This window comes from Gekko japonicus, unplaced genomic scaffold, assembly GCF_001447785.1.
Source record: "Gekko japonicus isolate JY-2015 unplaced genomic scaffold, Gekko_japonicus_V1.1 scaffold98, whole genome shotgun sequence".
Taxonomy (NCBI): domain Eukaryota; kingdom Metazoa; phylum Chordata; class Lepidosauria; order Squamata; family Gekkonidae; genus Gekko; species Gekko japonicus.
The window spans coordinates 846238-954261 of NW_015164668.1; the positions used below are offsets into that span (position 1 = coordinate 846238).

Genomic DNA, 108024 nt, shown 5'->3' on the forward strand with positions numbered 1-108024 from the left:
GAACCAAGGATTGGGGAGGGGCCTGTAAAAACTGGGTGGGGGGGGGCCTGGCCCCATGGTGAAATGGGGACCCACCCTCAGCCCTGGGAGACTGAGCAGCCGTTCTGTGGCTCGCAAGCCAGTTTTTGCCTTCCCACCCTTCCCGGTGGGGCTATTTCCCTTTGTTACACGCTGCCACCACTCACTGAATGGACACCACCTTCCTAGAGAGACAGTGAGACCCCTCTGGCTGATTCCCCAACCTTGGGAAGTTGGTACCACACTCTTTGGGTACCCCCTGGAGAGTCGGCAACCTCTCCGATTTGGGCCCGTTTGTGTTCCCTAGCCTCCCTTTGACTCTGGTAATGTGCTGAGCGGGGAGGACTAGGTGGTCAAGGCACACCAGGTCTTATTTAACTCAAAAACATATTTAACTATGTACAAGTTAAGGGCAGAAAATAAATACGATTTAAACGCCATTCCTCTGTCCCCTACACACACCCTCTCTGTCTCTGGAGGTTGTGGGCCTCAGGATGGGTTTTGCTTTCCCCCTCCTGTTGTGGAGAAACCCCAGCCCTTCACCAGACTGGTCACTGGTACTGTTACCCTCCTGGGTGCCCTGGAGTTTGAGGCAATAGGAGCCCCCACCTGTCTGCTGCTTTGAAGCTACTGTCCACACTGAGCCAAAGGCTGAAGACCAGGCTGAAGACTGAACTCCCCCCTCAGGAGCCAAAGCCTTTATCTCCCTGGCTCCGCCCCTGGGGTGTGTCCATATTTTCCCACTCTTGCTCCCTAGTGCTTCTGGGGAATGTAGGCAGGCAAATGAGGAAGTCCCAATCAACCCGGTGAGAATTAGCCCTGCAAGCCCGTCCAGAACTACAGGCCATCTACCCTTATGGGGAATCATTTTAAACACCAACTACAGACGGCATCCATCTTACACACCCAGGTAAATGCCATTTCATTATATGCTGCCATGGAAGCTTTGTTGGGTGAACCTGGGGCCAGTCACCCACTCTCAGCCTAACCTACCTCACAGGCAATGTTCCCTCTAAGCTGTGGAGTCTCGTGAGCAAAAATTCTACTTTGTGAGCTACTGGCATTAAAGTTGTGAGCGAGTAATTTGGCTACTGTATAAATTAGTTTGCTCTGGAGCCATCCCTCCTGAGCTAAGACAAAAATCTGTGAGCCAGAGGCTAAAAACCTGTGAGCTAGCTCACACTAACTCAGCTTAGGGCTGTTGTGAGCAGAAGATGGAGGAGAACGATGTAAGCTGGGTTGGGTCCCCACTGAGGAGAAAGGAGGGGTATAAACAAAGTAAATACATATTTTTTAAAGCCGGACTTATATTACAGCTTAATTTTACTGGAGTTGCACTTGAAAAATGGAATGAAGTTGCCTTCTGCTGATCGTCGAGTTGCACTCTTACATACTCTCTGTACAGAAACGCCATCCAAATGTTATTTAGTGTTACTCCTGTCATTGACCCAAATAAGACATTTCTAGAAAATGGAAAACATTACTCAGCTGTTCTTATCACAGCTACCAGCTTAACAGCCTTCTACCTTAGTGACAGCTTCACAAGAAGACTTACTGAAGAACAGCCAGGGAGACGGGGATGTGAAGAAGCGGCATCCTTCATCGGCCAAGTGTCCCCCCCACCCCACCCACTCCAAAAGAGCCACAAGCCAACTGCAACCAAATGCTTCTTTTATTTATGGTGATCTCAGGAAGACAGACACCAAAGGAGGGATACCGAGGTCAGCACATTTTTATTTCTGATCCCCCAAACTCTTTTCAGATGCTCTTGGTGCATTTGCTAAGGGACTCTAAGACAACAGCTCAAACCGTTATTGCAGATCTGGGGCGTAACTCAACTGGCGGCCTCACAGCTGCTGGGTGAACACACCGTGCATTCCACAAGGGAAACAACAACAACATAAACAAGGGAGCAAAGCATTTCTCTCTCTAATCCTTCAGGACCAGGGGGGCTTTCACCTGCTCAGCCACCTCCTTCCCTAGGAGGGTTTCCACAATCGCGAGGCCAAACTCAAAGCTGGTGCCAGGTCCCCGACTGGTAAGGATATGCCCATCCTTTTCCACACGGTTCTCGGAATATTTATAGTGACCTTCGGAGGAAGAAAAATAAAGAGATACAAAACTAGGTTGTGAGGCAGAGACTGGCCAACGCCACAGGGGCTCCTCAAGAGGCAGAAAAACAGACCCAAGCCCTTATCTAGGAAAACGCTCTTGTGCTCGAGCGTCCTCTTGAACTGTTAGCCATGGAGCAGCCCCAGTTCTGGAGCCTGAACTCTAAAGCTGTACTGCACACACTGCTCCGGGCAGGCAGTTCTGCATGGGGTCTAGGAGAGATTTTAACATCCCAAGTTCATTAGCTCGAGGAGAAACACCGCTTTTTGAACCTGCCGGCAGGAAATAAGAGGAAGGACAGTTGGGTGTCTTCCAGGGCCGGGAGGCCAAAGGGCCTCTGGGAGGTAGCACCCTTTCCTTCCCAGGACCAACAACTAGCAAGGGAAGGATCCTCTTAGCTCCAACTGGGCCTAAGCAGTCACTTAGTTCTGCCATTGTTCGGCAGATTGCCGCCCTCTGTCTTTTTCCTTTTCTGCCTTTTTCTTCTGGCCCTTTTTAAGTTTAGAGCAAGGGCCTCTTGAATTATGTAAGACCATCTGGGAGGCAGCTGACAGAAAAGAAGCAGGAAATTCTCTCTGCTTGCCTAAAGCACTGCCGCCGCCCCCCCCAAACTGCCATGTTCCAGAAATCCTGGCTGTCCTCCTCCCATTGCACGGCTACTGAGTGGCACCTTGAAGGAAGGGTCATCCTTCCATGCTGGTGGCTTACAGCACAAGCAAAACTGTACAGTTGGGAAAGCTTTTGAGCCTTGGTGACCTACTCAAACTGACAAAAGTGGATGCTCAAGCACTGGCCCCTTTTTGCTTTCAGCCTTGAGATGAACTCTGGTCCAGCAGTGACCAATCCCTGCAAATTCTCCACTAACAGAGATTGAAAATCCCAGGTAAGTGCAACAGAAATACAGCTAATTCTCACATACTGGTTGAACAACAGGTTTTGAAGACCAGGATAGACTGGAATTTGAAAAAACAAAACCTTGATGGATGTGGAACGCTTACATTTCAAGAAGAGCAGTTTCTATCGATTCCCAGCATGGGTTCGCAGTACTTCTGGACAGAGACTCTCAGCCTCTGCCACTAATAGGAATCTGCTTTAATTGGGGGGGTGGGGTCGTGTTTCTTTGCCTCAGTTTAGTCCATCTACTACTTGAGACTCCGAGACTTTTATGGACAAGCTACATATCCCTCACTTCACCTTCCTGAATGGACCATTACTCCAGATGTTTCTATCGATTCCCAGCATGGATTCGCAGTACTTCTGGACAGAGACTCTCAGCCTCTGCTACTAATATGAATCTGCTTTAATTGGGGGTGGGGGTGTTTCTTTGCCTCAGTTTAGTCCCTCTACTACTTAAGACTCCGAGCCTTTCATGGACAAGCTACATATCCCTCACTTCACCTTCCTGAATGGACCATTACAATTCAGAATCCAACTCTTTCCAAACAGCATCCCCTTCCCCCTCCCTTTGCACCTTTGTGCGTTTACCTCCATTCATCATTTTCTCTTTGGCCAGAGGATGCGTTGTCACATTGCTTCCAAATCCTATTCCGTGTGCCAACAGAGCAGTGGGACCTAGGAAGCAACAGGGAGTCATGACAGTCATTCGTGCCCACTTGGGACAGCTGTCTCACTCACACAGTCTACTTTCTGGGAAGAGAGAGTGGAAGAGTTGAGGACCTGCAGCTAAAGCCTTTACATTTTAGTAAACAAACAAAACAAAAAACAAAAGAATCCAAAAGGGCCTGTTGCTTCTTTCAAGAAATATCTATCCTGTAGTGGTTAAGAATGTCGGACTAGTATCTGGGAGACTCCGATGCAAATCACTAGTGCCATGGAAGCTCGCTGGGGTGACCTTGGGCCATTCACACTCTCTCCGCCTAACCTACCTCACAGAGTTGCTGTGTGGATAAAATGGAGGATTGCATGTAAAGGGAAATATCCTTGCAACGCTGGGGAGAAAAGAGGAGTATAAATTAATTAAAGAAAGCGTGGAACTGCTGGAGTTTGCAAGTTCTCTCCCTGAAGTCATGGAAGAATTTACATGTTTGTTTCTGCATGCTGATATCCTAGCTATTCAGAGAGAGACCCAATAGCAGACCATGCACGTATTTGCTGCCAGAGCAAGGTGTTAAAATGCATAATTAGTTAGGTTTGGGTTTCTCCAATTGGGTAATCAACAGATCAGAAGATGTCCCGGGGTGGAGACTTAGAAGGTTTATTGCTCTTTGTTTCTAACTCTGCCTGGGGCTAGCACATGTGTTTTAGACTTTAGAGAGTCAAGATGTGAAGTCAGAGAGGATGCTAAGTCTTTGTTTTGTCTTGAGTATTTCCCAGTAACCCTTCCCTCATTAGTGAAGTAAACTTTCTTGTTTAAAAGTTAATACAAGTCTCTTGCTGCATTTATTAACTCTGCTTTTACCTGAAATGCCTAACCGGAACAGAGATTCCCAGCCTCTCAAATTTTGAGAAAGGATAGTGGGTGCCAGCACAAAATGGCTACCCTACTGGGGGTAGGGGAATCACCAAATAGCTATCGGTGAGATGGGGCCTATCCCAAAAGTCGGGGAGGTCCAAACCACGTGTCCTTCTGGGATGGAGAGAGCTGCTCCCAAATGGGCACTCCCTTTCAAATGCAAAGGCACTTCCAAAGCACCCTCTGCTGCAAGGAGGCAGAAGAAAGCCAGGGCCAGCTCTTCGTCGTGCAGAAGAAATGAAGTTTACTTTCATCTTCCAAGGAGAGCAGTAGGTTTGCTCCCTGACAGCCGCTGAAAGAGACTGCTAAGCACAGAGACATAAGAAAAGCTAAGGCCTCTACACCTGTATTGGAGGCTAAAGGTCTGGTCTGAATGAGTGGAAGAGGTACCCCGAGATAAAGAGGCTTCTTTTAGGCTGCACGTGCTTTATGACAGGGCTGCCATGGAAGGATGTGGTTTTGCTGGGAAGCTCTGGGTAACGGCTTGTGGCATCAGGTCGTGACTACCGAGCCCCACTCCGATGCAATGAAGCAAATATGTAGCACTCCAGACGACTAAAGACCGACGTGATTTTATGGCACGAGACACAGGGCTATTTTTGGGCAGGAACGCACAGGAATGGAGTTCCGGCTGGCTTCAAGGTTGGCCATGCTCACTACAGCCAAAACCTCTGTGCGTGCGTGGCTAGAGAGGGAAGGCCTGGAGAGTGACCCCCCTGGTGACTCTGAGGCAGGGGGGCCGGGGGGGTCCTGGAAGGATTGGGGAGGCATTTAAATGCTTCCATGTGCCTTCCCTGGGGAGCCCAGGCAAGCCAAGGGAAGGCATGGGGGTGTGGCCTAATATGCTAATACATTTCTGCTATTGGGTGTGGCCTATTATGCTAATGAGTTCCTGCTGGGCTTTTTCTACAAAAACAGCCCTGACGAGACAGATTCAAATATTGCCACAAAGTAGGAGACTAATGATTTCCCACTATCGCTGAGCACGGCATAAGCAGATTTATGGAAGTGGGAAGTGCCATCAAGTTGCAGCTGACTTATAGTGACCCCATGAGGTTTCCCAGGCAAGAGACAAACAGAGGTGGTTTGCCATGGCCTGCCTCTGCGCTGCAATCCTGGGCTTCCTTGGTGGTCTCCCATCCCAGTACCAACTAGGGCTGACCCTGCTAAGTTTCCGAGATCAGACTAGCTGGGACCACCCAGGTCAGGGCAAACAAATTCATACGCAGGCGTAATCCGTAACCTCAACACAACTGGACAACAGCACAAGGACAGCGTCTACGAGGAGAAAGGAAAGGTCTCCTGTGCAGTGTTCCCTCGAAGCTGAGTTAGTGTGAGCCAGCTCACTGTTTTTTGGCCTCCGGCTCACAGATTTTTGTCTTAGCTCAGGAAGGACGGCTCCAGAGCAAACTAATTTATGCAGTGGCCAAATCACTTGCTCACGACTTTTAATGCCAGTAGCTCACAAAGTAGAATTTTTGCTCACAAGACTCCACAGCTTCGAGGGGGCATTGCTTCTGTGCACGGGCTGGATTTCGAGGCCTCTTGGTGGACAAAAGACTCTCGTTTCCCAGCCTCTCCCACAGCAGTCAGGCCAACTCCAGATCAAGCAAGGTCGGCGAGAAAAGATCCAGTTACCAAGTGGGAACTCTCCACAGCCCACCCCTCGGGCAGGAGCAGTCCAAACAGTGCCATCGTCAAGACGAGACCTGTAATCCTATCCTTAGAGTGTCTGAAGGTCAAGTCGTTAAAAAATAAACCAAGCTGCATGCACACCAGTGATTCTGGCAGACCAAGGAAGACGTTAGCAGCACTGGAGACAGCGAGTAACTGGAAGAGTCTAAAGAAGGGATCCATAATTCCAGACTAACACACGAACAACCACTTCTACTTCTGAACAAGCAATGCTAAAATACCTTTGGGGACAGGGAGGGTGATCTACTATTATACGGTATTTACAGAGCCACCACATATGATCAGGTACAGGTTAGAAGGGACACAGTGCCCTCCCAGAGAACATACCATCCACATTAGAATTTTTATTGACAACAGGCTCACATCCCACCCTTTCTCCATGGAGCTGTGATAGCATTCCATGGCGGTCCCCTTCCGCGGACCCAGACTCGCTTGGCCTTAGAGAAGGGAAAACATGGAGCAAGAGAAAGTAGTAGGAATTGGGCACAGCGAGGCAGGATGCATGCAGGGTGCAACGGTCACTGGTTCTGCATTTACTTTTCACCTGGATTCTTCAATTAAATATGGCTGTCGTAGCTTTGAGCTGCGCTATGCAACGGGTAAGAACTCAAGATAGTTTTGGAGTTCTCAGCATCCTCAACTGAGACCCCTTAATACTGGTTTGCTGCAATCTCCACCATGCTGGTTGTTCAGCCAGTGGGAAAAGCCCAGCCAAAGGGATATCAACTTAGCTCCTCCAGGCAAACGTTAGGGGAAAAAAACGCGATCCGGCACCTGCACAGATGGCCGCGATCAGCCCTTTTCTGCTGTCCTGGTCCTTCAAGACATCCTTCACAACAGGGGACTGCAAGAAAAGAACAGTTGCAATTTCATCAGGATACGGTTTACCCCTGGCTGTGCCCAGATTTTCTGCCCATTGAAACGCTATTTCCAGGGCAAAGCTTTTAAAGCACTATAGTATCCCAATCCGGCACCAGTGGCATCAGAGCCCTAACCCCCCCCCCCCCCCCCCCACCCCTTTCCCCTCTTAAAGAGAGGAGTTCCAGCGGTTTTGCATTTGATAAGGGTTTTGTTTTTGTTTTTTTTACCTCCGATAGGTTTTGGGCTCCCAAGTTCCCTCCTGGCAAGACCACCACATCATAAGGCTCCTAAAAAAAAGGAGGAGGGATGTCAGCATTCCTGGGGCAGGTTGGTAAGGAGAGAAGACATTTTAATGAACAAAGTTATGAGCAAAGCGAAAGAATGTTTGCAAACAAACCCACCCCATCCACTACCCAGTGGCTTGTCTTTGCTGAAGACTGATTTATTGTCTATATGGGGCACTCATCCACCACTCTTCTGCTTTCAAAAAGCCCTCAAGGCAGCTTACAACATTATTCTTTTTTGTTAAACAACCTGTACATTGCACAGTCAAATATTAGGTAAGTTTAATAAATGGTGTTATTCTGACCACGATGGTGAACTTAATAACATCTACATGATTTGTTTATGGAATTGAAGACGAATGGGTAAAGCTTTTGATCTTTGAGTTTCTTTTTACTGAATAAAAATTTTTATTTAATTTTTTTAAAGCTTGCATTAAAACCACAACATCACATCACTAAAAAAAACCCCAATGAAAGTGAGTGAGCAGCAGCATAAAATCCAGCATTTTCAAAAGCAAAAAACCCCAAAACACCTAATTACTGTTTAAAGCTCTGGGAAAGAGGACGGATTGTGGCCTAGCATCTACAAGACAGTGATGACACCCAGCAGAGTTCGGGGGGGGGGGCAGCAGAGAGCAGCAGCAGAGTTGGTTTTTATGCCCCACTTTTCTCTATCCTCAGGAATCTCAAAGTGACTTACATGAAGAAGAAGAAGAGAAGAGATTGGATTTATACGCCACCCTTCACTACCCAAAGGAGTCTCAGAGCGGTTTACAAACTCCCTCCCCCTCCCCACAACAGACACCCTGTGAGGTAGGTAGGGCTGAGAGAGCTCTGACAGAAATGACTCTTTTTAAAGAACAGCTCTTATCCGAACTATGGCTTGCCCAAGGTCATCCAGCAGGTGCAAGTAGAGGAGTGGGGAATCAAACCCAGTTCTCCCAGATTAGAGTCCGCACACTTAACCACTACACCAAACTGGCTCTCAATCGCCTTCCCTTTCTCTCCCCACAACAAGCACCTTTGAAGTAGGTAAGGCTAAGAGAGTTCTGAGAGAACTGTGACTGTCCCACGTGGAGGAGTGGGGGATCAAACCTGGTTCTCCAGATTAGAGTCCGCGACTCTTAACCACTGCACCAAACTGGCTCTCCCTAGCCAGGGAATTTCTGCCTCTCTCTCTGCCACTTAACAGCCTCAGAAGTCAGGGGCACCCTAAGAAGGGGTATTCGTTTAAAGCACTTATTAGCTATCTTTCCATTTTATAAAACTCAAGGTGCCTTACAATATAAATAAAATAACAATCATACAAACCAGAATTTAAAACCATAGCTTAAGATTGTCACCAAATTAATCAAAAGCAGTCCTAAATAAAACCATCTTCAACTTGCCTCCTAAAGGTCAGAAGTGAGGGGGGCCGGGCTCACCTCCCTGGGGAGGTCGCTCCATAATTGTGGGGTTGCCACAGAAAGGGCCCTCTCTCACATTCCCACTCGTTGGACTTCTGTGGTCGATGGGACAGTCAAGAAGGCCTCCCTCCCTGAACTTAGTTCCAGGGTAGGTGTGTATGAGAGCACCACCATCTGAGACCAGCCTCCCAGATCAGATTCAAACCGCCCTAACACAGCGCTCTTTAGCCCATGACTGTTAGCATCCTCGAGCCGCAGTAACTGAGATCCGTCTGAGCAAAAATGACTGGATGCTGCTACAAGAGCATCCAGCAAATGAAACTGCATCAGCCTTAGAGTCCAAGTCAGCATGGATGGGGAGAAAGACCCCTGACAGCTCCCCAATTAAAACTGCTCTTTCTCCCCTCTGTGGCCCGTAATCCATGTGCATGCACAACTCTATGGCCCGCAGATACAAGTTGGCGTAGCACACAGTGGCTGACCTGTGATCTGCGAAGCCCGTAGGTTTAGACCTCCTATTGCACCCATGTGCTCATTCATGTGGCTTTAGGCAAACCACATTTCCTCAGCCTCTTCTGCAATGGGGTGGTGATGTTTAACAATAATCTACCTCGCCAGGCCTTGCCAGAATTACGGTGAAGTGCTTTGAACACTGAAAGTGAGAGACACATGCCAAGCTGCACTATCCAAAATGTCCACAATCTCCTCTGCCTTCTTGGTCACTGAAAATGGCAACAAGCAGAGGCCTCAGCCAAGGAGTCTAGCAGCCCACCATTCATGAGGAAGACAGAGCTCAGATATAGTTCAGCAAGACTGACCTCTTTTCTGGCATCTTCTAAACTCTTATCAGGGCAGATGACGACATCACGGCTACACTGCACAGGCTCTTTTCCGGCCAGGCCAGCTACCGTCACCTTGATCTGATGAGAAAAGAAACAACACAAATGATGGGAGCGGAAGATCACTATATCCATGTGGAACAAAGTGGCCTTCCAGGGCAACTCCCTGGCCACTGCGTGAGACAGGATGCTGGACTAGACGGACCACTGATCAGATCCAGCAGGGGTCTTTCTTGAATAGGCCCCGAGTGGCTCAGCTTCAGATCTTCATCTGGGAGCCAACAGAGGCACATCAGTCACTGCTTACTACAAGGTGACTGGTTGTCGAGTTCCAAATACTTACACCTGCTCGCCTCATGACATCTGTGGGGATAACGGTTTCCATCTCCTCTGCTCCTTTGGCAAGAATCACCAGGGCCCTTTTAGAAGCCATTTTGAGAGTGGAGGTTGGGTGCAAAACACTTGCTCACTAGGGCAAAAGAGCAAAGAGAGGCTATTTAGTCCAGCAAATAACATTGTTCCAACTGCAGGATCTGAGTTCACATAACTCCTCTGAAGGGCAAGCAATCGCTGGCGGAAGGGGGGTCATTGATGCTGACTGCACTCCTATGTCATCCATGCAGGAAGCAGATAACAGATGAGAGTACAAGACACACTCTGATGAGGTCAGAACCAAATTAGACCGCCACAAAGGAGACTGATGCAGGCACAGAAGCCACTACAGAATAAAGGGACCCTCAAAATGATTCTCACAAATTCTGGGGAGATCACAGTTTAAACTGCTGTTCTGAAGGTCTCCTTATTTAACACCTGTGATGGACAGGTTAGGTTCCACCTCTCTCTAAGGGCAACTAATGGGAGTTGACAGTTGGAAAACAGCAGTTAAGAGAGTTGAAGGCAGCAGGTAGGGAGTTGGAGAGTATATCTGGCTGAGTGAAGCTGTGGTGAAGAGCAGCTTAAAGCTAATTGGAAAGAAAAGTCAATTTGTAATAAAAGATTCCAAATGATGGGACTGGTTCAGGTGGGTAGCCATGTTCATCTGAAACAACAGAACAAAGTTTGAGTTCAGTGGCACCTTTAAGACCAACAAAGTTGAATTCTGGGTATAAGGTCAGGGATCTCTATATATTTTAAAAGAGGCAAGAAGGATAGCTACTATGTGTGACAGCCCGACCTACTTATAACACTGAAGCTGATAGAGAGAAGTTGTGGAGGGTGGCAGGTACTCTGTGTGAGTGAGAAAAGATGCATCACAACATCTTCCCAGGCAGAATGACAAAAACGTGAATTGGATGCAAAAGCTCACAGGTCACCGTGAGCTCTCAGCCTAACCCAGAGGCCTTCAGCCTTTCCAGACATATGGCAAGGACCGTGGCTCTGTGGCAGAGCATCTGCTTAGCATGCAGAAGGTCCCAGGCTCAGTTTCTCACATCTCCATGTAAAAGGATCAGGTAGGAGGTGATGCAAAAGACCTCAGCCGGAGACCCTGGAGAGCTGCCACTCATCAGAGGAGACAATACTTGACACTGGTCACTCAATGGTGTGACTCAGTAATGGGCTAGAAATGTAAAATTTCCAGAAAGTGTGAAGCTATGTGTTTCCCCCATTTATTTATTTATGGGGGAGGGAGGAACTTTGAGAAAGAAATGCAATTATTTCCTAATAAAAATTATTTCACTTCTTCAACATACAATGAGTGTTAAAGAAATCTGAAATTTGGAGGAACATTTTAAAAACTATGAAATATTTTATCTCAGTAAAAGGCCAAAAATTTATGCGATCTGAAGAGAAACCAGAGTACAGTATAATTTTTGTGTATACTGAGACCTATATAACATTTTTCAAGCATATATTCTTTAAACTTTACTTGTTTTGTCTACAATGAATATACTATAAAGAATACACTACTGAAAATTAACTAGCTTTCAATTTTATACATTTCTAACTCAATACCCAACTACTCTCTCAGCTTTAGTAGTAGTGTGCATGCTTTCTTCTCTTTATTTTTTATTTTATTTATTAATTCGATTTATATACCGCCCTAACCCCCCCCCCCATGGGGGTCTCTGGGCGGTTTACAATTTTTAGTAGTGCTTCAACAGTTGGTTTCTTTTTTCAACTTTTATCACTTCCTACCTCTCAGAAAGTAAAACGCAGGATACATGTGCCAGGGTACCACAATGGTACAACAGTTTGCAGCTATCTGTATCTATACTTTTAAACGTCTTAAATGGGCCAGCTAGGGCAATTGCATATGGTGTGTCAGAAATGACACATTTTCTGTTATCACAGCAGTCAAATATGCTTAAGTTTGCTAAGGAATAAGTAGTGCATATTTAAATTTTTCCCAAATTCCCATTCCCCCCACCCCACCCCAAGAAAACACTTTTGCCTTACCACGGCTTCAAAATTTACACATTCACATCTCCAGCCCTCCCTTGCCAGTTTTTAAAAATTTCCTCTGGCAGTGCTCCAACGGTGCCATGCATTAGAAATGGAGGGGGAGAGATTTGGGGTTTGCTATTTTTATTTTGTTTTTAACTATTACTGTATGCCACCTTGAACCATGAGGAAAAGTGGGAAATTAATGTTTTAACGGATAAAATTAATAAATCACATGCTTCATGGTTTGGGGCAATGTTTTAGCAAGCAATGGGTCGTTGTATCTATTTTATTCCTGTTCTGGGCTGCTGGGGCTACATTTTCTACGCGGTTCGTTTTTACTGTCCTCTGGTTTTAACTCTAGAAGCCACTTAAAAGGTGTTGAGTAGGGAATAGAAAACAAAGAAGCCACAGTAGCTGAATGGAACCTCCCTTATTAGCAGCAGTGCACCTCAAAACGCCAGTTCCTAAGGGGAAGTCTCTGCTCCAGTGGGACCCAGCCCAGATGGGCTTCGGTCGGGGTGATCCGCCCCCCTCCCCTGTGGGAAGCCCCTTGTTTCAAGCCACGACTGCAAAAGCACACGCATTAGCTGACTCTCGGATCCGTCTGAGGTCTGCATGCATGGGGGGGGGGGGGCAGGGTGACGCACAGCTAATCGCAGGGGGGTTTCCCGTTCTCCCACCGAGGGAAGCAGCCACACCACGACGGCTGAGCGCACGTCAGGTGCCATGGGGGGCACAGAAGAGGCCACTGCACCTCCGCTACCCCGAAGCCCGTTCACACGCCCCCTCGGCGTAGGCACAAGTTGCAACGCGGCCCCCAAAGGGCAGACCAAAACCTCACCAGCACGGAGGTCCACGGCCAGACCCCCGCTTGTGCACACGTCACTCAAACACCCACCCGCCTTCCGCGCTTTCCCGCCCCCGCACCGTTCTTACGTGCAAAGGGGAAGGCCCAGATGCCAACCCAGCCTTCTTCTCCGTGCTGTCTGTGCGGCGACGTTGCCCTTTGGAGTCTAGTCGATGTTCCGCCCCCTCCCGTGAATGGGCCAGTCCTGGGAATGCCTCCGCCCCTCTTAACTCATTCCTTGCCGAGGGCAGCCTTTGCAGACCAAGCTCAATCGGCCTTTCGTAGCCTCGTGGTCGAAGCCGGGCCAGTTTCTCCCCCTCGGCAAACGACACGAAGCTTCCCTTGAAGAGACGATCATGCAGTCTACAGCACTGTTCCCTCTAAGCTGATGTGGTCGAAGCCGGGCCAGTTTCTCGGCAAACTACACGAAGCTTCCGTTGAAGAGACGATGCAGTCTACAGTTTCGACGCATAGTTCCCTCTAAGCTGAGTTGGTGTGAGCCAGCTCACAGATTTTTAGCCTCCGGCTCACACATTTTTGTCTTAGCTCAGGAAGGATGGCTCCAAAAGCAAACTGATTTAAGCAGTAGCCAAATGGTTCGCTCAAAACTTTAATGCCAGTAGCTCACAAAGTAGAATTTTTGCTCACAAGACTACACAGCTTAGAGGGAACATCAGTTTCGAGTATGTGTGAAGTGGGGGGTCCCATGCCAATTCTCTCCCGCGAAAGCACTCTGGGCCACTCCTCCGTGAATGCGAGCAAGTAGACCCCCTCGTGTGCAAGTAGACCCCATGGGGCGAGCAAGTAGACCCCCTCGTGTGAACTAGTTGTAGCTCCGGCAGGCCAGGGGACAGAGAGGGGAGTCTTGAATGAAACCGAGGACCCGCAGAGCTGAGCATGGGGGTGCGCGGATGGGGGTGCTGTGGATGCAGGCAGAAGGGAACGCTTTCTTACATGGGGTTTTTGCAGACAGTGTATCGTTTAAAGTGGCCTGTCAACGCCTAGCAGTCCAGTGTGAACAAGCTACTAATCCCCCTGGGTGCTTTTGCCTTGCCAGCATCACGAAGCAGACCTTAGAAGTAATCTGCATCCATCCAGTCATCTCTGCCGCTTCCTTTTTCTAACACAATACATAAACTTCATTCGTAGGCCATGTAACCGTCTAGTGTTTGTAGCATGGTGCACTTTGGCTCACTTCCTAGAGTGATCTGCCATCTTTGTAAAACAAAGTTTGCGTCCAGTGGCACCTTGAAGACCAACAGTTTTATTCAAGTTATAAGCTTTCTTGTGCACGCCCAGTTCTTCAAATACATTGAAATGGAAGTTACCAGTCCATACATATAGGTAGAGGGCGAGCAGCAATATAACACAATGAAGGTGTTTGACAGATTTAAGGACCAAGGTTAGTTTATACAGTTACCATTTGTTTGGGTTTAATTCTGGGGGGAAACATAGTTAAGGAAATAAATATATCAAAATTGGAGATTTATGGGCAGATGTATCTGTTTTGAGACCTCTGAGCTCTTTGTGTCTCTCTTTTGAGATCTCTGCCACTTGCACTTTGGCTTGCGCCTCCCTTAGTTGCACAGAGTTGCAATGCAAGGTTGTTAAGTCAGAAGTCTCCGCTTCAGCAGGCAGCCCCCCCTTCCCACAAATAGGTTTCTGGCCATTGTACAATCTGTGAAGCGCTTAAAATGATCTACCATGTCAGGCTGGTGTGAATAGCTTTGATAATGTTCATAGGTCACACGGGCCGTAAAATGCGGGGAGGAAGCGTGGCAGTTTGGCCCAGAGCAAAATAACACGCGGCCGCCTGATCACATGTCCTGTCGAGGTCCAGTGGGTAGGGGCGAGGTGGCAATCACACGACGATCCTGCAGCGCGGCAAAGAAGCAGCGCGATCTCACCAACGGCATGCGCGATTCTGCGGAGCAACAGAACTTTTGCTTTCCTCTTCATGCGCATGCGCCGTTGGGTGCTTGTGCGCATCCTGTGGAGACTTGGGGGGGGGGAAACCGTGTTTGCGATGGGACATGGGCGGGTGCCGGATGCCACGGACTACCACCAGAAACGCGATCAGACGCCAGCCCTTGCCCCGCGGTTTCCGGAAACTAGTACCTCTTTGGTGGGAAGCCTCAGGTTTGCCATGGGAGCTCTACGCTTCCCAGATGTTGCGGTGTGGTTGCGCCCGTAAAATCCGCCTATCATCCGTCTCAGTAGCGTGGCTAATGCTCCGTGTGACCGCAGCCATACTTCAGTATAAGAGAGCCAAAAGGAAATTACATTCTGTTGCCTTAAGACCATCGATTTAAAATTTAGGTGGCTGGAATGGAAAGTGATTGTTGCGAAGGAGGCGCACACTGGAAACTGCCTTATACTGAATCAGACCCTTGGTCCATCCAAATCAGCATTGTCGACTCAGGCTGGCAGCAGCTCTCCAGAGTCTCAGGCAGAGAAGTCTTTCATAGCATTCCACCTGACCCTTTTACTTGGAGATGCCAGGGGTTGAGCCTGAGACCTTCTGCAAGCCAAGAGAATGCTCTCTTCCACTGAGCCATGCCATCCCTAGACATGTGAGATATGAACGCTATTAATAAAGTTAAACAACTTATATTCACGTGTATTGTATATTCTATTCACGTATATTATGAATTCTTATGTTATAATAACTTTACAAATATCAACAGGCGTATCAAAATACATCATAACAAATTTAAACATATTCAAGAAAGGTCCAATAAGTTTATATGAAGAATGCAAAAAGTCCAGTAGATCCAAAGTCCTGTTGATATTTGTAAAGTTATATGTCTTTGTTATATCCGTTGCTTTAGTTTTTGGACTGTGTTTCTTCTTGTCTTCTTAATTATTTATCTGTAGAAGCGTCGCGGGCCGCTCCTGCCACCAGCAAAAGCGACTCCTTTGGAGCAACGTCGCTCCGAACCGTTCTAGAGCCTCTCTGAAGCCCTTTCCCAAAGAGTAAAGACATGAGCCTGCAAGTGTGGCTCTAGGGCGGAAACGGTGGTGCGGGGACGCGTGAACTAGAAACCGCCTCCCCCAGTCTCGTTAATGTTCTGCGAGAGTGAGCTCTTGTGGTGATGACGTCACTCCCATGTCTCGTCAGAGGGAACCGCCCCGCGCACTTCTCGGCAGAGCCAATCGAAGTGGCTCCAGCTCGGCAGTCCCACCCCCCTCATTAACGAAACCAGTCGCGCGAGATGGCAAGGGATGCGCTTGCGCTCTTCGCCTAGCGCGCCAAAGCTATGCGTGACGCGCATCACCCGCGCCCACCTCCGCTTTCTCCTCCTCCGCTCTCGCGGAATCACCGCCTGACCGTAGGGAGATGTCAACCTTCTGTCCGCTTTGCTTCCCAGGGTCGTCCCCAGGCCCCTCCGTGAAGAGGGAAAGGAGAAAGCCAGCCCTTCAGGCAGGAGGCAGTCTGACTTCGCAACCTCTGTGCGCGGGTGTGTTAAGTGCCGTCAAGTCGCCTCTGCGTTATGGCGATCGTATGAATTAACGACCTCTAAGACGTCCTAATCAGTAGGGATGCCAGCTCTGGAATACCTGGAGATTTTGGGGATAGAGCCTGAGAAGGGAAGGGTTTGGGGGAGCAGAGGGACTTCAGTGGGGTACAATGCCACAGAGTCCACCTTCCAAAGTGGCCATTTTCTCCAGGTGAACTGAGCTTTGTTGCCTGGGAGATCAATAGGAATCCCAGGACAGCTCAAGCCACCACCTGGAGGTGTACTGTATATAGCCAAAATAAAACCAAACAAATAATTATGTCTCTGTTTCATTAATCGTGGAGAATTTTACAGCATATAGAAAATCGTGCAAACAAACACAAAACATAGGAACCTCAAGGGGCACTAAACCAAATGTAAACTGGGAAACTGGAAACACTCATAAAGTTTTTAACTTCACCCTAAGGCTGTGTAACAGTTTCACTACCAAATGTCAATAAGGAAACTGGAAATGCTCACACAGTATTTAGCATTGCCCTAAGGCTATGTAACACTTTCAATGAAGATCCAGTATTCCAGAAGAAGCTGATCCCTGTAGCATATCCTCTTACGGGCTCCTCAGCTATCAAATTTTCCCGTTTCACTGGGGCTCTGTCAAAAAGGTGACCAATACTTCAATAGATTCCCAAGGTTAACATTAAAACAAACAAACAAACACATTTTCTAGTAAAAATCAGCACATCAAATTGGAGACCATGAAACAATGTCAATCAACATACCTTGGAGCCAAAGAATCCACTTATTTATTTATTTATATTTATAGGTTTAATTTATACCCCGCCCTCCCCGCAACGCGGGCTCAGGGCGGCTTACAGTCAGGCATAAGCCAGTATCAAATATAAAACATTTTAAAAACCATTTAAAAACTCAACAGGACAATAGCATTATTATTAACAAAGTGCTCTGTTCTTCCACTTCTAAAAGATTTAGCAGTGTTCCTTCCTGTAGTTATTCCTGATGTTCTAACCTGGGTCTGACTGATAAGCACCAGGTATGTTGATTGACATTGTCCCATAGTCAGACCCAAGTTAGAATGTCATTAAGATTTGTGTATCCAAACAGCTGCAGGAAGGAACGCTGTTAAGAAATCTTTTAGAAGTGTATGGGCTGCTTTGTGTGTGGGCAGTGATACAACACTAGGTCCATGGCCTGCAAGGAGGCAGCATCATCGGTATGGACAAAGTTGCCCAAAATTAAAAGTCTACCTTTACTTATTATGTGTTCTGCATACAGACTGAAGAGATAGGAAGATAAAATACATCTTTATCTGACACCTTTGCCAGTTGGAAACCATTCTGTTTCTACATATTCTGTCCTAAAACAGCAACCTGTTGTTCAAAATACAAAAAACAATCAGATATTGTGGCACACCCATTTCTTTTAAAACCAACCACAGCTTTTCAGAATCAACACAGTCAAAACCTTTGCTTGTAATCTATGAAACACAAGATGATTTTCTTTTGAATTTCTGTGGTATTCTCCAGTAACCAATGTAAATTTGCAATATAATCTAGTGCCTCTTCATCTTCTGAATCCAGCTTCAACATCTGGGATTTCTCATTCTATAGATGGCAACAGTCTTTGTTATAAGATTTTGAGCATCACTCTATTCGTGAGAAATTAATGCAATGATCCGATAGTTGCTGCAGTCTCAACTTAATTTTTTTTTTAATTGGAATGCAGATTGAATGTTTCCATTATGTGGGTCATTGTTTTGTTTTCCATGTTTGTTGGCATATTCTTGCTAAGATTTTGATGGACTCCATTTCTGAGCATTGGAATAGCTGTGCTGATATCCCATCTACTCCTTGCGATTTGTTTCTCCCAATTGATCTCAGTGCAGTTTTCACTGCACTTTCTAAAATTGTAGGTTCTTCAAAAGATTCTTCTTTCAAGGAATCTCACTTTTTCATCTTTTTTGTATAGTTCTTCAGTATATTGTTTCCACCTTTTCTTTATTTTGCCCTGTTCTGTTAAATGTATTTCCATGTTGATCTTTCAGCATGCCTAATTGTGCTTTAAATTCCCCTTTGATTTTTTGGATCCTGTGGAACAGATCTCTTGTTCTTCCTTTTTTTGTTGCTCTCTTTTATTTCTTTATACTGGAGAGCCAGTGTGGTGTAGTGGTTAAGAGTGGTGGATGCTAATCTGAAGAAGAAGAGGAGGAGGAGGTTGGTTTATACCCTGCCCTTCACTACCCAAAGGTGTCTCAGAGCGGCTTACAAACTCCTTTCCCTTTCCCTCCTCACAACACACACCCTGTGAGGTAGGTGGGGGCCAGGGGTCATTTTGTAGAAAAAGAGGTGCAGGAGCTCATTAGCATAACTCATTAGCATAACTTATTTGCATATGCCACACATTCTGACATTACCGGAAGTGTGTCAGAAGGCAACACCCACCGCTCAGGCTCCACTGGAGGCCAGGGGGGCTGCTTCTTGCTCTGCGTGACTAAAGGGACTAGCCTCTGCTTCCTTGCATGTGCCCGCCCCCTGGGCTCTTTACTGCCGGAGCTCCGTTCCTGTACGCTCCTGCAGGAAATGACCCTGGGACTGAGAGAGCTCTTGACAGAAACTGCTCTTTTTCAAGAACAGCTATGGTGTTATGTATGCAGATCGCCACCAGGGGTCCGCGGCTACAGTGTGGAGCTTAGCTCCTCTACACAATAGAAACCTAGGATCCTAGTTCCCCCAGCATTCACCAATAGCAACTTTGGCGGGAAATTCAAACCCTCCAACGGGACTGTGGGTGTGCTGGGTGGGTGTGTATATAGTTGGCCTTGCAGGGCCGTTTCATTGTTCTTGTGTGAAGTACAATAAACGCGTCTGAACGCACGTCGTGGTCCGAGTGTTCCATGCGGCGAAACCAGTACTTTACATACGGCTTGCCCAAGGCCATCCAGCCAGGTGCAAGTGGAGGAGTGGGGAATCAAACCCGGTTCTCTCAGATTAGAGTCCGCACACTTAACCACTACACTAAACCGGGTTTGATAACCAACTCCTCCACATGAAGCCAGCTAGGTGAACTTGGGTCAGTCACTTCTCAGAGCTCTCTCAGCCCCACCTAACTCACATGGTGTCTGTTGTGGGGAGAGGAAGGGAAGGCGAATGTAAGCCACTCTTTGGGTAGATAAAAGCAGGGTATAAAAACCAACTCTCCTTCTGGTCATTACAATAATTTGTCTCTATAATGCAAGTTGCTGGAACACTGCGTTTAGACTTCTGATTCTGTTTGTCACCTTTTACTTTTGCTTCTCATGTGTCTTTAGCAATTTTAGCAATTTTATTTTCTTTTGACTACAGGAATGGTCTTTGCACATTCTTCCTTGATGATATCTTTGGTTTCAACCCATAGTTCTTCCAGTTCACTTTCACTTGAACTTTTTAATGCAAATCTGTTCTTTATGTGGCTGAATCTTAAGGACCTGGGAGAGAGCTTCTCACAATGGCCTTTGGCCCCAAAAGACAACAAATAGCTTGTGCTCTTGTGAGCCAGAGTTCATTTTATCAGAGGAAAGTGTACACAGAACTCTAAATTCGGGGCATGGAGAAGCTGGAAATTCACAAATGTTCCAAGACATAACTTTGCATAACATTGCAGAGCATCAGGGGCATACTGGAAAAGGAACCGAATCTGGTCAGTGAATCAAGCTCCCTCAGTCCACATCCCACCCTAACATGCCAGTGAAAATACTGGGATAAGTATTAAACACTCAATGGGAATTAAAAAGTCGTCCCACCCACATACCTACCTCAGGCCACATCTATGCTTAGGATACCTAAATCTGCAGCCATTCACTGCTGTCCTAGACACTATATAAACCCCAGCCAGGACTCCCATATCTCAGGTGAAGGGCATGCAGCATGAGGCTAAGCCCCTCTGCCCTCCTATACATGATGGTGGTGGTGATGGGATGGGAATTCTGGATGAAGAAAAATGCAAGAAGGGAAGTTTGCTGGGACTGTTGCAAGGGGATGGTCTGGGGAAAAGAACATTCTTGGTCATACTTAGGGTTTATGAAGCTGGACAACTCATGGTCTGCTTTCATGTGATGTTTGGGTTAAGTCTGAGTGTTGTGAAAGGAACTCCCAAAGGGAATCTTTGTCCAGCAGGGGTAGGGGGGGATAGTGTCTCTCCACAGCCCTACACTTTGCAGAAACAGCCGAGGATGAGAACAGATGTTGTCAGAGCGTATTGCTAATGCTGCTCTGTTAAGATTCAGCCACAGAACTAGATCTTCCACAGCACATCTCTAGGTATCTCTACCTTCCTTTTGTCAAAGGCCCAGATTGGCTACATCAGGCATAGTTTTTTAGAACAGCCACAAAGATAATTCACAGCACGATCATTGGAGAGCAAACCCACAACAGAGTTTTTCACCGGTGTTTTCATTTCTGGATATGATATCGCTGAATGTCCCTCGGAAGAGAGAATCGAGAACTGTGTCTTTTCTGCTGCGGTGGCATTATTATACAATATTTGCAAGGACCGCAGTGTTGTCAAGATGAGCCAGTCTCGGCAAGCTGTCATCTAGCTCCTTGCCTACTTTGCTGGGTTGCAATGCATTTACTTAAAAGCTGCAACCTGGCTTTGACCTAGTTTTGGGACGGAAACTTTTAAAAATTGCCCGGATTGACAAATTTGCCTGCAAGCGACAAGCCAAGTGTGACCCAATTGATACCCTTAGAAATCTCAGCAGCTCTGAACACCGTCAACCATGGTGTCATTCTGACCCATGCAGTTGAGAGGGGATTGGGGCACCATGCGCGAGTGACTCTAATCCTATCTGACCGGCTGGTACAAGAAGATAGTGCTGGGGAAACTGCTGTTCAGATCTCCCAGCATTTATACCCCATGCTGTTTAATAGCTATCTGACAATGTAGGGAGAGTTCATCTCAGGATTTAGAGAAAGATGCTATTATTATGCTGACGAGTTCTATTCCTCCTTTTCAGCAGAATTCAGAAGGACTGAGGTGGTATCTGAAAGCAGCATACAACTGGATGAGGTCCAACCAAGTGAAGCTCAATAAAATCAAGGTGCTATTAGCCAGCGATAGAAATAAACAAAGCTTGTGCTACATGTGATTACACTCCCTTGGAAGGAGCAGGGATGTTATTAGGTCCTGATCTACTGACAGAGGTGCACCAGTGTAATAGCTTTTGTTGGTGTTCTTGCTGTGGCTTTTCTGGGGGAAGAGGGATACAGTCTACAGTAAGAAACATAGAGCTGGAAGGGACCTCAAGGGTCATCTTGTCCAACCCCCTGATACCAACACCCACCCACTCCCCATGATCCCTGCTTTATGCCCAGAGGAAGGCAAAAATCCTCCAGGATCCCTGGGCCATTCTGGCCTGGAGGAAAATTCCTGACCCCAAAGTGGAGACTGGCATTACCCTGGGCATATAAGAAAGGGCTGCAAGCAGTGTTCCCTCTAAGCTGAGTTAGTGTGAGCTAGCTCACAGTTCTTGAGCCTCCAGCTCACACATTTTTGTCTTAGCTCAGGAAGGGATGGCTCCAGGGCAAACTAATTACTGCAGTAGCCAAATTGCTCACCCACAACTTGAATGCCAGTAGCTCACAAAGTTGAATTTTTGCTCACAGGACTCCACAGCTTAGAGGGAGCATTGGCTGCGAGAACGGAGCGCTGTCCATCCTTTCCTGCCCTCCCTCTCACCATCTGCCTACATTCATAGGATCAACATTGCTCTCAGTGGCCAACTAGCCTCTGCTTAAAAACCTCCAAAGAGGGAGAGCCTGTCATCTCCCGAGGAAGCCTGTTCCACTGGGGAACCGCTCTGTCAGGAAGTTCTCCCTAATGTTTAGCAGTACAACAGGATAGCAGCACTATCATAAGTGAGATTTGGCCATGGTTATCCGTGCTCTGATCTCAGCTAGGTTAAATTTTAAAAGATACAATCAAATGGACAAGGACCCGGCTAGGTTAAAGAACAGGATTAGTTTCATCCCTGCTTGGTGCACCCACCTGTAGAAAGTCAAACCCTGAATTCAGGTTTGCTCCAAGTCTTAGGGCATCAGCTCTCAGTCACAATGGTGTGTGCTCCAGAAGAGAAGATGGCCCAGGTCCAGAAGATGATGAACAGGTGTCCCATCTCAGAGCCTACAAAATCCTCAGTGGGAAAACTGAAAGATAAAGCTTCTAGCATTGAGCCTATAACATGGTGGGGGGAGACAGTGGTGGTGGAAAGTATTGTCAAGTCACAGTCAACTTATGTTGACCCCGTAGGATTTTCAAGGCAAGAGACATTAAAAGGTGCTCTGCCCTTGCCTGCCTCTGCGTAGCGACCCTGAACCTCCTTGGTGATCTCCCATCCAAGGACTAACCAGGGCCAACTCTGCTTGGCTTCCAAGATCTGATGAAATCGGGCTAGCCTAGACCATTCCAGTCAGGGTATGGGGAAACTGTAAAAAGGCTTCTTAAGACATTTTCAAGAGTCCCCACCACACACAACTGTCTGAGTATTCTAGCTGGGGGGGGGGGGGGGGGTGGACGAGCCAGAATCTGGTATTTACAATGTCAAAAAGCCCAGTGAGTCAGCCCCTCAAATAATGAGATGAGTCAAGAAAATATGAGATCTGAGCACAGCTTCCTTCACCTTCTGTTTCAGAATTGTAATGAAACATTCTGTTTTTCAGTAGTATCATGGGATATAGTAACGTACTCTTAAAACAAATCCAAATAGAGATTTCTAGGAATTTTAAATCAAGCCATGGGGGAGGGGAGAATTCATCCACTTCTGAAAGCCTGAATCTGCAGCAGTGGGAACATTTTAGGGTAGGCATTTTGGCAACGTCTGCTCAGTACGCGCACACACACACACACACCCCACACACATACCCCAATTCTATGGAGAACTGTCATGTTAGCACTTGGCAAGAGGTGAGTCAGGACATCCCTGCTATCCAGTTTGTTCCTTCAATGCCAGTCCCAGAGATAACCTAGCCCCTACAAAGGGACTCCCCTTCCTTTTGTTCCCTGGGATGCCTTGCCTCTCAGTTGCACTTCAGTGCACAGACACTATCTGGGGAGAGCTCTTCCATATAGTAGTAGTAGTAGTAGGAGGAGGAGGAGGAGGAGAGATTGGATTTATACCCCACCCTTCACTACCAAAGGGAGTCTCAGAGCGGCTTACAAACTCCTTTCCCTTCCCCTCCCCACCACAGACACCCTGTGAAGTAGGTGGGGCTGAGAGAGCTCTGACAGAAACTGCTCTTTTTCAAGAACAGCTCTTATCAGAGCTACGGCTTGCCCAAGGTCATCCAGCCAGGTGCAAGTGGAGGAGTGGGGAATCAAACCCAGTTCTCTCAGATTAGAGTCCGTGCACTTACCTTCGGGGTCGCAAGGTGCAGGCTCGTTGGAGCCGGATATAGACACAGCGGAGCCGGAACCAAGGCAGACCGCGCCAGAAGCCTCCGAGCGAAGGAGATCTGCCCGGACACCAGAAGGAACAAATGCCGACCTCAAATAATTGGACCGCCGGAGAGAAAGCGGAGCCGGAGAACAGCCAACCCGCCACTTGGGTGCCGGTAGGCAGCCCCCACCCCCTAGAATATATGTGGCCTTAGTAAGGGACTGAAAAAGTTGCACTTGCAACTGCCTGTAAACCGCTCTGAGACCTGCGGGTCAGAGCGGTATAGAAATCAAATGAAATAATAAATAAATAAATAATAATTAACCACTACACCAAACTGGCTCTCATTACACCAAACTGGCACCGCCTCCAGATTCCAAGGAGGAAGGAACAGGGACGGTCCAAAGTGACTCCTGGAGTGCGGCATCCTCAAATCACAATGCAGGCACTCCACTCTGGAGAGCCTTCTGCAAAAATCAGGCTTTGGGTAGGATTTTGCACTGTGGCATTTTTAAGGGAATGGGGTTATCCTGCAAACAACCACAACAACAGGCAGTGGACTGGGTAACACTGCAAGGTCTAATTCCAGGGTTATATAAATTGGGGTGTATCCCAAAGTCAAGACAGGAGGGCCTGGTGGGATCTAGTCCATGGGGTCGTGAAGAGTCGGACTTGACTGGGCAACTGAACAACAACATCCCAAAGTGCCTTTAAGGATGCAGCAGCTTCAGGTCCTTATTCCTCAGCTGCTCAGCAATGCAGTGCAATGCTATGGGATGATTCCTGTCGCCCAGCCACCCTACTGTGGAGCACTATGTGCAAAAACTGGGCTTTGGACCGGGCAACTCTCTATAACACCTTGCAGGGTACCTGACTTCAGATATTTTTGAGGTGTGGGGGGGTGATCCCCTCTGGATTTATTTTGCTGTGCAGAGCGGTCTGAGCATCCTTAATATTTGGGGTGGGGCTGAAGAATAAGGAACCAGGATCTGCAGACTGGGAACCGTTCGCCACCCTCACTCCAGAAGGGCGTTCTTGCCCTGCGAGCATGAAGCCTTTGCTCGCTGGTCTCAGAGGGGGAAATTCCGAGCAGCAGCAGCAGACTGCCCCAACTTAGGGTGGGGACGGGTGTGTGTGTGTGTCCCCGAGTCAACCTGGGCCGAGCCATGCCCTGGAAGGGCGGGGCCACGCACGGGGGTCCCGCCCCCGGCTCCTCTCTAGGCTCCCCCACAGGACTGGAGCCGGCAGAGCACGCCGGGCGCCGCCGGAGACGATGGGGGGCTGCGCGGGGCTGCCTCTGCTGCTACTGCTGCTTTGGGGGCAGCGGAGCTCGGGGTCTTCCTGCCCGGAACGTGAGTCCCGGGCGGCAGAGAGGGGGTGGCCGGAGCGGTGGGAGGGGAGCCTGCTGCTTCTGCAGGGGACGCGGCGGGCGGTGGGGTGGCTGTGACGGCCGACCCTCCAACCCTGGTCTGTGTGTTCGATTCCTGCAGGCGCCTACCTCGGGGCCAACGGGAAGTGTTTCCCTTGCAGGACCTGCGAAGGTAAGTGGAGCCCCCCAGTCCGCTTAGCCGAAGGAGCAGGCTGCGTGCCCGTGGCGGATCCTTTCAGAAAGAGCCCCCCCCCCGCAACTGTGGGCCTTGGGCGGGTGGGGTTCAAAAAGCCCCCCCCCCCCGCAACTGGGGGCCTTGGGGGGGGGGGGGGGGGGAGTGCATTCATACCAGCCCGAACTGCGGGCCCTACCGGGGGTAGTGGAAGAGGTCCAAAAGTAGCTCTTTCGCGCCGTGTTAGGGTTAGATCACTAGAGGAGTGGGGAGTAAGTTGAGTTCTCCCCGTTTAACTAAAAGGATGGGACTTTCTTTCTTTCTTTCTTTCTTTCTTTCTTTCTTTCTTTCTTTCTTTCTTTCTTTCTTTCGAGCCCTAGCCCATGATAGATGAACATCTGGTATAAAGCAGAGCTGCGGGGTGGGAGTGAATTGCAGTGCGGTCTCCGGCACATTTACTTAGATGGAAGTCCCCCTTTCTCCCCGGGGGGGCTTCCTTCCACCTAAGGGTGTTCAGGAGTTCAGCCTGGGCTTCAGAGACTGTGTGTGTCTTAAAAGTGTGGTCGCTTCTGACGGCTAGAGGAGGAACAATTTAGCTTCAGCATCCCTTCCCCAGCCTGGACTGGACTCTGGAATTCTGCAATGCATTCTGGGGCAAATTTGAGACCCCCCACCACTTGGGTGCTTTAAGAATTGCATGCGTTGCCAGCCAGTTTTTTTCAGGACCTGTAAGTGGCCACCTGTGTCTCTACCAATTTGCCTCCAAGACGCACCAGCTTCTGGCGCACCTTGCTGCCTACTCGGGTGTAGCCTGGAGCATTTGAAACAAGAAACACACTTTAACCCTCCAGGAGAACAGGCCTATGAGAAGAAGTGTTCTGAAACGGCAAATGCAGTTTGCAAATGCATTCGGTGTGGAGAGTGCGGCATTGGAGAGGAGCGGACAGAGGAAGGTGAAGTAGACCCTTGTCAGTATTATTATTGTCCATCGTGCAGGGCACCCGGGGGGCGCTAAGTTAGTGGCTGGGCTATGCCGGCATAGCTCACAGTGTAATTCACACCAAGCCTTGACTAACTTTCCCCATAGAAATTCCCCAGCATGGTTTTCTATCACATGTCTAACTGATGAAGTGGGCTGTGAGCTGTGAAATTCATATTGAAATAAATGTTGTCAGGTGCTACTAGATTTTGTTTCATTTTTGGGAGGTGTGAGCCAGTGAGGCAAAGAGGCACATGGCCAAATGGAGCAGAAAGTTAAACTCTACATCCATACTGAATGTTTTTAAAATGCAGTTTTAATGTTTTATGTATTGGGCATTGGCCCCATCTGTACGCCGCCCTGAGCCCGTTCGCGGGGAGGGCGGGTTATAAATTTAAATAAATAAATAAATAAATTTTACAGTCACCAGTGCACCTTTCAGCTGTAATTGTTCTGCTCTTGCTTTAAAAAACTCCACGTGATTCCTATAGAGCTTGGAGAAGTGCCCTGACTCAGTGATAGCGTATCAGCTGCTTTGCCTGCAGAAGGTCCCAGCTTCAGTCCCCAGCATCCCCAGTGGAAAGTACCAGACAGTCAGTGGTTGTGAAAGACTTGAGGCCCTGGAGAGCCGCTGCCAGTCAGCAGTAGACAATACTGACCTTGATGGACTAGAGGTTTGACTTCGTATAATGCAGATTCATGTATTCATGTATTCATGTGCTCCTTATACATCAGATCATGGTCACATGTGTGTCACTCCCACAACGCCAACTTTGCAGTGGCCAAGCTTTCAGTTTCCACTTTCAACACTTCTCCTATTTTGGATGGGCACTAGCCCCATCCTGGAGGCCTTGGGACAACCAGAAAAGATGGCAACGAAGCCTGGGGAAGACAAAGAATGAAAAGTGGTGCCCTTCTGAGTCCAGTTTGGTGTAGTGGTTAAGTGTGTGGACTCTAATCTGGGAGAACCGGGGTTGATTCCCCACTCCTCCACTTGCACCTGCTGATGTGACCTTGGGTCAGTCACAAGCTCTGGCACAGCTGTCCTTGAAAAAGAGCAGTTTGTGTCAGAGTTCTCTCAGCCCCACCCACCTCACAGGGTGTCTGTTGTGGGGAGGGGAAGGGAAAGGAGTTTGTAAGCCGCTCTGAGACTCCAAGTGAAGGGCGGGGTATAAATCCAATCTCTTCTTCTTCTTCTTCTCTGTCCTTCTCCACTGCCCACCCTGCCCCTCGCTTTCCATTTATACCCTCAGCACCTCCCCCCGGAATCTATAGATAAGAGTTTAGTATTAGTCAGGAAAAAGTGTATCAGACAGAGTATGCCACTGCAGCGTGCACAGCTGGATTGTGCAGAGTCAAAACATCAGACTTCCAAATCATAGTAATAGCAGCTAAAAGAAAGATACATAATCTGCCACACCTATTTGATCCGAGACAATAGTGGAGAGGAAACACAACCTATCAAGGGCAAGTGAGATGCTCCGATGGACTTCTGCTTATGGAAAGGACACACTCGATCTTTGGCTCTGGGCTTGAGAAGGTTCTCGGCCCAGTGGTGGCCATTTATTTTTTATTTATTTATTGGATTTAGATCCCCGCCCTCCCCACCAAAGTAGGCTCAGGGCGGCTTACATAAAGTTGTTAAAACAATTTAAACACACATAACATCTAAAGTGCAATGCATCCATCCATACGTTCCTGTGCGGCGACAATCTTAATCCAATGTTTTCGTAACAGGAGTCAATTAGTACAGACTTAGATGATGAACACCATCCCAGGGAGGCTCCAAGTCATCTAAAGATATTAAATGTGGTCAAATGCTTGGTGGCAGAGCTCCGTCTTGCAGGCCCTGTGGAATTGAAGTAAATTGGGACCATAGCTCTTGAAGTAAGTTGGGACCATTGGGACCATAGCTCTTGAACACCTAGCTTTAGAGGTAAAAAAACCAAAGATTGATTCCCCACAAGCAGCTGTGTCGCCCTCGCTTTCCCCCGCTTGCATTGGTCAATTTCGCACTGTTTGCTGCACGGCCACATTTTGACCCGCAGCTCCCCGATTTCCCGTGTCTTCTTGATCTCAAAAAACAAGGATCGAGAAGACACGGGGGTCGCGGGGGGGGGGGGGAATCAAAGGGAGCTATGGGTCAAAATGCGGCCGCACGGCGTATAGTGTGAAACTGACCAATGCAAGCGGGGAAAACAGAAGAGTGAAAACAAGCTGGGGAAACAGCTGCTTGTGGGGAATCGGTAAAAATGTTGCTGCTGTCCTACAGTGCTTTCAGGTTCATTCACAGCAGCCTTTTACCTGCAATGCTTTAACGTTTTCACTAGACAGCTTGCCCCTCCCCCTTATTTCTCCTATGCCCCTGAAAAGAACCAGATTGTAAAACTTTCTTCCCTGGTCCTTTGGAGGTGATCCATTTGCAACCTGGGCACTGTGATCCATTTGCAACCTGGGCACTGAGCCTGCCTGTGAGAGTGGCGCTCCTGCAGCACATGACTCGTCCAGGTGCTCTGCTGGGTTGCATTGTACTCCCTTCTTCTGTATGTGCCTCTGTGTTTCTCATACGCTGCCAAAGGTGCCCGCAAGGGACATTTAACAATCAAGTCAATGGTAAATGCCGACCATGGACACAGTAAGTACTCCCCACCCCCCAAAACTCTCAGTAATACGGCTGTTAGATCGTGTCTGTCATAATACTACTTTTGTGCTTGAATGCAGATGTCCATCCAATAAGATCGTGAGTCCTGGGACGGAGAAGGAGGACGTGATGTGTGTGCCCGAGTCCGAAGACCCAGCACCGTCACCAACTGTCCCAGGCTCAGACACCACTGTACGCATAGGTGAGGTTTTGCTTCATGCCTTCTTTCTAGCGAGAGGTCACTAGTTTTACAAATGTTCAGAAGTGGATGGGAGTGTCCTTGCTTTGCTTAGATATTCTCTCTAGAGCAGTGGACTTTCAAGAGGGAAGCTCTGCTTTAGCAAATTAAGTGATGCAACAATTCGGACTACTGTGGCGTGAAAACTACCAGCCTTGCTCTGCCTTGGCTTCCTTACACCAGCACTGTTTTCGAGAGCGTCCACATGATGCCCTCTGTTGGTCCTTCTTCACTGTTTAGAGAGCCAGTGTGGTATACTGCTTAAGGGCAGCGGGCTCCGGTCTTGAGAAGTGGGTTTGATTCCCCACTCCTCCTCCACAGGAAGCCTGCTGGGTGACCTTGGGCCAGTCACCGTTCTCTCAGAACTCTCTCAGCCCTGCCTACCTCACAAGGTGCCTGTTGTGGGGAGAGGAAGGGAAGGCGATTGTAATCCACTTTGAGACTCCTTAGGGTAAAGCAGGGTATAAGAATCAACTCTTCTTCTTCCCCCCCTGCTTTACTAAGATATAGTACAATCTTTAAAAAAAATCATAGTCCAAGGACCTTTGGGCATCCCATGAATGGAACAGTGTGCATTTTTCAGGTTCTGCCCATATCTGCACCATCTTCCTTGCCCCCCCCCCCCCCCAAGACATCCTCCAACAGGCCAGAGGGCTGTAAAAAAAATCTGTTATTGACGTGTTGTTACAGTTGGATAACTTCGTAATGATCAGTTGCCACAAGCTAGTAGATACCAGCTTTCATTTTTGAAAAAGTCTGTAAGCCGATGTGGGGATAAGGGGCTCGCCTTGCAGTGGCTGACCTCCTTACTCTGAGGTCGGGGACAGAGGGTGGCGTTTGGGGGGGAATTTCCCCAGCAACACAGGTGTGCCACAGGGATCGATTCTCTCCCCAATGCTGTTTAATATCTACATGCGCTCCCTCGCCCAGATTATCCGGAGGTATGGGTTGGGTTGTCACCAATATGCTGACAACACCCAGCTCTATTTACTGATGGACAGCCACCCGGACTCTCCCCCAGAAAATCTGGACAGGGCGTTACAAGCTGTGGCTGGATGGTTACAACAGAGCAGACTGAAATTGAATCCGTCAAAGGCGGAGGGTCCTGTTCCTGGGTTGCAGGGGACCGGGACTGGGGATCAGGCTCCTAGCTTTTGGCCTTTGGTGCCAGCGTCGAAGGTCAAGCCTGGGGGAGTTTCTGGATGCCTCACTAACTATGGAGGCCCAGGTTGCTGCCACTGCCAGGTCTGCCTTTTTCCATCTGCAACAGATCAGACAGTTGGCCCTATATCTCAGCCCCTGGGATCTGCCTACAGTGACCCATGCAATGGTCACTTCCAGATTGGACTACTGTTATTCTCTCTACATGGGGCTGCCCTTGACTCTGCTTCAGAAGTTGCAGCTGGCGTAGAATGCAGTGGCACAGGTGTTGACTTCGTCTGTGTGCACACGTATCCACCTGGTGCTGCACTGGCTGCCTATTGAGCTCCAGATAGGTTTCAAGGTGTTGGTACTTACCTTTAGAGCCCTATATGGCCAGGGGCCTGCATATCTGTGAGACCACCTCTCCCTCTATGAGCCCCGAAGGGCTTTACGATCTGCCAGTCAGCATCTCTTGGTGGTCCCTGGCCCCAGGGATGTCCATCTTGCCTTGACTAGGGCCAGGGGGGCTTTTTTGGCCCAGGCCCCTCCCTGGTGGAATGAGCTCCCATATGAGATCAGGGCCCTGCGGGATCTTTTACAATTCCGCAGGGCCTGTAAGATGGAGCTCTTCCCCCAGGCTTTTAGTTGAGGTGTCTGGCGTCCCTCCTCTCTAGTGGGCCTCCCCCTTAGCGGGTCAGATCTGTATTATCATCTAGGAACCCAAATCTGAATGAGGCTTGGGTCAAAATTTTTAGAATGTTATCCTATTTTTATTTGAGGTTTTTAATTATTTTTGTCTATTGTATACGGTATTTTGATGGAACCCACCCTGAGCCTGCTATGCGGGGAGGGCAGGATATAAATATAATAAAATAAATTAAATAAAATTAATTCCCCCCTCAAAGGTAGAGGTCGGATTTGAATGTTTCAGTGGAGTCAAATTGCAGAGGAGGAGTTGCGTAAATCTATAGCAGCCAGACTAAGCCCCTCCTTTGGTCCTAACGTATTGTTCTGCCTGTCAACTGAGATCCTCTTCTCCGGCCTCGCTCTTTGTGCCCCTGGGTGGGTAGCAACCAGAGACAAGGCTTTTTTGGTGGTGGCATCACACCAATGGAATATCCTTAAAGCCAGCCCACAATGTACTTTTTTTTTAACATCAGTTTTTTAACTAGGGTGGTTCATTTTTAAAAAAATCTATTTTATTACCTGCTTCAAGATGCTTTTTATCAAAATATCATTTTCGGTGGCTCCATTTTAAGCTTTTATACCCCAGCTTGCTTTTGCTGACCTGTTTTTATTGGCCTGTCATTTATTGACGATGGCCCTGGTCACACGGAGCATTAGGCATGCTAGAGAGACGGAAGATAGGCGGACTTTCTGGGCGCAATCTCACCGCCACATCTGGGAAGCGTAGAGCTCCCGTGGCGCACCTGAGGCTTCCCGCCAAAGATCCTGGGTAAAAAACTAGTACCTCGGAGGTACTAGTTTCCGGAAACCGTGGGGCAGGGGCGGGTGTCTGATCGCGTTTCCGGTGGTAGTTCTTTTCTTTTTTTTCATTAACATTTTTTTATTTTATCATTCAACATTCAACAAACATAGTCAACACAATTGAATACCACAAGAAATTGAACATCCGATGAAAATGCAACATAAAATACCAGATACATATGATGGAAAACTTCAAAGTATTTGAAAGGCACTTTAAATTTAATTGTATCAGAGTTGAAAACAAATTCTAGGAAGGGAAACCATTTCGCGTGCAGTGAGGGGCTATGTAATGGGTTATTTCTTGAGGTCACTACATCAGACAATTTGTCCATGATATAAAAATCCCAGACTTTCAGGCGCCATGCAGAAAGAGTTAATTTATTTGTCGATTTCCAGCTGCTTGCGATTACCACTTTGGCTGCTGTCAACAGGATTGAAATGAGTTCTTGGCTGTGTTTGGGAATATGTGGAGCATTCCATAGGTACAGAAGTACTAGCTCCGGTTGCAAGGGTATCAGGTGACCTGTGATATCTCTGATGGAAAGGATGACCTTGGACCAAAACCTCTGAACTTCAGTGCATTTCCACCAACAGTGAATAAATGTTCCTGGCTCCCCACAAGAACGGCAACATACCGGTGGTAGTTCTGGCGCCTGCCCATGTCCCCTCACAAAAAGGTTTTTTCCCCCCCAAGTCTCCACGGATGCGCACAAGCACCCAACGGAGCATGCGCACATTTCAGTTAAAAAAAACAAACACAACCCCGTTTGTCGTGCTGCTCCGCTTCTTTGCCGCATTGTGTGATTGGCACCTCCCCCTAACCACGAGAGCTCGACGGGACCTCAACCCGACGCCTGATCGTGCAGTCGCGCATTAGTTTGCTCCGGGGCAAACAGCTACGCCTCCCCCCCGCATTTTTCTGCCCGTGTGGCCGAGGCCTAGGATTGTTTTGTTGAGATGTTTTTATTAGCATGATTTGTTTTTATGGTCTGCTTGTTTTTGTTTTATTGTTGTAAACCGCCTAGACTTCTAAATACAGAAACTGTTTAACTGTGGGACTTCTTCTGAGGACTGTCTTCTGCCTGTTCTTAGCAATCACCACCGGTACCGCCCTGACTGCAATTTGTGTGGGGCTCCTGCTGCTGCTGTTCTGCATCTTCTTCAGCTTGTGGGCCCAGAAGAAGTTCCCGGCTGTTTTCAAGAAACGTAAGGCCAAAGATATGTCCTGTTTACAGCTGACATCCAGTTTCTTGCTTTCTGTTTTGTTTGTTTTTTAATCAAAAGCAATCTTCGAGTCCTTATGCGTGAGATGAAGTTATTGGGGGGGGGGGGGAAATGTTACTAGTTCTTGTTGAAATCGCGTAAGTTGGAAAAGTCAATTAATAAGCCTTTCAGGGGCTTTAAGGTATGAATAGCAAAATCAGTCTTTTGCAAAACAGTAAAAAATGGCAGCAGATTATGCAAAGTGGGAGACATCGCACAAAGCTTCTTTAATTAGCACACTTCAGAGAAGTTGGAGATTTCAGCTTCTCATGGAGTAGAACTGACCTGCCTTAGGTGAGAATTTTAACTTTTGTAGTGTGCAGCGCCACGCCAGATGCAAAGGAACCCTTTCATGCCTCGTGTCTTTCCTTTCATGCCTCCCTGTAGTCTCCCTCAAGCCCCTGGTGCAGGAGGTGGAGGACTGCAGTTGCCGCTACCCAGAAGAAGAAGAAGGGGGAGGCAGCGATATCTCGGGCCTGAAGGGGGAGCTACTGGAAAATATTCCTTAACCAATCACAAAACCCCAAATTCCCCCCCCCCACGAGCAAGATGGAGGCCAGGAATGTCAATGCAACGAAGAACAATGCAAAAGGACCTTAGCAACCCCCTCTCCTGTTGATCAGGGACGAACAGCTCCAGAAATGTAAGCCTCCCCTCCCTACAGCTCAGAAAGAAGTTTGCGGGAGCGAGAAAAGAGGACTGCTTTGCCAGGGTCGGCATAGTACAACCGTCCCCCTGGACTGACACCCTTTTCCTAGGACTATGGCATAGAGGTTGCATTGTGGGAAGACCAGGCTTGGCTCTCTCTTTTTTTCGGGGGGGAACAGAGGGGTCTTCAGGGCTCTCAAGCCCCAGGCTTCTCACGGCTGCCTTTCATAATGGAACAGATAAAGTGGGATTCTGAGCTAAGAGAGCCGCTGCAAACAGATGATTCCACTGCAGAAAAGACCCCTGCCGCAGGATAATCGTCAAGCCTGCCTCAGACAGGAGACCTGAGGCCCTGCTAAGGGCAATGGCAGGAGAAACAGAACCCGGCTCCTCACAGTGATCTGATCTCTTGCTTCTCCCATTCATTTCGATTGGGCTTCTGCAGGAGAACTTACCAGGCACACGGAGCCCCATTTTCATAACTGTTGTGAGATATTTAGTTCGATTCGCTGTTTCAGAAGGGAGTGTTCCGCCCACAAGCTCTTCTGCAGTAGAATTAGCAGACCCCCCCCCCCAGCCCCTGCATCAACCCCCAGCTCCTTAGCTGTTTTTGCTCCATTTAGGTTCGTACAAAAAAATGCTCAGTCTGACAAAATGACTCATCTCTTACGTCAGTTTTGGATGTCAGGTTCACTGGAAACATCTGTAATAAGTTCTGAGGTTGATATCTGTGCCGCACCTGACGACGGTGGCTGTGTACTTCCGCCCAAATGACATTTGCCTTTGATCTACAGGGAGGCGAGAATACGCTACTTGTGATCGGCTTTCTCTTCTTCTACACCACAGGGTGGGGGTGGGGGTGGAAAGACTGAGTGAATCTTGAACTTTCCAAGTCACACCTAAAAAAGAGCAGTGGCTTTGCAGAGGTTAAATTGCTTGCTTGAATTTGCACCACAAGACCCACAACTTTGTACAAAGAAGCCCCAGTCGTATGACCAGTGTGACATTCATGAGAGAGCTGACGTACAATACGTTCTAGAAATGCACCCCAGAAGCCAGCAGGCAATGAGCAAAATCCTAGAAAATTTCTTTATTGTTGCTCTTAAGATTTTCACCAAAAACATTCCATAGGGGAGGCTCAGCTTTGGGGAATTACAAAGCAGGATCATGAGCTTGCATTTTCTGGGAGCTAGATATACCCCCCAAATTGGGAGATTTTGTTTTTTAAAAAATAAAGAATATTTACCAGAATTAGCATTGGTGGTCTCTCACTATGACTGAAAATGCATCTTCCATATTATGTGTTTTCTTGGGCAGATATTTAACAGATTTCAACAAAACACTGCCCTGGGTAGGAGGATTCTAATCAGATGGACAATGAACCCAGATGTAGCCTTTGAAAAAAGATAGGGTATCTTCCCCCAAAAAAACAAATTCAAGGAAAGATACAAGATCATTGAGCATTATTGATTTTATTTACTTCATTTATACCCCGCCTTTCTCTCCTAATGGGGACCCAAAGCAGCTTACATAATTATGCAGCATTAGCATCCCTTTCGTTGGGATGCTTAGTTCATAAAACAGTTCCAGGGACTGGGGGAAGGGCATCAGCATGAGGGGACCATCCTTCTAGGCTTACCTTCAGCCACAGGTGTTTCTTAATTTGGGGGGGGGGTTGCATTTGTGTGTGTGTGTGCGCGCGCCCATGCCTGGAAGTCATGGCAACCTCTGGCGACTCCTACCGAGGCACGGAGGACATTCAAAGAAGTGGCTTAACAGCATGCCTCTGCCTTCCAGCCCTGGTATTCTTTGGAGATCTCCCATCCAAATACTTGCAAGGGTTGGCCCTGCTTAGCTTCTGAGATTGGGCTTGCCTGGTCTATCCAGGTCAGGGCAACCAGAAGTGTTTCTTGAACTTCCAAAGAGGGTTGCTACATCAGTGTACGAAGGATGTGGCTATATGCCCTCCTATCAGACGAAGCTGTCAAATGACTAGAGGAATCCAGGAAGGGAAACTGCAAAATGCAGTTGATCTGCAGAATCAACAAAGCCCTTGAACAGAAATGCTTGTTTGTTCACCGAAGTCTAGAATTGCAGCGGTTCCCAGCAAACTACTCAACTGGTGAGTCTGACCCAAAATTGCTGCATTTGGGGAACTTTCTGTGCTTGAAAATTGGGCCTGCCATGCTTGAGACCTGTGAGGGGCTTTCATGGGGCTCAGAGATGCATATAAAGACTTGGAATAAAAGCCTTTTCCTTCGAAGTTGTTTTCATTTGCTTAATTTTATCTACATATGATCCTACAGAGTTGCTTTAGTCTTGTATCAGCCCATCAAGCCTAGCAAATGTTTGACTCTGCCTGCCAACAGCCCTCCAAGAGCTCAGGTGGAGAAAAGTCTTTCCCAGCACCTGCCACCTGAGATTTTTAGTGGCAAGATGCCCAGGATCTTCGGCATCCAAATGCCCCTGTCAGGGTTGCCAACAAGTCTGAAGAAAAATATCCTGTCCGTTTAATAGATGCTTAATGTGTGGTAATGGGCAAGTGTAGCTTTTCATGACGTGGAGCTAAATTTGTCTGCAGAATGCGTACCCTGCCTTTCTGCCCTTATCATGACCACCAAGGCTACTAACAGTGAACACAAGTCACAAAAACTTATTAGAAAAAAAAAAAGTCAACCCAGAACTAAAATACACGCAGAAAAGCATAGAAAACAGGAATTAAAACATAGGGCAGGAAGGAGGGATCACAGAGAGGATGTTAGACAAAACAAAGAAGTCTTCACCCACGGGTGGAAGATTCTGACAGAAGGGGAGAAAACTCCATAATTTTGGTGTCGTCCTGACTCAGAACTGGTGTCGTCCTGACTCAACAGGGTTGCTACCTGCCTAACGTCAGAGGGACGCAGTGATGGGACAAGCTCATAAATAACATCCCATCAAGCCTCTGTTAAAGGGACAGGGCATTGTTCTCCAAGCTGTTGGCAACTACCCTGTCCTGCTCTGTACTTTGCTGTGGGATCAAGCCACAGAGAAGATCACAAATTGTTTTATGAAGAGGATTTGTCTTTCTGTTACAGCTGCCCTGGTAAAGACCAACCATGGAGGAATCATGGGCTCTCTTCCTCCTGCGTCTCTTCTCCCCTGTATAAACCCCACCACCACGTGACATAATATCTGACTTGCCATCCATGGTTGGGTGTTTCCATCAGTGGAAAGGTGGTGGAAACACCTCTCTTCCTCATTTGCAAGGTCTTCAGTCCCAGCCCTCTGACACTCTACCTCTTTGGTTAATCCAGCTGGGGTCAGTTTCTTATGCCAAAAAAATTCTAGCTAGGTGGGTCTGTGGTCCTTGACTTGTCATCAGTGAAACCAGGCCACGAGATAACTGGTTTTTAAGGCTCCTTGCACTTGAAGTGAAAAAGCATGTGGGGAAGAGGCAAATTCACTACAAATGCTACCACCGTGCCCATCTTGTTCTCCTGAGGGTCTCCAGTGGGCAGGTGGTCAGTGTATCGATGCCCTTCACAGTGACTCAATTTACACGGAATGCTCACATAAGGACTTCTTTAATGAAAGAGATACCACATTTTGTTTGTATATATTATATACACATGTTAAACACATGCACCGATTCAAAAGGAAGCTGTGTGGAACCAGCTTTTTCTTCAGCCAGACACTTTGCAATGGAACTGCTAAGCAGCACCTGCTGCTACCAGGTCCTGCTCATGGTGCAGAGGATTCTTATATATATAGATATATACATATATAGATATACACATGCATATTATTCTTTTTCTTTAAAAAAGAAAAGTGCAAATTAACACATTTAGCACCAATTCAAAATTGCACATCTTAAAGTCCAAGATTGGTAGCATCTGAACCAATACTTGGAGGAAGGGGAAAATAAAGAATAGAGGCACATCTGCTTGCTACTAGGGTGGCCTGTGGAAGATCAGCTTCTAATCTACCTTGAAAGCGTTTCGTGCGTTTTGGCCGTTCATTTACTCACTGCCTGCCAATCACGTTTGCATAAAAGTAATATAACTGTGGAAACACAAAGCGCTTAATAGAATATTCTGCCTGTCTATTTTTTAAATCTCGTTCACATTTCCTATTTGAAGGTCCCCTGAAAGGAGAAAAAGCCCAGACCTCTTGTGTTGCCCCGACTCCGTCTTGGCTCCCCCTCATTTCCCTTGTTATAGAACATTTGTGAGAGGCTGTATCTGTACTCTCTGTTGAGAAGATGTTTTAGCCAGTGGTTTTCCCCGGGATAGGACTGGGAACCACTGGCTTGCAGGAGCATCCTACTGTATTTCTGGTGCCGCTTCTGCCTCCAGTCACCCAACAGCGCACTGCAAAGCCGTTATTTCCCACTGTAGTGAAAACATCCTAATGACTAGCTGGTTCTATATGGCAAGGGTTAAAACAGTTCCTGGTGGGGAGGAGGAGGAGCTGCCACAGTTTGTGCTTTCTGCATTACCCCCAAAGATGAGCTAGGGCCATACTGCATTTTGTTTAAGCTGCATTGCTTCCATTTTCAGTTCTTCTGAAACAAAAATGGTGGCTACACTGGAAATCTCTTGCATCTGCCTCATCTGATGTCTAATCAAATGCTTCAGTGCTAGAACAGAGAAAGCCCTGAGCAGGAACTCACTGCAGCGTGGCAGACTTGTCCCCTGATGGCGAGGTACAAGGAAGATCCTGCAGTCCCGATGGAGAAATACACTCTTCAGTGGCAGAGGGGATGGATAATCAGGAGCTCACTGTTGCTTGCAGCCTTCCTTTTTGTCCCTGGATTTCTGACGGCCCATCTTTTCAGGCTGCCGCTTGGTCGGGGACACAAAGGTGGGTTCTGAAATCTCGTCCATATAGTCAAAGAGGCCATCCACTGGAACAGGACGTATTGAGCCCACAGCTAAAGAAAAGGGAGGGGGGAGAAAAAGAGATTTAACTCTACCAGCAGAATCTTTCTCACCTGCCAGAGCAGGGAGTCACTCAACCATCTCCCATTTCTAAGCACTTTCTCTTCAAATGTAAGTCCCTTTCAGTTGACTTAATGGCAGCCACCAAAGCAACTGTGGTCGAACGCAAAGCTGTCCATTTGACAGCAAAACAGAAAGACTTTGCTGAAATGGGTCAGAGTAAAAACAGTCCCATAAACAGCCCCCCAAACACATTATAGGAACGCTTTGATTGTTACCCCCAGGATGGGCCAGGATGCCAAACATTCAACAAGCAGGCTGTGGGTGCCCTTTTAATGCACAATAAGTACTAATGTATCATTGTGTGGTCATCCAGCAACAGTCACCATTTTCTTGGGGGGTGATGGAGCTATTTATGTGCTGGGCACATGGAAGGTAACAGAAAAACAAAGGATGCAGTTTCAAGCCACAATTGAAGGGAGGGAGAGATCAAAGATTCCACTGCCCCAGCAGAACTGTGGGCTCATCCATGCAACAGTGCTATTTCCATCGTCACCCATGTCATGGATAAGACCTGTGGCTAAAGCACACCTTTGCTCCACCATCTGTGCAGACAGACCCTTCTGCATACAAATACCTCTTATTCTGTCTCCACAGCTGCCATTCAAGAGCAATATGTTTGGAGTGCAGAAGCATAATTGCCACTTGCTGTGCCTCTCTTTTGTTCTCCAGATCACACATCCAATGAGCTGGCACAACTTTCGTACATCATACAGCCACTTTGGAAACTTTGGAGAAAGGTGAAGTTTTTTTTTTAAAAAAATCAAAACACATTGCTCTTTTTCTCCCTCTACAAGTATACATTTTATCTAACAATATGCTTTTGTTCCCAGTCCAGAGTAAATTAATTACCCTTGAAGCAGGATTGCTTCATCGCCTGTGGTGCATCAGAATTGCCCACAGATGAACAGGGAGCAGGGTTGCCAAGTCCTACCTGCTGCTGGAGTGGGGGGCTCCCGGCTTGTTCCTGGAGCGCGCACACGCCGCAACCCCGTCACCTGGAAGTGACGCGACCACGTCGGGCACGCTGGGGGCGGGGCCACGACCATCCGAGGGAAAACCATAGTTTTCCCTCGGATGACTGTGGCCCCGTCCTCAGCATGTCCGGCGTGGTTGTGTCACTTCTGGGTGATGTGCACGTCGCGTACTTTGGGGGTGGGGTCCCCCCGGGGACCTGATCCGCCGGCAGCTGGGAATGGACCTCTGGGGTGGGGGTTTCCCCACCCCCCGGGGGGACTTGGCAAGCCTAACAGGGAGTAATTTTGTTTTGTGGCCACTGCTGTGCAGTAAATGGCTGACAGGAGTGCAGGGGTATAGGAGGTAGGCTAATGAACCTTTTACAGGCTAATATTAGTAGCCTATGTGGGTCTAGAGGCCAGGTAGGTTCGAAATTCCATGGGATACAAGTTGATCGTGGCTAATTTGTCTGGCTGATCTCAATGGGCCTTATGCAATTTTCTCTGTGTATACAGTCACGGTGGCACAACTCAGAAAGTATCTGTAACTTTACATTTGAAAATTTCCCTAAAATGCCAAGATCACAGATGCATGTCTAAAGATGCTGTCGACATAGATGCCCACTAATAGGACGTTGCATGTGAGCTGCATGCAAGAGGGGTACACCTAAGTGTAAATTGCAATCCTCCCTGAGCCTGTTTGCAGGGAAGGTGAAATATAAATGTCAATAAATAAATAACACACCGCCTTCCCTTTCAAACAAGTGAAAACCCCAGTAGTATGAAAAGACCCTCAAAAGAGAACAAGGCACATGAGAGATGGATATTCTCAGAGTAAGAGTCTGATTCTGCTTAGTCCGAGTTTCAAATTCCTGTTTTTTAAAAAAATATATATTTTATTTGATATAGATTTACAGAAAAGTATAAATAAGCTGTGAATCTAAAGGAATAACAATTAATAATGAACAATTAACCGGGGTAACCATTATTAAACAATTATGAGATATCTTAATCTACGAATCCCACAGTTATTATAAATTATACTAAAGTATTAGAATTATTATTAGTGTAGTGCTAACAATGAATAGTATTTAATGAACGAAATGTTGGTATTATATTTATGTCCATTGATTATTTTTTCCATAAAGGGGAACAGTTTCTCTATTAACTTAGACTGGAGAATAGTAGTATCTGTACTGGCAACATTATCTGAAATTTTATCTAAAATAAAATAATCCCATATTTTAGCATACCAACGTTGCACCCCGGAGAGGGGTTGTCTTCCATTTTAATGCTATGAGATGTTTTGCTGCTGTTAACATAGTCAATATTATTTCTTTTCTAATATTATGAATTTTAAGTGGATCCCATAAATTAAGGAGGACTAAATCTGGTATCACAGGAATTGTATAGTCGGTAAGTATTTTAATTTCTCTTAGTATCTGTAATCAGAAATCATTGATTAGTCTACATGACCACCAATTATGGTAAAAGGTCCCTTTCTCTCCACATTGTTTCCAACATAGTGGAGATGTGTTTGGTGCAGAATATGTGATATGAGGTGGAGGCAAGTACCATCTTGAAATTACTTTATAAGTTTTTAATTGGATATTAACAGATTTAGATGTATATACTGGAGAATTCCATATTTGAGACCAGTGGTCTTGATAGCTCTTTACCCAGGTCTTTGTGTCAGGTTTTTTGATAGTGTAGGATTTTCTTATTTTGTGGTTGGAGTAATATCGTATATGTCTTAGATATCAAACCCTTTATGGGGTGTAGATTCATAGTATAATATTTTTTCATATTCCGTCAGTTTACAAAAAGGATGGGTTGAGCTTATAGATTGGAATAAGTTATGTACCTGAAGGTATTCTTACCAAGGAATTTGTGTTTTAATAATATTTTCTAATTTTGTCTTATCAAAAATTTGGCCTTTTGTGGTAATATCTATAAAACGGGTAATGTCTGATCTCTTCCAGTGTTTGTAAGTGATACGTCCTTTACCCAGTAGGAACCAATTTTGTCCTGTAGAAGTAGTCAGTAGTGATATCGGTGGTACTAGTGATTTATAATTTTTTCTCCACGCTTTCTTTGTAGCCTTTAAAAATGGGTTTGCCAAAGCTTGTATGTGTTGCTTCTTAGAGTCATTCCATAACCATACACGGAAGGATAAAGAATCTAAATATTGGTCTTCAATTGTCTTCCAATCTGCTAGGTATGTATTTATGTATTTTTGCTAAATTAGCCAAAATTATTGCCTCATAGTATAGTCGTATATCGGGTAGGGCTAGTCCTTTGTTATTTTGATGCCTGCATACTGTGTCAAAATTTTTAATTAGTCTTCAAAAATGCCATATAAAGTGATTAAGGTCCCTCTGCCAATTGGTTAGAATATTATTTGTGATAAATATTGGGACAGCCTTGAAATAAAATATTATTTTTGGTAGGATGAGAGATCTGATAACATTAATTCTTTCTGTTAATGATATGTAGTAGTTGTTCCATTTAGTTAAACGGTCTTTAATATTCTTAAACATCTCTGGATAGTTGGTTTTGAATAGGTCTTCAAGGTTTAATGGGACTTTAATACCTAAATATTGCCAGAAGGATTTAGCCCAGTAAAATCTGTAGGTTCTCCTAATGTCATTTGCATAATTTTCTAACATATTAATAGGGTATAGTATAGCGTATAGAGGCCTGATACTGTGCTAAATTATGATAATCGATAGTTGATTGCTGGTAGGGAAGATTTAGGGTCAATTACGTATAAAACTAAGTCGTCTGTAAACAGGCTTATCTTGAGATGTTTACCATTGATTAAGAGGTTCATCTCTTATAGTATTTTGCTAGAGGTTCAACTGCTAATGCAATCATTAGTGATAATGGGCATCCTTGCCTTGTTCCCTTTGATAAAGTAATATTTCTAGAATTAACACCATTGATTCTTAATATTGCCATTGGAGAAGACCAGAGAGAATTAATCACTGTACTAAATTTACTGCCAAAATCCATAGCTCGCAACAAAGATTGTAGATAATTTGTTTCAACTGTATCGAATGCTTTTTCAATACCAAGGGACAACACACATGCATTTTCAACTTTATGATGGCTACAGAAACGTATAATATTAAGAGTCTTTCTAATGTTGTCAGTCATACCTCTTTGGGGAAATAAAACCAGATTGATCTAAAAATATATAATCTCATATTATTCTATTTATTCTCGAAGTTAAGATGGCTGTAAAGATTTTATAATCCTGGTTTAATAAAGAGATTGGGCAGTAGGATTTTGTATCTGTGTAGTTTCTTCCTTTTTTTGGCAGGACAATTATTTTAGCCATTTTCTAGGAGTTCAGGAGTATCCTGTGGTCTAAGGCTAAATTGTATGTATTAAGCAATGGTGCTGTTAAAATAGGGGAACGGAATTTATAAAACTCTGTGGTTAAACCATCCAATCTTGGGGATTTATTGTTTTTGAGAGTTTTAAGGATTTCTTTTATTTCTGTTTCATTAATTGGTTTTTCTAAAAGTTGTTGATGAGTCGTAGTTAGCACTTTAAGATAAGTGTTAGCAGTGAGGTAAGCGGTAATGGGGGTTCTAAAGGGGGTCTACTAGACAATTCAGAATAGACTTCTCAACTTTATTATTTGCTCTGTAAAAGTGTGGAGTTTGCCTTCTGAATCCTTTATTCTGTGAATGACCAATTCTGTTTTTTCCCCATGCACTTTCCACGATAACAAACAAACATATAGATTTTGAACTTTTATACCAATATCATTATTTTTAATATAGTAAATGTTGTATTTTGTTGACTTCTAGAATTCACTTTTTCCGTTCTTCCAGGAGATGCCTATATATTCTTTTATTACATGTGATCTTATGTTTCTCTTCCAATTTTTCTACATTCCTAGTTAAGTCTACTTTCATTTGTTGTTTCTTTCTTTTATAGGCAGCTGAGACTGAGATAATTTTGCCTCAAAGAACTGCTTTGAAAGTGTCCCAAACGGTGTTCAAAGAGATGTCCCCAGTCAGATTGTGTTTTTAAAAAATCCTTGATTTCCTTCTCTATTTCTGCTGTTATAATTTGGTATTTCAACAAAGAATTGTTAAATCTCCATGTAAAACTCTTTATCTTTGATGTCTGTATTTTTTAAATTACATATCACTGGTGCATGATAACCCATTTGCAGGTTAGGCTTAACAGGAAAGGAAATTTATCGGACCCTATTAACACCTATAGGGGAGTTAGGCAGGGTTGCGTACTAGCCCCTTCTCTGTTTAATCTATATATTAATGATATAGTAAGTTACTTGGACTCCCCCAAGTTTACATCCACCAAAACTTCAACAACAGCATGTGCCTATCTTACTGTATGCTGACGATGCTGTCATTTTAGCTAGAACACCAGTTGGCCTTAGAAGAGCTCTCAGTAAGTTTGCAGACTTTTGTAACAATAAGGAACTAACAATAAATTTTCAAAAAACCAAGGTTATGGCCTTCGGGACCAGACAAAAGAAAAGAATCTGGTCTGTAAATGGGCACTCATTAGAGCAGGTTTCCTGCTTTAAATACTTAGGTATGGTCCTTCAATCAAATGGGGCTAGGAAAGCCCATATACAGTATGTTGCCTCCCAAGGTGAAAGAACAGCCAATGCTATTCTTAAGTTCTATCGCACCAAAGGGGCTTATTATGTGCCAGCTGCCCAAAAACTCTTTCAAGCAAAGGCAGTTGGACAGATGCCCTATGGCACGTTTATTGGCCCTCCTTCCTCTAGTTTTGCCCCCTTAGAGCGAGTTCAGTCCAAATTTCTCAGAGCAGTTCTTCAGGTCCCGAGGTGTGTATCGAATACACTGATCCATCTAGAGACAGGTGCTAATGAGCTTGGTTTCCCCCCTCAAGCAATTTTGAGTATGCATTGGGATGTATCAAAATCAGCCCTAAAACAGAGAATGATGGACATGGAGAGACAGACAGATCTCGGTAGATGTCCTAAGTTTAGAGCCCCAGATTCTGTCAAATATTGCTTGCAACCCATGTCCTATTTATCACAGCTTGATACTCACATGTTTAGGAAAACCTTCACATTAGCCAGATGTGAGGCTTTCCCCTCCGCTACGCTTGAGGGCAGATTCAAAAGGATCCCCACTGAATATAGACTTTGTCGATGCAGCTCAGGAGAGACAGAAATTACTGAGCACATAATGCTCAGATGTAACTGGTATAACAAGATCCGTGACAAATATATTACTCCTCTTATAACAGATATGGTGGGACAATCAGGTGCTGAGCAATGTAACCAATTGTTAATTGATGGGAACCGGACAATTACCGAAACTGTGGCAAAATTTTGGGTAGCATGCTACTGCATCCGAAATACACGATCAAATATATAATAATAGTTGCCTAATAGTCTCTGTTTTATGTTCTTCTTTTACTTTATTACGCTCAACTGTATTTTTATAGAGTTTTATTTTACTGTCCTAAATTCAGTTATATGAATGTTATATTTAAGCATGTGTATTCTATGGCTTGTTGCCGTAATAAATGCCTGACTGACTGACTGGTGCATGATCAGACCATTATTTTAGTCCGATACTTGTTGACTGGAGTCTATTTAACAAGGATGTTGAGAGATTAATATAATCTATCCTCGTATATGTCTGGAATCATGAGGAAAAGTAAGTGTAGTTCTGTTCAGTACTGTGTTATAGTCACCATATGTCCCAAAGATCACAATCTTGTATTATTTTTTAAGGCCAGAGATTTGGTTTTGTTTGGTATTATTTTTGATTTTGTTTGAATTTGCTGATGTCATATCCATCAAGTAATTAAAATCAGCGCCCAGTATTATTGGGCCTTCTTGGAAATTTGTTAAATTTGTCAACGTATCCTTTATGAATTTTAATTAACCAGAGTTTGGAGCATATACCTGTAACCTTTGACAAATGTATATCTGCACTCTTGGTCTGCTTCGACTGCTTGGCTAGAAAATCTAACACTTGAAAATAATATTGCTACTCCCCTTGCTCTTGATGAACCTGGTGCGGTATATCTATTTGGGAACCATTTAGAATTAAGTGTGTAGTTTATGTTATTTTTTAAATGTGTCTCTTGGAGAAGGATGACAGTTGCTTTTTGAGAGTTGAGAAAATTATGGATTCTTTTCGCCTTGATGTTGTTAATGCCACAGCAAATTAAAGAGAATATTCTTATGTTTTCCACCTTCATAGTCTAATTTTTGTTTATATTTATTGAATAGAGCTAGCCCCCATAGATGCAATAATAATTTTAACTGAATTCTTGACTGAATATAAACTTATTAAAAACATTTTAAAAGATATATAAAACTGTTCATAACATTGAAACCAGATATCTAATTGCCAAGATATATTCCCTATATAAAAATCAAATTGTAACCTATAAAACTGCATTTGCAGGTTTTTAATGTATTTAAGTATGAGTACTCTAACTTTGCCCTTACTGTGAGCCAGTTTGGTGTAGTGGTTAAGTGCGCGGACTCTAACCTGGGAGAACCGGGTTTGATTCCCCACTCCTCCACTTGCACCTGGCTGGATGACCTTGGGCAAACCATAATTCTGGCACAGCTGTTCTTGAAAAAGAGTTTCTGCCAGAGTTCTCTCAGCCCCATCTACCTCCCAGGGTGTCTGTTGTGGGGAGGGGAAGGGAAAGGAGTTTGTAAGCTGCTTTGAGACACCTTTGGGTAGTGAAGGGCGGGGTATAAATCCAGTCTCTTCTCTTCTTCTAAAACAGTGTAAATATGCCCAATGAACACAGAGTTTAATAAATTGTACCAATTGTTTACTAAGTATAAATAAATCAAATTGCTCACTTTTTGTTCTGTAAAATATATTTATTTTCTTCTCTAAAGCCCAGTTTGATTGAAAAAAGTAATAATAAAGAATTGTTAACCCCAGCTAACTTAGTACTTGCAATATAGAACAACCCTCCCTCTTACCACCTCGGCCTTTTCCAATACTGAATTTATTATAAAATAAAGTATAACTAAGAATTATAGGCCCTAGTATCATGTAATTAGTCAACTTATTTAAAGCTGGTAAACTCCAAGGACCCTGGAATATCTGGGGTAGGGTCAATCTGACTCTGCCACCCAGTTTACCTCCAAACTAAAGAAAAAGGAAGCCTAACTCCAGGTTCCCCCTCCTCCTCTGTCCGATCTGTTAGGCTAATACAATGTTAATTGAAAGAAAAAGAAAAAGAGAAAACATGTTCAGACCCTAAGTACTTTAAAGTATGTGGCAAATCAGTTCAAAGAAGATTTTCTGTGGTGGATTTCTGATGAGGATCTTGCTTGTGGGGATGAGAATTCAAATTTTCTTTTCAATGAGTCTTTGAGTGTTTCTAAGCTCAGAGAGTGAAATAGTCAGTATCCGCTTTTAAGATCATCTGCATTAAAGGTTTTGTTGTGATGAAAAACCTGAATCGAGCCCACTGGAGACCACCTATATCTGATCACGGCTTCTAGCAATTTTAGTGTAATAGGCTTTAATGTATGGTGTATCTGTAGGGTTTCTGCTAAGTCTGGAAAAATTGAGATATTGAAACCTTGGTGTTGCAGGCTGCTTCTCTCTCTACAAAGCTGGAGTATTTTCCTCCTGGTGCGTATGTCAGGAACTTCTATGATTATGTCCCTTGAGCCTCTTGCCTGGTTTGCTGGAAGAAAGCCGACTGTGTATGCCTTCCTCAAGCTGGAGCAGCGACGATAACCAAGAGACTATAAAGATGGGTAATTCTGTAGACTTGTCTGCTCGCTCCGCAAAGTTTCAAATTCCGTTCTCGTATTTTATTTTATAGTAATAAAATCCTTTCTCATGCCCATTTTTCATGTTTCTGAAGACTTTGAATTTTGTCTGCCGCCATTTCTGCTGTTTGTGATGTTTTCTGCAATGCTGTTTGGATTTCTTCTAGCTGGTCAGCCAGAGGTTGTAGGATATCATGAATATCATTTAAGATTTCTTTTTAAAGTGCTTTTAATGAGTCAATGAAATCTTGTTTCATGAGCAATTCTGTTGAAGCCTTTCCTGAATCTGCTCCAGAGGCCATATTGGTTTTGCCTTGTTGTTGTGTCAGCAAGAAAACGTTGATCAGGTCTCTTGAGCCAAGAAAGTCTGTTAGCATCTTTGACCCATGGTTTTGTAATTTAGTTCTCTGTCCTCCCGTCTTCCCCATACTTTCTTAGTTGATTAGCAATGTTAGGTTGATTTTAGATCCACAGGGGAGGAAAGGGTGGGACCTCAGCTACCATGCACCCAACATCTTTCCCTGCCGATACCACGCCCCCCCCACCAATTCCTCAGTTGTAACCTGCTGTGTTACCTTGGGAGCAGACTGCGCTCAGATCAGGAGATGGCTCCGTTCTTTTGGCCTTGAAGGTTGGGTCCAGATCTTCAGCGATATTCCGGCAATGCTGGGGCCTAAGGGACAAAGGCAAGATGCTGACATACTGCTGGTGCTCTTTGAGTGGCAGCTGCAAACAGGGGTTCTGTGCCTGAGCAGAGCATTGTTTGGAATCATCTAGAACTAAAACATTAATATTTTAGAAATAATAACTTGCTATGTGTGAAGTATTGGGAGCTTTTACCCCACTCAGATCACCTGCCTGCTTAGACCTGCCCTCCCAACCTGAAAGATCTTAGAGGTCCTTACAGGGACTAGTCTATTTAGCTACCCAGTAGCCTGCCTCCATAACCTTTTTCTTACAGTTTAAGGAAAAACCAGGAAAGAATGGCAAGTTGTGTGGCTGGACAGAAGGCTACTGGAAAAAATATCACTGATGCCAGTAAGCAATTTGTCATTTCCTTCACAGTCTCTCTGCCAGGCAGACATATGGGAGGCTAGCAAGCTGGTGGAGCTGGTGATGACTGCAGATGGCATTGGGAACAATGTGAGCTGAGAACCGCCACTTTGGAGTTAGCCATCACATCCAAGGCAAGATTCGAGTACAGCAGCACTTTAAAGTCTTAACCAGGGGTCATTTCATAGAAAAAGAGCTACGGGAACTCATTAGCATAACTCATTAGCATATGCCACACCCCCTGACATCAGGGGCCCGGCGGTGGACCTGCAAGGCCAGCGGGAGTGCGAGGAAGCCCCGCCAAGGCCCTCCCTGGCCCCAGGCAGGCAGGGGTGGGGAGAGGCGGGGAGGAAGCAACTTACCCTCCCTCTTCTCCTGCCTCCTCCTGGCTGAATGAGGGCTGGAAGCGGGGCGGCCAGAAGCAGGGGGCGGGGCTTCGTCCTGTGCCCCGCCCCCTGCATCTCACCCGGGGGAACTGCGTCCCCCCGCGTTCCCCCCCGAAATGACCTCTGGTCTTAACAAGATTTCCAGGGTATCCAAAAGGTTAAATCAAAGCTCCCTCTGTTGTATCTGACAGAGGGAGCTTTGACTCTCAAAAGGTTATACCATGGACATCTTGATGGTCTTTAAAGTGCTACTGGATCCAGATCTTGCTCTTCTGTCGCAGACCGCCATGGCTACCCATCTAAACTATCTTCATGGAAGGCACCGCATCCAAGGCAGTTCGTCTAATTGATGCTTATTTCCCCCGTTTATCCCTCCCTCTGCCTTACTCCTATCAAAGCTGCCTTCAAGTGGATAAAGGCGAGCTAGCAAATTTTAAATACATTCTAGATGGTATGCTCCTTGAAGCAGGGATCTGCCTTCCTGTACTCCACACAGCACACCGATGGCACATAACAAACAGATGGGGAAGGCTAAGATTGGTTCTTCAAGAGTTTTTGAAGAGCATCACCCTTTGAAAGCAGCAACTGGAGCTTCGGTAGGGTTAGAAGAGGTGTCGCGATTGGCGTTCCTCCCAAGACCCGAATGTCCGGTTGCCGTTGTGAGACCTCTTGCCGCTTCGAAACTGGCACCTCAGAATGCGAACGGGCCGTGTATTAAGGTCATACACCAGCTTCCGTTCCTGGTTTGTTCGGTCGTGCGCGCCCTCTCTCTCTCTTGCTGCTCACGATCCGTACCAGCTTCCTCCCCGGTGCCTTCCGTTTCTCCACTTTATTTAGTCTCACAATCAACATCTGCTACAAATAACAATCTTCCCCATGTGTTTCCCATCCACCCCGTTCTCTAGTTGTGTTTTCCTGTTTCACGTGTGACTCTCTCTGTATCCCTGCTCTCTGTATCCCGGCTTCAGGATCGTGGGAGGTAGTGGCTCGCTCGGTGCCTTCCTCGTTGGATTCCATACCAACGGCTGGTAAAGGTTCTCGTAATTTCACTCGAGCTCGTCCCTTCCTGGGTTTCGAACCATGGTCTCCCTGGCCCCCAAACGCGGCTCCCGAACCCCGTTCCTTTGTGGGTGGTCTCAAGGAAGTCGGCGCGAGTCGCGCCAGTGACAAGAGGTTTTCGGGCCAAGTTGCAACAGAATTTGGTAACTTCTTGATTGCCATCACATCACCTAGACAGACAGTGTAGTGTGCTCTGACAGCAACAAGACTATCACGATTGCATTCCTTGTGCCTCGGTGGGGACGGGACTGTACAGACTCAGGGCTCAACGCTAGCAGCACACACACGTTTTCACATAATGACTACAAGAACTTGTGGACCATCAGTCAAAACCACTAATCAGTTCATTGATGCAACCTCACTATCCCAATGAGAAAAATGCGGGTATGGGGAAGATGCACAATATCCTCTCTTAAAATGAGAATGGCAGATAAAGAGATTTTTCTTCTTTCTGAAGGAAGCCATTCTGTCCAGTTATAATTTCAATATTCTCTTCTTACCCAGGTTGTGCAGAGCGACTCTAGTGAGAATGACGCTGAAGAGCCATGTTCACACCTCTACTCTGCCATGAATTTCATCTGGTGGCCTTGAGCATGACACTCTCTCTCAACCTAAGCTGCCTTGCTGGGTTGTTGTGAGGATAAAATGAGGGAGGGGAGAACTATGTATGCCAACCTGAGTTTTGTGGAGGAGAGTGCTCAGCATCAACAGATGCTGATTTTAGTGAAGGTGAAACTTGGTGGACACCATAGGAAGAAAGGCAAAGTCTGGGCAGAAGACTACCTTGGTGCTGTCAGAGCAGAGAACGTGGTCTCTGTTTAAGTAATGTAACAGCCAACAAGAAGCCAGCTCTGAGAAGCCAGAGAGACAGGTCACATGGGGCTGGTAGCCTGAAGGTTTTCCTAATGAGTTGTTCCAGGACCAAAGACAAGCTCCAAAAAAGGTCACCTTTGCATGGAGACCCCAAAGAAGAATCAACAATTACAGACTGGTGTTTCTCTAGACTCCTCATCAACAAAAAAACATGCATTATTTTTCCCTTGTCCAAGGCTGAACTTGGTGCCAACAGCTGGACAGAGGAAATGGCCCTCTAAATCTGACTTTCTGAGTGCAGCATAACTTAAGGAGCCCTTCCCATATACTTCACCAGGTTACTAGTCTGAGCACTGACTTCATGTCTGCATGACCTCCTCTTGAGGGCACATCTGATCTTTCCAGGGATTGAACTCTGGCTGGTGATGCAGCTCCACAGCCAGTCTGAGCCTCCTGTTGAGACAGTAAGAAGATGGAAGAAGGATAAAGGGATAAGGGAGGCGGAAGTAATTTGATTCTGAAGAGATCTGGACTCCTTGTGCGATTATTTAGCTCTTGGTGGGGAGGAAGGGCGAGAGACTATAGACTCAGGGCTCTCCACATAGCAACTACAAGAACCATGAAGTTGCAGACTGTCAGTCAGAACCACTCAGTAGCTCACTGATGCAACCAGCCATCAAGAAAACTGTCTGTCCCCTTTTGGAATTTCTGCACGCATGCTGCCATTCTGAGGACTCCTGATTCTGTCAAGGGCAAAACTGCCCTAGAATTGCCTCTTTTCAAGCATAATCCTCCTCTGCCTTCCAAAAGACTTAATGTGCTTGATCTGGACCAGATTTAATGTCCTTGATCTGGACCAGGCAGTCCTAGGTCCAAACCTCTTCTCAGCCATGATACTCACAGAGAGTGATGGCCCAAAGTCACCCAATTGAGTTAAACTTACAGGGTTGCTGTAAGGAAAGAAAAGCAGGCAAAGGCCGCCCCTTCCAACATGTCTCAGGAGAAAGGAATGGAAAAAGGAAAGCAGCTCCCAGACTAAACAAGATTGACCCTTTAATCCAATTTCAGCAGCTTTGTGGAAAATTTGTGCTTCTGTAGTTACCAGCCACATGGCCCGATTTTGCCACTCTTGTGCTGCACAAATAAGAACGTGCACGACCACTGGAGACACTCCCTCTGTATGTACAGAAACCCGTAGGAGCTTCCAATTTATGCAGCTATGCATTCCTTCTTGAATTGCATGAACAGGATGGTGGTGCCAACTGTCGCATGGGCTGTGGCAACTGCTGGCCCACTCAACCTAACTCACAATAAATTACTTGCATGTTTCAACAGCTCAATCTCCCTCCCCAGGGCTAGAGACACTGGGGGCCACAGAGATCTGGATCAAGCCTCAGAGGAAGTGGTTCCAAATGCCACTGCAAGCAGGGGGGTTCACTGGGTCATCCTGTTGGTCTCAGCTCTGCATGGCCAAAGTGGGAACAACTGTGAGCTGTCTCAAGGGGAGACCAAAGTGTGGACAATATAAATCTGAAGTGATATAGAAATGCACAGAAAATCCTGAAAGTCACGTTTAAGTGGACTGCTATACACAAATTTAACAACTGTAAAGAGAACAGGCAGGCTACTCTTTTCACGGGCACCAAGGTTTTTCTCCAGCCCAGCCAACATGAGGCCTCTCTGCCTATTACCTCTAGCCCTCGGCTCCATCTACGTTCAGAGAGGCTGTGTGCCTCCTTGATACTCTCAGATGCTCCATCCTTGCTGGAGGATCTCCACTGGGCTTTCAGTTCCTGCTCTTGCATATATCGAGCAATCTCCTGGAATGAGAGAGTTTTCCAAATCATCCTATTTGAAAAGCTACAATGAATAGAGCTGCATTCAACAGTTCTTGAGGAGACCCAGGGAGAAAAGAGAGATCTGGGCGGTGCCTACCATACCTGCAGGGTGGGAAGATCTGGCCTTCTTGTGGCATCACACAGCATCTTCCCCCACAAACAAATAACTTATTCCTCCAACCCTTTCAGGCAGACAGCGTCATTGGGGACAGGATCTGTGCAGGAGCGGACTGGAACATTTAAATGGCCCCCGAAAAAGCTGAGTGACCACCGGCAGTGCCATAGGACCACTCAGCTTGGACCTAGCCGGCACTCACAAGAATTGCCTGTCGTTTCCTCCTGTGCTACCTCTCGCCAAAAGCAGCAGGTGAGGGGGCCAGTTGGTTTCTGGTTGGGACTTGTGGGTACTTTTCCAGTAAGTTAAAGGGCCAGCTGACCCTGGATCTGGGACACCCCTGTGACAGATGCTGCACGGATGAGGCTTGAGATGGCTGCTGTGGCCTGCAATCTTCTTAGGTAAATTTGCCTAACAGCAGCTCTGCCTATTCAGCACAGGTGCAGACCAATGTTCCCTCTAAGCTGTGGAGTCTTGTGAGCAAAAATCCTACTTTGGGAGCTACTGGCATTAAAGTCGTGAGTCCGCGATTTGGCTACTGCATAAATTAGCTTGCTCTGGAGCCCTCCTTCCTGAGCTGAGGCAAAAATGTGTGGGCTGGAGGCTAAGAAAACTGTGAGCTAGCTCACACTAACTCAGCTTAGAGGGAACACTGGTGCAGACAGACAATCCCTTGTTGTAGCAAATTGCAGCCTCCAAGGATAGGGATCAGACTTGTCTGAATTCATACTAGGAGAGAGTTCCATCACTAGTGAGGGGGGAAGAACACCTCTGTAGGAACAGAATGCACAGGTGTGAATCTAAAAACCACCATGGGCCACAGAAGACAAGGCAGCCTCTAAAGGTTGCTGACAACATAGCGTGTGCAGCAAAGCCTCTCTCTCAGAACTGTTTCTGCAACTCACAAGAACCTGCAGGGGAGGCAGTGCTTGAAGGACTGTGTCACACACCCTCTCCCCAAAGAGGAACTGTAAAAACAAACCAACACTCTGCCTCCCAGGAGCTGCACCCACGTGAACTGCCTCATGCTTGGCAGTGGCACCTCTCCGCCATGCCTCTGATCGTCAAAAGGTAAGCCACACGGAGCCAGGCTTGGCTGGCTCTTCTGCCCAGTTCCAAGAAGAGGCTGGAGCTTCTACTGAAGGGTGACATTGCTCCCACTGAACTGGGAAGCCCCTGCTTTGATGCCAGCCCCTCCTCTAGCACACCCTCCCATCTCAACACCCCAAATACACACAAGACTCCAGAAGTGGAGCCAAGAGAAACAAACAGGAACGTGGGGAGCAGGCCGCAGCTGGTGCATTACCTCATCCTGAGCCACCTGGGCAGCTCTGTAGTCATCGTTACGCTCCCGGTTCTTCCTGGCTCTCTGCACAAGAGGGTCAAAAAGGTAATAAGCATTTGGAAAAACAAACACTTCGAGAGAGGGACAGAACTGCCCTGTTTCCATGCAGCACATGCCCTTACCTCTCCTTGCACCCAAGAATGTAAAAATAGACATTTATTGCAAAGCTCCAGTTCATGATACATTTTCCAATGCAAGGCTGAAACCCACAGGGCTGAATGCTTAGTTTGGACGATCTAGCAATGAAAGTTTTTGTTGATTGGGCCCATCCAGCCCAGTATTGTCTCTTCTCCGAGTGTCAGCAGGTCTCCAGGGTCAAGGGCACCAGCTACCTGAGATCCATCAGCTGGAGGTTCTGAATGGACAGAGCCTGGGGCCCTTCTGATGGTTCCAAGATTAACTGTGCTAAGGTACAATAACTCATTGTGTCAGCATTTCTGAAAATGCTGTCTTGACAGGGCTGGGCTTTTCAGAACCTGGTAGTAACCGAAATTTCATTCTTAGATGACCTCACAATGACACTTCTCAAAATCAATGATTCTGGTGTACACCATGACGCTGATTATTCTTTGTAGCCTATCCTGAGAGTGTATAATGGCCACAAATGTTAGTGAGGCAAGCCACCACACAGACAAGGCAACTCATGCCCATCAAAAACCCTTATTTCACTTCTAGCAATCAAATCTACAAAGTCTTTAATCAGCTGAGAATTCCCTAGATGCTGTGACTAACCAAATGAATTGCACTTCTGATTTAGAAATAGAAGAGATGGGAAGATACTCACAATAGAAGTTTGCTCCTCTTCTTGCAGTTTCTGAGCCAGTTCTTCATCTTGTCGGAGCTGCTCCAGAGTCTGAAGCTCCAGGTTTGCTATCACCCAATGCAGAGGTTCGGTGTCATCACCTTAACACAGATAGACAAAAATGCAAGCATCAGAAGAAGATATAGGACATCCCAGCTGTGTACACTGTTGATGGTGCAGAGGAGGAACACCTCAAAAGATGGCTGACTATCCCCCTCTGTGGAGCATGGCACGACTGCGTGCAGCATGGGGTGTAAAAGCATATTAAAAAGAGTGGGAAAAGGCAAAATCCACACTAGGGATTATTAGGGAAAGGGACTGAAAACAGGCAGTATCACAATCCCCTTGAGCAAATCTACAATGATGCTGCATTCAGAATGCTGTGCAGAGTTTTGGCCACCCTAGCTCAAAAAGGGCACTACAGAGTCGGGAAAAGAAGGTGCAGAAGAACAACCAAAATTAATTTTGCTGCTTCAAAATGTGGTGATAGATCCTGGCCTGAATATTATGATAAGGGAATTAGACAAACTCGCATATGTCAGGCCTATTAACAGTTCTCCATGTTCAGAGGCAGTATACCATAATTGCTTGGGGGTAATAGGGATGAAGGGCTATTTGCTTTTATGCTCTTCGTGTGGGTTCCCTGGGAGAATCTGGCTGACAATTGTAGGAGATATGGCGTGGGACCCGACAGTCCTTTAGTCTAAACAACAGGATTTTTCTTATATTCTTAAATGAGGAGGAAAATGCAAGCAGGATATGGCAGACACATTAGAGACAGCAGCAGAATAGGCTGAATGTGGAGAACGCCAGTAAAAGGAGGAGGAAAAATGTCAGAAGGGCAGAGGAAAAAAATCAGGGCCCTCAAATGCAACTGCAAGATAGATAATTAAGGTATCTTTTCCTTCTATTTTAAGCTCTTACACCTGCCCACAACAGTAACTGGCCTGTAAAAAGGAGCTTTTCTTTAGGAAAAGGAATTGCATAATTCTGCAAAGGATTTTTCATAATTATAATCACTGTAGTGTCCTAGAAAATGACTTTTTAGTCTGCATTCCAGGAACCTTGATATTCCTTGGAAGCTCATCTGGCATTCCTCAGCCACCCGACTAGTGATGGCAGAGAGGTGTCTCTGGAAGACAAGCAGGGCAATGGTGCGCTCACTCCAAAACATGCACTGTGCTGGGATTCCATGGCCATATTCAGGATTATTATTTTTTTTTCATTTGGGCAATGCTGAGACAATATAGAAAAGTCTCTGTGAAATCCATTCCCCTGGATAGTAAAAAAATCGGTCTATTACTTGTGAAATGGTGCAGCATAATGGCTGGGTGAAATGACACATGATGTTGGGGAATCCATGATTAGATACCCCAACAAACAATTTGGCTGGAAAAAAACCCCCAGGAATTGATGGATAAGTGTTGGGCTTCCTCTAATGTTTCTCTGATTAGAGCTGTCCCTTCCCTGTGGCTTTAGGTCCCAGTGGCAAAAAGGACAGGTTCAACAGGGATAATTGATCTCCCCTGTAACCAGGGCTTAAAGCAGCCAGGGATGGGGGAAGAGAGTTATTTTCATTTGAAGAGACAGCACGGAAAGAATTAACACACCTCTGTCCAGAATGTAGGCCCCCCCAAGCCACCACCACCACCCCACCCCAACGGCTGCTTTTTACAGTTCAGCTACATCTTATCTCAGACTCCCTAACAGTTTGGCCCTGAATGTGAGAAGATCCCAGTTCAAATCTCACATCTGTCCTGAGGCAAACCACTGTGAGGATGGAGCAAGGGGATAATCACACTGGCCTGCCTTTTTATGGATGTTGTAGGGATTACTCATACTGATCAAAAGACTCTTCTTCTTCGACAAATTCTCTCAAAGCGTATTTGACTTGATAGCTAAATTAAACTTTCACATGCAGAGTATCTTTTGAAAACAGGGTGCTGGAGACAAACAATGGGTGAAAGCCATCCCACAAAGCAACCCTTGTGTTGTTCTTATTCATCTTGGCATCCTGTCATGCTAAGACTGCTCGTGACTGGACTGTGGTTACCTTTTTCACCATTGGAGTTCTCCGACCTCTGCTTCTGCTGTCGGATCGCTTCCTCTTCTAAGTCTTGCAACCGCTTGGCTAGCTCCTGTGTGTGGCAGAAAATCAGAATTAATGTGGAGAAGAATCAACACACGAGAGATTTCTAAGGTCCAGCCTCATCTACATGTGCATCTCACCCCTTCTCTGTACTGGGGCAGGGGGAGGGCAGACAAACCAAGATTTTTTAAATAAAGGAAATAGGGCTACTTGCCTCCTCCCATACTGGCCAGCCCAAACTCTGGTATCTATCCAGGGTAGCCCCCTGCCGGAAGCAGCTCTATGCAAATGCAGAATCCGATTGGTGTGCCTGCACAGAAGAACTGACTTTATTTGAAGTGATGGTGGCTGGAATCTGTAGGAAGGCTTTAGCAGGGGATGAGAGCTGCAGCATCCCTACCAATCTCCTGGAGCAAGAGGAAGATATTTCTATTCCAGATCGCCTTTCAAGTTAAACTGGCCTAGGGACAGTGCCTGTTTGGCTATGATGCGCCTGATGTTTTATGTACTGCCTGCTAAAGCAGACGCTGGCATTTAACTGGATTATATGGCTTGTAATTCTGCATTTGAAATTTGTTAAAAAGCCCTGGAGGCCTTCTGAGACCAAACGGTCCTAATACAAACACAGATAAGTGCCGCAGCTGGGTCACTGGTTCCTAGTTGTGTTTCTTGCTCTTTAATTTCTCATGGACTATTCCTTGCGCATGTGTGCATTTATCAGAACCCCAGGAAAGGCTACAAGGCGAGTGGGGTGGACACATGATTTAGGATTGAGGGTTTAACCTTCCTTTTAACAAAATACCAGAATTCAGTACCAAAGAAAGCAAAATTCTGTGACCTGAGTACACAATGCAAATTATGCAGATGTGCATGAGTTTCCTCAATCAGAGTAATTTCACCTGCTCGGACTCAGCACAGGCAGAAATCTGGTCCAGCAGCTTCTCCTCCTTTGAAGGACTGGCCTCCAGCAGGAGTGTATCGCATTGTCTCAAGCAAGGTTACCAAGTGCTTTTTGTCACACCCAAATAATTGTTATTGGAGCGTATCATGAACCACAGTTACTACCGAGTAGCACAGATTTATTAATAACATTTCATTAAAGCACAAACTTTAGCAGTGCCCTAGACTGTAGCTGACACTTTCACCAATGGCAACACTATTAAATCTAACCTGATTTCTCAAGTTTAACCGGGTGAATAAAATCACTAAGGTTCTGCCAAAAGTGAAGACTGTAACAACACATTTGTATAGTTCTTTTCCTAAACACTCAAAGCCTTTTGTGGGTAACACTTTCATTGGAATCAAAGCACTCAAACATACGGAGTCCATAATGCTTTCTCAATATGTGTCCTGCCGCAAGCAGCTGTTTGGCCTGGCCTTGTATTCACCCCACAAACTTCTTTTTAAAAAAGAAACTGAAACGCTGAGGTACTCAGGAAACTGATTTCTATGTTTCCTAGATTGGCAGCTTCTGTGAGATCCTAGTTTAAGATAAAGCACACTCTTTTCCTTTCTCTGGTCAGAAATGAATCCATGAGACTGCCCTTTGCAGAGTTAGACCATTTGTCCATCTATTCTGATCAGCAATAGCAGGTCCCGTCTTGGGCAAACAGATGACGTTCTGTGTGCAAAGTATGCACTCTTCCACTGAGCACTGACACCTCTGCAGATCCAGGAGCCATTAGTGTGAATCAGGGAAGAAACTGAAGCAGTCAAGACAGGTGGCAAGAATAGTCCTCTCCCCAAATCTGATGAACAAGAATTAGCATCCAAGGAATATAAAATGCAAACAATAAGCAGGTACAAACCTGGGCTTGCAGCCATAAGGATCCTACAGAGACACAGTAGTGATTGTAAGCCACTCCTGATCAAGTGTCTGCTCAACAGCGAACATGTAAAAGAGCACTTAGAAATTTGCAGAAGAGAGTTAATTTGCCTAGCATCCACAGTCACAATGACAGACTCTCTGCAACTGAGAGAACAGTCATGTTGTTTTCAAGAGGCTGAGACCCAGTGGGAAGTGCTGCAGTTATGCTATGGCAATTCTCAGGTGTGGGCTTCTCTTCAGCTGCTTGCTTACGATTTTAGGATACATCCCATTGTAGCCAGAAAGGCAAGAAGCATACATTCCTCACAGAGGAAATTCTTACAAGGGTCAGAAGGCCATCAAAACATCTCTGTATGGCACTCTCCTGTTTCTCCCGACCACCCCAGGCACATCAGTGCTTATGTATAAAGTCCATTTTATGAAATGCACCCCACACTGCCTGAACATTGCTCCAATTGACATTATTTTGGACATTTACAGTGCCAGGTGGCCATGCAATTTCATTGACAGGATAATTGTGGAAGAGTGGGCTCCATTAACTTGATATGGCATTTTCTTTCTAATGAAGTATTCTACTTGACCAACAAGATGAAAAGGAAATTCATTCAGGAGCAGAGATTCTGCTTCAGACGTCTCTCAATAGACTTTGTTTCTGGTCTTTTTACGAAAAAGAAACCATTCATAAGGCTGAAGAGGGCTTCTCTTTGACCCAGATGCAGGCAACGAGGGGACCTTTGATCAAGTGGCTAACACGTGGCTACAAAATGTGTCTTGATGTTGCCAAGTTGCAGGTTTGACCTTGGCTGTTGCCTGGCTACAGTCATCTGGGATCTGGCATGTACGAAGGAAGCAGTACCAATGCTGCCTGGCTAGGAGAACATCTGGGACCTGGCATGTACGAAGGAAGCAGTACCAATGAGATAAAGGCAGAATGCACTTCAGATGGCACTTCGATCTCCTGGTTTTATTCAGCCAGATTAATTAAAAAGACAGCCTCCACAAAGAAGCAGGGGTGTTTATAATGGTTGCAGCTGCATCAGTTCATTACAGCTCTAAAAGTTCACAGGACAGCTTGATATGCTACTTCTTTTCATCGATTTGTAATGGAAACAGAAAAGTTGTGCTAGCTAGAAAGCTCATTCACTTTACAAAAGCATCCCGGGCTTCTAAACTAAGAGCAATCAGACATTCACATTAAAACTACAGTGAAGACAACATGACTCCTTGTATCAAGAACATGGAGTCAGAAAGTCTCTGGTTTACATTTCACCTCAGCCATGAACTTATTACTTGGAACAAAAACAACAGGCTTTCAGCCACACATCTACATTGTGAAGAGCATTACAACAACCTGGAAATGAAGGCTGCTGTTGCCACTGCAATAATGCGTGTGCTGCACTGTGAACCCCTCAAAGTCGTATAGGTGGGAGTGGTGATGTGAGAGGCATGCCCTGTAGAAGCCTGGGGCCTTGGCACTGTTTGCTTGGCAAGTTTCCCAGCCAACAGGACAATGCGAGCAGTAAGGACACTACAGATTTAGCAAGCAGTGCTATGTGGCTTTGATTATTCTTAAAAGTCTGCTTGAACGTCCTTTTGAGTCACAGGCAGGCTGACTAAGGGAAGAGAACATAACTCCTGACTGAGGAGCTGAAGGAATCAACAGTTCTGAACTGGCAGGTCAGAAAAACCTCTGGGGAGTTCAACGGCCTAGCTTAGTAAAAAAAACAAATATTAGTGGACCTTAAAATAGCTGTGTTCCCCCCCCTCCCAACAATGGTATGAACAAAGACATGGGAGAATGTCTCTGCCACCAGGGGGCAACAGACACTACACAAAAACAGCGACAAGCATCCCTGGGTCAAGAGCGCAGCAAAGGAAGTCAAGAGTTCCTACCCAGCCCCCAGCTCGACAACAATAGGAAACATTTCAGGCCTGCCTACATCTTCCTAGATGATCCCACAAATCCATTCAAGGATTATTATTATTTGCAATCACTTGATCCAGAAGACACGAGCCCCCTTCAGACAACGCATGCAGAGGGGGAGCAGGGATGAGCATACTGGCCCTGCCTACATGTGATCACCAAAATGTGAGCAGTTCCCATGCATATACATACAAAGAGTATGCATACAGGCACCATGCTTATATTCCATCCATCGTTGAGTAGGTGGGGCTAACACATGTTTTTGCCCTCTCTATGCAAACTACTGTCAACTTGTGTCTCCGCTTTCAAAACGACACCAGGCTCACTTCTGCCTGCCAGCCCCCTTAACCTTTTAGCTCTTTTGAGTGGCACTTTTCCATTCCCCTTCTGAGCCACTCTGCAGCATTACAGCACAGCTCGGTAGGGGAGGGGCTGGTAAAGCTGCCTTCACGCCTGTGCTTTTGTGCAGGCATGACAGAGGTGAAAAGGGGGCCAGCAATGGCAGCGATGGGGGTGCATGGACACCTTTCCCACCCACTCTGGTTGATACAGGTGTTGTGGCAGTGTCATGTTTTCAAGCCCTCGCCTGGAAGCACCCTCCCCCCCCTTCTTCAAACACTTCCCTGTACAGAATTTCCCCTCTGCATAGAAATGGCACTGGTTTTCCATTTTCACTGGTCCAGCACTTTCAAATAAGGCGTGGGAGGAGAAGAAGTGACCTTTGGTGATGAAAACCCCCTGCCCGTAACAAAGGCACCATTCACAAGAGGATCTGAGCCCTTAAGAGGCAGCATAGAAATGTTCTAAATAAACTTCTTCATTCCAAAGCCCTGCAAAGGGGCATCTCTGGGTGTTCTCCCCAACAGGCAATGCTGGTTTGTAATTGCCAATACTCTGGAGATACTTCACAGAAAGGACAGCAGGCAGATTTGCAGAATATGGCCACAATCCAGAGCTCCACAAGGAACTGATGCAACAGCCCCTGCTCACACGGAACTGGAGTCTCTGCATGGTCACCAAAGTGACTGGTGTCGGGGATTTAAGCATGCCTATGGAAACATGAAGCAGCGCATAGCCGCACGTGGATTGTTAGTCAGTCACGTCTATCTGCCAGAAGTCGTTTATTACCTCTGTGTCTGTGTCTCTCTGCTGTCCTTCCTCCCAGGAGCGCTAGGCACTATGTATGGGACTGGTGTCTCCCATTTTATACTTACAACTACCCTGTGAGCAAGTTAGGCAGAAGACGACTGGCCAAAGGTCACCTTTCAGAGCTTCATGGTTGGCATGGACATCTGAACTAGGGATGACATCAAATTTCACAAACCCATTTCCACTGCAGACATGGATAACACCCACTGCAATGGGGGGGGCTAGTGCTCCCTAAGACATCCAAGATCCACACCACATAGGGCCGTAAGGTTTAAAATAGACACACGCGTACCAAATTGGACCAGAGCTCTGTGCTGCAGTACCAACCCTGTGTACACTCAGCCAGCTGACTCCAATCCCTGTCCACAGGGCCCTAAAAATCCACAGTTTCAGATCCTGCTGGTCAGCCTGAGCAATGGGTCCCTGACAGAGTGCACTGTGGGATAAAAGCTCTCATACCCCTTTCTCAATGGCTCCCTTGAGCCTTGACACCTGCCTGGGTCTGCTTATGCCTCTGCTTCTGATCCAGTTGGACTGGCAACCAGCTACTTCCCCCATCCTCCACCTGCGGCCGAGCTCTCTCTGATGCACGCTCCCAGCTGAAGCTCTCTCTCTCGATGGGCTGCCCCACAGAAAGCACACCACTGTGGACAGGTCAAGAGGCTGGTGCAGCATGGGCATCAGCAGACAGGTCCTTCTGATAATAAACTGTATCACCTTAAATGGGTTGGATTTAGGTTGTTTCCTGTTATGATTGCTTCCCTTCTAGAACGCCTACCCCCACCATGAAGTTTCCGGATACAGGCCTGCCTCCAGCAGCCTTTATATGGCACAAATGCACAATTAGTACACTATTACTATAAAAATAACAAAAGTAAAATAAAGCTAACTGCCCAGAAGTCCATTCTGCAAGAACTCTAGTATGGAAGCACTTTCAGATTGTTGTTGTATCAGCTTCCTGCAGATACAACGGAAGATACAGAAATGGTGGAGGGTGGCAGGGATGGGAAAAATGCGAAGACCTGACTTTCCTTCCCCAAGTCGTTTATTAAACTTTTAATGCTCAAAAGGAGTTGGGTACAACTCAAGCACCAGATTCGGCTCATTCTCCAAAGTCAACAACAGAAGCACCAGCCTGCGCTTGGAATGGGCTAAAGTCCATTTCCAAACAGGGCTTTGTTTTCTGTAAAACATTGAATGCTGATTTATTATCTCAAATGCCCTTCCAGCTTTGGCTTCCTGCTTTTATTAGATGTAGCCATTCTTAACTTCTGTCACCATCTGCTCTACCAAAACGGAATCCTTGAAACAGGACACCACGGCAGGCATTTTACAGCCAGGCTGTGGTCAGCCAGAAATGATGGGGGGGGGGGGGGAAAACGGGGGGGGGGATGTGGCAGTGGTTGTACAAATACTTGGAATGGCAGAACCAAATCTATTTAGTGGCTTCCAGAAACATCCCACAATGATAGCTTGCCTTTCCCATTAACCGCTGGAGTAGGGAAGGGCGGAGTCTAGTACAAGCCAGCCAGCTCTCACACTGAGACATCTATAATCAGTTTGTCAGCCCCCGAACCAAGCTCTGTTTTTAATCCTGCTGTGAACATTTATTATGTTTTCCTGTCTGGAGGGAAGATAGCTAATAAAATGCATTCTGCACACCTTTGATTAAATCAGCCTGGAGTACAGCCTTTCACCTGTCCCTGGAATTGCCCCCAAGTCTCCTCACTGAACAGAGGCTTTGTGTGTGTGTGTGAAAAGTGCTGTCAAAGTCACAGCCAACTTACCCCACAGACATGTTTGCGTTTCGGCATGTTTAACAAGGAAGCAGCTGGTTAAGTCTTTTTATTAATGATGTCTATACTATTGAAATCAGCCTATTGTGTGGCTCTAAAATTTTAATTGTATGTAGATGTGGTGATAACTCTGTGCCGTGGTATTAATCTTGGCTGATCTAGGATGGTAATAAAGTATTAATCTTGGCGATGAAGTTAAAGGTAAATGGCTACCCCGTAGGGTTGTTGAGGCAAGAGGTGAACAGAGATGATGTGCCATTGCCTGCCTCTGCATCACAACCCTGGCCTCCCATCCAACTAGTAACCAGGGCCAACCCTGCATAGCTTCCGAGATCTTATGAGATCCAGGTCAGGGCTGCAAAGGGTTTAGAACAGGGGTGTCAAATTCATTTGTTATGAGGGCCAGATCTGACATAAATGAGACCCTGTTGGGCCGGGCCATGTGTGTCATAAAATGTAACGCCAGGTAGCGGAGATGTAAACTTTATAAAGGACACGGACAAACACAAAGATTTTTTCAACGTTAAATAAAACATGCTTAAAACACTAGCACTCTTGCAATATTTTGTCTATTTAACTGTCTCTGATAATTGACACCTCTTGCTCTGAATTATTGCATCAAAATGTTTGTGCTGTAGCAATCTTGAGTATGATGTTCAGGTGTGTATCTGTAAGCTGCAAACCTAGCTTTGGTTTATTGACATTCATTACAAAAATCTCATGCTCAGTGTTCCTAGCCTAGAACCCAGGGGTAACCATGAAATGGCTGTGCATTGCAACCTTTTGTACATAAGTTGCTTCATGTGCTGGTCAAGAACATGAGAAGACATCCTGACACAGACTGAGGGCCATGTGTTTGTCTACAAAACTATACTCTTCCCCAGAGAAGTAATTACAACTTCATACGAAGGAAATGTGCTGGGTGAACTTGGTAAGGACACACACCCTCAGTCTAATCCACCTCACTGGCTTGTTGTTATTCCTCCTCTAAAATAGTTCACATTGCTTTCTTACTGAGAAAGACTGGATCATGAGGGCATGAATACAGTAAAAAGGAGGCAGGAACCCAGTTGTACCCAGGAGAGCCCTGGCATAAGGAGCCCAACAAAACACATACACACTGTAGCAAGGCACACAAGCTCATACCTTGAACAAAACTTTGTTGGTCCTAAAGTTGCTTGGTATTTCTCCCATGTGATTGAGGCAGCCCAGCAAAGCAAGCTCTCCCTCATTCCCTCCCTCCCTTTAGGGAGGAGCCTCAGCCAGGGGAAGGAAAGAAAGGCTTCCCTTTGCCTCCTGCAGCCTGGCCAGAAAGCCAGCTCTGGCTGTTCCCTCCCACCCCCAGGAGGAGGAGGGGGAGGAACCTCAGCCAGTTCTTTACCAGACTCTCTCAACTGCACAGGAGAGGTTTGCCATCTATCTCTCCTGTGTGACTGAGAGAGACTGGTAAAGCAAGCTGTGACATGGCAGCAGCAAGAGAACTGGAAAAGTAAGAAACATCCAGGGCCTTGCGGGCCAGATTGGGGGACACCCCTAGCTTAGAAACTCTCTCAGGTCTCATTCAATATGAGAAGTGCCAGAGGACCACAGCTAGTCCTTTATTTCTGCCAGATGCCTAGGTTCAAGTGGAGCTCCAAGAAAAAGTTTTATAGTTACAAAACAATGTCCTTCTGTAGCTATCAGGATGCTGACAAATTTTATAGGGTCTTATGAGCATGGACCGCACCTGGTAAGACTGCATAATCGCTTCCAGTCCCCAGCAGGAAGTGCCCACAGTGGATCAAGATTTCACAGGCTGCTGTGTTACTTCAGTATTTTAATCTAAAAGTGGCAGAGCAGTGACGGAACCCACCCACTCCATAGTTTGCAGAATGTTCTGACCTCTAGGTCACAAGGCCAAGAAGTTAAGAGACCCAGGCTCAAATCTCTACTCTGCCATGGAAGCTTGTTCGGTTACTATGGGCCAGTTGCCCACATTCAGTCTAACCTACCTAGCAGGGTTGTTGTGAGGATGCCCCCAAACGACAGAAGTCTAGTTCCAGTCATCAATGCTTGATCTGGCCACCGTTCGGAAGCACCCCTTTCCAGAAAGGTCATCGCTCTTGAGGGCTGAATCAATTCTCAAAGCCACAAGAAATCACTCACAGTATGTCACAGCAGAACAAGGACACACTGGGGTCCACGTAGTAAGATATCCTCCTCCCATGCATGCCTTACAGCCCCACTGCTTCTGAACAACTGCATTTGGATGCTGAAAAACTAGCAACTTAGTAGGGTTTGCAACATTTGGGCCTTAATGGGGAACAGCAGGAAAAACAACTGCAGTGCCGTCACGGTTTGCAGAACTGGCGGGAGACAGCAGAGCTGTGGCACCCGGTCAGGAGACACTTCTGTCTGGCATGTCTGGCTACCCTGGAGCTATTAAAGCAGTCCAGTCATCAGGCTGGGAGTTGGCAAATTAAGCCCAACCACCCAGCCTACGAGGATTGACCAGTCAACCCCTGCTCCACCTCCCCATCCCCAGATGGTCTCAAGCAGCAGCAAACGTGCCTAAAATGCTTGATATTTTGTGCCTCCCGCAGAGACTGTCTGTGCTGAATGCTGAACTCAGTGAAATTTTTAAAAATCTCTCTTGGAATGCCAACCTGGAACTTCTAAGCAACCAGGTAATTTGCTGCAGGGTGTTATTAGAGCAATCTTGACATAACTTGGCTGGCAAAAAACTGCACGCCTGCCTGCCCCAACCTGCTCCTACTGATCTCAAAACCCCATTTGGCTCTGCACGTCCTAGTACCTGGTCTCGCTCCTCCCGCTGGCGACTCTCCTCAGCTTTCCTCTGAATATCCTCCTGGATGGCACGGGCAATTTCAGAGTCGCTCTCTTCACTGCACGCAGCAGGATGAAGGGAGAAGAAAAGAAACAATTAGAACAGGCACTCCTAGCCTGGCTGGGTACAGAATTAACAGAACACTAGATGTGCCACTTGAAGTTCTGAATGGTCAGATATGGCACCTCTCATTTGGTGTTAATGCTGAACAGTATACAATCCCGCTACATAAAGCATCTTCCAGAAGCGACCAGTTGCCTTCAGCATCCTGCTACACACACACTCTGGCCATTAATCTATACACTGCCCTTCACATGTATTCAAAGTAGCCCGGAGTCTGCATCCTAGACCCATGGCTGACTCAACACCAGATCCCCAAACACACCATGCTCCCAGGAACGTAGTCATAATTCACTTCTACTGTTTCCAAAAGGGAAGCACATCCGAAAAGCCCCAAAGAAAGGGTGATTGTAACGCCTACATTTGCTTCTGTTGCTTGGAGTTATGGAGCTTCCTCTCTTCCTCCTCCATGCCCTGCAGCCTCTTGGCGATCTTGATGTCCTTCTGAACCAGCTGGTTCTTCTGGATGTTGGAGGTGTAATGTTGCTCAACTGTGGAAAAATGGCAAGAGATGGAAAACTCTCAGCAAGTGCTGAAAGGAGAGGATCTTGTGTGTCCCTTCCTTCTCCACATTGTGTCAATCAATTGTAAACTGCCTGCTGGCAGAGATTTGTCTTTTTAGGGCAGATTGCACAGCACCTATTCCAGCAGGGTAGCTGTTTTACCAAATACAAAAGACCACCCTTGCGGCACATTAAACATATTATAGCATAAGCTCTTTCTGGGTTCACGTTAACTTCCACAGGTGCCATTAAATGAATCCACCATCAGCAAGAACAGAACTGTTGATCTTTGAAGTGTCATAGGACTCTTCTTTTGTTTCTGTGCTGCAACTTGCAATTTTAGGCACTGCTGTAAAGAGAAGATAAGGCTACTGAACATGAAACAGTTAGGCTGGGATCACACACACTAAATAATCCACTTTCAATTCACTTTTGAATTGGATTTTGCCAGTTCACTGTAGGTGATTACGCATCTAGGATTCGCTCCACATTTTCTCAACTTGGAGGAAAAAGTGCAGCTCAAAACCACATTCAAATACCTCGGGTGATGCTGTACTGATTGCAAAGTCACCCCTGAATGGTCACAGGATGGCCATAAATCTATGCAGAAGGTTCAATAAAATCCTATGATCAAAGAAAGAGAAAGTGGCATGGAGTGTGGAAGCTACCATAAAATGTGATGAAACCAGCATGCAATGCAGAGGGGAATTTCTGTTCCAATGTGGGTTTCGTAAAACGACGGAGGGAAAAGCCAATGCAGGATCAGCCACAGTTAAAGTCAGTTGTAAAGTACATTGAAAGTGGATTATTTAGTGTGTGTGACCATAGCCTTAGCTGCTCTAAAGCAGAGGGAGGCAGTCTTTTCAGCCAGAGTGCCAAAAAAACCTACAACATCTACCTGTGAAGATGCAGGTATCCTGGCACCAAAGGAGGAGGAAGGAGAACAGGGCTGTGCTTAGGAATCAACAAACCCCGTGTGCCAACTTCACTCCTCCCAACAATTCCTTGTACGTATACCTTCCATGATGATGACGAAATCTGCCTCAGGTGGGTCATGGGCCTCTCCTGCTGTTGCCCCAGCCTTGAGGAATGCCCTTCTTGAGGATGTGAATCTACGCTGCTGACTTTTAAAGAAGACCTCTGTAAAACTGTGGAATTTAGGGAGGCCATTTGGAGGCACTTCGTTTCTGGTTTAACAGTTTGCAGGCGTGATTTATGGTCTGAATTTGGATGCTGCTTGAAGTGGTTACTGGTTTCAAAATTATTTTTACAGCTGTTAATGCTTGCTGTTGCTATCTTTTGGAATATTTTCTTTTCTAAGTCACCTTTCTCTTCTTTGGGGAGAAAGGTGGTCATTTGTAAGTATTTTAATTAAAAAATAAAGTACAGGCTGAAGAATGGAGCAACGAGGCAGGAGTTGGGTCCAGGACTGGAGCAATGCATAACATGGAGAGAGGAATAACGAACATGGGAAGGTGGAAAGAAACCTTTGTAAAGGAAGGAGGAGAGAGGGTGCAGCCTAGGGCTCCTGGCCACATTTCCAGCTCTGCATTTACCTTGCCTCTCTTTCCTTACCATGTCTCTGCTTTTTACAACTACATGTAGACTTCCAGTCCTATCTTGACGCTCATCTTCACTTGACTGCCTTCTGGTGCCTGGCAGTTTCCTTTTACTGGATTTGATCTGCCACTAAGTTCCAACTTTGGGGAAGGGCCATAGTTTAGTGGTAAAGCACCTGCTTGGCATGCAGAAGGGCCCAGGTTCAATCCCCAGCATCCCCAGCTGAAAGGACCAGGTAGTAGACAATGTGAAAGACCTCTGCCTGAGATCCCAGACAACTACTGACAGTCTGAGTAGACAATCCTGACCTTGATGGACCAAGGGTCTGATTCACTGTAAGGCAGCTTCATGTGCACACGTGTTCAACGGCAGCTGCTAACTCTGCAAAGGTTACTCCAGTTCCTAGTGCTCTACTTCTATGGCTGGCCTGGAAAAGAAGTATCTTCTTCAGCCAGCTAGCACTCTAAGAACTAGAAGCAGGGCAGGATTTGCTCCTGGCTCCCAGGTCAGTTAAGGCTCCAGAGTGACGGGCAAAACAGCAAGATTATTCACCCCTTCAGTTTGCCCAGCTCCAGCCAGGAAAGTCTTCAGGAACAGCTGTGTTCTCTCATAGGAAGCAAGGACCTGATTAGCAGCCATTTCTGTAGCCCTTTTTTGCAGCACACCATGTGTTTCATAGTTCTTCTGATCTAGTGCCCTGTCTCCCACCCCTTCTGTTTCCAGGACAAGGAGAAGCAACCTCCCATACTGGTAAAGCTATGTTGCTCTTTATATGTTTGCAGGACACAAAGAGCAGCTCAAAGAATGATGCGAGAGTAAACAACCCAGCTTCAAAAGGCAGGCAGGGACACTCACAAGGAGAACTAAAGACAGCGCCCTTTGAAAACAGCAATCTTTTGGTCGGTTTAACTCTACCAAGTGTTTTTGCCCACCTTGAAATAAAGGTTACTAAAACAGATGCTGTACAGCAGGAAAAATTCTGGTTTAAAGTTGTTTCAAATGAAAAGACTTCTGGGGAGCATCTTGTTTCATGCATGCACACTGCTTGCTTGAGCACCAGAGGAACATTATAAGGGCAGGGAGAGTCTTTAGTGAGGCACTTGCTTCCTGGTTGCAGAACTTGGGCTGTTTGCACATGGAGGTTTAGCTCTGCCTTGTCTTTCTTAAAGCAGCACTGTTTCTAGAAGCATCCGCATGATGCCATCCCTTTATTCTGCTTCCATGTTTTCCCTCACTCTACTGTGACTTTCCTGAAAAGATCAAAGCCAAATGAACTGCTTTGGATACCATGTAGATACACTTCTGGAGGTCCCACCCACAGCAGCACCATTTTTCTTGATTCAGCCCCCCCGCAGCTGTCATTCCCCTCCCTCAAATGGAAGGGCTTTAATAGCAGGAATTGCTAGATCATTATAGTACTGCAACATTATAACGATCTTTTGCCATGATCTACTAATTCAGAATTTTCATTTTAAAAAACTTCATTCTGGAGTTATGAGGGCAAAAGTACAGGTTGCACATTTCCTCCTATAAGTAGGCAACAAAAAGGGTCAGATACTTATTTTTTTAAAAAATGAAAGCTGGGAAGTAGAAGACTGTGGCAACAGATCAATATACATATTGTTGCAACACTACAACTATCTAGCAATTCCAGTTCATCAAAAAAGGCCTCCCATGTGGGGAGGAAACAGTGGCTGTGGGAGGATAAGACAAGGAAAGTGCAGGAAACGCTGCTGTGTGGGCACCCCACCACCACCACTGTAAATGACTCTGCATTTGCAGCAGCAGCAGCAAGAGCTATTCAGAGAATGTCACCATGCGGAAGCAGCCTTGCAAATGGAACCCCACTGAGGAAATGGAAGACACTGCCCTTCTGCTCCTACAACATATTCAGTGGAGACACTGCCTTTTGTCATCTTCTGCAAATGGATTTTATCCAGTTTTTGAGCAGCCATTAATGTTGGCTTCGCCTCTACAATAGCTGGTAGGACAAAGCACAAGATGAAGGAAAGCTGCACAGAACGGTCTTTCATTCTGGTTGGCCATGTGCTTCCAACAACCAGGTCATTTATGAACTTCCCATCATACACAGCAGCCTGATCTAAACTGCCATTCATCACAGTCCATGGCAGCTTGGGGGTGGAAGGATCAGCGTATTGATCATCTTCATCACAGCTGTGGGGAAGTCTTGACGTCATGAAGTGGTTCATTAGCATTCGTTGTGGCAGCCAAAACAATTACGGGATGAAGAAGACAACACCTCTGGGCTGTGAAAGGGACAATTCCCCATGAACAGCTGCCAAGAAAAGCCACCTGAACGAGCAACCTTGAGAACGTCCCTGAAAAAATGCTACATCTTCTGACAATATTTGCGTCAGTCGACTCATTAACATTTAAGGGTTTAGAGACAGTGAGGCTCTGGACTCCATTTAATTAACCGAATATTATAATTCTTTTTTTTTTTAATGGAACAGTGTTAGAGGCATCCCATACTCTGGCAACCAAGGGTACTGCCAAAGTTTGCCTCACTGATTCAGCAGGACAAACATATTCCCAGACATTATCTGAAAATAATGTTAATCAGTTGGTTGCTCTTGGCCTCTTCAGATTCGTCCCCCAACTTTCAATGCTGAAGGAACTGGCCGTTGCTCCAACCAGGAAGAAAAACAGCCAGTGAAAGCCAAAACACTAGCCAGAGAAGGTTAGAATTATATCCCACAATTATGGAATAACCTCCCCAGGGAGGTGCACCTGGCCCCCTCACTTTCCATCTTTGTGAGGCAGCGGACAACAGTTTTATTTAGGACTGCCCTGTGATTTTAAATTTTGTTTCTATGGAACCTATTTTATGTATTTGTAACTATCATAGGCCACCTTGAGTTCTGTAAGGAAGAAAGGCAGTTAATATTTTAAATAAAGAATTTATTTGTAAATTTCCTGCATTGTGCAGGGGGTTAGACTAGATGACCCTGGAGGTACCTTCCAAATCTATGATTCTATTATTCTATATAAGCCTGGCCCATCACCCCGAGTTCCAGCTCTTACTCTCTTGTTCTTGCAGACAGTAGGCCAAGGCACCATCTTCCAGGACAGCAAAATCTCGGCAAACTGCACGGAAAAAGAACAAAGAAGGAATTCATCAAGACAGGGTTCAGTTGTCTTATCAGCACAAGTTGCCACTGAAAGATCTACAGGAATCCACTTATCTGTTCACCAGCAGCAAGAGCTCCCGCTCCACATGCCAAGTGCAAATATTTCCTTCCCATTCCTCTGCTCTATGGATGGGCAGAGGACTGGGGTGGAGGGGAAGACGCAACACAAAAGGTAGAGAAAAACGTCGTCCCCCCCTTCAAAAGGCACATGAGGGCTAGCATGAGTGATTGCCTCCCTCCTTGCAGAAAGCAGGGCAGTGGCCACAATTTAATAAAAGTTATGATAAAGGGTTTGTGGAAGAATGATTCTAAGTATGCCCTAGCATGCTCGCTTTCTAGAACTTTGAACTCAGCCGCATTTATTTTATTTTTTTTGCCATCAAGTTGCAGCCAACTTATGGTGTCCCTGTGGGGTTTCCAAGACAAGAGATGCTCAGAGGTGGTTTGCCATTGCCTGCGGCTGCGTCGTGTCCCTGGACTTCCTTGGTGGTTTCTCATGCAAATACTGACCAGGGTAGAACCTGCTTAGCTTCCAAGATCTGGCTAGCCTGGGCTATCCAGGTAAAAGCAGCATTTAATTAGCAACAGCTTTATACTCAGGACTCCTCCCAACTAGAGGCACTTTTCTGTATTTTTTTGAAGTGACTCATCAAAGAACAACTGCATTTCTCACCTGCAGCAGACCTGGCAAGGGGCAGAAGCTTTTTACAAAAGTGAAAGCCCTAGGGGAGGGTCTATTTTGGTTGTTTGTTCACCCTTCACTTGAACAATCCCATTCCAGTTCAAAATTTACTGCACTGGGAAGGTTCACAACCAAAGTTTCAGAGCTCACTCTGAAAAGTTAGGCTTGCCCTAAATGCGGCAAGGGTGCTTTCAAACTGGCTCCACTGATTTAAAAAATGTTATTTACATCTGTCTTTATTATTTTATTGGATGAATAAAAAGAGGCCCTTGTTCCTCCATGACTATAACAGGAGAAGACACTGACGAAAGCAGGACCAGAGGAAGGAGGAAGCATAATAAAAGCACATATTATATTACTAAATAGTTTCTAGTGCTTTTGGAGTGTTCAAGGGACTTCACACACATTCTCTCAGTACTGTTTACAAAAATACCACAAGGGGGTGTGGCACTACTACCCCCATGTGGCAGACAGGGCAGGGGACTGAGGCTTGGAAAGCTGGTCTGCTAAAGGCCACCTAGTGATTTCACAGTGAAGGCAAGATTCAAACGAAGGACTTCCTAACCCATGACTCATATTCTGAACTAGGAGTCACATGGAAGCACAGCGCACTGTAGAAATGCTAGTGTGGTGGTGGTCAGAATGCTAAACTAGGTTCTGGGAGATCCAGGTCCAAATCCCTGCATGGCTATGCTGTGTGGGTAAAATGATGAAAGAACAACCACGCATGTCACTCAGAGTTCCTGGGAGAAAGAAGATAGTAGACAAAGAGAGAGAGAGAGAGGAGGAAAAATGACCCATTGTCAGACTACAGGGTCTTCAGCAACTCCGCTTCGCTTCTGTGAACACCCTCGCCAAGAATGCAGCTTGCCTGCCGAAATCAACAGGCACCTCCTTGTAGAACCTCTGCCAAAAAATGGGTGTGCTCAACAAAACAGTGCTCCCTGCCACTGCCAACACCTCCCCCCATGGCGGCATTCCACAGCTTCACAGCTGGCAAGAGTCTGCAGCTTGATTATGTGTTGAAAGTTCTCTCTGTGCACAGGACTTATCCCACTGTTGACAGAAGCTGAGGCATGAGAGGTGGTGGTTCCTCACGCTTCTGAGGATTACTGCAGGGCCAAAGCTCACCACTCTGACCCTGAAATGGGCTAGTACAGCAATGGCCAACTGGAGGGGGGGGGCACACGGGTCAAGGAAGCCGCAAGCAATTTCATCTGGCTCCTTACACTGCCCAGCCAAATTTTAACCAAGGTGCAGTAAGACTTTTGCCCACTGTTTCACTTGAAAGGAAAAGAAAAATGTGTTCAAGCTGGAACATTATTACACTTTTCTTTTGGGTTCAGTACCGATTGTTGCAGCTGTAGCCAAAGGCTTGCCTGTGAAGCCCTTCCTGATAGTTAGTGCGAATGTTAGAATGGAGCCAGGAGGGGTCAGTTTGTGTTACAAAATATACCGCAATCACCCTGGGGCCACTCTAAGGAGATCAGATCAGGCTTTCCCCCCCTAGTCCGGGAGTGAAGGCCGGCCAGCACGGCAGTCACACCCCATCTCCAGCTAGAGCACTGAGGTCTCCAAGAGTGGATGAGACGGTGATGCTGTGAGGACGGGTTTAGATTTGTTAGGTACTGGGGAACCTTTTGGGGCAAGCCAACCCTGTACAAAAGAAATGAAATGAAATTTGAAATGAAATGAAACCGAACTGCTGGAACTCAGTATTAAAGAAAAGGAGACAAAGCAGCTTTTAAACTAACTCCTGGGGGGGAATCAACAGGCGCTAGAGACCATCTGGTTCAGGATGACTCATCTCTATTTATTTATCGAGAAAAATACTCCACCTCTCCAGACACTGGCTTGAGGCAAACTCACAACTAAAACAACAAAACAAAACCAGCCATTAAAAATAAGGGCCTATGGTAATCTAGGTGTGGGTGGGCTAGAACCTGATAGTGAGAGTGGTGTCAGGCAATGAGAGCCAATTAAGGACATCAAAGAGCCATGGGAGGGGGAGAGACATGCATCCTGACAGTACTTGCGGACGAAACAGAGGACAGGTGTTTATATACAAATGCTAGAAGTCTCCAGGTTAAAATGGGAGAATTGGAGCGCTTCTATGAGAACATAGAAGTCAGCAAACATTTCAGAAACTAAGTGGGACAGGGAAAACCAATGTGTATGAAATACAGCCCTTTGCTCAGCAATGCTATCACATATCAAATTATGAACTTGGCCTTGAGTTGAAGATCAAAAAATCCACACAATGGGATTCCATATAGATAAGGGAGATGTTTTAGCAAATCTGAGAAACCCCAAGTTTACAGAAGAACCTGAATGTTCAGAAAGCAATACATGGGGGAGGGAGTATAAAACCCCAAATCACTGAAGCTTAAAAAGGAAAGCTGACTGAGATCTCGTAAGACTATGTTGCAAGATGTCTATGGCAGTTTTGAGGTTGCTGGACCACCCCCAAACAATACTACAGAGGCTTCTATGCCACAGTTTGTGTCAGCCAACATGAGGAGAAGGGAAGGATTTAAAAAAAAAGGTACGTGGGAGGGAGAGAAAGCGGGGGTGAGGGTGAGAAAGGAATGAAGGACAGAAAGAAAAGCTGAAAACGATGAGGACAGAAAAAAGTAGGCCAGAAGGTGGGAGAGAAGAAAGGAAGGAGGGAAAGGGGAGAGACCACCAGGGCCAATAGAAGGGAAGGAAATGAAGAATCAGTGAAAGAGGGAACGGAGAGATAGTGTGGGGACAGGGATGTGCAATTTCTGTGCTTGAATATTTATAAAAATTAAACATAAAAAAATAAAATATTAACTTGTTCAGAATTAAAAGATGTGAGATTACTGAGTTTAATGTCAGGGAGGGTGAAAGTTGCATGGAATTACTTTGCTAGTGGTTCCCAAAAGGTATAACAGCCTGTATCTTACCACTCCACTAAGCAGCGTTTGAAAGTTTCCTCAGCCTAAGCAGCCTTCCTCCAATTCAAACAGCCACTTAAGTTGGAGAAAGGTTCCTGAGGTTGGAGGAATTTCAAGCCTATGATACAATAGCACCCAGTGAATTTATAAAATAGTTTCATGAAAAAGTTTGAGAAACTCTAGTATAGAGAAAAGATGACCTAGGGCTGGGGAAAGAGATTTATAAAATTATGTACGGGGTGGGAAAAGTACAGAAAGAAATTTTTGTTCTTCATTCGTAAAATAGAATTCACAGATGCCCAATATCATTGATGATAAGCAGATTCAGGAAGATGAAACAAAGCAATTCTTCAGAGAGTCATTCTTGAAGAATTCCCTTCCACAGTACACAACCACTAGCTTAGATGGCTTTAAGAAAGGAGATAGGGTCCATCTGTGGATACCAGCCTTGATGGTAACAATATACAGCTTCTGTATTCAGAGAGACTAACCTTCTTAATACCAGTGCTGGTTGGTAATCATAGATGAAGATTTTGGCCTCTGTGCTCTGCAGAAATGCATTCTGAGGGCATCAGGTTGGCCATTGTGAAACCAGACACTGGACTAGATGAATCATTGGTCTGATTCAGCAAAGCTGCGTTAGGTTCAAAATTGCACATTGTTTTTTCATACCAGTAAATACGTAGTTACCTTTCTCACCGAAGTTGGATTAGAGCTGTATTTTACCAATCCAGGCTAGGTCTACAGCCTGTTCTAAGACTTCAACCAGTTCTAAGGAGTCAGCCACTTCGAAAACTTACCTTCTTGAACTGGGGGCAGTCGGGAGCTGTCGATTTGAACTTCAGTCATCTTCTGAGCCAGGTGCTTTGCTGCCTGTGTGCTGAGTAGCTTTCACGCACTCCTGAGAGTGGGAAGACAACCTGTAACAAGAGGCACAGTGAGTCAGTAAGACTCTGTGGTGACAACCTGAGTGGTTAACCTGAGTGATTTTCAAAGACGCCAGAGGCTGAACATTGCACAAGCTCAGATCACAAACTTCTTGAAAACTGCACAGACAGACAGTCCTGCTGGTGCTGGCAGCCCAATATGCTTCTCCTAAAGATTTTGCCTCAAGTCTCGGGAAGAGGAAATTATTTTCCCTGATGAAGGATAGATAGCAACAAGAAAATGCTCTCCATATTTCTACAGAATGAAGTGGGGCCACTCATTAACTATTAAATATACTAAAGAGGAATTTATCAGTTAAAAACACTTCTGTCCCATCTCCCGATGCAGGTGAGGCAGTCTAGAACAAATTCAAATTAGATCAAAAGAGCTTGTTTAGGTGCACCCAAACCACTGGGTGTGCCCAGTGGAATTTTTCTACTTTTTCCTTTGATCAGCGGACACCCCACCACCACGTCAGTCACGGCACAAACCGCCTTTGAAACTCCCTTCAGTTTCAAGAGATGTGGAATGGAGGAGAGGAGCTGTTTTTCAAGAAATGCAAGTCCAAATCTCGCTTGGGAGCAAGGAACTAGATAAGTGGCTCTTTGGATCAACTGCTGCTAAAGCCTATATAGATATAAAAGCAGAGCAATGTTTTTAAAAATCCCAGTATTTAATTACCAAAGCAGCCTCTCAATATGAAAGCAGCTAGATACAACCACATAAGCCTTGCACCTATTCTAGAAGATCCCAGAGAGCCATGGATTGCTGTGGATAGGCTGTGGTACTTAGATTGGGGAGACATAGGTTAGACTGGGGAGCCCTCACCTGGATAACCCAGGGTCAATGCTCCCTCTAAGTTGTGGAGTCTTGTGAGCAAAAGTTCTACTTTGTGAGCTACTGGCATTAAAGTTGTGAGTGAGCAATTTGGCTACTGCATAAATTAGTTTGCTCTGGAACTATCCTTCCTGAGCTAAGACAAACATGTGTGAGCCAGAGGCTAAAAAACTGTGAGCTAGCTCACACTAACTCAGCTTAGAGGGAACGCTGCACAGGGTAGCCTCATCAGATCTCAGAAGCTAAGCAGAGTCACAGCCCTGGCTGGTATTTGGTTGGGAGGCCTCCAAGCAATACCAGGGTCATGACACAGAGGCAGGCAATGGCAAACCACCTCTGAATGTCTCTTGCCTTGAAAACCCCATGGGGTTGCTGTAAGTCAGCTGTGACTCGATGGCAAAACAAAAAAAGTTAAATTGCCCTGACCTGGATGGCCCAGGCTAGGCTGATCTCCTCAGATCTTGGAAGCTAAACAGGGTCGGCCCTGCTAAGTAGCACTTGGATGAGAGACCACACACAAGGTCCAGGGTTACTACACCAAGGCCAGCAATAGCAAACCACCTCTGAATGGTCTCTTGCCTTGAAAACTCTATGGGGTCACCATAAATCAGCTGCAACTTGATGGCAAAAAAAAATTCCATATCAGACATGACATTTACGGAATGACCTTAAAGCCAGTTACTATAAACTTAGTGTACTCCATAAAAGTTGCTCTGAGGAGAAAAGAGAGCAATCCCATATTTGAGCTCCTTGGCATAAGGGCTGGTTGAATCCTGGTGGTACAGATATGTGAGGGACGAGTTTCCTGGGGTCTGTTTGCTTACAGATATTCTGTTTCTGCATTTACACATTTAAAAGGGCCTGGAAGGACCTGAGTCGGGTTTATTTATTTAGGTTCACTTCTTTGCTGCCTCTTCGGAATAAAGCTGCCCAAAAACTGCCTCACAAGAAAAGCAAAACAAACAAGACCATCACACAATCAACCAACCGTCAGAACAGCTGACAATACATTATAAAAGCAACCCAATGGAACAACAGGAGGTTAAAATGACCCGAACGGGCATAAAAAAGCCAGAAATAAAAGCTCAACAGGAATAAAAAAGCCTAGCCCCACCAAATCCTATGCAACAGGCCTAATAAAACAATACAAAATGATAAATAAGCAGATAGTAAAAATGGTAAAATGGACAAACAATAAAAGCACACGGTTGTGTATAGGAAAAAAAAAGGACTCAGATAAAAACTTGAGCAAATAACAATGTCTTAGCCTGGAAAGTAAAACAATGGGCACCAAGTGAACTTCCAGAGGGAGAGCGCTCTATAAATGAGGTGCCCCACCGGTTGCCACCTGCCTCACCTCAGAGGGAAGGAACAGAGAACTAGGTCTGGGCTGAAGATCTCCACAAATGGGCAGGGTCACCTGGGAGAAAGTGCTCCCTCAAGTACCCTGGTCCTTAAAGCCATTTTGGCCTCTTAAAGCAAGAAGCAACACTTTGAATTGTGTCCAGGAACAGACAGGCAGTCAGTGCAGAGACTTCAGTAAAGGGGCAATATGCTCCCCACAGCTAATCCCAGACAACAAGCTTACTTACGTCAAAGGCAGCAGCAAAAAAAGAGCACATTGCAGTAATTTAACTGTAGCCCAGGTGAGCCCGATCTTGTCAGAATCAGAAGCTAAGCAGGGTCAGCCCTGTTAGTATTTGGATGGGAGACCACCAAGGAATACCAGGGTCACTATGCAGAGGCAGGCAATGACAACTCACAACTGAACATCTCTTGCCTTGAAAACTGTATGGGGTCGCCATAAGTTGGCTGCAACTTGATGGTAAATCCCCCTCCCAAAAATCAGAACATGAATAGCTGCAGACAATGGTGTAATTTTTAGTAGAGTTACATCCTTCTGAGCCCACTGTAGTGCAAGTTTCGTTTCTCAATCAAGTCAATTCATTCCACATGGAGGCCTCAAGTGTTTATTTGCAAATACACTTTCTCAGGCTATGGAAACCGCCTTGGACATGCCACTAGATGATTTACACTGGTCTGCTGATGGGGTGAATGAGTCCTGGTGGTTTTTCTGGATCTCTCAGTAGCCGATACTCTAGAATATATTATCCTCCTGTGTTGCCTCTTCACCATGGCACTGAGCTTGAGAGCCGCTTGCAAAGCAAGGAGACACATGAAGCTGCTTTTTACTGAATCAGACCACTGGCCCATTAAGGTCAGTATTATCCACTCATACTGGCAGAAGGTCTCCAGGGTCTCTGGTAGAGGTCTTTCACATCACCTACTACCTGGTCCTTCAACTGGAGATGCAGGGGACTTGAACCTGAGACATTCTGCATCCAAAGCAGATGTTCTACCACTAAACCACAGCCCCCTTCCTTGCCTCACAAGCTTCTCTCAGACCCAACATAAGCTCTGGAAGATTCTCCTGCCTTGTGCGAAAACACAGAGGAATTTCCTTCTTGTTCCAGGTTAGGGATACAGTGCAACATTTGGCTGCAGTTCCCCTTCTCGTACCTAGTGACCTAAACTGAAAGCCACGTACCTATTAGTAGGTCAGAGACATAGGGCCACCCATAAGCAAGACAGGGGTGGTTGCACATTCTTGAGTGCTCAGAAAAACATTAATCTGTAGATTCTTTTTTTTTAAAGGCCTGATGAAGACTAAGCATGCCCATTGCTCTCCGAGAAGCATATACTGTCTATTTAAATGGCAGGAGAAGGGGAAATCAGCCTTTAGAGTATCTTGGATGGGGATTTAGTGTGTGTTCCTCCTAACCAGGATTAACGTATAACGCTGACTTATACGGAGTTGTATCATTGGTCCATCTAGCACAGGCTACTCAAACTGGCAGAAAGGGTCTTTTGTGGAGATATCAGGGGTTGAACTTGGGACCTTCTGAATGAAAAGCTGGTGCTCTTCTACTCTTTTCTCTGAAAAACAGGTTGTAAGGAATACGAGCTTGAACCTGTGCTTCTCCCTGCAGAGACCAGAACACTCCAGAGGCAGCAAAGCTGCCCTATTAGGATGCCTTATAGTGCAATCCTAAGCAGAGACGTGCCCTTCTAAGTCCACTGGAATCAATGGGCTTAGAAAAGTGTAACTGCTTAGAATGGCACCGTCAGATATCTTGGCCTCCTGGCACGCAAAATGCGATAAGCTTTTAAGGGCTCTGATCAGTTTTAAGACAAAAGTATCTTGGAATGGCAATTAATTAGTATTAGAGCAGGGGTGTCAAACATGCAGCCCGGGGGCCGGAACAGGCCCCTGGAGGGCTTCTATCAGGCCCGCAGTGGAACTGGTTGTCTTCTGCTGCTTCTTCCAGTTCTGCTGCTGCTGCCATCATCGTAGGTTTGCAGCTTACAGATACACATCTGAACAGCATACTCAAGATTGCAACAGCACAGACATTTTCATGCAATAACTCAGAGCAAGAGGTGTCAGTTATCAGACACTGTTAAATAAACAAAATATTGCAAGAGTGCTAATGTTTTAAGCATGTTTTTATTTTAAGTTAAAAAAACCCTTTGTGTTTGTATCCTTTCTAAAGTTTATATCTCTGCTACATGGCATTACATTTTATGACACACATGGCCCAATCCAAAAAGGTCTCATTTATGTCAGATCTGGCCTTCATAACAAATGAGTTCGACACCCCTGTATTAGAGGAAAAACACTTCCTCAGACACTAATTAATCGGGCATACACAGATAAATATATAAGGTAGCAGCAAAAAAGGAAAGCAGATAGGGAAAAGACTAATGCCAGAGGCCAGGCCAGGCAGGCACACCTACATGAGAGGAGAAATGGAGTGCTAGACTGCAGAGTAAGGGAAAATTTTGGAATTTGGAATTTCCCAACTGTCCCCCCCCCAAAAAACAATTCCTCACCAACTTTTGCTGTATTTCCCTACCTTGCACAGAAAAATCTCAGATTCTGTCAGGGCTGAGACAGTGAAGCAAGTGAAGAGGCACTCTTTGGAACAGCAAAATATATGGTAGTTTGAGGCCATCTGTGGCAGCAACTGGAACTTGGAGCCACCTTTTGCGAAGGTGGCCTTTCCCACGTGGCAATGCTTTCCAATGGGAGAAACGGTGTCACTGCAGCAGCCAATGAAGTGAAGTGGCAATGGGGCTTCCAGATGGCAGCTCTTCCCACATTTTCCCTGCCCCAGAAACCAGGGGGGGGGGGAGGCATTTTTCCCAATATTCTTTTTTGAAAACCAGTAACAGTCATAATGGAGCTGCGGTGGCTCAGAGGTTAAGATGCTGAGCTGCAGACCGGAAGGTCTGTAGTTCGGCAGTTCAAGACCCGAGTGCCACATGACGGAGTGAGCTCCCGTCTCTGATCCCAGCTCTTGCCAACCTAGCAGTTTGAAAGCAAGAAATTGCAAGTAAATAAATAGGTACCGCTTCAGTGCGAAGGTAACAGTGTTCCGTGCACTTCGGTGTTTAGTCATGCCGGCCACATGACCATGGAGAAGTCTTTGGACAGCGCTGGCTCTTCAGCTTGGAAACAGAGATGAGCACCGCCCCCTAGAGTCGGATTCAACTAGCTTTCAAGCAAGGAAAACCTTTACCTTTACTTTAACAGTAATACTGATGTACCATTACACTGATATGCCAGTTGCCAAGTTCGCTTCGGCGGGAGGACTGGGTAGAGATTTAATAAATAAATAGATAAAAATAAATAAATAAAAAGCACCCTGGTGGCATGTAGGGGGAGGAATTTCTGCTGCAAAGATTGGGGTGGGATAAATGGCTGATAAGTAGGCAGTACCAGGAAAATCCAGACTTTCCCACCTACGTAGCAGCCAGCCTGGCTAGGATGCAATCTTTCCCAAAACACTGCAGAAAACCAGGTTTGGGGAAGATCGCACAAAAGCCTTCCTCAAGACCTGGGTGACGCATGGAAGCATCATCATGCTGTGGGGAAGCGGGGTGGGGGTGGGGATTCCCAAAAGCCTTGGACTTCAGGCAAATCATCCATGTGGAAATAGCTGCTGAAACTTTTGTTCTAAAAGACCAACACATCCAGGTTTTGAAGGTATTTAATTCTACTCCATATCTTAGTTAAAGGAGCATACTTTAACTTCCACACTGCATGAAGAGTAAAGACTTTCTCATGCTCCTTTGCAGTTTTGGCTCCATGCTGTGACCATTTCCTTTGCTTTCTTGGATTTCCCCCTCCAAATTGGCTTGGCTGCTGTCACATCTATTCCTTCCAAGGGGTACTGCATAACATTAATTTCGGTGGGCAACCAAATTTTTATTATGCACATATACAGCACTGACTCCACACTGAGTGTTGTGTCCCAAATCTACGGAGGTAAAGAACTGACATCAAGAATCTGACATGAAGAATCACAAAACTGAGAAACCTGTAGGAGAACGCTTGAGCCTTCCAGGACATTCAGTGGGGGACCTCAAAGTAGCTGTTTTATTGCAAAGGAATTTCAGAAACAGACTAGAGTTACAAGTTATTACAACAATCAGGACAATGGAATCCCCAGGGTTTAACAGAGATATTGGTTTCTTATCTCACTATACATGCTAACATCATTCAGTTCTCGCATCTCTTTGTAAACTCTTTTATTACGCTATACGCTAATTTGCAGCTATTTCCAGGTCTTACCAATTGCCTTCATCCAGTCTTAGCTATATTTATTGCTAAGTATGGTAATTTATGCATCTTGACTTTAATTACCCCTTCCAGGCAACACCCTCCCCACCATCAACCTATATGTAATGGTTTAATGTATCTAAAGAATAAAACTTTGTTGGTCCTAGAGATGACACTGGACTCAGACTTAGTTTAATTTTCAATCCTTCCTAATAATCCAGCAGTAATCCTGTGAATTCCAATTGCAGCGGGGGGGGGGGAGCAACACTGAGGGAGGCTTTGGCCTCCATGCCCTGCTTATACGCCTGTCAGAGAAACCTGGCTGGGTGCTGAGAATGGTTTCCTTTCTTAGACTTCATATTCAATACTGATCCTTCCAAATTTACTGTTCCTTCAAAGTATTATGAAGTTTTTCATTGCATGTAACCTAATTAGCAGTTTTTAACTGACACCTTACGGTTAAGCCTTGTTCTATGGTATTTAAATGTTAAATGATAGTATGTTCACTGTTGTTTTACAAAATTAAAAAATGTTATTTAAAAAAAATAAAAGAAAGGTTCATCTCTCTGGAACACACATAAACAATGCAAGAAAGCCATAGGCTTCTACTGCCATTGTCCCTCCCCCAGCAACTAGTTTGGCAGAAGTCTGAGGACTTCTCTTAGCAGAAGCCTTGCTAATTGTTCCCCAGCAAGGCTTGTTCTTCTATATGTTTAACAAATACAAGACTGTAGTAAATGGAAGAACAATTTACCTAGGACAGTTAAAGTTACTGTGCCTGCAACTTCTTGGCTTCCTCCAAAATCTTTTTTTTTTTAACGGATGCTATGTTGGTAATTTCTCAGTAAGGAGATGTGTTTTATGATAATATGAATATTTTTGTTAACAAAATCAACAAGTTTCTAAAAGACCTTGGATCTTGTTCATCCAGACTCCACTTTCTCAATTATTCCTGGAACTTCAACTCTGCCACCTCTTCATCGTCTTGACAGTACACAGGAATTCCACCCTTATCCTCTCCTTAACAAGAGATTATGAAGAGCTATACTAATGAGGCACCACAGAAAGAAGCTAGAATGAGATTTCATCAATAGATACACCAAATATTATTCCACATTAAATAAACAGATGGCTCGAAAGCTGATACAATCTAAGGGAGGTTCCAGAAACTACTCGGCCAACAAGGCAATCCTAAAACTCCTCTTTCCTCCCCTTTTTAATTCTAGTCCTCTGCCACTTGTGCAAAAAGCCAAATAAATGTGCTTTCAGTGGCAGAAGTTGTGGCTTGCTTCCTTTTCCTTGCATTTATTGTCAGACTATTCTTTTTTTTTCAATTTAAGGTTAACCTGCTCTGAGTTCTGTTGACTGGAGAACAGAGGGATATAAACATTTTTTTACAAACAACCACCTCCTAAACACAGACCCTGTTCCATCTAACACAATGAGCTTAAATTAGGTCTCTTCCCAACTGATCATAGTCTCTGGCCAAATTCATAGTTTCCCAAAGGAATCTGAGCAGATGCCTTCTGGAAATAGCAACTGAAAAGCAACTTTTACCAAGTAAGGACATACACAGCTGCAAAGCGTGCTTAGTTGGTATGCGTGTGCACATGGACCTCCTATCTTTTGAGGATACTGCTTTCCCTGTCTTGGGGGAAAGGGGCAGCATGGGAGTTCCTCTCGCTCCATTTCTGTGTTATCAGGCTGCTTTTACATACAAAGGAGCAGAGTCAGTCCCAAAAGATGACAACCCTACCTCCAGTGAGCTGGGCTGCTTTGTCTTCTGAAATCAAATATCTAAAGGCCTTATTAAATATAGGTCATCGTCGTCTTCCCCATTCTACACACAGATACCATAAGATAGCCTCTAGTTAGATGGGAACATGTTGAAAAAATTCTCCATCTCACAACCGCATCGACAAAACCCCACAAACAAAAAAGGCCCTTGATTTCAACACCACAATGTCACAGAAGACTCTGCAAGAAGCCTCAGTCTGGCATACTGATGAGTCAAGGACTACCACACAAAAAAGCACTAAGGTTTAGCCAGAACTTCATCATCCAGTCCTGTGGCTCTTATGACATAAAACCACAAATTACTTATAAAGGGGAGGTACCCAAAGATAACTCCAGCAGCATGTCCTCCATGGTCAACCCATCTTTCTTCTTTAAAAAATGAAGAGGTAAAGGCATTTTGTACAGGCTCAGGGGTCCATGGTTGCCAACTCCTGCCTGGGAAATACCTGGAGATCTGGGGTGTGGAAAAGTTAGGAGAGGGGAGAGACCTCAGCAGGATATAATGCCATAGAGTCTACCCAACAAAGCAGCCATTTTCTTCAGGGGAACTGAACTCTGTGGTTTGGAGATCAGCTGTAATTGGCAAGATCTCCAGCCCCCACCTAGAAATTGACAACCATACTGATGTCCAGGAGTTTCAACAGGGTCCCTCGATCCAGTACCTTTATGATCTCTGAAAGGCAGCACTGGGAACAATGAATTGTGCTGAGAAACCCAGTAATACCTTTCAGAATCTGAGAACTGTGCTCAGTGTGGTGAGCTCAGCCTGGCTGCCACATTTTGGCCTGATGGCCAAGAGACTTGTGGGTACTCAAGTCATTCCCATGTGCATTTAGCTTTTCCATTTCACATACTACCATCGCATCCTGCACCAGCTCAATGACTAAAAACTACTCCCAACAAAACACTGTCTCCAACGGGATGTTTTCCCTTACCACATCTCACCCTGTTTGCCGGGTAAAGGGCCATGTGCATTGAAAGCCATTCACTTTTGTTCCTGTGCTGAGGGCACGGCCCTCTGCACATGGCCCAGAAGCATCATACAAGTGTTGAAAGAAAACACAGCAGCCGACCTTCCTAGTCCCTCCCTCTCTGTGTGTTCACACAACAGGAGACGCACAAAAGCGTCCTGCCTGGTCCTTCCTAACTGGAGACGCCGGGGATTAAACCCGGGATCTTCTGCAATGCAAGGCGAAGAGTCTCTTCTCCCCCTGAGCCACAGCCCCTCCCCAAAAGCTGGCCGCCTTCCACACCCTGCCTCAGTCCTCCCAACCCAGCCGGCCAGGGGCTCAAGGACGACGCGAGAAAAAAGGGGGGGAGACGGGGGGGGAGGGAGAGAAGAGGGGCTATTATGGCTGCTTGCGGAAAACTGCCGACACCCACCAAAGAGAGCCCGGCTGCCTGCTGCACACGAGGCTTCCATGGCGGAGAGCCCCCCCCCCAAAAAAAACCCCCAACACCTGCAAACGCATCGTTCAACAAACGCGCTGCTGGGCTTGCAAGCCGTGCCCTCCCTGAGCCTACCCCGCAGGGCTGTTGTAGGGAGGCCAAACGGCGGCCCTGCCGGACTCGAGGCGACGCCCTATGAGGACTGGGTCCCGTCATTCCAATCCTCCCGACCCGGTTTTGAAGAAGGGAGACCGCCGTCTCTGGGGCCCTCGTGAGGGAAGAAAGAGGCCACGGCGCCTCTAAGTGCGGGAGGCGGCGGCCGTTTCACCTCCAGGGAGCCGCCGCTTCCTCGGCCGCCTACCTGCTTGGCGCAGCGCTGACAGGGGGCCGGACTGGGCCTGGCTGCGGCCGCCCGCCGCTCTCTCGCCGCGGCTTCCCCTCAGTCTGTCGCCTAGAAGCCCCGACCCCGCCCGGAGGCTTCTGCTTCGCGTCGGCGTCGTCGAGCCAAGGCCGCCCCGCCGCCTTCCCATGGCACAAGAGAGCGCGGCTGGCGGCGGGGGAAGAGGCCGGGCTCGCCCAGAGGCCTCTGGCGGGGACGAGCGTGAAGCGCCCTGCCGCAGCGGCGCCGACCGTCCCTCAGCCGCCTCTGCACATGCCCGGCGGCGGGGGGGGGGAGGGGGGTTCGCCATACACCTACCCTCCCCGGCTGCCTCCCGGAAGCCAGAGGCGACCATCCCTCCAAGGCGAGGTTCTTCTCAGCAGCTGGGCGAGGAGCGGGATGAGGGGGCCCCCCTCCCTTCGCCAGGCGACCCTTTTCTTTCAGTTCCTTTCGAGCCCAGCGGCACCTTTAAGGTTTATTCAAGGTGTGCGCTTTGGTGTGCAGGCACACTTCCTCAGATACATTGCAATGGAAGCTAACAGTTCAAATATATAGGCAGAGGCCTGTCTCTACATAGGTGAACAGTGAATTAGTGGGGATGTACTAAAAGGAAGGACAGGATTGCCCATTGGAAACCATGGGAGACGCTGGAAGGCCCACTGGAAATAATTAGTGTCCAGCTTAATGAAGATGTTTTGACATATACAAAAGACTAAACAGCAATAACAAGCTACATTCGTACAGTCACCATTTGTTTGGATTTACCTGGGGGAGAAACAGTGAGGCAGTAAATATGTCAACATAGGAGATAGATGTGTAAAAGTATCCTTTGTTGGTCTTAAAGGTGCTATTGGACACAACATTTGTTCTACTACTTCAGACCAACATGGCTGCCCACCTGAATCTTTCTTTTCCTTGTGAGTCAATGGCTGCCATTCATTCCTTTGAGGGGGGATAAAGTGCGATGCTTGGCTTATGGTTGTGAGCATCCTCCTCTCACCAGGCAAGCATTTCACCCACTGAGAATCATGAGGGATGTAGTTCCATATGATGCTCAGCAAGGCACTTGTATCAGGGTTCACATACATTATTACCACAGGGATGCTTATTACAGCCCTGTAAGGTTGGCCAGTTTCATTATATCCCTGTCACACCCGGGAGGGATGATGGGGCTCAGGCTGGGAGGCTTGCTGAATTTCAGAGAGGTAGCCAGATGAGGCTGTAGCTGCTGGAGGTCATAGTCCTCCTAACGGCTTTTGTCTACTCCCATTCCAAATCTCCTGTAGTCTTGGGGTGCTGGGTGAATGGGTCACACTCTTGGCCTTTGGGGAAGAAGAACCTGAGAACAATGGTTGCCTCTGCCATAGATATAAAAAAACGGTCAGTCAAATGTCTAATACCCAATGGAACACACAGTGTTTTGGTTTTTTTAAGGATTCTGGTGAAGAACGCTGGAGAACTCAAAACTTGCAAATTTTTGTACCATTTTGGTTGATTTCAATAGAATATTACAATACTATTGTTACTATTTATTTGAATAGACTTTTCTGTAGATTGTGATTGGTTTCGGATTTTGTCTTGGATTTACACAGCCAGTACCTGGAATATCTATCTGGATTACTGCTGGCTTTTGTAATTGCCACAAGGAAAAAAGTCCTTATATTTTTGTTGCAGTAGCCTTAGAGCAAGCAAAACCCTTTTTTACAGCCTACCCCAGTTATGTGGGCATCATATCTCGGTTACACCATCTTAAGGCTGTTACCATCTGCTTTTCATGAGACCCGGCCATCTCTTCCCCCTTTTAAGAAATATGCTTAACATGCAACTGTTAACTTGCCCACTACTTTGTATATTTTTCATAGATCCTAACCAGGCGTCCACCTGCTGCTTTTGGTAAGGACAGAGATCCTTAGAGCATGGGCAGAGTACCCACTCTGAAGAATATCACTTTTTGCTTTTTTTACACTAGTAAAGCTCAGCACAGTCCCCAGCGCCACCTACAGGAATAAAAGCCTTGTTCTCCTTTCCCACCCCCCCATAAACAATTTCAATCCTAGTCCCAACAAGTCCAGTAGCACCTTAAAGTCCAATAAGATTTTCACGGTATAAACCTTCAAGAGTCAAAGCTTCCTTTGTTAGATACAAGCAAGAACAGCGATCTCTGATTCTTTTATTTCCCAGTCAGAAGGTGGGGCTCAGGATGCAGAGCTGCATTGCATTGTGATTACAGCAGAGGGGAAATGCTTGGGGGCAGTTCCAACAAAGTAGACATAATTCTAGGGTACCTTTTAAAAAAGAGGAAATAGTAGATGGAATGTGGAACTAGGGGAAGAGGGCTAATAACCCACCTGGAAGGGGAAAAACAAGTAAATTGCCTGTGCCTGTCTTTAAAAAAAAATATTCCAAGGGCAACAGCAGCTTGGAGAAAGAAATTGGTTTTCCTGTGGGAGGCTAGAGTAGGAGAAGTAAAGTAACACCTTCTGCCCTCCCTAAAACAAATTATTTATTTGCACTCAGGTGGGATCAATGAACCAGGTATTTGGTGCTTGAACTAGGAAAAACCAGAGCCTATTCTAGAACTTCAGTTTGCAAAACCCAAGCAAGGCTGTTAACTATAGGACTTTTTGAAGGTCATTAATTCAAAGAAGAGGAAGAGGAAGAGTTGGATTTATACCCCACCCTTCACTCAGAGTGGCTTACAATCGCCTTCCCTTCCACTCCCCACAACACTCCTGTGTAAGGTAGGTGGGGCTGAGAGAGCTCTGACTGAGAACTGCTCTTGAGAGAGCAGCTCTGAAAGAATTGTGACTGACCCAAGGTCACCCAGGTGGCTGCATGTGGAGGAGTGGGGAATCGCCACTCTTAACCACTATGCCAAACTAGCTCATAGGGTTGCCATAAATCAGAAGCTATTTGATGGCTCTTAACACACACACACACACACTCTAGAACTTAAGATCCTCTCATACCCTGCACCCACGCCAGCAGACAATAACCGTTAAGACACAGGTTGAGTAGACTTAAGAAAGCAGGCACTACCATCTGCAATGTGACCTTTAGGGGAAAAAAAATCACATTTCTTTGTATTGGTTCTGTGGCAGTTAAGTGTGTGTGTGAACAACTTGCATGGTTGCTCATATAGGTATGTTCATTACTCAGCGGCTTGCGTGTGTCAATGGACCTGTGGCCAGGAAAATCCATATTTCCTAAAATGCAGAAATGCTTTGCAACAGACTCCTCTCACCTGGTCAGCATCCAGTCATCATTGTGCAGGAAAATCAAGGATGCTGTTCTTTCATGTACTCCTTTTTAAGCACTGTCAGGGAAAAAGCAACTTGTAAAATTTAAAAAGATTTTGTTTGGCACAGAAGGTTATCAGTATTCACAACTGCTTGAATAAGCGATGGGTTGATGCTGACAGTTGCTATAGCAGGAGGTTTATAACAAGATACATAAAACATCAGCAGCACACCAGCCCAAAGTCAACCTGTGTCTTCTAACACTTGTGAGTCATTAACTGTCCCTGGGTCTATTCGTTTGTAAGGTACAAAGCTTTCTCTGATTCACAGCATATTTTTGCTTCCGGGAAGTATCCTTATCCGGGCCAGAACTCTGCTTTCTCCTGTGCTTCATGAATTTGGGTACGGGCTCACCACAGCTTAGGGATCTTGATGCAACCAAAGTCATTGCTGCAATGAGCTAAAAAAAATCAGAGACCTTGAGAAAGACTGTGGACCAAGAGTGGTCCCCGTCTATGTCACTGCCAAACCAGCAGCTGGCTTATGGCTGCTTGGATCTGTCTGGGGTTCAAAAACTCAGGAGTGACAACTGTATGCCACATGCAAGTTCAGACTGGAAGAGCTATAGCAATGCACCAAAGTCCTCTTCTGCTGGGTCCAGAAAGATCTCCGGGCTGGAAAAAATCTCTCATCCATTCTGCCCAAGGCCTTGCAGAACCCCTGCCAGTTGGAGAAGACCACGTTAGGCTGAATGTATCAATGTATGGCTACGAGAGTTGGACTATAAGGAAGGCCGAACACCAAAGAATAGATGTTTTTGAATTATGGTGCTGGAGAAGACACTTGAGAGTCCCTTGGACTGCAAGGAGATTGAATCAGTCAATCCTAAAAGAAATCAACCCGGACTGTTCCAGCTCAACCGGACAGCTCCAGATACTGAAGCTGAAGCTCAAATATTTTGGCCACCAAATGAGAAGGGAGCACTCCCTGGAGAAGACCCTGATGCTGGGAAAGTTTGAAGGTAAAAGAAGAAGAGGATGGCAAAGGATGAGATGGTTAGACAGTGTTATCGATACAACGAACATGAAACTAAGCATATTCTGGAGGATGATGGAAGACAGGAAGGCCTGGCGTGATGTGGTCCATGGGGTTGCGAAGAGTCGGACTCAACTGTGCGACCGAACAACAACAACATCAGTGCCATGAATAATTGACTTGGGTCAGTTTACACCAGAAAAGCCTCATGGTGGCCAGGTGATTCTATCCGATGTGTGGTGGGAGCTTCCTGTTGGGAACTTAATTTCCAGGCATTTGCAGGTCCATTTGGGTTGAGGAGCATATGATGCAGTCTCTTTTCCCCACCTCGCTTCATTTGCCAGACTTGCAGTAGGCCCAGAGAGCTGCCATTTGCCCTGTTGGGGAAACTTACATGTATCTATCTCTATAGGATAAATTTATCTTGTGGGTGAGACGGCCACCTTTTCACAAAGCAAGCAACTAACCTCTCAGGGGACAGGAATTCTGGCATCCTTTTCAGTCAGTGGTTCATGATTCCATTTATTGGATGTGTGTCCGAGGGCTGTAACGGCACCCATGCATGCAACTCAGAAAGTCCTTCCCAGCAGATCTGCTAGAATGGTTAAAATGAGTCCCTGGAGGAAGGGTAGAGTTGTTGTGTGTAGCAAAGCCCGTTTTTTGTCATGCCAGATTTGCTTCCCTTAGTGTTGAACAAAGGGGGGGGGGGGGGGGGGGGTGCTGTGATCATTAAACTCTCTGGCACCAGATGGATTGGCTTTAAGCCAGAGGAAGCCCTGCAGGGCCTGTGCCAGCCCAGCAAGGCTCCATTCGAGAGCAGGCACTACAAACTTTTATTTTGGCAGCCAGGAGTGCCCCAACATTACCTTTGAATCCCATAGTTATATGAGAAAACCAGAGTCCATGCAGAACTGATGTTGGAGCAACTTCAGCACTATGGCAAGGATGTTTGTAGGGTTATTCAATGCAGAACTGTTAGCAGTTACAGTTCTGGTGTCCTGGCGCAGGCCAGGCTCCCTGTGTGCAAGCTGATCGCTTTGTATAGTTTTAAGTTGGATGTATGAGCAACATTCTGTATCCTCTTCTAGCATCACTGGAGAAGTTTAAACTCCAACTGCTCCGTTTTTTCCTCCCCGATTTCTTAAACCCCCCATTTAGAACAAAGTTTGAGTCCAGTGGCACCTTTAAGACCAACAAAGTTTTATTCAAGGTACGAGCTTTCGTGTGCATGCACACTTCCTCAGCTACAGAGATACGTGCATGCACATGAAAGCTCATACCTTGAATAAAAGTTCGTTGGCCTTAAAGGTGCCAATGAACTCAAACTTTGTTCTGCTGCTTCAGACCAACACAGCTACCCACCTGGATCAATCCCCAGGGCTATTTTTGGGCAGAAACGCACAGGAACGGCGTTCCAGCTGGCTCCTGAGTTGGCCACGCCCAGCAGGAACTCATTAGCATAACAGGCCACACCCAACATCAGAAACTCATTAGGATTGGCTACATTAGGGGTGTGTGGCCTAACATGCAAAGGAGTTCCTGCTACAAAAAAGCCCTGGGTTTTGACAACAAACAAGGTAAACAGAATAAGAAGCAAAAGGTGGGTGTGGCTGGATGAGCACACTTCTGGTAACACGGGGGTGTGGCCTAATATGCCAATGAGCTTTGCTGTCAGGGGTGTGGCCTAATATGCTAATGAGTTCCTGCTGCTGGGTGTGGCCTATTATGCTAATGAGTTCCTGCTGGGCTTTTTCTACAAAAAGAGCCCTGTCAATCCCCATTTAGAGTTATGCTTCTGTTCATGGACAACTGTTGCATGTTGAAAGCAGAGAACAGACTGTGGCCAAACAAGGTAACGAAGAAAGGCAAGAAGCCACAGAGTAGGTGCCCCTCCCATCTTGGATGTACCTGCCTACCGTCCTGCTGAGACACTATAGCACCTGCTTGGAAAAAGGGCTCCTTGAATTAGCTTTCCATGGAAGCAGCCCCAAACAAATGTTGATGGCCAGTTGTCATTGATCATTTCTTGAAGGAGAAGAAAGAGCCTGTCATGATTACTTTGTGCAGCAATTGAATGATATGATGTGCATGAGTCAGAGACAGAGAAGAAGAAGGGACTGAGAGCCAGGCTCTTTTCCCATCATAGAAAAGGAGAGGTTAAGAGCAGATGCGGCATAGGGCATAGGGGAAGGGGCTAACAGCTGAAGGGGGGGGAAGGCAAGCAAATTGGGGGTGGCTTTTCACTTCCAAGGGTAATAATAGTTTGGAGAGGGGAGTTGGTTTTGCTGTGGAAGTCTAGTTTGGTGTAGTGGTTAAGTGTGCGGACTCTAATCTGGGAGAACCGGGTTTGATTCCCCACTCCTCCACTTGCACCTGCTGATGTCACCTTGGGTCAGTCACAAGCTCTGGCACAGTTGTTCCTGAAAGAGCAGTTTGTGTCAGAGTTCTCTCAGCCCCACCCACCTCACAGGATGTCTGTTGTGGGGAGGGGAAGGGAAAGGAGTTTGTAAGCCGCTCTGAGACTCCAAATGAAGGGCAGGGTATAAATCCAATCTCTTCTTCTTCTTCTATAGTGGAAGAAGAACCAGAATCCTCTCTTGTAAAACAAAGTAATAAATTGCATTAAAAAATCTTTGTGCATTATCAGCATCTCAGCATGCATAAAAACGTAAGAGAATCCAGTGTTGGATCAGGCCAATGGCCCATCCAGTCCAACACTCTGTCACACAATGGCCAAAAATACCAGGTACCATCAGGAGGTCCAGCAGTGAGGCCAGGACACTAGAAGCCCTCCCACTGGTCCCCCCAAGCACCAAGAATACAGTGCATCACTTGCCCCAGACCGAGAGTTCCTATTGTGGCTATAGCCACTGATGGACCTCTGCTCCTCCATATGTTTATCTGATTCCCTCTTGAAGCTGTCCATGCTTGTAGCCGCCACCACCTCCTGTGGCAGTGAATTCCATGTGAAGCATAAGGTGCCTTGCAAATTTAAATAAAACATCTGTGGACAGAAGAAATGCCTTTTAAATATACCTTCCACTCTGTTAGAACAACATACTTGAGGGGGGGGGGACCTGCGAAAGCAACCAACTGTGCCTTTAACATGCAACGGCCTTGACTAAAATTAGCTTCCACCAATTAACCAACTCAACTGTTAATGAATTTCTGCAGTAATAAAGCCTATTAAATATGCATTCCCTAGTTGAACAGATTCTGCAGGTTTTTCAAATCACAGGTCAGAGGGATGAGAGTACGTATCACAAGCAAGGATTGTTCTGCCATAGCTGTCTGGAACAGGTGCTATCTCTGCCCTGTCTCATTGTCCCCATTAATTAATGACTAGGGGAGGGAGGGTCTGTAGCTCAGCGGTGCTTTACCTTCATGTAGAAGGTCCCTGGCTCAGTCCCCAGCTCCTCCAGTTAAAGGATCTTGGGTTGCGGGGTTGCCTGAGGTGTTAAGAGAGGTGTTGTCGATCTGAGCAGGGGACATCAGGCTAGATGGAATGATGGTCTGACTTGGTGGCAGGGGTGGTCTTAGTGTTTCTGGGGCTCTGGGCAAAAGCCCAGGATGGGGCCCTAGAATCATTGTCATCCCTCAACAAGGACTCCCTGCCAGGGCCAAGCAAGGAGTGACCCTTGACCCGTGTTATGAGGGCGAGAGGTGTCACTGGAAGCTGCCTGTCTGAACTCTGTCTGGTGCGTGGACGAGTGGCTGTCATTGTCAGCTAACAGCATGAACCCCAGACAAGGTAGGTGCAATGTGACAGCTGCGGGAGCCTGCTGTTTTTTTCTTTGCCCCCCCCCCGGTCAGTGGTGGGTGGAGCTGTAGTCTGGCCCATAGCTACAGTGGGGCTATCGGGGGCCCTGCCCTCTTAATTAAAGGGCCAGCCCCACAAGATTTTTTAAAGAAAGTTTTTTGAGAAGAATGGGGCCCCCACGCACACGGGTCCCCACTTCCTCTCAAAAGCATTTAAAGAGATCATTTAAATGCTCTTGAGAAGAAGCAGGGGATGGCTCATGCCCCTCCTCTCCCTCCCCTTCTGCAAGATTTAAAAGGCCCTCCATCTAATCGGCAGGCCATGCGCTCCCTGCCGATCAGCTGAAGGGCCCTTTAAATCCTGCAGGAGGGGAGGGAGGGGGTGGCTGCCGGCAGTTGGCCTTGGGGGCAGATTGGAACCAACATAAAAATAATGGCAGCCCCACCAGAAAATTTTTTGCCCCACAAGCCACAAAATCCTGGCTATGGGCCTGGCCGTGGTTAGCTGGGTCTCCCCCAGGATGGCGACCAAGACAGGTGCCCCCTGCTGCCCATTGCCTAAGAGCTCCTGCTTAGGAAGGAAGAAAGCAACTCCACATTTCCACATCATTCACCTCCTCTGTACCCCTTATTTCACCCTCTACTACACAGAGGACTTCATTCTTCATTTAAAGGATGCTTAAAAGGTGGGCTAATTAGTAGAGGTTTAACAGCATTAGATGAATCTAATTAATCTCTAAGCAGGAATTGAAAGAAGATAATTTCCCACTCCACTGTGTACACAGAGCTCTGCTGCCCATCGTCCTTGGCAAACATGGAAAACCCGCACAAAGGAAGGAACAACGGTGGGCAGTTGGGCCCCAGCCTGATAAGGTAGCCCATTGTTGGCACTGCCATTTTGGCATGGGGTTTGGCATGAGCTAACCAGGCCCTGCATCTAGTGCACCCCAGAGTTCCTGTTTTGATGGTGGAGCATCGCTGGCCTTGCTTTCGCTTGCAAAGGGTAGCATGGGGTATATGAATCAGCAGGTGGTCTGCCAGGTGCAGCTGCCAATCTCCATGCATCCCATCCCCACCGCCTCCCATCAGCGTTGTTGTCATGTTACACTGCAAAGACCCTGTGCATTTATATAGCCCGTACGAAAGCATTACTTGAGAGCACCCCCCCCCCCCGCTCTGTCGGTCTACAGCATGGACACAGCTACATGACTACTTGGGAAGACAGAAGCTCGGACTCCGTTACCCAAGGCAGCTCTTATATGGGGGAAACAAATAGATGTGGCGGGGAAGGGAGAAGCCTCTTCTCAATTTTACTTTAGGAGAAAGAAAGAAAATGAAATACTCCCCCCTTTGGCACGGGAGCCCCAAACACAGTGGGGTACTTCTTCCATCCCACTGTGGTAAGGGTGGGCGAGGCGGGGAGCATGTTCCCTGTTGGATGCCTTGCGTCAGGCCTGCCGCGATTAATAAATCAGCCATGTCAATCCTCAGTCCATTTCAAATGACGTCCAGCCCTGTTTGCCAGCTTGTGATTTATCACTGGAAGGTGCTCTCTTTTATTTTATGTCCAATTTATAAACTTCTCTCGCCCCCCCCGCCACCCATTTGATATCACATTCGCTCTGTCCACCAGGCAACGAGACAGTAAATTTATGGTCCATGAACTCTGGAAGATGACATCAATGCAAAAATGGGTTTCTGTTGAGCGTCTTTGGGCAATAAATTCATTGGAGAATCCTTGTGGGGCGGAGACGATGGGCGCTATGAGGTCACGGGTGGGTATATTATATATTCACACACATGAGACTGGGGGGAAACGGCAGGAAGAGGCAGAGCAGCTGGGTGGGGATTTCATACTAAGGAGGTCACAAGTGGTCCCCTGATTAAACACAATGGAGAAGCTGGGCTGGAGCTGTTTCTTTCTGGTCAGCCTGACTGGGCCTCTCTGGGCTCTCCCCGTTGCCAGCTCCCGTGAGATCGCCTATTGGATCTCAGGTAAGATCTCTTTTGGTCATCTTTCTTCAGGCAACACAGAAAGTTATTTTGCAGTGGAGGAATCATTTCAAGGTGTTCCCTCATTTTGCTATTGCTGAAAACCCAGCACATTTCAAAGTTTGGTGACGGGTAAGTTGATTCACATATCATTTAATGCCAGGGATAAAGACACGTGTGAACTGACTCCCCATTGGAAAGTACTGTGTTCGGAAGTTTGGAGTCCGCAGGGGTCAGTCCGTGATGACCTATTAACACGTGCAAACAGGTCCTCAAGGGATCAACATGCATGTGTGAACCAGCCTCTATAGCTGGAACTTGGCACAGAGCATAAGCCAGGTAGTTTAAATGCTTCATGACCTCCACAGTTGGCAGAGTCCAAGATGAGTAATGTTTGAAAGGACATCCAATCATAAATAGGTTCCTGGTGCCAGCATTTGAAGTCTAATCATTAAAGAAGAAAATAAATTCACCTCTGGGAGGGTCGGGCTGAGGCGAGGAAATTTCACTTCTCAGCTTCACCGGATGGTGTCCGCTTGCCTTTCTTTAGCATGAAAGAGAGAGTTTTAAGAACAGCAACTAATAGTTTGGAGCTGGGTCCTGACTGAGCTCATCTCAGCAAATGATAGGAAAGTAAATGTGGAAGGAGACAGGCTTGGACGGTAGCTCTGCACTTGCCAGGAGATCAGCTTCTGCCGGCAGAGTTGGGGTGCACCCGAAGGACAGCAAAGGGCCATTTATTTTGGCTTACTAATTTTTGTTGCCACCAGTGGGGAGGAGGAAGACAAGTGATACTGTGTCTCGGGCATCAAAATGACTTGTGCCATTAACTGGAGCTGGGATATAGTACACATTTGTTTGGAGGGAGGAGTACATCTTTACCATAAAAGCCCCTTCTTCCTCTGCACATCAGCTCCCCCCCCCCCCACAGGATGGTACCTGCTCTCTATGTGCCTGCTTCACAAACCAAAAGGTAGGTGAGCCGACCTCTTCGCTGATCTGAAACAAATACGGGCACACAGTTGAAATTTGATCTACAAATTTTGGAAGGAGGAATTCTGTAGTAAAATCTCAAATTTGCACATTTAAAATTTATTTATTTATTTTTGGGATTTCTATCCTGCCCTATCCGGTGGCTCAGGGTGGCTAACAACAAAGTTTAAAAATTTAGGACAATAAAAACAATATTACATATATAATAAAATCTGGTGCTTCAAAAATCTACATATATTATACAAAATACACAGCAACCCACATTTGCAGCTAGTGTTCTTCATACCAACCATACCATAAAGTAAAATTTGTTGGAAACTCCTGATTTTTTTTGATTTTTGTGAGCATCAGACACAAAATACTAGATGGTGAGTGACAGTGTGGTGTAGCCATTACCTCATCAGAGTGGTATCTAGGAAATTTGGGTTCAAATCCTCCCGCAGGGCGGGCGGGATATAAAATAAATAAATATCACGCTCCACTAGGTGACCTTGAGGTAGTCACTCACTCTCAGTCTAATCTACCTTACAGGGTTGTTGTGAGGATAACACAGAGATAGGGAAGAACTGGTATGCCACCCTGAGCTTCTTGGAAGATGGAAAGGATTAAAATGTCAAATACTATTTACTACTGCATGTTATGGAATGCAATGTCATTTCTTAGAAACAGAATGTGGAGCTTGATGGACCTTTGATTCAGCAAAGCGAGTCTTAAGGAACAGAAAGATAATGTATGCAAGTTTGTCTGAAAAGCTCACCCCCTTATCAAAAGTTTTTAAATAGAATTATAATGCTTGGGTTGGCTGATTGTGCTAATGGGGGAAGGCTTGGGGGTTTCTACAAAAGTAGAAAATGGGTTGAATTTGGAACAATGTAGATCTCTCTTGAAGAGTCCTTTGTGAGTCTGTGGCAGTCTCTGTGAGTTAACTGGCTACACTGTCATTTGCTAGACGTCTTTCATTATGCATATGTCACTGAGACAAGTTCTCTCTAGGCTGTGCCTCTGATGCCTCTTGTATAATTTTCACCTTACAGCAGCTCATGAAGATGCAGGGTTAAATCTGAAGGCATTGAACGGCAGGAATCAGGGCTCCCCTCGACAGACTCTGCCAAGGTTACTTGGAGCACAGGTGGACAGTCAACCCAGCAAATCTGGTGAGCACACCTTCTGCCCTTGGCTTATTCTACACATATGCACACACAGACATACACAGCCATGTCATCATTGCTTGCATGTTCTAGGGGCTTGCACTGGCTGTTCTGCATGCAAGCAGAGATCAAATGAGCACCCTGTCAAATAAAAAGCCAAAACACACAAACCGATCAGACCGACGAAGAAAAAGGTCTTTCCAACGCGGCGGTAAGAAAGGAACTGGCGGGATGTCCGCGCCCTCCCCTCTGGGCATGCGTGGTGGGGTTCCTGCGCATGCCCGAGATCTGGGCACGAAAATCCGTTAAAAGAGCTTGCTACAGCACCGATTGATCCAGTGCGTGCGCACTGAATCCCATGGGTGTGAAGCACAGAGACCAACAGTTCTTAGCAAAGCTGCATTTTGTTAATTACTCCTCTTTAGAAACAGCCCACCAGTTTAGGACCAACAGAAGAACAGTCCCACTCCAAGGTTAGAGACTTGTCAAACCAGTGATGACATTGATACAAAGGAGAGGACCAGGTACCACCCAGGAAAGCAAAGCCTCACACCTCGCTGTTGACTTTGGCAAACTATTTTGCAAAAATCCAGTCCAAAATGCAGAACTAAAAAGGCACCCAGCAAGTAGTCAGAGAAAACGAGGTTGCACTTACCTGTAACCGTTGTTCATCGAGTGGTCTTCTGTGCAGGCACACAGGCCAGCCACAACCTGGATACAGGATACGTGAACACTTACAACAGGGGTTCTCAACATGGTGCTCGAGGGCACCATAGCACCCATTGGAACCTTCCCTGCCACTCGCCAAGTGTTTGGACTGCATTACTAAAATGCTTAATGCACCAATTTGGAACTTCTAATGAAATCATCAGATCTTCCCAGTTTTAATGTACTTTTATCATTCAAGCAGAAGTTTATTTATTTATCCGATTTATATCCCACCCTCCCCGCCAGAGCAGGCTCAGGGCAGCTTACACAGGGTAAAATACATAAGAACCATCAGAATGCCATAAAACATTTAAAAACAGTTCATTAAAACAATATATTAAAGTGCTAGCTATGTTATTTGAGATCATATCAGTGGCGTTACCACTAGGGCTGCCAAGTCCCCCCGGGGGGTGGAAAAAACCCCACCCCAGAGGCCCGTTCCCCGACGCCGGGGAATTGGGCCCTGGGGGGAACCCCGCCCCAGCGTGCACGTCACAGGGAAGTGACGTCATGACGCTGGGCATGCTGGGGGCGGGGCCACGGCCATACAAGGGAAAACTCTATGGTTTTCCCTTGTATGGTCGTGGCCCCACCCCCAAATGTGCCCACGTCCCTGGGACCTGCATGCAGCGCGCGCACGCACCGGGATCCGAACGGGAGTCCCCCGCCGGCAAGGTAAGTGCCACTTGGCAACCCTAGTTACCACAAAAGTGGTCGGTCCACCTCCTGGGACAGTCAGTTTGAAGTAACGCCCCGCCACCCTGTGTCAGAATTCCAAGGGTGCCTGCAGGCTGAAAAAGGTTGGGAACCCGTCTTACAGCATTTCCAATGTACTTTTGTTTTCATTCCAGGTCTAGGACCCAACAGCTTCACCCCAAGGGAAAGTACCAAGGAGGTAAGAAACCCACAGACCAGCAAATAGAAGTCGGATCCTTCTCTAGATCCTAGTTTTATTTATTCGATTTCTGACTTGCTCTCCCCTGCTAACACAGGCCTCAGGACAAGTAACAACAAATTATAATAAAATCATAAATGAATTAAAAACAGTTTTAAAATACTAGTTATTATAAACAGATTACATGTAACAATACAATTTCATAAGGAAAAAAAACTGGTCACGTCAGCACTGGGGGAAGGCCAGAAGGTGGACCCATTAGACAGAGTTCTTATTCTCCATCAAGAACCTCAACCATAGGCCTGGTGGAACAACTCTGTTTTACAGGCCCTGCGGAACTCTTGAAAGGTCCCACATGGCCCGAATCTAGGATTCTAGCCCAAGTTTAGGAATAAACAGATATGGGAAGGGGAAAGGTCAAGGGTGGGAGGGGAGACTGAAGGTGAGAGATGTTCAGGGACAGTGACAAGATCAACCAAAAAAATCCAATAAATTTCCTATGCTGTAAACATTGAATTACCTTTAGTCTCTATAGCTTCATAACTGTTCAGAAGCAAAAGCTGAAAAGGGCAGAGAGGGTAAATAGAAACCGCCTGGTGGGGTTGGCCAGTCGACCCTCTGCACCAAGGACAAAACCCTTTGCATGTGCAGCACATTCTCTATTATTGGACTATCATCCCTTCTCAAAGTGGGGAGCCTTGAACTCTAGATACCATCTCTAGAATGGAAATTCAAACTTCAGACCATCGAAGAGTCTAGCACACTATCAGCTGAGCCATGTGGAGGCGCCACTGTGCCAGGGCTGTCATTAAACCTCCGAGCAACCTAACAGACATTTTATTCCCCCCCCCAATCACATCAAAGGTATGCTTACTGAAAACATTGCAGAACTGAAAGTAGTTCAAATAGCTGACAATATCTTGCACAGAATATGGCCATTCTGCATCCCTCTCCAGATTGTACTCAGGGCAGGTAACCCATTGCCCACTTTTAATTCCATGTTTGAACCTGCCTTGTCTGCTTGTTTAGGCTCTCCTTGGAAACCTCCCCAGGAATGCTTTGCTGAATCGCTTACTGGGCAAGGACCGGAAACGGGGCAGCCTCTCCGAATGCTTCTGGAAATACTGCGTGTAACCCACTGGGAGTGCGTGACTTCACCTTCAGCAAACCACCAGCCTGTTCGGCTCTTTAATTTATGAAGATATTATTGAGGACTGTAGAATTCTGTATACAAAATGACAATAAAAGAAATGTGACATTGGCCCCTCCCCTCCCAACCCTCCTTATTCCTTGGTGTTTGGGAGATGAATAAATCCTGTTTTGTAAAGACCGTGTAAGTGAAGGGTTCTTACCTTGGGTCCAGGCAGGGCAGGCTGAAGACATTCCAAGCAGGAGATATGTTAATCATTTCTCTACCCACTTCTAGCAAGCACTGTATGTTGCCTTTTCCCATGCATCATTTCAATCACCAGTTTCAGTTAAGACTGGTGTTACCGCAAGTCTGCCCATGAGGGAACAGTTTAGTACAAAGGTAAGGTAGACAATGGGCCCACGTGCTCCAGGCTGAACTTTTCCTTTACGCCAGTCGAACCAATATCAGCATGTTTATTCCCCAGCCATGCTCCTTTGCAATGAAGCCAATGTGTAGGGGCACAAACAAGATTGCCTGTCTTCTGAATTCTAATGAATACTGCTACTGGCACTGAGATATGGGTTAGAAGACATTTCAGTGATGCCCATCATCAATCTCCATCTAGCTATCTTGGGCACCATCATCCAATCCTATAAATCACATCCAATTTTGATGCTTCTTAAAAGAAAAGCCAGTTCCAATGATGGGCCCCTATTCCTAAGTCAAGAACATGTTTTTGAGGCCCATCACACATCTTCATGACAGTCAATAAACAAGCTCAGACAGAAACTCAGACAGCTTGACAGAAGAAACTCAGCAAGAAAAGCTTAAGCTTTTTGAATGAAACAAGTGGCTTTTTTTGGTATACGGTCTTGACTTTCCATTTGTTTCTGTAAACTTCCCAGAGAGGTTGTTTGGGTCAAAGCACAGTATTATGCTTCCTATATGCATGTTGGGGTGTGTGATTTCTTGTTTTAGTTTAATGGAATCTTTTTTCTAGTATGAGTTTCATCAGGCTGCTGTTCTATATCGTGAACATACTAACACTGTAACATCAGCGAATGGCTACTTCACCTATTGGTAAAAGAGGGCATTTTCTATACTAGGTAGGGGACAGTAAAGCACCATTTACTTAGAGCTTTTCTGCCTTTCTCCAAGATCACACTCAAGGTGGGTTCAAGGATTAGCATCATCTCACCTTTTCAACCAGCAATGCTGCTGTTATAGTAAGCAATCGGGAAGATGCTTGACTCCTGTCTGCAGGACATCGGTTGAGACTGACAGATCTCCACTCAGAGGGAGTGGCAAGAATGCAAATTCCCCAATCCGAGATCCAGAAGGTTCTGGAAATACGAATTCAGGAACAATAGAGAAAACAAAGGACAGTTCTTTCCACACAAACACTGCAAAGTTTTTTCACCTCATGACATATCACAGTAAAAAAAAAATCTGTGAGTACATTTACCCTCAAGCCAGTGCTCTTTCAGAAGAGCCTAACATCAGCACCAGCCCTTCACAGGCAAACGATTTCTTTAAAAAGAAGTTGTTCTTGTCACAGAAGGGCATCCTGCCTCATGAGGCAGATTTTCATGTGTTGAATATGTCTCTGTTACTTGGAAGGGGGGGGGGAGTGCCTTGCCTTTATAATAGCTTCCATTACTTTGAAATGCTTAAGAGATTGATAATCTACTGCCTTGTACTTCAGGAGTGCCCAGCAGCTCAACAATACAGCCCAGAAATGTTTTTTCGCTGATTTTATTAAAAAGAGAAAACGAAATCAACACACAGAACAAGACAACTTTTAAAATACACATTAAAATACATCATATAAACATGTCTGCCAATAGCCGGCTTGTAAATCCAAACTAAAAGGTTTCATTTGAAAGTGCATTCCAAGTGACTGATTGGAATAAAGGTTATCCTAATACGGGCAAAGTACCCTCCTCTTCCTAATGAACGATAACCCCCACCCTCAGTGGTAGCTTCACCATCAGATAGCACCATTTGAATATCAAGTTATATGCATGACGATCCAAGGCCAGACCCCTGTACTTCTGCTGATCTGATCCACCAGGATGTTCTCCTTTGCAAGCTCCATTGATAGAGTGTGAATTGGCAGTGGATTTACTCCCCCTTCACAGCAGCCCAAATTGGCCTAGGCAGCTGCCTCCCCATGATTCTTTGTGGAGCCCTTCGCTCCATCTTCCCAATTTATTGAGGCCTCCATGGTGAGCAGGAAGCACATCAGTGCCGCACATAAAGTCAGTGGTAGCTTCACCATCAGATAGCACCCTTTGAATATCAAGTTATATGCATGATGATCCAAGACCAGCCCCCTGTACTTCTGCTGATCTGATACACCAGGATGTTCTCCTTGGCAAGCTCCACTGATAAGAGTGTGAATTGGCAGTGGATTTACTCCCCCTTTGCAGCAGCCCAAATTGGCTGAGGCAGCTGCCTCCCCATGACTCTTTGCGGAGCCCTTCGCTCCATCTTCCCAAAGTGGCACTAAGCGGTGCTACCTGTGCAAAGCCAAGAGGTAAAAAGATGCCACACCACTACACCAAACTGGCTCTCAAAGTGGAACTAAATTGGCACTAAGCGGTGGTACCTGTGCAAAGCCAAGAGGTAAAAAGATGCCACACAGCTCTAGCAAGCTGTGAAGGACCACCTTGAGCAACAGACACTTGCGGCAGACCATCCCACTTAGCAGTCTCATATCTTCAGGTCAGTTCCGCCGTAAAGGAACAGGTTCCGTCACTGCTAGAGTTACAGACCTCACAAGACGCTGGTATTTCTCAGGAAGAGCCTCCATTAGACAAATTCTTGCCCCAGTCTTATTCAGCTAAGGCAGAGTTTCAGAATTAACAGTGGGGCAAGGAATGGTCCCACAGAGCGTAACCAATTAGCCTCGAGCTAAGGCAGAGTTTCAGAATTAACAGTAACAGAGAGTAACCAATTAGCCTAGCACTGCACTGCTTTATTCTGTATGATGCATGTATTAGGCTGTGTGTGTACAGGGCTCAGGAACCTTTTTAGACATGAATTGAGTACAGAGTGGGGAAACACTCTTATTTTTTCCTCCCCAGACATGGTAGGTCAGGTCAGTGCTACAGCAGTAGGATAATCAGCACTACTTATCCTCTTGCTCCCGCTTAAACACAGGGCAGCCTAACCAGTTCGTATGACTGTTCTTAATAAATTTGATTTGAACCTGGTTTGATTTGAACCAGGGGGCTGGCCAGTTCTAGTCTAGATAAAGAATACAAGCATGGAACAAAGCGTGCTTAGAGCCAAGAGGGAAGCGAACAACTGAGTGAGCTTTCACCCTGGCATATAATAACTACGGGCACAAAGAATGCTTCAGTTTAGGGCAGTTTGGAGCTGGATGGAAAAAGGTACTTGGGCTACCCAGCCTTTTGTGGCAATGCTGTACAAGCTGAGGTGAGCATCAGCTATTAATTTATAGCATGTGCTTCACTGTACCACCCTGAACATGTAACCAAATATTATTTATGACAGTTTCAAATTGGAAAAAAGCTGGAAGAGGGAAAAAGTGACTTTGGAATCCGTCTGTTGCCAAGTCGAGGGGAAACACTGTGGGGCACCCAGCATCCAAAGGCTAAGGTCACTGTCAGTGATGCAGGCATACTGCAACGGAGGTATTCTTTGCCACCTTTCTGTTAGGTATCTTCATCAATAGGTGCGACAACCTTGCAGCTGGTATTCCTGCTATCACATGTGATACAGCCCTAAGAAGGAAAAAATAATAATATCACAAATATTCAAGGGCAAGAGAAGAGCCCAGTGGGACTGGACCACAGATCTGCCTAGGCCACCATTCTGTTTCCATCGGCACCATACCAGATCTTCTCCAAAGATCGGGGTTCCCTTAAGGGCAAGGGAAGACAGAGCCACTGGGAAGAGGTTTTACACACCACTCTCTTCTCTCCCATGTCAAGAAAAGTGCTTGTACACTTATATCTACTTTATCCCAAGGCAGGGTAACAACGTTCTAAAGCAAATACAATCATACCAAGTGCCAAAATTACAGCTAATCCCCGCTATTCAAAAGGTTAGACTTTAAAAGATTCAGTCTAGATTCTGGAATTCCTTTACTTATAAGAACCAAACAAAATGCAGTCCTTGTGAACTGTTACAGTCACTAAAAATGACTGTACAAAAATCCAGATTTGCTTACTTGCATGTTTATTTCTTGTGGGATAGTCTGGGTGCGAATCCACGGATGCGCCTCAGCCAGCTCCTCCTTCTGCCCTTTCGTGAACCGGGGCTGTTGCTTAGTCATGGCAGCCAGCCTTTCCAGGTCCCCTTTCAACACTTCCTCTTTAATCCTGCAAGTTACAAGAGCAGGGACACCACATGTGGCTGGGATTCTAAATGAATCACTTCCTACAATGCATTTTGCATGAAGGATCCATCACTAACAAGCTGGTCAGATAAAGTGTCAGCACCCTGCTTCTCTTCCGGAAATGCAAAATCTCAGATTAACGTTACACAGAAATAGGTATAATTATATTGCAACAGATGTATCCATTTTCTGACAAAACCAAAAGAGGGGGGGGATTTACTGGAGAGGTAAAGCAAGGGGAGCAATGTACTTAACCCCTTCCCAGGCCTCATCTCATCTCTGCTCCAGATCACCTGCCCTCTGAGGAGGCTTTTCTCATAAGGAAAAAAAAAGACGTCAGGGTTTTTTAGTTAGTCCCAAGTTTCCCTGGCAATAACATAGAGATGTTTTGGGGACATCGTCCTCCTCTCGAGGTAAGACTAGCTCAAGCATTAGGAGGAACTGCATGTGACGGCATATACAAGAACTGCTGTTCTGACTCCAGCCACCAAGACTTGGCAATTCCCTTCACTTAAAGCAGAGCTGCTCATGTTTCCCACATCCATCCAACTACTACCCAGTAAGCAATCTAGATTTGGCATGAAACTTGGTTTCCTGAAAAGACTGTGAGGGAAGGGAAGCCCTACACAACCCCTCTAGGACTCCAGTCAATTTGTCAAGCCCTTTTAAATGAAGTTCTGCATTTTCCAAACGTATGCACAGTATCATATTCAACAAGCTCTGGTAAAGTTATGCCAGCGTGTGCTTCTTAAATAAAAGGGTGGATGGAACATCTTTCAGGGAATTTGGCATCTGTTCCTCAGTCATAAACCTCAGATCAATTTCCATAAAAGCTGCCAAAAGCCCGCTTTTAAAGCCAATTTCAACACTAAACTAAGCAACAATTCCTCTCTTCTCCCTTTGCCCCCCCCAATCAACAGTGAGTGAGCCTCCTCTGTGCATTACTAACCATGCTGCTTTCTTAAAGCAACCAGACATCTGGATGTGCCAAATTCTGGGAAGCGGCAAAACAAAAAGGTATTTCCCCTCAGCACTTTGCTACTTGGGAAGTCATCAGGACTGGCTCGGGCAAACAACTATCCTCCACACCAACCTGGTTGGCTGACAAGATTCTCCTTGTCTGGCTTCCTCTCCGCTTCTCTTCCCTCTTTTGGAGACTTCAGAGGAATCACTGCTGGCAAAATATTTGCTGCTGTTTCCACTGCCTGCTAAAAACGCCCACAAAGGTAAGGTGGATTTTTTTTTAAAAAGAGAGCTAGATTAGAGTCTCAGAGCACCTTAGAGACCAACAAGATTTTTGGGGGTATGAGCTCTTGAGAGTCAAAGCTCCCTTTGTCAGAGTGTTAACTCTCAAACGCTTAAACCCTGAAAATCTTGGTGGTCGCTAAGGTGCTACCGGACTCTAATATAGATCTTATGCTGAAAACCAACATGCCTCCTCTACCAAAACTATAAAAAAGGTTTCAGCAGAAGCCAGAACCGAAGGACGGGGAACAGTCACATGCCTGCTTCTGGTGGTTAGTCCCTTTGGCCCAAGCACAAACGTTTCTCTTCCCGAGGATTACTGGGCTCCCTGATATATACCCCAATAAAGGCCACTCAAACATTACAGAAGGGTCTTGGGTGCTGCTTCTTGGAGCTTTCTTCCAATTGCTGTTCTGATAAGGTATCGATACAAGATCCTTCCCACAGTGTGATTCCTGCATCCAAAACAAAGCTCGGCAGATTGAATGGGTGGATTTGTAGGCTGTCCCTGCCAAGGGGCATAAGGTGGAATGGAGAGCTAGGAAAAAAGGCCAGAAGGCCACTAGGATTCATGGCAAACTATACCAACTCAAGGGGACTACAACATCGACAGCAGCCAACTTTTGTAACATCTGTGCTACCAGTCAAGTCCAGAGCAGGAGATGTGCTGTGACAATGTGGTGGTACTCCTGCAGTCTATGTATGCCTTGGGGTGGTTTTACTTGCAGTCTACCAAGCCAAGAAGTGGGCTGCGGTACAGCACAGAAAACAGTAGGATCCTCTATTACAGCTCACAAGTCCTCCTTTTCTTGTCTTGTGTAAGAGGCTGGCCCTGTGTAACAGGCTGGCTACGGAGCCCAAGAAACAGGCAGCCAGTGTTTCAAAACAAACTACTGAAGATTACGGGCATGCTGAACTGCCCGTGCCTACATAAAACGTATGCCACCCACTAACTTCTGTAACAAACAATGCCATTGTTCCCATTTCCAAATTCTCATTCCCTTTCACGGCTTCAATATTTAAGCAGCAAGGTAACATCAAGCTTCCCTATCAAAGCTGCCCTACCTGTGCCACAGGCAGATGTTCCATTGGAGCTAGAGCCATTAGAGCCAGAGACTAA

General features: G+C 46.1%; 4 protein-coding genes across 10 annotated transcripts in view; 1 reads left to right on the forward strand and 3 right to left on the reverse strand.

Moving 5' to 3' along the window:
* Positions 1-1699: 1699 nt before the first annotated feature.
* PARK7 (parkinson protein 7) lies at positions 1700-13105 on the reverse strand. 3 transcript variants are annotated; one of them, XM_015409130.1, is made up of 7 exons: positions 12972-13105; positions 10032-10157; positions 9668-9769; positions 7387-7446; positions 7073-7142; positions 3616-3702; positions 1700-2108 (listed from the first exon to the last, which is right to left on the reverse strand). In XM_015409130.1, the coding sequence occupies exons 2-7, from the start codon at positions 10119-10121 to the stop codon at positions 1948-1950; spliced, it is 570 nt and encodes a 189-aa protein (XP_015264616.1). In that variant the 5' UTR covers positions 10122-10157; positions 12972-13105; the 3' UTR covers positions 1700-1947. The 3 variants fall into 3 exon arrangements, with proteins under 3 accessions (XP_015264616.1, XP_015264615.1, XP_015264614.1); XM_015409129.1 differs by having other exon boundaries at positions 12915-12988; XM_015409128.1 differs by having other exon boundaries at positions 1701-2108; positions 13010-13105.
* Positions 13106-28904: 15799 nt separating this feature from the next.
* Positions 28905-34388, forward strand: TNFRSF9 (tumor necrosis factor receptor superfamily member 9). Its single transcript, XM_015409150.1, has 4 exons — positions 28905-28965; positions 29052-29173; positions 32933-33046; positions 33491-34388. The coding sequence occupies exons 2-4, from the start codon at positions 29101-29103 to the stop codon at positions 33610-33612; spliced, it is 309 nt and encodes a 102-aa protein (XP_015264636.1). The 5' UTR covers positions 28905-28965; positions 29052-29100; the 3' UTR covers positions 33613-34388.
* A 114-nt stretch (positions 34389-34502) lies between these two features.
* LOC107108665 (coiled-coil domain-containing protein 50-like) lies at positions 34503-86822 on the reverse strand. 5 transcript variants are annotated; one of them, XR_001482448.1, is made up of 13 exons: positions 86372-86639; positions 76235-76354; positions 71725-71787; positions 66978-67107; positions 66464-66554; positions 56937-57021; positions 54866-54984; positions 54043-54105; positions 52475-52603; positions 51142-51236; positions 48048-48145; positions 38406-38666; positions 34503-34650 (listed from the first exon to the last, which is right to left on the reverse strand). XR_001482448.1 is itself a non-coding variant. In XM_015409147.1 (12 exons), the coding sequence occupies exons 2-12, from the start codon at positions 76281-76283 to the stop codon at positions 38512-38514; spliced, it is 1077 nt and encodes a 358-aa protein (XP_015264633.1). In that variant the 5' UTR covers positions 76284-76354; positions 86708-86822; the 3' UTR covers positions 37305-38511. The 5 variants fall into 5 exon arrangements, 4 of the variants coding, with proteins under 4 accessions (XP_015264633.1, XP_015264632.1, XP_015264634.1 ...); XM_015409147.1 differs by lacking the exons at positions 34503-34650; positions 86372-86639 and adding an exon at positions 86708-86822 and having other exon boundaries at positions 37305-38666; XM_015409146.1 differs by lacking the exon at positions 34503-34650 and having other exon boundaries at positions 37305-38666.
* Positions 86823-104476: 17654 nt separating this feature from the next.
* PER3 (period circadian clock 3) overlaps positions 104477-108024 on the reverse strand; it is a 31822-nt gene continuing 28274 nt past the window's right edge. The window contains exons 21-23 of the mRNA XM_015409125.1: positions 106753-106867; positions 105492-105642; positions 104477-105042 (exon numbers count right to left, since the gene is read on the reverse strand). Coding sequence (XP_015264611.1) covers positions 104974-105042; positions 105492-105642; positions 106753-106867 — 335 coding nt within the window. The 3' untranslated portion in view covers positions 104477-104973. The remainder of the gene's footprint in view (positions 105043-105491; positions 105643-106752; positions 106868-108024) is intronic.

Bases quoted from the DNA above. Each gene is read 5' to 3' on its own strand.
- TNFRSF9 (XM_015409150.1), top strand. From the start codon at position 29,101: ATGTGTGTGCCCGAGTCCGAAGACCCAGCACCGTCACCAACTGTCCCA. The intron at 29,174-32,932 runs GTGAGGTTTTGC...GCCTGTTCTTAG, and splicing joins AGACACCACTGTACGCATAG to CAATCACCACCGGTACCGCC. The intron at 33,047-33,490 runs GTAAGGCCAAAG...GCCTCCCTGTAG, and splicing joins CCCGGCTGTTTTCAAGAAAC to TCTCCCTCAAGCCCCTGGTG.
- LOC107108665 (XM_015409147.1), bottom strand. From the start codon at position 76,283: ATGACTGAAGTTCAAATCGACAGCTCCCGACTGCCCCCAGTTCAAGAA. The intron at 71,788-76,234 runs GTAAGTTTTCGA...TTTTCCGTGCAG, and splicing joins ACTGCCCCCAGTTCAAGAAG to TTTGCCGAGATTTTGCTGTC. The intron at 38,667-48,047 runs GTAACACAGCAG...CCTTTTCTTTAG, and splicing joins GAGCGCAGTCTGCTCCCAAG to CTGTGGGCTCAATACGTCCT.
- PARK7 (XM_015409130.1), bottom strand. From the start codon at position 10,121: ATGGCTTCTAAAAGGGCCCTGGTGATTCTTGCCAAAGGAGCAGAGGAG. The intron at 9,770-10,031 runs GTAAGTATTTGG...TTTTCTCATCAG, and splicing joins ATGTCATGAGGCGAGCAGGT to ATCAAGGTGACGGTAGCTGG. The intron at 7,447-9,667 runs GTCAGTCTTGCT...CCTTTTTTTTAG, and splicing joins TAGAAGATGCCAGAAAAGAG to GAGCCTTATGATGTGGTGGT.